The sequence below is a fragment of the Diplotaxodon limnothrissa genome, linkage group LG9, assembly GCF_057381915.1.
Source record: "Diplotaxodon limnothrissa isolate DT_005_m linkage group LG9, D_limnothrissa_male_GT1.1, whole genome shotgun sequence".
Lineage (NCBI taxonomy): Eukaryota > Metazoa > Chordata > Actinopteri > Cichliformes > Cichlidae > Diplotaxodon > Diplotaxodon limnothrissa.
This window is the reverse complement of record NC_140604.1, coordinates 34,549,699-34,693,877: the sequence shown is the minus strand read 5'-3', so window position 1 is coordinate 34,693,877 and position 144,179 is coordinate 34,549,699. Positions and strand designations below refer to the sequence as shown.

The 144,179-nt window shown below is 43.4% G+C and overlaps 3 protein-coding genes and 1 pseudogene across 4 annotated transcripts; all 4 read right to left on the bottom strand.

The window, feature by feature from the left end:
- Positions 1–4,458: 4,458 nt before the first annotated feature.
- On the bottom strand, positions 4,459–24,187 carry LOC146626001 (uncharacterized). The gene is made up of 4 exons (XM_085363118.1): positions 24,152–24,187; positions 18,512–18,618; positions 5,319–6,671; positions 4,459–4,895 (listed from the first exon to the last, which is right to left on the bottom strand). The coding sequence occupies exons 2-3, from the start codon at positions 18,527–18,529 to the stop codon at positions 5,337–5,339; spliced, it is 1,353 nt and encodes a 450-aa protein (XP_085219244.1). The 5' UTR covers positions 18,530–18,618; positions 24,152–24,187; the 3' UTR covers positions 4,459–4,895; positions 5,319–5,336.
- A 5,834-nt stretch (positions 24,188–30,021) lies between these two features.
- LOC146626000 (uncharacterized) lies at positions 30,022–78,982 on the bottom strand (annotated as a pseudogene). The gene is made up of 4 exons (XR_014906517.1): positions 78,943–78,982; positions 73,674–73,780; positions 57,881–58,747; positions 30,022–31,349 (listed from the first exon to the last, which is right to left on the bottom strand). The product of XR_014906517.1 is annotated as an uncharacterized LOC146626000 (transcript).
- Positions 78,983–86,146: 7,164 nt separating this feature from the next.
- Positions 86,147–87,606, bottom strand: LOC146625999 (E3 SUMO-protein ligase ZBED1-like). Its single transcript, XM_085363122.1, has 3 exons — positions 87,189–87,606; positions 86,737–86,887; positions 86,147–86,631 (listed from the first exon to the last, which is right to left on the bottom strand). The coding sequence occupies exons 1-3, from the start codon at positions 87,491–87,493 to the stop codon at positions 86,185–86,187; spliced, it is 903 nt and encodes a 300-aa protein (XP_085219248.1). The 5' UTR covers positions 87,494–87,606; the 3' UTR covers positions 86,147–86,184.
- Positions 87,607–91,728: 4,122 nt separating this feature from the next.
- LOC146625998 (uncharacterized) lies at positions 91,729–133,282 on the bottom strand. Its single transcript, XM_085363117.1, has 5 exons — positions 133,180–133,282; positions 122,014–122,460; positions 104,764–104,768; positions 92,691–94,011; positions 91,729–92,223 (listed from the first exon to the last, which is right to left on the bottom strand). Exons 1-5 carry the CDS (start codon positions 133,195–133,197, stop codon positions 91,729–91,731), a joined length of 2,286 nt encoding a protein of 761 aa, XP_085219243.1. The 5' UTR covers positions 133,198–133,282.
- Between the last annotated feature and the right edge of the window lie 10,897 nt (positions 133,283–144,179).

Sequence of the window (144,179 nt, the reverse complement as noted above, 5' to 3'; positions counted from 1 at the left end):
ACACTAACTAATCACAGATGCCAACTGATTACTTTTGTTGAGATTTTCTGTACTGCACGTAGAAGAAAACAATGACTAAAATAAAATGTGCTCAAGTTTGTTTAGATGATAGGGTGCAGCTGTAGATCAGATTTCCTGTTATCACTTCAAATAGAATTGAGGCCGTAGAGGTTTGGTGGATGCAGAAAAACAGCTGCAGGAACAATGAAAAGACTTTTCTGCTCCAAATTTCTGCGAGCAAATGCTCAACTTCTCCCAGCATGCTGAGCTAATGATTAGCTGGTGTTTTTCTCCAAACACTCTCTCACTCTTCTCTCAACGTGTTCACAATAAACTGTGAACAGACAACGAGGAGAGCAGCAGAAGACCTCATTAGCTCGGCGCTTACCTTTAGATGAGGGATGGGCCGCACTGCGCCGAGGCTTCGGATCATGTTTGGAAAAATCCAGGATATGGAAGCCTTCTTCTTGCTCTGCCCACAGAGAGTGAGAGAGTGATGTTGTCAACTTGGTGGGTAAAAATTGATAAATGCTATGAAACCGACAGCATGCCCTTATTAGGGAGAGTTGAAGGTATATTGCTCACAGAACAGTTTCAGATAGGAGAGCTTCCATGGCCTTGCCTGTGATAAAATCGTGTTCTACTGTTAAATTCTCCCAATTCTTTCATCTTTGGGCTGAAGGAAGGACAACACATAAATGCACAATCAACAATCATTTTATTCCATACAATTCTCATTATTCCATACAACACTTTTGAGCATAAACCACCCGGAGGGGAGATGAGCGCGGGAGGGTGTCCGCCTGATCTTGAAGTGTCTGAGCGTTTCTCACATTCTTATACCTTCAGCCCCCCTCCAAAGTCATAAAACCTAAACATCCACATTCTTTCTCTCTCTCAGTGAGCCGAAGTTATGACCTTGGCTTCCTGTGCAGTATGTTCTGTTCTTTTCTAATCAGACAAATAAGGCCATGACTCTCTGAAAACAATATTTCTTATAACGCAGCAGTAACATGCATCATAAAACAATATCATCCATTCATAATAAGTCAGCAGTCTAATGAAATACAAATCAGTTTAATAAATGTAATAGTTATCACCTTCTTCTAAGTCAGGAGAATAATGGAAACTAAAACTACATAATAATTTCACAATCTTTAATTAGGGGTATAATGTGGCATAAGATAATATAATAATCTCACACTACACAACAATAAAAAGAGACTTTATTGTGTTGGTTAAAGCTGATATCAGCATGAAAACAAAAGGTAAGGAGATAGGGAGGTGTATTCTCACCAGTGGCGGTCCTAGCCTGTTTGGCTAGGACCGCCACTGGTGAGTATTTACGTCCAATAATTCGAGCCTCTGCTAAAAACGATCCTTCCACCCCGCTGAACATGGTGCTTTTTAATGCCCGATCATTGACTAATAAGTCGTTCATGCTTAACGATTTTATATCTTCTAAAAAACTGGACTTCTTATTTCTGACTGAGACCTGACTGAGTGAAAATTGGATATTTTCTGTCGGAAATAAGGATCCTTTTTATTGTGCTGTAGTGAATCGTCCAGCTGGCCCAAACAGCTTATTTTTGTTGGAGTTCAGCTACTTCCTGTCCTTTTTTTCTTTTTCTTTTTTTCTTTTACAGGACAAGTGTGTTTATTAACTTCCACATTCCACTTCTGGGCTTCTACAGCTTTCCGGCTGCTTCCAGCTCAGCAGACATTTTCATGCTCTCAACTTTGTGGGAACAGTTCGGGGATGGCCCCTTCCTCTTCCAACGTGACTGTGCACCAGTGCACAAAGCAAGGTCCATAAAGAGAGTTTGGTGTGGGAGAACTTGACTGGTCTGCACAGTGTCCTGCTCTCAACTTAGTAGAACACCTTTGTCTTTGTGTCCTTTTTTTCTTTTCCTGGATCACCTACGTCCTGTCCTCTACTATGAGGTTGTCCTGACTGCTTTTAGTTGGGGATTTTAACCTACATGTTGATGATGACTCCAACGTCTTTGCCAGAAATTTTATCAACATTATGGTTTATTTTCATTTTACGCCGCATGTGTCAGGCCCCACACATAACAAAGGGCACACACTGGATCTTGTTTTTACTTTGGGTTCGAATATTGATTTTATTTGTTCTGAGGCCTCGTTCTGAGTTGTTCAGAACTCGCTCTCTCTCTTTTTCTGCTGTCTCTCTCTCTCACCGTCACTCCTAAAACTTCTGTTTTTTTGTGGGGTTTTTTGGGTCATAAGCAGAGAGTACTTACTAGAGATGGCACGATACCACTTTTTTTTTTTTTATGTCCGATGCCGATATCATAAATTTGGATATCAGCGGATACCAATATGAATCCGATAGTGTGTTTTTAATCAATAAACTGTTTTTTAATATCTTGCTGCATTTTGTATAAGTTCAAACTCTAGTTTTAAAAAAACCTACTAAAGCTATTCTGTTATACCTGTATGCAATAAATACACTGCACCCAAAATATTTCATAGTTCAGCAAAACTGATCAATCTAATAACCTTAAACCTGCACCATCCTCCCTATTCATGTATTTTAAAGAGTAAGCAGCCTAACTAATAGGATGGCAAACTGCCAGCAAAAAATAAAAAATAAAAATAGGGAACCACCCCCCACCTCATGATGCTTAATCGACGTAATCAACTTTAATTTGATGCAGTGTGAAAAAAAATACACAGAAATCAATTATTTTTTAACGATAGTTAAATAGATTCAACATCTTTCTTCAACAGAACTTCAGACTGCACAGATGGTACCTTCCCAAAGGAAAAAGTACTACAGCTTACTAGGGTATATTAGACTTAATAGTTACTATATACAGTAATGGACTTCTATACATTTTACATCAGATTAAAACTTTGGGTGTAAGATTCAGATAATTATTTATTAAACGCTAGATATTTTAAATGAGAATAAGAAAGAAAGTACGTCTTTGTGCCCCCTTTTCGCTGTTCATGCCCTGGCTAAACTTTGCTCCGCCCCTGCACAGTTACAGCCGTCAGCTGGAAAAGGATCCTGGTGTAGAAAGTAATATTAAATAAATTCTACCAACAGATTATCAAGCTTAAACGTGCTGCTGTTGTTCAGCTGCTGGTTTCCTCTTTCTGGTGCAAAGTGGGCGATACACAAACAAGAGAGACGGACTCGCGACAGAAAAGCCGATCAGCTGATCATTAATCAGTTTCACGATTGAAGTAGCAGCAGGAGAGGGAGGGAGAGAGAAGAGGCAGTCGCTCCATATATCGGTTGTTAAGCTTAACGTGGGAATGCTTTACAAACATTCAGAGATGAACTTGCACACGTGCTTTACTTCTCTCTGGGATAACTGAAATGACGGTTTGGTAGCGAGGCTCCAAATGCTCAACCAGACCGCCGACAGGTCTCCCATGCCACAGCTGCTCCATCACGTGACGCATACAGCTCCGATGTGCTATGGTTATGAGCCGAGTTGTGCCATGTCGCAAGTTTTGTGAGGTGCTTTTTAGATATTTAATGGATCGGATTACATTTTTTATTTCTCTCCGATATCCGATCCAGTAATTTAGGTCAGTACTGGACTGATACGTAATATCGGATCGGTCCATCTCTAGTACTTACTAGCGCTGTCCTTAGTCCGCTTGTTTGTTTTGCACAAAAACTTTTCACAATAAAGCTCAAGATCCTGTTGAGACTTTTCAAAATAAACTGAATCTTGCGAAAGAGTATGAAGAGTGTTCACGGACGAGAAGCAGAAAGGAGCCGTCAGGTGCTAAAAAAATAAACCTTACACTGAAACGTTAGAACAGCCTTTTTCCTGCAGCACGCCGTGTAATAAATACAAAGAAAATGGCAGCCATTACAACTTCTGTCTAAAAATGTATAATTTCATGCATCTGTTAAAACACTCGACTCCAGGTACATGACACCCAGCTGGAAACACGTCACGCAAGTCGAGCTGCCCGAGATTCACAGAATTTACCGAAAATGTTAAATTTTTGTGATTTATATCGTTGTCCGCACAAAAGATGTCTTATAATGGGATATGAGATTTTGGTCATATCGCACAGCTCTACCACTACTGTTTACCATTGTAAAATTATCCAAAGGAAAAAAAATAAAAGATAAACTTGATGTACATATATATACACACTTGTAGTTCCCTAACTGTAACATTTAGGATTATTCACTGCAGGTCCAGAAAGCAGAGCTAGCTCATCAGATCCAAGTGTGACATCAGCTGCACTCTTTACAGGAGACTCCAGCTGAAATCTGTGGAGCCTGATCTCAAGGTTTTTAAGTCTGATCCTGAAACCAGAAGAGGATCTTCAGATTGATTGTGATACAGTGATTTCAGTTCTGCATAATCACGCTGATGTTTGCACAGAGCAGATAACGAAGTGAATGTTTTTGCACATTGGTAACAGTGAAACAGTTTATTTACAGCGTGGGATCGTTTGTGTTCGGGGTATGAACTGAGATTCTTGAAGCTCTTGTCACACTGGTCACAGCTGTAGCTCCCTTCAATGTGTGTAAGTTCATGAAGGTTATGAATATCTGACTGTGAGAACCTTTGGTCACAGTGTCTGTACTTGTATGGTTTCTCTCCTGTGTGCACTCTTATGCTCTTTAAGATTACCTGCACTGATGAAGGATGACCCACACTGGTCACAAACGTGCTTTTTTACCCCACTGTGACAGAGTTCATGTTGTTTTAATTCACTTGATGTGGGGAAGCCTCTCCCACATTCTTTGCAGTAATTCATTTCGTCTCCAGTGTGTCTGCGTTGACGTATTTTTAGGCTCTTTAAATGACTAAGTTTTTCCACAAAGATCACAGCGAAACACTTTCCCACCACCACAGTGACGACAGGGATCCATCTGTGTTGCTCTGCTTCTAAACAAAGACACAATGACCGTGTAAGTCAGGGAATTCCTTCAACATTTCTATCCTGAACGTCGCCTGAAATAAAGAGCAGCTCTGCCAACTTCCACATTTTAATTTTTACATTATAACAGTCAGCTTACTGGGCTGCAATAACTCTTAATTTGTAGGTAATCTACTTAATGGGAAGATTGGTGGTTTAAACCCCTGGATGCTCTACTCTGCATATCCATTGCATCCATTGGAGTGTGAATGTTAGAAATGAGAGAAGCTTTTAAAATGTTACGTTTTTGCAATATCAGGAAAGTTTCAGGAAATTTGTGTCAGATGTTACTCAATATTCTGTATGTGAAGTTTTCATGTCTCATATAAGCTTTGAAATTAAATTTCATTCACATAATACTTCGAAATAACTGTAAAAAGAAAAATACATACCTCACAGTAACTGCACTTTTAGAGTTTCTTTCTGCTGTGAATCTTTTGATGTGATTTGAGGTAATGTGGAGATTTAAAAGTCTTCTCACACAGGTCACATTTATAAGGTCTCTCCTCAGTGTGGGAAAACATGTGCTGCTCTAAGTTTTTGTATGTCACACAAATTTTGCCACACTGATCACAGCAGCAAACATCAATTTTGGTGTGAATGCGTAGGTGAATATTTCGGTTGCCTGGCCAGCGGAAGGTTTTTCCACAAATGTGACAGCTGTACGCCTTGAATCCAGAGTGGGTAACCTGATGATTCTGTAGGCTGCTACTATGAGTAAAAGCTTTATCAGACTGATCAGAGCTGTATGCTTTAACTCCACTGTGGACAAGTTGGTGTGCTTTTAAGTTTCCAGCCCGGGTAAAAGACTGTCCACACAAGTCACAGCTGTACGGTTTAACTCCACTGTGTATGAATTGGTGTCTTTTTAAGTTTCCAGCCCGGGTAAAAGACTGTCCACACAAGTCACAGCTGTACGCTTGAACTCCACTGTGGATGAGTTGGTGTGCTTTTAAGTTTCCAGGATGGGTAAAACACTGTCCACAAAAACCACAGCTGTATGGTTTAACTCCACTGTGTATGACTTGGTGTCTTTTTAAGTTTCCAGCCCGGGTAAAAGACTGTCCACACAAGTCACAGCTGTACGGTTTAACTCCACTGTGTATGAGTTGGTGTCTTTTTAAGTGTGCAGCCTGGGTAAAAGACTGTCCACACAAGTCACAGCTGTACGGTTTAACTCCACTGTGTATGAGTTGGTGTGCTTTTAAGCTTCCAGGATGGGTAAAAGACTGTCCACACAAACCACAGCTGTACGGTTTAACTCCACTGTGTATGAGTTGGTGTGTTTTTAAGTGTTCGGCCAGGGTAAAAGACTGTCCACACAACTCACAGCTGTGCGCTTTAACTCCATTGTGGAGAAGTTGGTGTCTTTTTAAGCTTCCAGCATGGGTAAAAGACCTTCCACACAAGTCACAGCTGTACGCTTTAACTCCACTGTGAACAGGTTTGTGTGATTTTAGGTGTTCAGCCAGGGTAAATGACTTTCCACACTCATCACAGCTGTATGCTTTAACTCCACTGTGGATGAGTTGGTGTCTTTTCAAGCTTCCAGCATAAGTAAAATCCTTTCCACACTCATCACAGCTGTATGGTTTAACTTCACTGTGGATCAGTTGGTGTATTTTTAAGCTTCCAGCCTTAGTAAAATCCTTCCCACACTCATCACAGCTGTATTTTTTCTGTTCCTTTCTTCTGTGAGGTTTGTCGGCCTCCTGAGAGCGCTGACGTCTCGCTCCATTTTGGTCCTGGAGTGACAGAGATACAAACAGAGGCAGTGAGTGAAATGCAGTCGTGGAACAAACTCAACCTTCAAACTTCTTCCATTAACACTAGTTTTAAACCAAAGGTTGAAGTAGTTTCTTTTCAGTCAATACACTCGGTACAACACACGGGGTATGGGATATCACGCCTGGCTGAGGAAACCTTTATTCACGCCTTTAAGGCAGACGATCTGTGATGACGTGTGCACAGCCCGACATGCAAATATACACCCCTGTCATCACAATCATCCCTCAGTTCTTACGCTCTTCATCTCTCTGGGAAAACCTCTGCTGAGTTGGGCTAGCTAGCTGCTCCTAGTTAGCTCAGTTTACTGCCCCTGTTGGTGTTATTCTCCACTGCTCAGTTGGTGCGAAGGGTGAAAGGGGGGGCGCTAATTTTGGGGGCAAGACGGCAGCAGCAGTATGCACGGTGACACGTCTGTTGACATTGCGTCAGTAAACTCTGCTAGCTTTGCTTTGGCTTTTACTAGCTTTATCCTTTTCTATGTTAGCCCAAAACGCCCTTGGTCTACATGTGTACAATCACCAGCTACTTTTAGAAATCAAAGCATCGGCAGTTCCCAAAAGAGATCCTGTAACGACGCAGGGTCCTCTTCACAATCTGACGTGGCTTCATCCAGAAGGGCTCCCGCGCTGCCATCGCTGTGGACCGGCTCTATGTGGATGGACAGCTTTACCGCGACCCCGTCATCACTCCGTGGCTGTATTAACTTCACACCAGCTAAGAATCTGCTACACCAGCGGTCCCCAACCCCCGGACTTCGGACTGGTACCGGTCTGTGAGTCGTTTGGTACCGGGCCGCGAGAGTTGAGGCTCAGGTGTAAAATGTATGGTTTTCAGGGTTTTTATCGGTTTTCAGCGTTATTTTGTTAGTTTTTATCGTTAACTCGGTTTTCCTGGGTCTTTTCACGTGTGTTATGAATAAATGTTCTTTTTTCGGTACCGGTACTAGTTTTATTTTGTTGTATTTATCCGTGACATCTTAAAGGCCGGTCCGTGAAAAATATTGTCGGGCATAAACCGGTCTGTGGCGCAAAAAAGGTTGAGGACCTTACTCACATTTACCTTACTCACATTTCTATTACCGGTAATCGTCATCAACAACAACACACAAGCATACAAGTGTGCATATTTAAAAATAAAGCAGGAGCAAAACTGAGTTTGGTACTCACATTTTTATTACCGGTAATTGTCATCATCATCAGCATACAAACATACAAGTATGCGTATTTAAAAATGAAGCGGGAGCAAAACTGAGTTTGGTACTCACATTTTTATTACCGGTAATTGTCATCATCATCAGCATACAAACATACAAGTATGCGTATCTAAAAATGAAGCGGGAGCAAAACTGAGTTTGGTACTCACATTTTTATTACCGGTAATTGTCATCAATCAAACCCATCGAAGTCCTCATCCTCTGTGTCTGAATTGAACAGCTGCGCTAAATCTCCATCAAACATGCCAAGTTCACTTTCTTCACTGTCAGAGTCACTTTCCGTGCCGTGCGGCTCCTTGGAAATGATGCCGGCTTTTGCGAAAGCTCGAACAACAGTGCCAGCAGACATGTTAGCCCAAGCATCTACAATCCATTCGCAAATTGTGGCGTAACTCGCCCGGCGCTGCCTTCCACTCTTAGTGAAACTGTGGTCCCCATCGGTCATCCATTGCTCCCACGCCGCTCGCAGCCTTACTTTGAACGGCCGGTTCACACCGATGTCCAGCGGTTGGAGTTCCTTTGTCAGGCCTCCCGGAATGACAGCAAGCTCACAGTTCCTTTGTTTCACTAGTTTTTTCACATCGGCTGTGAGATGGGCACGCATAGAGTCACAGATCAACAGCGATGGTGATGCGTGGAAAAAACCACCTGGTCTCCTTACATACACCTCCCTCAGCCACTCTTTCATCATTTCCTCATCCATCCAGCCCTTTTCATTTGCCTTAATGATGATTCCTGCTGGAAACTTCTCTTTTTTTTTTTTTTCTTCTTTTTTTTTCTCTTTTTTTTTGGCCTGTCCCGTTTGGTTCTTTTGCCATCAGAATTGTTGTCTAAAGGCAAAGAAAGATGCCCAACGGATTTACTTTACCAAACTGACCATCCCAGCCTTGCCGTAATGGTCTATTTGATTCACCTTTTATTGTTTATTTTATTTTCACTTACTGAATACGGGACAGACTTGACTGGGGGAAAGAAGGGGAGAAAGAAAGAGGGAAAGAGAAACAGCTGAGAAGAGGGACGGGGGAGAAGGGCAAAAGACAAAAACCAACAGAACGGGCAGAGAAAAAAAAATGCATATATCAATCACCTGGATCACCTGCTGAGAAAGAAAAAAGAAAGCAAGCAGAAGAGAACAAGAGTAATAGAATAAACAACATCACAATGATATATGGGAATATGACAGTAAATACTAAATGTTAAACATTATTGTGCAGCACATAAGATCAACAGAACACAGTGTGCTTTGAGGTAGGAGCCAAAAAGGGTGTAGTTTGTGGGTGTGATCACCCGCGTGTACACCTGTGAGCATGGACGCGCTTGTTTTTTTAAAAGGTTCCTTCATGTAATGAAACTTCTCTTTAGGCAAAGTCTTTCTCTTAAAAATCACCATAGGCGGCAGTTTCTGTCCATTAGCATGGCAGCCAAGCACAACAGTGAAAGAAGACTTTTCGTGCCCCGTTGTGTGTATCGCTACCGTGCTGGTCCCCTTCTTCTCCACAGTGTGACTCACCGGGATATCAAAAGTGAGCGGCACCTCGTCCATGTTTGTGATGTGGCTGGGCTGGATGTTTTTGTCGCTGATGTGTTTGCTGCAGTAGGAGCGGAAGATGGCCAGCTTTTCATTATAATCCGCTGGAAGTTGCTGCGCTACCATAGTCCTGGTCCGGATGGAAAAATGGCACCGTTTCATGAAACGAAAGCACCAAGACGGACCTCCTTGGAAATGTTCAATGTTCATCTCTTCAGCTAGTGAAACTGCTTTTAGCCGAATGGTGACCGTCGAAACGCTTCTCCCGCTCGTTCTTTGCTCGATGATCCACCGCTCAAGTCTTTCCTCCAACTCGGGCCACCTCGCCTTATGTCCGCGGAAACTCAGCTGCATTTTCTTGACCTGCCGGAGCTTGTTTTCCAGCTTCCTCCACTTGCAAACCATTGATTCATTCATCTTAAATTCTCTCGTGGCTGCTCGATTTCCATGTTCCTCCGCGTAGCTGATGGCCTTCAGTTTAAACTGTGCTTCATAGGCGTGTCTCTTTGCCATTTTCAGGGTTGTTAAAACAACGATGTTCCACATAATGCACATACCTGTCCTTTTATACAGGTATGTGCGATTGTCCGGTATATACGATCAGCGCCCACACTTCACCCTTTAGCGTTCTCAAGGTGTTCTCTACTACGTCCTCCTTACAACACACAGGGCGCACTGCACTATAGGGCGCGCCGCACTTTTTAAAGAAAATCTAAGGCTTTTATGTGCGCCTTATAGTTGCGAAAATACGGTAAACCCGGCCAAAACAGAAACTTTGATTATTGCATTAGTGCAATACCTGATATTAAACGGCGACTGGGTGACTTAGGTTCCTCCCAGAAACATAACCTTAGAAACCTTTGATCAGCTCCATCACCTAGTGGGGAGGGGGGGGGGTGTCATAGTTTGGTCCCACCTTCGCTGTTGTGATTGGTTTGGGGGTAGGGACGGGCTTGGGGCTAGGGCTGTGCGATATGACCAAAAATCTCATATCCCGATATTAAGACATCTATCGTCCAATAACGATATAAATCACAAAAATGTGATATTTTCTGTAAATTCTGTGAATCTCGGGCAGCTCGACTTGCATGAAGTTTTTCCAGCTGGGCGTTGCCTACCTGGAGTCGAGTGTTTTAACTGATGCATGAAACAATACATTTTTAGACATAGGTTGTAACAGCCGCCGTTTTCTTTCTGAGTATTTATTATACAACATGCTGCGGGGGAAAGCCTGTTCTAACGTTTGAGTCTAAGGTTTATTTTTTAGCACCTGACGGCTCTTTCTTGCTTCTCATCCATAAATACTCTGCATCTTTCACGTGATTCTGTTTATTTTGAAAAGTCTCGAGAGGATCTTGAGCTTTATTGTGAAAGGTTTATGTGGAAAATAAACAAGCGGACACGCGGTGGTTTTACCATCGCTGTTGCTAACCACAAGGCATAAAAACAAGCGCTTGTCTGTCTGTAGTGTGGTTATATTAAATATAAGAGAAAGAGAGAACTTTAAGAAATTAACATAGCCACTACAGTGACCATCAAAATAATGAAAAAATATTGCCGTAAACAGTTTATTTTGCGACACCACAAAAAAAACGATAGCGTAAAATGAAACGATAGAAGTTTTTATATTGTCATCCGATATAAATCGTTATATCGAACAGCCCTACTTGGGGCGTCGGGGGATTCCCCAGGAGCATAGGGGGGAGGGTCTGTGCTGACGGACATGGGTTACTGACCTGGTAGCCTGGCTGCCCCTGGGTGGGTCCTGGGGGTGCTCTGTCTCTGGGCTGGGGCCCTGGCTGGGCCTTGGGGGCTTGGGTCCCGGTTTGTGTGTTGCTGGGGTGGGTGGGTGTCTGGGGGTACAGCCCTGGCGTAGGGTGTCGCCAGTGCATCGAGCCACCTGGGGGGCTCTTCAACTGGTGGGGGAGGTTGTTACAGCTTGCAGGAGGTCTCCTCTCTTCAGGAACTAACTCTGCAGGAGGGGGAGATATAGGAGAGGTGGAGGAAGTTCTCAGCCTGGGTGTCTATTGTCTTGTGTAGTCTGGAAGATGAGTGGATGACAGGGTGGGTGCAGTTTTCTGTAGTGGGGTCGGGTGGGCTGTCCCAGGCTCTGTGGGGCCAGGCGGCGCTGCTGAACTGGGCCCAGGTCCGGATGGGCCTGGGCAGAGTATGGGGGTGCCTACTGGGGTCAGCTGGGCCCAGGGAGGGGTCACGTGCCCCTCCCTTCCTTCCCTCCCCATCTCCAACTGCCTCCCTCTTCCCGCTCCACCACAATCACCCACACATGCAGGGCCTTAGGGTAAAGGTGTGTCACCAGGGTGCAGGGGAGGCATCCCCCCCTCTGCTCCCTTCTAGCTGTCGGTGCCTAAATTTCATCCCACAACTTAGATATCCACATTACTCACACTCTCATATCACATACATATAGGATCTTGACATCGGTGCGTTGGTGGTTCTTTGTGTCTGGGGATGTGCGTCCAGGTACACACCGGCTCACTCCTTGGTGGCTGCTTGTCGGGGACTGGAGCCTGGGGCTCACTCAGGCCACTTCGTGGGTGAGGGTCTCACTCAGGCCACTTCGTGGGTGAGGGTCTCACTCAGGCCACTTCGTGGGTGAGGTGCCCTCGGCCTCTTGGCCTGGGGCTCGGTCACTCTGGCACAGCTGGCTGCTGGCGGAGCTCACGGGCGCGTCACTGCAACCCCCCCTGGCTTCTGCTCCCCAGCTGCTGAGTGACCCCTCATCTGGGGCTCTCCCCAGCTCTTTCTGGGATAGTGGCAGATCATTACATGAAGGAACCTTTTAAAAACAAGCGCGTTCATGCTCACAGGTGTACACACGGGTGCTCACACACACAAACGACACCCTTTTTGGCTCCTACCTCAAAGCACACTGTGCGCTGTCGATCTTACGTGCTGCACAATAATGTTTAATATTTAGTATTTACTGTTATATTCCCATAGATCATCATGATGTTCTTTATTATGTTGCTTTTTTTTTCTTCTGCTTGTTTTCTCTTTTTTCTTTCTCAACAGGTGATCCAGGTGATTGGTATACGTATTTTCTGTCTACTTATTTTGTTGGGTTTTGTTTTTTGCCCTTTATCCCCGTCCCTCTTCCCCGCTGTTTTTCTTTCCATTTCTTTCTCTCCTTTCTTTTCCCCAGTCAAGCCTGTCCCGTATTTAACAAGTGAAAATAAAATAAAATAAACAATAAAAGGTGAATAAAATAGACCATTATGGCAAGGCTGGGATGGTCAATTTGGTAAAGTAAATCCGTTGGGCATCTTTCTTTGCCTTTAGACAATAATTCTGATGGCAAAAGAGCCAAACGGGAAAGGAAGAAAAAAAAAAAAAAAAAAAAAAAAAAAGAAAGAAAGAAAAAGAAAAGAAACTAGAAAAATTTGCATTTCCTGCGAAAATGCTGTGTGGATGCCTTAACGCTGAAGATGTCTGCTGAAAAAAGCTGAAAAGGTTGAAAAACAAAAACAAAAAAATGTTGCCCTGAGCAGGATTCGAACCTGGCCCTTCTGGTACTCAAGGCAGGTACATATCTCACTGCGCCACACTCTTTCTCACAAAGAAGAGGTGGAGAGACTGACAATTGTGCTGAAATGAGCAGAAGAGGCTGAGTATTGTGCTGATAAGAGGTGGAAAGGCTGAAGACTTTGCAGAAAAGAGGTGAATCAGCAGAATTCTGCTGAAAAGAGGTTTTTGCTTGGTTCACGTTTACTAAGGCACTACCCAAAAGGCGCCACAAGAGGGCACTCCAACACAAGAGATGACATAGAAGCTGCTGAGAATTGTGCTGATAAGAGGTGGAAAGGCTGAAAATTTTACAGAAGAGGTGAATAAGCAGAAATTCTGCTGAAAAGAGTTCAATTAGCAAAATTTCTGCTGAAAAGAGTTGAATGAGCAGAATTCTGCTGAAAATAGGTTTTTGATGAAAACAGCTGAAAAAGCTGGTAATTGTGCTGAAAAGTGGTGAAAAAACTGAAAAATGTGCTGAAAAGGGGTGAAAAAGCTGAAATTTGTGTTGGAAAGAGTTAAAAAAAAGTTTAAGTGTTAACTGAAAGAAATGTTGCCATAAGCGGGATTTGAACCCGGGCCTCCCAGTCCGAGAACAGATGCTCATCTCACTGAGCTAAAACACAGCTCAACCCGGCAAGGAAAATCAGTGAGGCCACTGATAATGTGCAGAAATAGGCAAAAAATATTGAAAAGAAAAATCAATATCTCAAAAAGTATAGAAGTTATGAGCACCAAAAGTCATAGCTGGAATTAGCAGAAAGAGCAGAATTTTTTAAGATTTGAACTGAGAAAATCGGCTGAAAACTGAGGGAGTAGTTAAGCGCCAAAAAACGTACGGAAGCAACTTGAAGATGAAGAAAAGATAAAGAACTAGAAAAATTTGCATTTCCTGCGAAAATGCTGTGTGGATGCCTTAACGCTGAAGATGTCTGGTGAAAAAAGCTGAAAAGGTTGAAAAAAAAAATGAATTTTTGCCCTGAGCAGGATTCGAACCTGGCCCTTCTGGTACTCAAGGCAGGTACATATCTCACTGCGCCACACTCTTTCTCACAAAGAAGAGGTGGAGAGACTGACAATTGTCCTGAAATGAGCAGAAGAGGCTGAGTATTGTGCTGATAAGGCACTACCCAAAAGGCGCCACAAGAGGACACTCCAACACAAGAGATGACATAGAAGCTGCTGAGAATTGTGCTGATAAGAGGTGGAAAGGTTGAAAATTTTACAGAAGAGGTGAATAAGCAGAATTTGGGCAGAAAAGAGGTGAAAACTCTGAATATTTTGCTGAAAAGAGTTCAATCAGCAGAATTTCTTCTGAAAAGAGTTCAATGAGCAAAATTCTGCTGAAAAGAGGTTTTTGCTGAAAACAGTTGAAAAAGCTGATATTTCTGCTGAAAAGTGGTGAAAAAAACTGAAAAATGTGCTGAAAAGGGGTGAAAAAGCTGAAATTTGTGTTGAAAAGAGTTAAAAAAAAGTTAATAAGTGTTAACTGAAAAAATGGTGTCATAAGCGGGATTTGAACCCGGGCCTCCCAGTCCGAGAACGGATGCTCATCTCACTGAGCTAAAACACAGGTCAACCCGGCAAGGAAAATCAGTGAGGCCACTGATAATGTGCAGAAATAGGCAAAAAATATTGAAAAGAAAAATCAATATCTCAAAAAGTATAGAAGTTATGAGCACCAAAAGTCATAGCTGGAATTAGCAGAAAGAGCAGAATTTTTTAAGATTTGAACTGAGAAAATCGGCTGAAAACTGAGGGAGTAGTTAAGCGCCGAAAAACGTACGGAAGCAACTTGAAGAAAAGATAAAGAATAAAGAGAAACAGGATCCACACAATCAAAGCATTGCATAATCTTTAGCCACCGTGTTCAACGCTCGACTTCACTGCCATCAAACATTACAGCACGATTCATTTTCTAGTTTTGAACTGCAGCTGTTTGAGTTGCACCTGAACTCTGCTGTCCCATTGTTGTGTGGCCTCATACACCGTCCTCCCAAGTTTAATAAGGATTTTATCAAAGAGTTTTCAGATTTTATTGCTGGAATTGTTCTTAAATTTGACAGTTTTTTTAATCTTTGGTGATTTAAACATCCATGTCTGCTGTGACTCCAAACTTATGGTCAAGGACTTTTTAAATATTATTGACTCTTTTAACTTGACCCAGTGAGTTACCGGTCCCACGCATGAAAAAGGTCACACACTGGACTTGGTGCTTTCCCACGGGCTGGATGTGTGCATAATGGAAATATCTGAGTTGTGCATCTCCGATCATTTTCCTGTATTGTTCACTGCTGCTCGGCAGATAACTTGTGTGCCCCCTTCACGCAAAAAACAAGCGCTTGGCCTCCTAGGACCTGGCATCCACATATGTGGGCATCACATTTTGGGTTATTTAGACCAAAATACTCAATTTTGCTCTACAAGGGCCTGATATCCACTTACGAGGACATTATACTGCTGCTGTTCTATCGACATTTTAAATGAATATCCTAATTTTTCTTAGAAACAAAAATCAGGTTAAAAAAAAAAAAAAATCTGGCAATTCTATGTTTTTACATTCATCGGGCCCCAATACGGCCAAATATCAATGAGAAATAAAAAAATGCATGCTGTGGAAGAGTTCAGCTCTTACAGTACATATATAGATAGAAGAGCATTCAGCATTAAAAATAAAAACTGCCTTTGAGCACTGGTTTGCTCACTGGAATGAGCAGTTAACCATATAAAATTGCACAGCTGAGAGCTGTGCGATTTTCAAAATAAAGCCATAAAAAGGCCGTAGACAAAACTGCACAAATAAATGTGTGGTGACCGCTGAATCAGGGAACAGCCAAAAGTAGTTTAAGCATGTTAGTGTGGCAATATTTGTTAGTACAGCTGAGACTGCCATCCCACATGGATTTTCTGCTCTCCAGATTTCTAATTTATGATTATTACATTAACCTAAAAAGTTATTTCAAAGCCTTATTTGGACATCCAGAATACATTAAAACAGTCAAGCGCTGATGAAATGGATACCCCGATGAAAGAAGGTGGTCCCTGAGATGTGTTATATTTGCAATGTGAAGTTTGTTTGTGCCAAAACTGGAGTCCAAGGAAATACAATACAGAGCAATAATCTGTGGTGTTTGTTATAAAATCAGATCTTCTTCGAGTTTCTTATCCCATGGACCAACAGAAGGGCAATTGCCAGTAGCTACAATCCGGAGAAAATGAGTGACGCTGGAGTGTGCTGATTACAGCAGGCTTATCACGATAGTAGAATAAAAAAAATAAAAATAAAAATAAAAAAAAATTCCAACACCCAGGAAAATACCATTTTTGAAATACCTCAAGTGAAGCAAAAAACTTGCAACTTGGACAGCCACTGGTACAGCCTTTCCAAACCAGTATGAACTGAATCACACTGGAAATCAATGTTCTCTAGTTAAAAGAGTGTAAATGCACTATGAAAAGGTGAGACGTGTACTTATAGCCATAATAAAAATGATGACTGACATATCACATACTTTTTAATGGACAAATGATTCATTTGTTCTGCATGTATGAATAAGTGTACAGAAATTGAAGATGAATACTTAACAATAAGCCTGACGCTAACAAAGACCATGTAGTGCCAATATAAACTGTGTGAAAGAGAAGTGTGTGTATGAGCAGCAGTGTCTTTTACAAATGCGATTATCTTCGAAAGCTCATAACCATATCTCGTGCTAAAAGAAATATCTCCTCACTGTGTTGGGTGAGCTTGGGCTCCTATGCCAAGCAAGCTGGAGAAAATCCATAAATACGCCTGGAGTAACACCCAAGAGGAAACACAGAAAGCGGTGTGATAGGATGTGGAAGCAGGGTAAGCGTGGAGGAGCTAATGCGAGGCTAGCTGCTAACGCCAGGGGTGTTGAGCTCCAGGCCTTGAGGGCCGGAGTCCTGCAGGTTTTAGATCTCACCCTGGGTCAACACACCTGAATCAAATGATTAGTTCATTACCAGGCCTCTGGAGAACTTCAAGACATGTTGAGGAGGTAATTTAGCCTTTAAATCAGCTGTGTTGTGTCACGATCCTGGGTTTTTTGACCCAGCGTTTTAAGTTCAAGTTTATTTTGATGTTTATGGTTTATGGTATGTTTAAGTTTATTAGTTTAACTAAGTTCATTTGTTTATTAGTTTCTCCTTGTGTTTTTAACCACTGTTAAGTCTCCCTTATCCTTTATGCGTTTCATGTCTGCATGTCTTTTGCCATTAAGTTAATGTAGTCATGTTTCATTATGTTGCCGGTTTTATCTTGAAGAGGTCCTGTGTGTTAGGTTTATATTGTTGGATTGTCATTTATGCTTAGAAATATATACTCATATGTGCTTAGAGTTATATAATCGATTCGTCGTACCTTCTCTTACTGATTTATACTATGGAAGGACACCTACTCTGTATCTGTTTAAGTATAAGAGCCCTTTGTTTAGGTGGACCGCTGGACTACTGGCACCAGCTTTTGGGAGTCGTTCACAGGGGTCACATCTTGACACAGACGCCACTCTTCGTTCACATGCATACCTGTGTAAGACGTCATATGTTAATGAACCTATGCATGTTCATGTAACCACAATAAAGAGCAGTGCTACAGGGGAGCTAACTGAGCGACTGGGGTTCAAGCAGAAGGAACGGCGCTCATCACAGTTCTCTCCCTCGTGCACGAGAGCACACAAGGAGCTCTGGTGACTTGCGTCTTGCTTTTGCTGATGTAGTAGAATTGTCTCGTTCCGGCGGTGGGTCTGTGCCAGACAAACCCATCACTGTGTTCCCGTGTTCATTGTGTTTAGTTTTACACTTCCCCTGTGACATCATTATGTTCATTTGTTTCAGCTGTTTCCCCATTTAATGTCACTTCTCCTGATCACCTCGTGTGTATTTAAGTCCTCAGTCTTCCTGTTTTCAGTGTTGCGTCCTCCCTCATAGCTGTGTGAGTCACTCTGTGTTTTCATGTATGATTTATTAGTTTTCCCAGTTTAGTTTTATATCATTTTCCCTTGTTTTCAGCAATAAGGCTGTGCTTTTTATCCTCAGTCTTGGTGAGTTTTGCATTTGGGTCCTCTCCTGCCTACACACAGCCATTTTGTGACATGTTGGATCTAGGACACGTCTAAAACCCGCAGGACTCCAGCACTCGAGTCCTGGAGTTCGACACACACACACAGCATACAATATACTCCCCAGATACACACACTACATTATTTAGTTATCCCCTTCTGTGAAAGGACTCCTGGTACGTGTATGAGTGTGACCATTTGGACTTGAGTTTGTTTTTTAATTTAGATTTTATGTTATTTACTCATTTATTGTTGCGATTTATTACTAGCTTTTTAATCTTTTTTTTTCTAATTGTATTGATTATTGCACTGTATATGCTGGTGAGAAACGGTATATTGTTTCAGCCTGGGTAACACCATACAAAATGACAATAAACTTCTTCAATCTTGACAAACAAGCATCAGCTGATGAAGTGCACATAGTTTCAATAAAAGTGATAGATTCTTCACCTTTTGTGTTGATGACATTTTTGTCCACTGTAGCAGCTGAGCTGAGCCCAAATGGTTGAAAATGTTCGTCTGGTGCTCCGTCGGACTCTCCTCCTCTTGCTGATCAGCTGGGACACAAAACAGATCTTTGTAACATCACAGTGAAAGATAGTACGCACCGTGCGTAGTGCACGTACTTCAAGCGTGCGGTCTCTTAATCAGATTGTTAAGTGATGACGTGACGAATCCTACTTCCGGGCCTAAAGTAGTCTGCGTTTAATATGGCTTTTGTGTTGTTAACATGTTTAATGTTTTGTATTTTCTTCTATTTAATCTCAAAAAGCTCCTAAAAAGTCAGTGATCACTGTTGACCTCCCTCGGCTTTTATTGCCGCTAATCATTTATTGAAGCTCAGTTTTTAAAACCTTAGGATGTAACTACAGCCCAGCCCATGCAGCAGTATAGGAATGACAAACCTCGTATTGTGGATGGATTATCTCAGTTGTTCTCCTGGCTGAAGTTTGGTCCTTTTACAGCATCCTGCCATGCGATTACATTTGTTCCTGACCACCGAGAATCCTCACGTTAACTTTTATTGAGTGGAAAAAAAGTTTGTTTGTATTATGCTAACATAGCTGTGTCGCTAGCGGTCACGTAGCACATCATTATATACCAGCTAGCCAAACTTCAGTAACCCTACAAACGTCACTGCTGTTTAGTTTTCTGTCTTCATTTATGTTGGAAGTGATAACAGAGCTGTACGTTTGAATTTGTTTCCAAAACCCCGCAGTCAGGACATGCTATATTGTATTTAGATAGAAGCTAGCGAGCAACTCCCTGCTAACTTCTAACTCCGTTAAATGTCATAAATTTCGTTTTCATGGATGCCTGGATGTTAAACTCAATTGTTACACCTGGTAGAGCAGAACGCTGATCATTTTATTAAAGATGAAAGACTTTAGACAGTTTTTCAACTCTCAGTAATGCCATAGTGATCGTTTGATATATGGACCTGCAGCGGAGTTTAGACCCAGACACGGCTAGTGACGTCAGACTGAACAACCGGACTGGGACTAGAGCAGGGCGATATGGCCAAAAATATTTATCACGATATATATTTGAAAATTTGCGATAACGATATAACTGACGATATAATTGATGCGAGACAAAATACAACTCAAAAACATTACTAGCACAAAAAGACAACCTTCCATTTATTTTCACTTAAACAAGAAGCTGGTTTTTATGTACATTAAAGCTTTATAAAAATGTAACAGTGCAAATGCAAATTCCTTGCTGACAGTTTAACCAAAAGGTATTTCCAGTAGAAATGGGCTGACATATCCTGAGCATAACCATGTATAATATCCACTGAAGTTAAAAAGAGGTGCTTTGCAACATTAAACTACAGTGTGCAGTACGTATTTTCCAGACCATAAGGTGCACGGGATTATAAGGCACATTAAGCGAAACAAAGCAGTCAGATAAATCAAACTTTATTAAACTCATTCTTCTTGCTTCCTCCACTTCTGTACCATTGATTCATTAAGGTTGAATTCTCTGGCAGCTGCTCTATTCCCATGTTGTTGCAGTATATTAATGACTAACCTCGTATTGTGGATGGATTATCTCAGTTGTTCTCCTGACTGAAGTTTGGTCCGTTTACAGCATCCTGCCATGCGATTGCATTTGTCTCTAACCACGAGGAACCTTAACGTTAACTTTTATAAGTGGAAAAGTGTTAGTGTTCGTCCTCCAGCTTCACTGTTTATGTTATGCTAACATAGCTGTGTCGCTAGCGATCACATAGCACATCATTATATACCAGCTAGCCCAACTTCAGTAACCCTACAAACGTCACTGCTGTTTAGTTTCCTGTCTTCATTTATGTTGGAAGTGATAGCAGAGCTGTACGTTTGAATTTTTTCAGAAATCTCTCAGTCAGAACATGCTATATCCTGAGCATTAAGTGCCGCCCTTTCTATCTGCCCCGTGACTTCACCTCGGTCATCGCCACGGCGGTCTACATCCCACCCCAAGCGGACACAGGTATGGCTTTGTCCGAATTACATGATGTGCTGAGCTCGCTTCAAAACAAGGACCCGGGCGCAGCCCTTATTGTAGCAGGAGACTTTAACAAAGCGAACCTCAGACAAGTCATGCCAAACTTTTACCAGCATGTCTCGTGTCCAATGAGAGGGGATCGGATTTTGGATCACTGCTACACGCCATACAAGCAGGGCTACAAAGCTGTCTCACACCCGGCTTTTGGGAAGTCTGACCACAACGCCATCTTCCTCATCCCCCAGTATAAACAAAGCATACGGAGGGAAGAAGTAACCACGAGGGAGGTAAAACGGTGGACTGCCCAATCAGAAGCTACGCTACAGGACGCACTCAACGACGTCGACTGGGACATGTTCAGAGCATGCGCAGTCGACATCAACGAGTTTACGGAAGTAGCAGTATGCTTCGTCAATATGCTAGCGGAGGAGATTATCCCCACTGCGAGAGTCACCTCATTCCCAAACCAGAAACCGTGGATGGACAGATCGATCCGCACTGCAGTAAACGCCAGGACCGCCTCCTACAACGCGGGTCTCGCCACTGGCGATATGAGCGCCTACAAAGCGGCCTCATACGGCGTGCGGCGCGCGGTGAGAGATGCTAAACGGCGGTACCGGGAACGTGTGGAGTCCCACTTCCACCAGGGCGACACACGGAGTATGTGGCACGGACTACGCACCATTACGGACTACAAAGCCAGGGACACTGCGCTGATCAACGCTGACTCTGCATTCACCAACGAGCTGAATCAGTTCTACGCCCGTTTTGAGGTTAGCCAGGCGGCTAATGCTATCTACCGCCTGACTACCGAGGACAGTGACGTCATCAGCGAGAGACCGGTGACCAGCATCGCGGAGCATGACGTCCGAGCGGCACTGAGGAGAGTGAACACAAGGAAAGCGGCGGGGCCAGACGGCATCACCGGCCGCCTGCTGCGCTGCTGTGCTGACCAGCTAGCAGGTGTGTTCACTTACATCTTCAACGAGTCCCTGGCGAAGTCTGTGGTCCCCACATGCTTCAAAAGATCCACCATCATCCCTGTGCCCAAGAACAGCAAACCCTCATCCCTGAATGATTACCGGCCAGTTGCACTGACCTCGGTAGTAATGAAGGTGTTTGAGAGGCTGCTGAAGAACATCATCTCCTCCTCCATCCCAGACACCACAGATCCGCTGCAGTTCGCCTACAGATCCAACAGATCCACAGAGGATGCCATCGCCCACGTCCTACACACCACTCTCAGCCACGTGGACAAGAAACAGGGTAACTATGTGCGAATGCTGTTTGTTGATTACAGTTCAGCGTTTAACACAATAGTGCCCTGCAGACTGTTCACAAAGCTGAGGGATCTGGGACTTAACAGCCGTCTGTGTGCATGGGTGTTGGACTTCCTCACTGGCAGAACTCAGGTGGTGAGGGTGGGCAGGTGCTTCTCCAACAGCATCACCATCAACACAGGAGCACCTCAGGGATGTGTCCTCTCACCACTGCTCTACTCCCTCTACACTTCAGACTGTGTGGCCACCCATGGCTCCAACACCATTGTGAAGTTTGCTGACGACACAGTGGTGTTGGGTGCCATCTCCAACAACGATGAGGCGGCCTACATGGATGAAGTGAAGAATCTTGCATCGTGGTGCCAGGACAACCACCTCCAGCTGAACGTCAGCAAGACCAAGGAGGTGGTGGTGGACTTCAGAAGGGGTCAGCACAGAGACTACAAGCCCATCATCATCAATGGAGCTCCAGTGGAGAGGGTGCAGTCCTTCAAGTATCTTGGTGTCCACATCTCCTCAGACCTGACATGGGCTGCCCACATTCAGGTCCAGACCAAAAAGACTAGGCAGCGCCTGTATCACCTACGACAACTGAGGAAGTTCAGGGTCTCTCCAAAGATCCTCAGGATTTTCTATACAGGCGCTGTGGAGAGCATCCTCACACAGAACATGACATCGTGGTTTGGGAACAGCTGTGTGAAGGACCAAAAAGCTCTCCAGAGAGTGATCCGTACAGCAGAACGCTGCTGCAGGATTGCTCTCCCCCCGCTTCAGGACACCTACACCAGGAGATGCCGGACTAGAGCAGCGCAGATACTGATGGACCCGTCACATCCAGGCAACAAACTGTTCCAACTTCTGCAATCTGGTAGAAGGTTCCGCATCTTCCGGGCAAGGACAGAGAGACTCAAGAGGAGCTTCTATCCCCAAGCCATCCGTGCCCTAAACACACACACCCGCCCTCTCACATCATCTATAATTGACTGAGACAGGACTCTCTTCCAGACACTAAACCAAGGCACAATGTACATTTCAATTCCTTTAATTTTAAATATGTTTACATTGTCTATCCTGTAAAATAGTTAGATGTCTATTCATATTAATGTACAGAATTCACCTGCTTGCTGCTACTACTGCACATTCACCCAGTGTATATACTATATATATATATATATATATATATATATATATATATATATATATATATATATATATATATATATATATATGTATATATATATATATGTATATATGTATATAAAATGTTCTTCCTCTACACCCCCCCCCCCAATTTTTGCACATGTCGAGGAGCGTGTCAGGCTACATTTCACTGTGTGTTATACTTGTATAACTATGCATGTGACAAATAAAGAACTTTGAACCTTGAACCTAACGTACGGCATAACATCATGGTATGCAGGGTGCTCAGCTGCAGACAGGAAAGTACTGCAGAGGGTCATCAACACAGCCCAGAAGATCACTGGCTGCTCTCTGCCCAGCCTGGAGGTCACTGCAAACTCTCGGTACCTCAGCAGAGCTGGCAATATCATCAAGGACCACTCTCACCCCAGCAACCAACTGTTTGAACTATTACCGTCAGGCCGACGGTACAGGTCACATAAAACCAGGACAAACAGATTCAGGGATAGCTTCTTTCCCAGAGCTATCACCGTAGTAAATAAGCACAAAAACAATTGAACCTATTCCATACCGTCACTGTCATTATATTAATGCTGCTATCCTGTATATATTGTACATACTATTGTTTGAGTACCTACGATTGTTTTTTTGTACTTTTATATTTTACATTTATATTTATTATTGAAACTTGCACCAAGGGAGTGGCACTCCAATTTCGTTGTACTCTGTACAATGACAATAAAGGCTATTCTAAATGCGTGTCTGTAGATGTGAAATAAACGTGACTGAATGAATAGATGTTGAACAGCCGTGTTCTAGCAGCTGCAATTTAAACACAGTAAAAGAGACTGGGCAGCATGGACACACACACACACACACACACACACACACACACACACACACACACACACACACACACCTTCCTGTTATCACTTAAATAGAAATGAAGCTGCAGAAAAACAGCTGCAGGGACAATGAAAAGCCTTTTCTGCTCCAACTTCTCCCAGCATGCTGAGCTAATGATTAGTTGGTGTTTTTCTCCAAACACTCTCTCACTCTTCTCTCAACGTGTTCACAATAAACTGTGAACAGACACCGAGGAGAGCAGCAGAAGACCTCATTCAGGAGCTAAACTCAACATGAACTGAACTCACAGTAAAGTTAGCTCGGTGCTTACCTTTAGATGAGCCCACAAACCGAGAGAAACTCCGCGATGAAGCTGCAACTCTTTCCAAACACAGGAAACAGATCAGGGAGCAGAGACCCACGTGGTTCACGCTGATCGCAGCTACGATCCAGGAGACAAGGGTGGGCAGATCGAAGCAGATATCGATCAGGACGTTGGTAGTGGTTTATGATCGATACTTTAGTTCGTTTCTCTCCTCTAAGTTCACTACTTCACTCCCGTTTCATGAAAAAGCAGCTCTCTCTGCTCGACTCCTCTCCTGCACACACTCTTTGCTCCGCCCCCTTCTTCCTGATTTGCTTTGATTCGTTACTGTGCGATCACGTGACTCAGATGCCCTGAGAAAACACATTTGGGCTGCAGACAGTGAGAAAGAGGAGCAGCATGTGCAGATATTGCACATCGGTAAATAAAAACAGTAATGCGTGTAGGAATACTGTGGCAACACCACCAGTTTATAAAGACACGAAGGAGAGCAGCAAAAGAAACTCAGTGAGGAGGAGGGAGATCCCTCAGACTGGCCACTTCATTAGCTACACCTCTTCCACTACTCATTGGTTTGCATGGTTTTGAGACATAGATTAGAATTAATCATTTAATTTGAACTATCTTCTAGACTTGTCAAGCCATGCTTCGTTTGCTTTGTTGTTAACGAATAACGTTGTAGGCTCACCATAAGCTCACTGAAGGCTGAAGGTTGTAATCTCTGTTATATTTCACAGATGATGCACTGTAACTCGAACATAGTGTAAGGTAAATGTCTGTGAGCACATTGATGTAGCATCACTTTAAAAAGATTTGGACACAAGACAGATACAAAGACATGACTGAGGAGGTAGGAGGTAAACAAACATAAGGACACTAATCACAGCACACAGAGACAGACTGGATGAGAAGGGGAAGAAACAAACAAACCAGAAAATAAGAATGATAAGAATCCTGTGCAGCGCTTTGTGACCGCCTGTCTATGAAAAGCGCTTAATAAATACACTTTACCTGCGTCTGGGTACCCGGGGTTCTTGAATAGTTTATGGACATGTGTATATTTGGTGTTGCTGTCCCTTGTTTTTTCTTTGTTTTTCTTGTTTGTGGGTGTAGGTGTGTGCAGCTGGTCAAGCTTCATCAGGAGAGCTACTTAGGAGTGTGGTTGAGTTCTCTCCGATGCTGGATCGTTGCGTGAGACTTCCTGTCAGTTTCCCAGTGAGATGTCAGTTAGTGTGAGTTTGCCATAGTGTGAAGTATTTACGGCTGTGTTCTTCCTGCAGGAGTGTGGAGACGAGAGGGCAGCAAGCACGAGTGCATGGAAACTAGAAAACAGAGTTTCAGAGCACAGACAGTGAGAGGGAACACAGCACAGGAGTGTGGGATGCACAGGGATTCATTGTGGTTCATATTTACAACACTGTAAATAAAGACACTGCTTCATCTGAAGAGTCCTGCATTTTGGGTCCTCCTTCTCCACATCCCCATGGTCTGTCAACACAAACTGTGACACTTTCTTACTATTCTAGATGACAGACCTTGCCGACCGTACATACAATACACAAACGTCTGACTTTAGACCCAACAGTATGCATTGTATGCAAACGGCTACCAAACAGCCATCATAATTCGTCATACAATGAGAACAGGACAAGTCAACAATTGACAATGACTAATTAATATTAAAATCTGTAACATAATGTACTGTTTGCAGTTTAGTGTGTTACTGTTGCTATTTTTACCATTTCTTCTTGGAGCAACTGTAACCCACATTATTTCCTTAGGGATTAATAAAGTATTCTGATTCTGACACTGACCGTTTCAGGATGACCTGCCATTATCCAATCACACGTCTGCTTACCTGCATCTTTTGCTCGTTTCTCCTCCTCTTTTCTCTTTTTTCTAAACTGAGGACCTGATGGCTTTGAACTTTTCTTGTCCATCTTACATTGGTTTTAATTTTGCACTCCAGTATGAACACAAATTCACCAACTCGACGATCACCACAACATAACCTAGTAGACCTACACCTTAGTTCACAGATTCACTTTGTCTAAGGTTTATTTCTGGGATTTCACACAACCCAGGATTCAAATCATGAATCCATAACGGGCTTGGATTTACATCATTATAAATGAAATGTGCTCTATTTGGAAGCAGCAGGACCCCCTCCCCTTTCGACGGGTTGTGTGTGACATTAAATCATCAAAACGTAAATTATAAATTTTAAATTGTTATTGATCCCTTTACCCCTGGTCCTAAAGTGTATATTTATTTTCTTACTCTTCTTATATATATTGTTTGTTTACTTGCACTGCTGTAACTGGAGCCTCGTCGTCTCGTCTCTCTATATACTGGACTGTATGTAGCGGAGATGACATTAAAGTTTACTTTGACTTCAGCAGCGAGCAGGCGCACCGAGGGCTCTCGCGCTCACTTTTCGAGTATAGAATTTCGAAAAAAAATCGGTGCAAATTATAAGTCTGTATCATGATGTCTGGTGTGTTCGTGTTTGTTGGTTTGTTTTTATTTTGTTTTCTTTTGCGAGTTGGTTATTAGATGCTGCTACAGCCGTTCAGAGATTCCCCCGCCGCCCCGCCCTCTCCTCCTTGTGCCGCAAGCAGCAGGCGCACCTCGCAAACGGAGGGCGCCCTTACTCCCAGCAAATGGGCGATAGAAAACCGATCGGTGCCCATGCCATTCCCAATACGAGCATTTTTTTTTTTTTGTCGATGCCCTTGATGCCGCATTTACACTCAGCATTTAATGTTTCCTGATAACGAATACCGTTTTCTACAGTGGGTGTTATGCTACAGCCATCAGCTGTTCATTCATCAGTGCATGTGAACAAAGTTAAACACGATGATAACCAGACTGTATACTCACTGGTCACTTTAGTAGGTCCACAATTTCGGCTGCTTATCAATCTAAATATCTAATTAACCAATGATATTGAAGAAACTCAATGCGTTAAGGCATATAGACATCATCAAGACGACCTGCAGTTCACATTGAGCATCACACTGAGGAAGAAAGGCGATTTAAGTAACTCAAGAGGCTTTACAGCTTTATACGCTTATTAACATCTTATCACACTATAAAGTAAATGCCAATTCAACCGATAAACAACTGCAACCATGAGCAGGTGAGGATGATCCTAAAGCCACCGCTGATGACAAACAGGAGTTATTTGATGTGCTTTCATTAATCAGGTTGTTTAAAAGTTAAACCAGAGCATAAGATGTTAAAAACACACAGACATTAAGTTAAAGGTTGTGAAACTACATCCAGCTGGCATCCCAAGAACTGACTGTCTGCTTAGAGAAACGTCCACCATCCAGTAGTTATGGATTCTTGATCGTCTGCAGCTCTGCCTGAGGATAACATGCTTTCTTTGTCAGGGTTCGCGACGCGAGCCAGGTGTAAGTTATTAAAGGACCCAGGATGCAGCACAACTGAGGTGAGGAAGCTTTATTGACAGTGAGATAACAAACAAAGGCGAGGGTGACAAAAAACAGAGCAGCGAGTAACCTAAACTGGGAAAAGCTAAACAAAAACAGACCTGAAACAGACGGAGGCACGGCTGGGAGTAATTGGACATAACGGGACAAGGGAAGTGAAACTAGAAACACTGACGAGAGACACAGACCTACAAAATAAAACAGGAACTCACACATGCAAAGACACAGACTAAGAAATCCGGACTTGACACAGGAATACACAGGCAGAAAAGCCTAAATACTAAACTGGGGAAGAACAGAACCAAAACCCAAAGAAAGAGAAAACCAGAACCAAAATACATCACAATAATAGAAAACACAAAACGCTGGGTCAAAAGACCCAGGGCCATGACATTCTTACAGAAAGTGAGCAATGACAGAGAACTCACGTTTTTATGCACTGGTGGGATTGAGAGCCCTCTCCTATTTACTAAACTGGCACTTTAACCAAACCAGCCATAAACATTGTCACAGCTGGTTGTGGCTAAGCAGTAGTATAAAGAGGAAGGATTAAGCCTAGCTTAAGCTGCAACTGGGAAAACAGTCAAGGTTACACCTGAAGGACTCAACATTTGAATGTTTCAGATGATCAAAAAGGAAAGAAATATGACAAAGGTTACCTGGGTCAGTGGAAAATAGTCTGTAAATGGTTTCATTTGTTAAGGGTAAAAAGGTATGAAAAACAACCTGACCATGTATGGAAGCCGGCTGAAAGACCTCACACAGAGAAACAAAGTCACTGACATCAGTATGAAAAGGTTACAGAGTCATTTCTAAGGCTTTGGGACTCAAGCGAACTACGAGCCATTATCCACACTACAGGAAAAATGGAAGAGTACTCAAGCCTCCCAGGAGCAAGTGGCTGACTAGAAATACTGCAAGAGTGCATCGATGACTAATCCAGGAGGTCACTGAAGAACCCAGATCATCATCTAAAGACCTGCAGGCCTTACTTAGCTTAGATAAGGTCAGAGGTCATGATTCAGCAATAAGAGATTCAATGGGGGGAGAGATTCAACAACAGAAAGGCTCATCTCACATCTAACAACAAACATCTGGATGATGTTTGTTGGTAAATGAGACGGAAGCTGTAGTTTTTCGAGAGATTTGAGTCCCGTTACACGTGGCATTAAAAGAAGATCACAGGAACAGCCTGACACAGTGGTGGTGGTGTGACGTCTTCCCAAGAACACCTCATACCAAAAAACGATTCCAGGAAGGATTCTTGTATATGTGGAACCCTCTAACCGAGTAACTGAGCTGAGTCGACACAAGAGGAAAAGAAGCACAACTGCATGATACACAGAAGTGCTGGCTCACTAATCAGCTGCTAGAGACCACTGAACCATCCGAGTTTTACTTCTTTACAGATGAGCATCCAGACCAGGACAGAGAGGAAATCTGACATAACTGAGTCAATGAAACCACAAAAAGATCAAACTGTTTAAGGTGGTAATACACCAAAGTACAGCCCAGACCCAGATCAGCTTGAGTTTTTATCTTTTTCTTGGATATAAAGTCACATCAGTGGTCGTTTCACATCCTGTTGATGGCTTTAGTTCATATTGAAGGTTTTCAAAATCAATGGGTGTGAAATGTTTTGATTTGTCACACTGGTCACAGCTGTAGTTTCCCCTCCATGTATGTACGTTCATGTTTGTTACAACTTCCTGACAGCGAGACACTTTTCTCCCAGTTTCTGCATTTGTATGGTTTCTCTCCTGTGTGGACTCTTCCATGCACTTTAAGATGATCCGCAGTGGTGAATGAGAGATGGTTTTTGACCCCATGTGACAGAGTTAATTTTGGTTTAATTCACTTGGTTTAGGGAAGCCTCTCCCATATTCTTTGCAGTAGTTCGTTTTGTCTCCAGTGTGTCTGAGTTGATGTTGTTTAGGTTCTCTTGATGATTGAAAGTTTTTTCACAAAAGTCACAGAGAAACTCTTTCCCACTACCACAGTGACGACAGGGTTGAGAACTGGATCAGTCTGTGTCGCTCTGCTTCTAAACAAAGACACAAAGACAGTGGAAGTCAGGGAATTCTCTCAACATTTTTATTTTTAATGGCGCCTGAAATAAGGAGTATCTGTGCCAGTGTCCAATTATATCTTACTGTTTACATTATAACACTCAGCTTACTGGGCAACATTAAGTCTTCATTTGTAGGTAATCTACTTAATGGGAAGACTGGTGATTAAACCCCTGGATGCTCTACTCTGCATCCCACAAGATACTGACTCCAACCTGCTCTCCGATGCATCCATTGGAGTGTGAATGTTAGATAGAGAGAAAGGGGAGGAGCTTTTAAAACTTTTAAGCTTTGAAATTAAACTTCATTCATATAAAATTGTAAAACTGTTAAAAGAAAAATACATACCTCACAGTAACTGCACTTTTAGAGTTTCTTTCTGCTGTGAATCTTTTGGTGTGATTTGAGGTAACGTGGAGATTTAAAAGTTTTCTCACAGAGGTCACATTTATAAGGTCTCTCCTCAGTGTGGGTAAACATGTGGTGCTGTAAGTTTTTGTATGTCACAAAAGCTTTACCACACTGATCACAGCAGTAAACATCATTTTTGGTGTGAATGCGTAGGTGAATGTTTCGGCTGAGTAGCCAGCGGAAAGTTTTTCCACAAATGTGACAGCTGTACGCTTTAACTCCACTGTGGACGAGTTGGTGTGTTTTTAAGCTTGCAGACTGGTTAAAAGACTTTCCACACAAGTCACAGCTGTACGCTTTAACTCCACTGTGGATGAGTTGGTGTGTTTTTAAACTTCCAGACTGGTTAAAAGACTTTCCACACAAGTCACAGCTGTACGCTTTAACTCCACTGTGGACGAGTTGGTGTGTTTTTAAACTTCCAGACTGGTTAAAAGACTTTCCACACAACTCACAGCTGTATGGTTTAACTCCACTGTGGACGAGTTGGTGAGTTTTTAAGTTTCCAGGATGGTTAAAAGACTTTCCACACAACTCACAGCTGTATGCTTTAACTCCACTGTGGACGAGTTGGTGTTTTTTTAAACTTCCAGCCAGGGTAAAAGACTTTCCACACAAGTCACAGCTGTGCGCTTTAACTCCACTGTGTATGAGTTGGTGTGTTTTTAAATTTCCAGACTGGTTAAAAGACTTTCCACACAAGTCACAGCTGTACGCTTTAACTCCGCTGTGTATGAGTTGGTGAGTTTTTAAGTTTCCAGGACGGTTAAAAGACTTTCCACACAACTCACAGCTGTATGCTTTAACTCCACTGTGGATGAGTTGGTGTCTTTCTAAGTTTCCCGAACGGTGAAAAGACTGTCCACACAACCCACAGCTGTACGCTTTAACTCCACTGTGGATGAGTTCGTGTCTTTTTAAGTGTCCAGCCTGGGTAAAAGACTGTCCACACAACCCACAGGTGTACGCTTTAACTCCACTGTGGATGAGTTGGTGTTGTTTTAAGCTTTCAGCCAAGGTAAATGATTTTCCACACAAATCACAGTTGTATGGTTTAACTCCACTGTGCATGATTTGGTGTCTTTTAAAGCTTCCAGCATGGGTAAAAGACTTTCCACACAAGTCACAGCTATATGCTTTAACTCCACTGTGGATGAGTTGGTGTGTCTTTAAGTGTCCAGCCTGGGTAAAAGACTGTCCACACAACTCACAGCTGTGCGCTTTAACTCCACTGTGTATGAGTTGGTGTGTTTTTAAATTTCCAGACTGGTTAAAAGACTTTCCACACTCATCACAACTGTATGTTTTCTCTTCCTTTCTTCTGTGAGGTTTGTCGGCCTCCTGAGAGCGCTGACTTCTCGCTCCATGTTGGTCCTGCAGTGAAAGAGAAACAAACAGAGGCAGTGAGTGAAATGCAGTCGTGGAATAAACTCAACCTTCAAATTTCCTCTATTAACAGTAGTTTTAAACCAAAGGCTGAAGTAGTTCCTTGTGCTTTTGTGCTGAGGTGTTTTTTCTTTTATCAAACTGTTCTCCCACTAGGAGCTCAGTCTGAGTGGAGTTTTTTTTCTCCTCCTCTTACCTCATGTAGTGTATTTTCGTTGTTTTTTTCCTATCAGCCTACCTTCTGACATGTCTGCCCAATGTGATGTTTGTGTAAAGTTGGTCAGAAGGTTCCTTTGTGAGTGCGCATGCGCCATTAGCGTGCTGCCTGCTGTAACCCCTAATTTCCCTCGGGATGAATAAAGTATTCTGATTCTGATTCTGATTTCAGTCAATACACTCGGTACAACACACGTGGTATGGGATATCATGCCCTCACGTGTCCTGGCCGAGGAAACCTTTATTCACGCCTTTAAGGCAGATGATCTGTGATGACGTGTGCACAGCCCCAATGTGCCGCCACTGCTTCGGCAGTCAGCCCCTGATTCACTGTGCAGCTAAGAAGCTGCAGGTGGACTAGCCCTCTCCTCTGCCAGCTCAGAAGCTGTCGCAGTTCACAGGCTTTTTCCTCCAACTGGACCCCGCAATATCTAAAAACTGCCTTCCTATGTTCCCAAACTTTGTCTGAGAGCTAAGTGCATCATGTGGCAAACCTCTGTCTACCTGCATCACTGTACCCAGCTATGAACAGTACATGACGTTGGACAGCACCGACAAAACTGGCTTAGCTAACCCACTCCTTATGGAGCTGTCTCTGGTCGCTTACCTGGCCCCATCCAATCCAATCCAATTTTATTTATAAAGCACTTTAAAATACCCAGCACAGGAACAAAGTGCCGTACAGAAAATAAGTTAAAACAATAGAATAACAGAAAGCAGCGAAATAAATAAATAAAACATAAAATTAAAACAGCCCTATATTAAAACAAAAACAAGATAAAACAGCATCGAATCACCTAAAAACAACTAAAATAAAAATAAAAACCAACATCTCACGTGGTGTCAAAGGTCAGGGTAAAGAGGTGGGTTTTCAAGAGTGACTTAAAAACAGATAAAGAAGTGGCCTGTCTAATCTCTAAAGGAAGCTCGTTCCACAGTTTTGGAGCTGCTACAGCAAAAGCACGATCTCCTCTAAGTTTACGCCCAGTCCTGGGTATCTTCAGGAGCAGCTGATCAGCTGACCTGAGAGAGCGGGTGGGTGTATAAGGCTGTAGCAGCTCAGAGAGATAAGATGGAGCTAGGCCATGGAGAGTTTTAAAAGTAAATAAAAGAATTTTAAAATGAATCCTAAAAGAAATGGGCAGCCAGTGACGTGAAGCTAAAACAGGGGAAATGTGCTCAAACTTTCGAGTGCCAGTTAAAAGACGAGCTGCGGCATTTTGCACCCTCTGTAGATGACTGATATATGATGCGCTCACCTCAATATAAAGTGCATTACAGTAATCCAGCCGAGTGCTAACAAAGGCGTGGATCACTGTCTCAAAGTACTGCCGTGAAAGAATTGGCTTTATTTTTGCCAGCTGCCTGAGGTGAAAGAAGCTAGATTTTACCACTGCCTTAATTTGACTGTCAAGCTTCAGTTCACAGTCCGCTTTGACCCCCAGGTTTGTGACAGTTGGCTTAACATACTGTGCCAGGGAATTTACATACACATTGGGGGTCTCAGTGGGGCTGCCAAAAACCATCACCTCGGTCTTTTTATCATTGAATTTTAAAAAGTTAACAGACATCCAAGTCTTAATGTCATCGAGACACTGAAGTAATGGCTGTGTAAGGTATCTGCCTTTTTTCTTTAGAGGGACATAGATCTGACAGTCATCAGCATAAAAGTGGAAAGGAATGCTGTGCTTTCTCAGTACAGAACCAAGAGGAAGCAGATATAAAGAGAAGAGGAGGGGGCCTAGAACTGAGCCCTGTGGGACACCACACAAGAGGGGAGCGGAGGACGACACATAGTCACCGAGGCTGACACAAAAAAGTTCGCCCCGCCAAGTAGGACCTGAACCACTCCAGTGCTGTGCCCTGTGGGGATGAACAGAAAAGTATTTGACCAGCATAATATAATCTGCAGTATGATCATTGCTTTAACAATGTAACAGATAGCTTTAAGATGGCCTTAAGATGTTTATGATGATGTTAACTTTGTATTTCAGGTGCAGTTATAACTATTTTATACATATTGCATATCTGTGCTTATTTGAGTTGATGTTCAGGTTCATTAATGGTTTTGAGCTTCATCTAGTGAGAGTGTCTAGGTGATACATGCTGAGGGAAAACTAGAACATAGAAGGAATTGCAATACATGCTTACAAAACACTTATATCAGGTCATTTTATATTAAGGTTTTAGTAGAGGTTCTTGGTTAAAACATTTATTTAGTAGAAGACATACACATAGTCTCAGTGAGCCTCTGTCCTGGTGAAAGGTCAGAAGTGCAACAGGTGAATTGAGAAAGAGCATTTGAGGACGAGACACAGACAGTAGGAGGTGAAGAGGTGACACAAAGAGCATGTGAGGTCAACACGTACACACACATTAGTTAAGATTTATTTAGAGGAGAGATTAGTTAGGTCTAGACAAGAAAGAGGAACAATTCATTTTAAGACAAGAACGGAAAGTACCAAGCCATGAAAATAGAAGATGATTTTCTGGGTGAAAAGTCATGATGATGTTGATCTGATCTATGTATAAAATGTACCGGTGACGCATGAAGGGGCGTCAGTAAACAAACCCTGATGTTATAAAATAATTGTTTGTGCCTTAGTAAGTCGAAGATCAATTGCTGTTTTCAGTGATCTTCCCACGTGTGAATTAAAATCTTCGTTTGACTTCACCCGGCCGGACCAGTGTGGTTATTTTTCGATCACCTCTTGTACCCTTTCTCAATTCTTGAATCTTAACAGCCCCTAATGCCCACCCAGTGCTCCAAACGAGAGAATAAAATGGCATAATCCACGGTATCAAACACAGCTGTCAAATCTAAAAGCACAAGAACAACACAGTCCCCAGCATCAGTCGCTAAAAATATGTCATTAAAAACTTTTAAAAGGGCTGATTCAGTGCTATGAAAGGCTTTAAAACCAGATTGGAAAACCTCTAACACATTTTGCTTTTCCAGGAAGGCCATTATTTGGCTGTAAACTACCTTTTCAAGAATTTTGGAAAGAAAAGGTAGTTTGGAGATAGGCCTGTAATTTGCAAGAACTGTAGGATCAAGAGCAGGTTTTTTAATCAGGGGTTTGACTACTGCATGTTTAAAATCTTTAGGGACGACACCTGACGACAGTCAGACTATGGTTTACCAGCTCAAGAACCAAAGGACCAACTGTAGGTAACACCTCTTTTAAAAGTTGAGGAGGGACAGCATCATTTGGAGACCCTACAGACTTAAAACGACCAACAGTCTCCTTTAAAAAGGAAAGAGTCACATGCTCAAACCTGTCAAAGACAGCAGAGCAGGAAACAGAGACTGAGAGGTCACGAGCACAAGGAGAGACTTGATGAAAAGCGTTCAGCAGTGGAGGAGTTAAAAACACGACAGTGCTGAGCAGCAGCGCGAGGTTTAACTGAGGCACAGGCAAGAGGAACTTCAAACATCACAGGACTGTGGTCATAAAACACAGCATCACAAATCTATGTTAAAAACAGAAAAGCCATGATATAAAACAAGATCAAGTGTGTGTCCACGTTCACGTGTGGGACCTGTCACACATTGCACCAGATTAAACGAATCAATAAGGTTTAAAAAGCCCTTCGCCATGGGCATATCAGGACAACAGTCGTGAATATTAAAATCCCCAACAATACCAACACGATCATATTTTGGCAGGAATTCAGCCAAGAAGTCAGCAAAGTCAACACAAAGTCCTTATTGTATTTTGGAGGCCGATAAACCACCGCACACAACACTGTGTGAGAGCAGCCCAACTCAAACAGACAGTTCAAAGATGGTGAACGACGGGGTTGATAGCTTCTTACATTTAAAATGACTTTTAAAGATCGTAGCTATTCCTCCTCCTCGGCCCAACATACGTGGGGAATTAGAATAACAGCAATCGCCAGGTAGAAGATCTGAGAAGAGGCTGCACTCCCCAGCGCTCAGCCACGTCTTGCACACACAGAGAAAATCCAGTCCTCGGGATGTGAAGAAATCCTTCAGGATAAACGTTTTGTTCGCTAGGGACCTAGCATTTACCAGGCCAATTCTGGCGGTAAGCGGCGGATCCCCGTCGCTAACCGTCCTAGAAGCCCGACACAGAGGCCACAGGTTCCGCAGATTCACACCACGCCGGCGGGACTGGAACATCCCATCCAGGCAGATGACAGGTACCAGCCAGGTACAGACAGGTTCCAACGATCGCCGAGAGAAACAGAAGTTTGGCACCGCTCCTTGTTTTCTGGATAAGGGCTTAAGAGAATACCTTAAAGAAGCTTTCAGCTTCACCAGGAAGCCAGCCCTTCGACCCCGGCATCAGCACTTTTGCCGGAGTGGTGGATCTGGAACACGGCACAGGTGAGCCGGGATCTCCGATATTAGCGGGGGCAAAGTTTTATGTCCAGCTTGGTTCCACTTTGCCCAGCCTTTGGCAGAAGGTCGGAGATCCAGTAGGGTTAGGCGATCATACACCAAGAGAGAGTTGGCATTTATTACAATAGTCAATAAAATCAAAACAAACAAACAACACTGGCAGTGATAGACAGCAAGCCACATGCACCGGCGCCATCTTTTTTTAAGGTTAAAAAGGTTAAGTCGGTGCGGCGCCACCGACTTAACCATGGAGTCGGCATCACATCATTCATGCTTTTCGGCATCACACCATTCATGCTTTTCTTCAAAGATGGCCTGGAGATCGAAAAATGGAATTACATCTGCTGTTCACCTGACTGCTGCTTCCAAAATGGCCTACAAAGCAGACTGGAGGAGCACTACCTTGCATCATGCCTGAACAGAAACATTGTCCAATTTCTTAAATATTCACATTACGGCCCACAGAACCGCTCCCAAACCTGGGGGGTGAATCAAACATGATTAGTCACCAAATACAGTTTTTAACCTTTTCTTTTTTGGCTTTTGCAGTGTTTGATTTTTGTCCCAGGATTGGTCCAGTTTTTGTGATTGAAACAAAAAGGCTTGGACAGCGAGCACAGCTCTGACTGGCTGAAAGAAGACGTTTGTTTTCCTTCTGACTGAATACTGTTTTAACAACAATCCATACAGGTTGGCATCACCAGACCCCTTTGAGTTTGGGTTTGTGGTTGCATTAAATAAGATTCCATCTACAAAAAAGACTTACGGTTTAATTTGAAAATGAATAAAAACGAGTACAAAAAAAAAAAAAAAAAAAAAAAACCTCGTCTGGATTATTTTCTGTTCAGCAGCTCTGATGAAAGATTTTTAATTTTGTGATTATGCTTAAGTTGTAGCTTCATTTAAAGGAAGAAGAGGTTGTGAATTGGAGCCAACACAGGGAGAGAGAAATTGAAGCCATATGTGTAAAAGGAATGTGGTGACATCCGGTTTTAAATGGACAGACTGGCGCTCCCCCTCTCTTTCTCCTTTTAAGGAGTTCCATACATGACACTCCTACTGCTGTGGAGACTTGCTTTAAGTATAAATAAAGGTCGTTCAGGATGCCCTGGGCGCTTTTTCTGTGTCTCATCTGTTGTGCACATCAGTGCAAAGCAGATCGGACCGTTGACTGCCCATGCGCATGTAAAAAATAGATATCTGAGTTGTGAGTTTCTTTATCTTCTAAATAATTTTCTCTTCACAAGCTCATTGCTGAGTAACATTTCAGACACTGAGATTCATCCTATAGCTGTCAGCGATCATGCTCCTGTATCTTTAACACTAATACAGAAGAATAATACTACACCAAGTAAAAACTGGAGATTTAATACATCACTGCTCAAAGACGAAGAGTTTATCAAATACTTTAAAAAAGAATGGACTCTATATTTAGGCTTTAATGACATTCCTGGAACATCAGCATCTGTCCTCTGGGAAGCAGGGAAAGCCATGATGAGAGGTAAAATAATTTCTTTCTCATCACATAAGAAAGAAGAAAACAAAAATATTCAGGAACTAGAAAAAAAAACATCAAAAAACATCAAATTCTTAGAAAAAGCCTATGTGTCACACCAAGATCAAGAAATATTAAACAAAATACGCAAAACAAAACTAGAATTAAAAGAAATTATTAATAAAAAGACGAAAATCTTAGTACAAAGACTTTGCCTGCAAAATTATGAATACGATAACAAATCCGGACAATTTCTTGCTAACCAGTTAAAAATCAATAAAGAAAAAACAACTATATGTGCTGTTAAAGATTTATCTGGGAATACAATATATGATCTTAAAAAAATAAACATATTTTTTAGGGATTTCTATGAAACTTTATATACACCACAAATAAACCAATCTAAAAATGAAATCGATCAATTTCTCGACAACATAACTCTTCCAAAATTATTAGACACCCAAGCAATGGCACTGGATTCGTCACTGATGCCAGGTGAACTCCAGGAAGCTCTGATAAGTATGCCAAATAATAAGGCTCCAGGTCCAGACGGCTTTCCAATAGATTTTTACAAAGAATTCTGGGCGATTCTGGTACCAGTTTTTCACAGGATGTTGCAGGAAATCAAAGAAAATGGTAGACTACCACCAAATATGAACTCTGCAAATATCAGTCTCTTACTAAAACCAGGCAAAGACCCTGTATTTCCCTCAAGCTATAAAACTGGTTAAAAATATTATATAATTCCCCAACAGCTTGTGTCAGAACAAATGACCAAACAAACATCCTCCAGCTTCTGTCTCCTGAGGGGCACCAGACAGGGATGCCCACTCTCCCCTTCACTGTTTGCAATTTTTATTGAGCCACTAGCAGCAGCAATTAGAAAGGCTACAACAATTAAGGGCATAAAATGTAAGAATGTAGAACATAAAATCAGCCTTTATGCGGATGATGTGTTACTTTTTCTCCAAAACTCACAAACCAATCTCTCTGGGGTAATTGCATTGATAAATTCTTTCTCAAGTGTCTCCGATTATTCAATTAACTGGTCAAAATCAACAGTCCTTCCGATTAATTGCTCCTTCCATAATTCTTCTCCTTCCCCACTGCAATCTGGAAATATAAAATATTTAGGTATTAATGTCTCTCCTAAACTTTCAGAATTAACTAAATTAAACCACATCCCACTTTTAACCCTTTAAGACCTACCATAGAACCAAGTCCGCCAGAGCATATATTATAGTTTTACATGCTGTAGTGCCATTTTTGGGAGTATTTCAAGTTGCTATACATCAATACAACCATTATAGCCCAAATTTTAATAATATGTATGCATTAAGTGCATAGTAATTACATAAATTGCAAAAAAGTACAATAAACTACAAAAAAATTGAAAATCGTTTTTTTAACATATATTTCTAGTTAGAGAAATTTAAGAGGCATATCCCTCAAAACTGTAAATGCAAAAAAGTTGCACAAACTAGTTTCCCACCACAGGAAATTAATTTTGAGTGTCTTCTTAGTTTTATTTTTGAAATACACCAATTTTCATATACTGTAGGAAAAACGAAAATAAATATTATAATGCAAATTTGCAAAGAAAACAGCATATGCATCAAAATAAACTATTTCCAGCAGTGCAATATGAGTCCTAAGCATCCCAGAAATGACACAGAAAGTCATAAAGTCAAATATAACTTTTAAAAACACCAGTATAGGCTCATGAGGCCCTGATGGCAAAAAACTACATTTCCGCAAAATGACGTCACTTCTGGTTTCGGGCAGGTCATGGCGGACATGGGATAGTTCACGCTGATGGACGTAGGAAGTGTTATGAACAGCTCATCGGATCGGCAAAGCGTGTTTCTGAAATATTTTGTTTTTGGTGCTGCAAGCGCTTTTTATGCAGTTTTTGCAAAGCTATATGTGGAAGGAAACTGTGACCTAGGACAAGCTGATGGCATAAGATGTAAGTACAATTCCTCCGGTTTCATATGCAAAAAAAATTATTGCGCTAGCTTACTTGGTTGCAGAGCTACCGGGATTTATAAATAGTTACGCAAAATGGAGCGTGTCCACTCCGACCGGCTTTAAAGGGTTAAAGACAGTAGAAGTTGATCTGGCTAGATGGAAATCTTTACCCATATCACTCATGGGAAGGGTCGCCGCTATAACAATGATGGTCTTGCCAAAAATAAACTATTTATTTTCAATGATCCCAAATAAGCCATCACAAGATTGGTTCAGATCTCTAGACTCGTATATTTCTAAATTCCTTTGGAAAGATAAACCCCCACGTATCAGCTTAAAAACACTGCAAAAGACCAAGGATAAAGGAGGATTAGATCTGCCTAACTTTAATCACTATTTTTTAGCCAACAGGCTTCAGTTCACCTCTAGATGGTTTAAACACACCCTCTTAGATGAACCTTGGATAGATGTAGAACAGGCCCTATGTAATAACCTAGAAATTTCAGACCTACCATTTATCAGCTCAAACATCAAACGACATGAATGCTTTAAAAGCGTCAGCATCAGCTCTTCTCTGACAGCATGGTGGGAGTTTCTAAAAATGACAGAGTCTTCATTAATCCCATGCAAACGTACACCTATCTGGAACAATCCGGACATATTACAAAACTTTACTTACAAACACTTTCTAAAGTAGATGAATCAATATCCCTTCCTACTGCAAAATGGGAAGCAGATTTATCGATCAGCTTAGACCCAAACCTTTGGTCTCAGATATGCTTAAAAACCTTTCAATGGATCAGAAATCCCAGTTTCCAATTAATACAACACAAAATATTACACAGAGTGCGCTATACTGGTCATAGGATGTTCAAGATGGGCTATACGCCTTCCAACAACTGCTCACACTGCACAGCAAATACACCGGACAATTACATCCACGCTCTTTGGTTCTGTCCACCAGTTCAGACGTTTTGGCGTGAGATATGTGAAGACTTATCAAAGTGTCTGAAATGTAACATTCCAGCCTCCCCATTAGTATGCTTGCTGGGCAACTTGGATGAGGTCACTGCAGAAATAAACACAGCCCACGTTGTTTTTACGGCCCTATGCATAGCCAAGAAAATGGTCCTCATTAACTGGAAAAATAAAAATAATCTTAATTCTAACCAATATAAAAACCATCTAATAGATCACATTCGTCTTGAAGAGATGGGGGAGGGTCTGTGCTGGCGGACGTTGGTTACTGGTCTGGTAGCCTGGGTCCGGGACGGGCGTGGAGGCTTGGGGGTGCTCCGTCCCCCGGTCTGGGGTGCTTGCTGGGCCTTGGGGGCTTGGGTCCTGGCTGTTGTGTCGCCAGAGCTGTGGGCGGGTGGGTGCAGGGGGGCTCAGCCCCAGTGCAGGGGACCTCTGGTGCATCGGCCCAACTAGGGGGCTCTCTAACTGGTGGGGAGGCTGTTATATCTTTGCAGGTGGTCTCCTCTCTATAGGAGCTCACTCTGCACGTGGGGGGAGCGATATAAGAGAGGTGGAGAATGAACTCAACCTGGGTGTCTATTGTCTTGTGTAGTTTGGGAGATGACTGGATGATGGGGTGGGTGCAGTTTTCTCTGGGATGGAGTCGAGTGGGCTTCCCCGGACTCTGTGGGGCTGGGCGGTGCTGCTGCTGCGGGCCCGGGTCCGGATGGGCCTGGGCCCCCTTGCCCTGGTGGGTTCCAGAGTGTGGGGGTGCCTACTGGGCTCAGCGGGGGAGCTGGCCCCAGGGAGGGGCCGCTTGCCCCTCCCTTTCTTCCCTCCCCATCCTAAGCTGCCTCCCTATTCCCGCTCTACCACACCCACCCACACACGCAGGGCTTGGAGTGCAGGTATCTCACCAAGGTGCAGGGGAGGCACTCCCCCTCTGTCCCCTTCTGGCCGCCTATGCCTCAATTTTATTCTGCAACCTAGACATCCACATTACTCACACTCTCACATAACACATACATATAGGGCCTTGGGGGTGGGCACGTTTTATAGCATCCAAAGGATGGTCTGTGTATTCCAACCCACCTCTGGTGCTGTTGCCCTACCCTCAATTTTAAATGCATATAGACACTAAGGGTTTTCGGGAAGAGCCGTGCTGCTCTCTGAGAGGAAGCTAGTACCATGCTCTCCTGTGTTTTAAATGCAATTTAGAACAGCACACAGCAACACTACATATGAGTGGGCTTAGGGAGGTGTTGGGTCTTCACTCACCCCGGTTCTGTTAGACGTCAGGGCTGGGGCGCTGGGAGGAGGTGCTGGCCGTCAGATTGGGGTCTGGGATGCGGGGCCTCCCTACTACTGCAGATAAGGAGGTGGTACGCTTGCCTCCACCCCAGAGAGAAGGGTTACATCTCCTGGGTTTAGGTGCGGCTTGCCCCTCTGGGGGCGGGGGTACCTGGACCTGTGATATAGAGTATGTTTGGGGAGTGTGACTGTCTGTGCAGTGTCTATTTGTGTCTGTCTACACGTTGGGTGAGTGCCGAGTATTTGGTTGTGCACATGGGGTGGGAATGCACGTTTGTATCTGCGTGCGCCTGTTCGTCTGTGTCTATATGTCAGGTTGGGTCTTAGACTCAACCTCTCTGGGTACATCTCAGGCCCTCCTAAGTATGGAGGGCTATCTCCCCTCACCACACTCCCTGCCGGTGGCTGATGCCCTCAGACGTTGGTGTGTTGGTGGTCCTTGTCGTCTGGGGCTGGGCGCTCATGTATGTACCGGCTCACTCCTGGTGGCCGATTGGCGGGGCCTGGTGCCTGTGGCCCGGCTGGGCTCCTTCCGGGGGATGGGATGCCCTCAGGCCTCTGCCCTCTGGGCCTGAAGCTCGGTCCTCTCTGCCGCAGCTGGCTGCCGGCAGAGCCCGCGGGCACGCCACTGCAACCCCCTCTGGCCTCTGCTCCGTAGCTGCTGGGTGACCTCTCGTTTGGGGCTCTACTCAGCTCTTCCCAGGAGGGTGGCACGGTTCCCCCCCTTTTGGTGGTCCTCCTTGGGTCCTTGTACTCTGGGGCCTCTGGATATCTGGGGCCTGGACCTCCTCCATACCTGCTTCATACCCTGGGGGACGGCGCTATGGCTCCCCACACTTCCTAGCAGATCGTTACATGGAGAAACCTTTGGAATACAAGCATGCTGATCCACACAGCTATGCACACAGGTGTACACACCGGTGTTCACAGACACGGACTACACCTTTCTTTCCTGCTGCCTCAATGCACATTGTGCGCTGTCTATCTTGCATGCTGCACAATTTTTTTTTCTCCATACAGGTGATCCAGGTGTTTTGTTTGTTTTTCTTTTCTTTTTCTTTCTTTTCTTTCTGAGCAACACCCAGGAGGAAACACAGAAAGCGGTGTGATAGGATGCAGAAGCAGGGTAAGCATAGAGGAGCTAATGCGAGGCTAGCTGCTAACCAATACAAGCCAGACGTACGGACACAGTTGCCGGCCAATGTCTGCTCCCTTGACAACAATATCAGACTGTGGAGCGCTTCTCAACACAGTGTGAGGAACGATGCTTTGGCAGGGCTTCCAACACATTACGTACTACAAGCCCCCTCCCCCAATGACAAGGGACACCAATTGTGAGTAAATGCCTCGAGCGGCTGGTCTTGAAGCACATCGTGAACAGTCTCCAAATAGACCTGGTTCCCCTTCAGTTTGCATACAGGACCAACCGATCTACAGAAGGTGACCTCTCTCTACCACACTCCATGTTATGCTGTCACACCTGGAGAGGAAGAACACCCCTCTGCCAGAGTCCTTTTCATCGACTTCAGCTCAGCTTTTAACACGATCATTCTGCAGCAGTTGGAAAAGCTGATGCTATCAGGCGTGGACCCTGCAACCTGCAAATGGGTTTTCAGCTTCTTGAAAAGCGGCAACAGACAGTCAAGGTGGGCAGCCACACATCAAAGACCATCTTGTTGAGCACAGACTTTCCTCTGGGGGGTGTCCTGAGCCCGTTGCTGTTCAGTCTGCTCACACATTACTGTAAGCCAGACTCAGTGCTAATCATATTGTTGAAATTTGCAGACAACAACTGTGGTTGGTCTCATCACTGACAACGACCACTTATAGAATAGATGTGGAGCAGCTTGAAGTGTGGTGTAGATCCCGTAATCTCACCAACAATGTGGACAAAACAAAAGAGATGGTGATCGATTTCAGGAAGTCTGGCAGAGATCACCACACAGACTTCACCATAGAGGGTGCTGCTGTGGAGAGGGTCAGCAGTGTTAAGTTCCTGGGTGTGCACCTTGCTGATGACCCGTCCTTCTTCATTAATACAACAGCAGTTATCAAAAAAAGCACAAAAGCGTCTGCACTCCCTTGGGAGACTCAGAAAAGCAGGACTGCACCCAATAACCATACATTCAGCTATTAGCACAGCTATACTCTGATGCCTCCTATCCACACACACACACACACACACAGCATACAATATACTCCCCAGATACACACACTACTTAATTTAATTAGCCCCTTCTGTGAAAGGGCTGATGCTACCTGTATGAGTGTGACTATTTGGACTGGAGTTTGTTTATGAATTAAGATTTTATGTTATTTACCCCTTTTTATTGTTGTGATTTATTACTGCCTTTTTACTGTTTGTTAAACCATTTTTCTTTTTAGTTGTATTGATTATTGCACTGTAGATGCTGGTGAGAAACACTTTCATTTCAGCCTGGGTAATACCATACGAAATGACAAACTTCTTCTTGAATCCTTTTCAATCTTGACAAACAAGCATCAGCTGATGAAGTGCACAGTTTCAATAAAAGTGATAGGTTCTTCACCTTTTGTCTTGATGACATTTTTGTCCACTGTAGCGGCTGAGCTGAGTCCGAATGGTTGAAAATGTTCGTCTGGTGCTCCGTCAGACTCTTCTCCTCCTGCTGATCGGCTGGGACACAAAACAGATCTTTGTAACATCACAGTGAAACAAGAACAGAGGACGGAGTCTTGACTGATCAGGCCCCATCATAGCTTAGAGATCTCATAGCATCACACTATCCCATTAGAGCACTTTGCTCTCACACTGCAGGCTTACTTGCGGTTCCTACAGTATTTAGAAGCACAACAGAAAGCTGAGCTTTTGTCCTCATTTGTATGTCAGTGATATATTGCTTTCATTTTTGTAAAATTAATCATTTAAATTTTATGGACAACTTTAAAGTGGATCCCACCAGGTAGTAAAATCAAGAACACACACACACTTTCCTGTTATCACTTGAAATATCGAGGCTCAAATTGTGGTCATTGTTAAGTCAAATTGTTGAATGTTGTCATTGTGCTTCTTAAATTTGTAAAGTCTTGGTTCAAACTATAGGATCAAGACATTCCTATGTCTCCCTCCCCAGCCTCTCGAGGTTCTGGGAAGAGGCTGTAGTGTTTTATCATGAGCAAATCCCTTGTGAAGATTCTGTCTGATGTTGCTTCCTGCTTTTATGATCCTTTTGGTGAGGTCACACACACACACACACACACACACACACACACACACACACACACTGCCTTGTGTTTGTAACCAACGGGGGGATGGGAGACAGATGTTCTGTCTTGATTTCGCTCTTCATGAGGAATAAGTCTCTAAACTAGCGGGGCCTGTGGGAACACAGACCCAACAGTCATAAATATTTTGTACTTGTTAATCAATGAACATTTTATTTTTGTGCATCTACAGATGAGAATTTGTCCATGTGTGTAAAAAATATTTACAAGTGTTACAAATTTTTCTGTTAATATCTGGTTACAGATACTGTTAGGATTTAAATACATATAGTCTTAATGCTTATTTGCAAAGTTGCAAAACTCAATGCACAAATACGCATTTGATTTACAAGTACAAAATATTTATGACGACATTTGAGTCCATACAAATAGAAATGAGGCTGTAGAGGTTTGGTGCAGGCAGAAAAACAGCTGCAGGGACAATGAAAAGCCTTTTCTGCTCCAACTTCTCCCAGCATGCTGAGCTAATGATTAGTTGGTGTTTTTCTCCAAACACTCTCTCACTCTTCTCTCAACGTGTTCACAATAAACTGTGAACAGACACCGAGGAGAGCAGCAGAAGACCTCATTCAGGAGCTAAACTCAACATGAACTGAACTTACAGTAAAGTTAGCTCGGTGCTTACCTTTAGATGAGCCCACAAACCGAGAGAAACTCCGCGATGAAGCTGCAACTCTTTCCAAACACAGGAAACAGATCAGGGAGCAGAGACCCACGTGGTTCACGCTGATCTCAGCTACGATCCAGGAGACAAGGGTGGGCAGATCGATGCAGATATCGATCAGGACGTTGGTAGTGGTTTATGATCGATACTTTAGTTTGTTTCTCTCCTCTAAGGTCACTACTTCACTCCCGTTTCATGAAAAAGCAGCTCTCTCTGCTCGACTCCTGTCCTGCACACACTCTTTGCTCCGCCCCCTTCTTCCTGATTTGCTTTGATTCGTTACTGTGCGATCACGTGACTCAGATGCCCTGAGAAAACACATTTGGGCTGCAGACAGTGAGAAAGAGGAGCAGCATGTGCAGATATTGCACATCGGTAAATAAAAGCAGTAATGCGTGTAGGAATACTGTGGCAACACCACCAGTTTATAAAGACACGAAGGAGAGCAGCAAAAGAAACTCAGTGAGGAGGAGGGAGATCCCTCAGACTGGCCACTTCATTAGCTACACCTCTTCCACTACTCATTGGTTTGCATGGTTTTGAGACATAGATTAGAATTAATCATTTAATTTGAACTATCTTCTAGACTTGTCAAGCCATGCTTCGTTTGCTTTGTTGTTAACGAATAACGTTGTAGGCTCACCATAAGCTCACTGAAGGCTGAAGGTTGTAATCTCTGTTATATTTCACAGATGATGCACTGTAACTCGAACATAGTGTAAGGTAAATGTCTGTGAGCACATTGATGTAGCATCACTTTAAAAAGATTTGGACACAAGACAGATACAAAGACATGACTGAGGAGGTAGGAGGTAAACAAACATAAGGACACTAATCACAGCACACAGAGACAGACTGGATGAGAAGGGGAAGAAACAAACAAACCAGAAAATAAGAATGATAAGAATCCTGTGCAGCGCTTTGTGACCGCCTGTCTATGAAAAGCGCTTAATAAATACACTTTACCTGCGTCTGGGTACCCGGGGTTCTTGAATAGTTTATGGACATGTGTATATTTGGTGTTGCTGTTGTGGTGGCAGATTTCTTTTCTCATACATTAATCACATATTTAATCATATTACATTAGTTATAGTAATTCTCACTTTACTATAGTAAGAGCACTCCTGTCACTAGTTTACATGCATGTGGAAAGTTAACACAGTGAGGCCATTGTAATGGGCGACGTTAAACAGATAGTGGGACTCCTTCTGCCTTTCAGGGATGTAAATCTTTAGGTGACAGCCAAGCAGAAAACAAGGTCATAATTCTCTCTGTGAGGGAGGAGGTATAGCCCCCCTGTGAGAGGGGCCAACATGTAAGAGTTTGTGGAATGTTCTTTGTCTGTGTGCCTGTATATAAGATGTAAGGGCGGTGGCCACAATTCAGAGATGGTGTTTCACTGGGATGCTCTCTCCACATTGCAATGTGTTTATTAAACCCACTTCAAATCAAGCTCACTGGGTGTGTCGCAGGTTATTGTTAAATTTTCCACGACACTGTCCCTTGTTTTTTCTTTGTTTTTCTTGTTTGTGGGTGTAGGTGTGTGCAGCTGGTCAAGCTTCATCGGGAGAGCTACTTAGGAGTGTGGTTGAGTTCTCTCCGATGCTGGATCGTTGCGTGAGACTTCCTGTCAGTTTCCCAGTTAGATGTCAGTTAGTGTGAGTTTGCCATAGTGTGAAGTATTTACGGCTGTGTTCTTCCTGCAGGAGTGTGGAGACGAGAGGGCAGCAAGCACGGGTGCATGGAAACTAGAAAACAGAGTTTCCGAGCACAGACATCATTAGACCATAAAACAATAAAACAAAATTAAGCAACATGGGAGAATATTCCAGTGTGTACAGCTGGATCTGGGACTGCTGCAATCTTCGATCGCGCCTCCGCGTCCACATCAGATGGGAGGTAAGCATGGGATGTGGCATTGCATTCGGGGGAGGGAGGGTGATAGTACGTATCAGTATCAGTGTACATGTTTCGTGCATGTGTCTGTGTGTATCCCATGTTCAGCTCACAGAAAGTGTCACCACACCCGGTTGAGCGGAGGTCAACAGTCTCCAGTGGACCCAGGTGGCCTTGAAGGAGGGACAAAGAGTTCTGTCAACAATCCTGTTATCATGGAGAATTTTTGTTGTTCCAGTCAGCTTCGACCTTAGCCGACCTTAGATAGCCGCATGAGTGAAGATGGTGAATGTTTGGGTTGAGTGCGAACAACTGCATCCAATTTTTACAGTTGGTCTAAATTTTATCACTGGTCACCAATTCTCTCAATTCTCTTAATTCCTATTCTTCTTCTCAAAGATGTTATCTATGGCTCATGGCTGTGCAATATAGATATATTGCACAGCCATGAGCTTCTCCAAGACCTTATCCATATTTTGTTCAATAACAGAGTCTTACTCACAGCCCTGCCCATCGTCTGTCATGTCGGCCAGCCTTATGGGATTTTGAACAGCTGTAGCCGCTTCTTGTTCTTCGATAAGCCAGGTCCGAGACAGCTCCAATCAGCCAGAACACTCTTATCGTGGTTCCAAATTGGTAGATGTCGTTCAATGTCCTCCATCGAGAGTGTAGCCAGACACACAACGCAACCGACCATCGAGTATCCGGTAGCAAACATTGTCTGCGGGACAATTGAGCTCTCTCAAACCCAGAAAGGTGTCAATTTTGTTACGGGACCAGTCGATCAAATCCATAATTCTTTAGGTTTTAGAGAACATGACTGAGAGACTCTTTGAAGGCTAGAGTTAGATGAGACTAGACAAAGACATAGAAGCAGCAGCAGGGAAGATAAGGAAGGGAGAGGGTGAAAGATGGGTCCACCTCCTCCGAGAGCCAAAGAAATCTTATTTTACTGTCCCTCCTTCCCCTCTGTTTTATTTCTCCCTTTCTGTATTGTTGTCTGTCCAACTTGTAATAACTTAAAATACAATTTGGATTTGAAAATGAAATAAAAGAAAGTTAAAAAATAAATAAACAATGATAATATAGATCAATCAAGTGGAACAATGTGGCATTGGCATATTTTCTCCACTTGAAAAAATACATCCGTTGGGCATCTTTCCTGGCCTTCAGACAAAAATTCTGATTGCTAAAGAACTGAACAGGACAGGCAAAAAATAAATAAACAAATAAAATAAAAAATAATTTAGTTAATTGTTATATTATAGCTGTTTGTGATGTTTGCAACTTTGTACTATAATAATTTATTAAATCCAGTTAATTCAGTGATTGTTTTTACTGTCTTGCAGCAACAGAGATTAATCAAATATTCTGACTCTGAAAGTTTGGGTCGACACTCTGAAATACAGGAAGTGAAATCGTAGCTCAAACCTTTTATTTGTCACGTCAAACTGTTTTCATAAGGCAAACTTAACACACGGTTTGTCATGTTATGGCTGTGTGCAGGCAGGAAAAGGACCCAAACACAGACTCAACTGAGGCGGGACTGAAAGTCACAAAGCAGCTCTATTGCTGAACAGAGTAAACCATACAAAACCTAAACTGGGCAAAATCTAACAAAACATACACGGAGATGTAGGAACAGACACACAACATGAGAAAGGACGTAACGTCAACACCGAGAAACACAGGGCTTGAATACACTGGAGAATAACGAGGAGAATGAGACACAGAAGGGGAGCACAGCTGGGAGAAATCAGACATGACGAGACCCAAGGGAAGTGAAACTCAGGCTGTCTCCCAATTCAGGGTCTGCAGCCTTAAAGTACGCATTTCAAGGCCGATTACGTCACAGCGGCGCGCCGAAGGCTGTCCCAATTCAAAGGCTGCTCGAAATATGGCCCTGAAATGCGTCCTTCATTTCCCTGAATTTTAAGGCTGTGGCAGTGTAGACTTCGTGGCCCAACATATCCCACAATTCATAGCGCGGCAGTCGGTGTGGAGAATTCTGCCGCAGACAGCAGAAGCGGAACGGCCGAAGAGTAAACTGTGAAAAGTAAGCACTGAATATTGTGTCACTTATTTATGTGCAAATGTTTAATAACGAAGAACATTAAACATTACTGTTGGCCACATGTCTGCAAAGTTATGTGACATTAGTGACGTTTGTACTAACTTGGTTTTAAAGCCTTTACTTTAAAATATACGCCGTTCAATAGCTGAGCTTAATCTTACAGAGAATGATCAAAGCTCATGTAGAAACAAACAAATGAACAAAAGATTTTCTCCTTCATTTCTGTCAAACAAAGCTGTATGACACGTTTCCAGTGGTTAGTATCATGGTTGCTAGGCAACCTGGGCAGCGCAACGGAGGCTTTTTTTTTTTTAAACTTTATTGACAAACAACAGTATCAGCGCAACGGAGGCTAGACCGTCCCATTACACAAGCCTCGCACTTCCGGCCTTAGCGGTCTTTGAGTACGCGGCCCTTGAGGCTGCGTACTTTAAGGCTGCAGACCCTGAATTGGGAGACAGCCTCAATACGTTCATGTATTGAGTTTCAAAGTAAAACAGGAAATGTAACCCTGAGACACAGTGTTGACTAGGGGATACAACTGACAGGGGAGACGGAGCAACTGAGAAACACAGAGACCAAATATAAGGGAGGCACAGAGATCACTAAACACTGGAAATGATCACAAACAATGTTCCCTCTAATGTTTCATGTGTCTGAGCGAACACACAAACTCCCTGAGTGGACACTTGGACCACTGTGAGCGACAGCAGACGTGTGCACTGTGGTCACGCCAGCATCGAATCCATCCAAGTTACATGTTTATTAAAATAATCAAATTACATCATTTACATTTATGTTAGACTACTTTTAATTAAATGCTTTAGCCCACTTACAATGAAACTTAAAAACAATCTTGTTCATGACCTGTGTAGGATGTTAACACTATTGGAAGTAAAAATAACTTGAACTCCAATTTTGAAAACACAACTTTCTTTTTAATTTAATTTTTCTTTATATAACTCTGACTTGTATTATGAGTATGAGTCTGTGGTCTGGGAGAGAGTCCTGTAACTCTGTCTGCAAACCACAGTAAATAATGACCAATGTTGGGCAATTGACTACACTACACACTAACTACACAAGATTTGCGCTAAATGTCGCAAATCCATCACATCTCAAAACACGCCGTCACTCCTAAAACTTCCCTTTTCCTAAACAACTAAATGCCATGTTGCCATATCATTTTTTTGATTGGTTGACATGGTACATTTTTCGACCAATAGGAAAGGGTGGGGTTTTCGCTCACAGGCGGAGAGTGCTTTTCTGCTTGGCCGTCACCTAAGGATTTACATCCCTGATAAGCAGGAGTCTCACTACGAGTTTAACGTCTCCTATGAACTTACAATGGCATCACTGATTGTTTCAGGATGACCTGCCATTATCCAATCACATATCTGCTTACCTGTATCTTTTGCTCGTTTCTCCTCCTCTTTTCTCTTTTTTCTAAACTGAGCACCTGATGGCTTTGAACTTTTCTTGTCCATCTTACATTGGTTTTAATTTTGCACTCCAGTATGAACACAAATTCACCAACTCGACGATCACCACAACATAACCTAGTAGACCTACACCTTAGTTCACAGATTCACTTTGTCTAAGGTTTATTTCTGGGATTTCACACAACCCAGGATTCAAATCATGAATCCATAATGGGCTTGGATTTACATCATTATAAATGAAATGTGCTCAACTTGGAAGCAGCATGTCCCCCTCCCCTTTCGACGGGTTGTGTGTGAGACATTAAATCATCAAAACGTAAATTATAAATTTTAAATTGTTATTGATCCTTTACCCCTGGTCCTAAAGTGTATATTTATTTTCTTACTCTTCTTATATTTGTTGTTTGTTTACTTGCACCGCTGTAACTGGAGCCTCGTCGTCTCGTGTCTCTATATACTGGACTGTATGTAGCGGAGATGACAATAAAGTTTACTTTGACTTCAGCAGCGAGCAGGCGCACCGAGGGCTCTCGCGCTCACTTTTCGCGTATAGAATTTCGAAAAACATCGGTGCAAATTATAAGTCTGTATCATAATGTCTGGTGTTTTCGTGTTTGTTGTTTTGTTTTTATTTTGCGAGTTGGTTATTAGATGCCGCTCCAGCCAGCCAGAGAATCCTCGCCGCTCCGCCCTTTCCTCCTTGTGCCGCAAGCAGCAGGCGCACCTCGCAAACGGAGGGCGCCCTTACTCCCAGCAAATGGGCGACAGAAAACCGATCAGTGCCTATGCCATTCCCAATACAAGCTTTTTTTTTTTTTTTTTGCCGATGCCCGTGATGCCGCCCCCCACCACAATGCTGCCCGGGCAACCGCCCATGTCGCCTGTATCTAAAACCGCTACTGATGACAGGGTTGAGGACCGGATCCATCGGTTTCAGTCTGCTAAACACACAATGATAGTGTAAGTCAGGGAATTCCTTGAAAACATTTATCCTAATCACCTCTTGAAATAAAGAATATAAAAGACTGTAATACTCATCCAGAGAAATCAAAGTTTTAAATGCACCTGTGTGTTTATTTTGTGGACAGGAAAAATCCTTCACTGCACCCTACTCTCTGTATATGAAATCTGAGGTATGGAACAATACATCATCAGCAAAAGAGAGGTTTTTTTGGCATTACTCGAACCTTTCCATTTTCTTCCTTAGATGTAATGCATAATGGGATACAAAGCTTGAATAAATAATTTTCATAGAGAACTCTGAGTAACTTTGAGAGCATTACACAAAACACAAAAGCAATGATTTCAGTCTTAAGCAGCTCAGTCTTTATTCTAGGAATTATTTCTCACATATGATAGTATTACAATATTTTAAAATGTCAATTTGCTTATAAAATTATTGTGTAATCTGTCAAACATGTGTCTCATGATTTGTATCAAGTCATTTTGAGGTGAAAGAACATTCCTGTCACAAGGTAAAAGCTGAAACCAGTTATTGGTGAAGTGGCTTTTATATACGAACGCCTTGGTGTTCTCCTGGGTACTCAGGAGGTGGTGAGGGGAGGTCTGTGCAGACCTGAAGTCATTTGAGTAAATACAAATTACAGCTGCTGTTTTAGTCCGATGTGAAAAGGACCCCTCCTGTTCTAGTGTTGAAAGTTTCTTCCCTTTACTACTTTTATTACAAGAAAATCTTAATTTAGATGGTTATGGGGGGTTTGTGCTGTACAGGGATGTGTCAGGTATTTCAGCATCAGTGTTTTGGTGGAATGATTGAAGGACTGTGAGAAGTTCTGACACCTGAAGATATATCACAACTGTAGTGGGGAGGAAACACTCAGCATTTAATGTTTCCTGATAACGAATACTGTTTTCTACAGTGGGTGTTATGCTACAGCCATCAGCTGTTCATTCATCAGTGCATGTGAACAAAGTTAAACATGATGATAACCAGACTGTATACTCACTGGTCACTTTAGTAGGTCCACAATTTTGGCTGCTTATCAATCTAAATATCTAATTAACCAATGATATTGAAGAAACTCAATGCGTTAAGGCATATAGACATCATCAAGACGACCTGCAGTTCACATTGAGCATCACACTGAGGAAGAAAGGCGATTTAAGTCACTCAAGAGGCTTTACAGCTTTATACGCTTATTAACATCTTATCACACTATAAAGTAAATGCCAATTCAACCGATAAACAACTGCAACCATGAGCAGGTGAGGATGATCCTAAAGCCACCGCTGATGACAAACAGGAGTTATTTGATGTGCTTTCATTAATCAGGTTGTTTGAAAGTTAAACCAGAGCATAAGATGTTAAAAACACACAGAGATTAAGTTAAAGGTTGTGAAACTACATCCAGCTGGCATCCCAAGAACTGACTGTCTGCTTAGAGAAACGTCCACCATCCAGTAGTTATGGATTCTTGATCGTCTGCAGCTCTGCCTGAGGATAACATGCTTTCTTTGTCACGGTTCGCGACGCGAGCCAGGTGTAAGTTATTAAAGGACCCAGGATGCAGCACAACTGAGGTGAGGAAGCTTTATTGACAGTGAGATAATAAACAAAGGCGAGGGTGGGAAAAAACAGAACAGGGGTCCGTTCTTCGTACCTCGCTTACTATATCCAAGATCAAATCATTGCGCTAACTTTGAGCTCGCTATTCCGGTTCTCCGAACACACCTGTTGTTGACAATTAGTACAGCTGGATGAAGTAACGTGAGATCACTGGGTGGCTTAAAAGGGGCTACGCATCGATAGTAGAAACATTGATCGGCAACCCTTTGATTGGTCGGCGAAAATGTCGAAGGAGCGCGCTCAGTATTTTTCAGCAGCAGAGCAAGAACTCTTGATTGAGGGATTTCAGGAGTTTCAGAGTTTAATTAAAACGCAAGGGAACACTGCAAAGGCTGCAAAAGCAAGGAGAGAGGGCTGGCAGAAAGTTGCTGACAAATTAAACTCGTAAGTAATTTAATAATAATAATAATAATAATAATAATAATAATAATGGATTGGATTTATATAGCGCTTTTCAAGGCACCCAAAGCGCTTTACAATGCCACTATTCATTCACTCTCACATTCACACACTGGTGGAGGCAGCTACAGTTGTAGCCACAGCTGCCCTGGGGCAGACTGACAGAAGCGAGGCTGCCATATCGCGCCATCGGCCCCTCTGGCCAACACCAGTAGGTGGTAGGGTAAATTTATTATATTATATTACATTATATCCTCTTTCACATTAGAGCCACAACAGGACCCACTAGAACATGGGAACAAGTAAAAGTGAAATATTAGAATATTCTACAGAATGGTAATATTTATCACTTATATTGCTTTTCGTCTCTTGGAAAGAGACCCTGAAATAATCTGTTTGTTTGTTTATAACAGCAACCAAGAAAAGGGCAGAGCAAAAAAAGACAGGTGGTGGTCCTGCACCCCCTCGTCAACAAGTTGGTTAAGTAAATAATACCCTCACGGGAAAATGGATATCTATCTATGAGCACACTGTCGCGCTGAGCTAAAGGATCCTGTCTATCCCGCAATATACGCTGAATTCTGAGGACTCTCCTTATCAATCTTGCACCTTCCGCAATGGGTGGCTCGCGTAAACGGACAGGATATGGCTGCGACAGGCTTCCCAAATCCACCTTCGCTTTTATAGCCGTGGTCTCTCATCTTGATTACACGAAGTAATTTACTATTACTACTCTAAAATAAGAATTACATCTGAAATAATCACATACATGAAATAGAATGATTAATAGTACATTTCCCTTTTTTAGGAAATGACCTGTATGTATCTGTATGAAATCAATAAAAGAATCAAGTGCTGCATTATCTTTAGTTAGATTGATAATATTTATTTATGGAAAAACAGTGGTAAAATATCGCTGTTGCTTTCGTATAAATGAAGCGGACATACCTGCGTGGCCGCGATCTAATCCTGTTTACATAAAGTAAGCCTGCTCCCGAGCAGGTTTACGCTTACGGATCTGTTGCTATGACAGCAAGTCCCGGATGAGCTTCGGAGAACCGAACGATCCAAGATCACGCGAAATCGTCAACAATCAAATCCAGCTAACTTACTTAGCGAGGTACGAAGAACGGACCCCAGGGAGTAACCTAAACTGGGAAAAGCTAAACAAAAAAACAGACCTGAAACAGACGGAGGCACGGCTGGGAGTAATTGGACATAACGGGACAAGGGGAGTGAAACTAGAAACACTGACGAGAGACACAGACCTACAAAATAAAACAGGAACTCACACATGCAAAGACACAGACTAAGAAATCCGGACTTGACACAGGAATACACAGGCAGAAAAGCCTAAATACTAAACTGGGGAAGAACAGAACCAAAACCCAAAGAAAGAGAAAACCAGAACCAAAATACATCACAATAATAGAAAACACAAAACGCTGGGTCAAAAGACCCAGGGCCATGACATTCTTACAGAAAGTGAGCAATGACAGAGAACTCACGTTTTTATGCACTGGTGGGATTGAGAGCCCTCTCCTATTTACTAAACTGGCACTTTAACCAAACCAGCCATAAACATTGTCACAGCTGGTTGTGGCTAAGCAGTAGTATAAAGAGGAAGGATTAAGCCTAGCTTAAGCTGCAACTGGGAAAACAGTCAAGGTTACACCTGAAGGACTCAACATTTGAATGTTTCAGATGATCAAAAAGGAAAGAAATATGACAAAGGTTACCTGGGTCAGTGGAAAATAGTCTGTAAATGGTTTCATTTGTTAAGGGTAAAAAGGTATGAAAAACAACCTGACCATGTATGGAAGCCGGCTGAAAGACCTCACACAGCAGCACATCATGATACGATCAAAAGAAACAGCAGAGAAACAAAGTCACTGACATCAGTATGAAAAGGTTACGGAGTCATTTCTAAGGCTTTGGGACTCAAGCGAACTACGAGCCATTATCCACACTACAGGAAAAATGGAAGAGTACTCAAGCCTCCCAGGAGCAAGTGGCTGACTAGAAATACTGCAAGAGTGCATCGATGACTAATCCAGGAGGTCACTGAAGAACCCAGATCATCATCTAAAGACCTGCAGGCCTTACTTAGCTTAGATAAGGTCAGAGGTCATGATTCAGCAATAAGAGATTCAATGGGGGGAGAGATTCAACAACAGAAAGGCTCATCTCACATCTAACAACAAACATCTGGATGATGTTTGTTGGTAAATGAGACGGAAGCTGTAGTTTTTCGAGAGATTTGAGTCCCGTTACACGTGGCATTAAAAGAAGATCACAGGAACAGCCTGACACAGTGGTGGTGGTGTGACGTCTTCCCAAGAACACCTCATACCAAAAAAAAGATTCCAGGAAGGATTCTTGTATATGTGGAACCCTCTAACCAAGTAACTGAGCTGAGTCGACACAAGAGGAAAAGAAGCACAACTGCATGATACACAGAAGTGCTGGCTCACTAATCAGCTGCTAGAGACCACTGAACCATCCGAGTTTTACTTCTTTACAGATGAGCATCCAGACCAGGACAGAGAGGAAATCTGACATAACTGAGTCAATGAAACCACAAAAAGATCAAACTGTTTAAGGTGGTAATACACCAAAGTACAACCCAGACCCAGATCAGCTTGACTTTTTATCTTTTTCTTGGATATAAAGTCACATCAGTGGTCGTTTCACATCCTGTTGATGGCTTTAGTTCATATTGAAGGTTTTCAAAATCAATGGGTGTGAAATGTTTTGATTTGTCACACTGGTCACAGCTGTAGTTTCCCCTCCATGTATGTACGTTCATGTTTGTTACGACTTCCTGACAGCGAGACACTTTTCTCCCAGTTTCTGCATTTGTATGGTTTCTCTCCTGTGTGGACTCTTCCATGCACTTTAAGATGATCCGCAGTGGTGAATGAGAGATGGTTTTTGACCCCATGTGACAGAGTTAATTTTGGTTTAATTCACTTGGTTTAGGGAAGCCTCTCCCACATTCTTTGCAGTAGTTCGTTTTGTCTCCAGTGTGTCTGAGTTGATGTTGTTTAGGTTCTCTTGATGATTGAAAGTTTTTTCACAAAAGTCACAGAGAAACTCTTTCCCACTACCACAGTGACGACAGGGTTGAGAACTGGATCCGTCTGTGTCGCTCTGCTTCTAAACAAAGACACAAACACAGTGGAAGTCAGGGAATTCTTTCAACATTTTTATTTTTAATGGCGCCTGAAATAAGGAGTATCTGTGCCAGTGTCTAATTATATCTTACTGTTTACATTATAACACTCAGCTTACTGGGCAACATTGAGTCTTCATTTGTAGGTAATCTACTTAATGGGAAGACTGGTGATTAAACCCCTGGATGCTCTACTCTGCATCCCACAAGATACTGACTCCAACCTGCTCTCCGATGCATCCATTGGAGTGTGAATGTTAGATAGAGAGAAAGGGGAGGAGCTTTTAAAACTTTTAAGCTTTGAAATTAAACTTCATTCATATAAAATTGTAAAACTGTTAAAAGAAAAATACATACCTCACAGTAACTGCACTTTTAGAGTTTCTTTCTGCTGTGAATCTTTTGGTGTGATTTGAGGTAATGTGGAGATTTAAAAGTCTTCTCACACAGGTCACATTTATAAGGTCTCTCGTCAGTGTGGGTAAACGTGTGCTGCTGTAAGTTTTTGTATGTCACAAAAGCTTTACCACACTGATCACAGCAGTAAACATCATTTTTGGTGTGAATGCGTAGGTGAATGTCTCGGCTGACTAGCCAGCGGAAAGTTTTTCCACAAATGTGACAGCTGTACGCTTTAACTCCACTGTGGACGAGTTGGTGTGTTTTTAAGCTTGCAGGGTGGGTAAAAGACTTTCCACACAAGTCACAGCTGTACGCTTTAACTCCACTGTGGACGAGTTGGTGCGTTTTTAAACTTCCAGACTGGTTAAAAGACTTTCCACACAACTCACAGCTGTACGCTTTAACTCCACTGTGGACGAGTTGGTGAGTTTTTAAGTTTCCAGGACGGTTAAAAGACTTTCCACACAACTCACAGCTGTACGCTTTAACTCCACTGTGGACGAGTTGGTGTCTTTTTAAGTTTCCAGCCTGGGTAAAAGACTTTCCACACAACTCACAGCTGTGCGTTTTAACTCCACTGTGCATGAGTTGGTGTTTTTTTAAATTTCCAGACTGGGTAAAAGACTTTCCACACAAGTCACAGCTGTACGCTTTAACTCCACTGTGTATGAGTTGGTGAGTTTTTAAGTTTCCAGGACGGTTAAAAGACTTTCCACACAAATCACAGTTGTATGGTTTAACTTCACTGCGCATGATTTGGTGTCTTTTAAAGCTTCCAGCATGGGTAAAAGACTTTCCACACAAGTCACAGCTGTATGCTTTAACTCCACTGTGGATGAGTTGGTGTCTTTTAAAGCTTCTAGCATGGGTAAAAGACTTTCCACACAAGCCACAGCTGTGCGCTTTAACTCCACTGTGGATGAGTTGGTGTTTTTTTAAATTTCCAGACTGGGTAAAATCCTTCCCACACTCATCACAACTGTATGTTTTCTCTTCCTTTCTTCTGTGAGGTTTGTCGGCCTCCTGAGAGCACTGACTTCTTGCTCCATGTTGGTCCTGCAGTGACAGAGATACAAACAGAGGCAGTGAGTGAAATGCAGTCGTGGAACAAACTCAACCTTCAAATTTCCTCTATTAACAGTAGTTTTAAACCAAAGGCTGAAGTAGTTCCTTTTCAGTCAATACACTCGGTACAACACACGTGGTATGGGATATCATGCCCTCACGTGTCCTGGCTGAGGAAACCTTTATTCACGCCTTTAAGGCAGATTATCTGTGATGACGTGTGCACAGCCCCAATGTGCCGCCACTGCTTCGGCAGTCAGCCCCTGATTCACTGTGTAGCTAAGAAGCTGCAGGTGGACTAGCCCTCTCCTCTGCCAGCTCAGAAGCTGTCGCAGTTCACAGGCTTTTTCCTCCAACTGGACCCCGCAATATCTAAAAACTGCCTTCCTATGTTCCCAAACGTTGTCTGAGAGCTAAGTGCATCATGTGGCAAACCTCTGTCTACCTGCATCACTGTACCCAGCTATGAACAGTACATGACGTTGGACAGCACCGACAAAACTGGCTTAGCTAACCCACTCCTTATGGAGCTGTCTCTGGTCGCTTACCTGGCCCCATCCAATCCAATCCAATTTTATTTATAAAGCACTTTAAAATACCCAGCACAGGAACAAAGTGCTGTACAGAAAATAAGTTAAAACAATAGAATAACAGAAAGCAGCGAAATAAATAAATAAAACATAAAATTAAAACAGCCCTATATTAAAACAAAAACAAGATAAAACAGCATCGAATCACCTAAAAACAACTAAAATAAAAATAAAAACCAACATCTCACGTGGTGTCAAAGGCCAGGGTAAAGAGGTGGGTTTTCAAGAGTGACTTAAAAACAGATAAAGAAGTGGCCTGTCTAATCTCTAAAGGAAGCTCGTTCCACAGTTTTGGAGCTGCTACAGCAAAAGCACGATCTCCTCTAAGTTTACGCCCAGTCCTGGGTATCTTCAGGAGCAGCTGATCAGCTGACTTGAGAGAGCGGGTGGGTGTATAAGGCTGTAGCAGCTCAGAGAGATAAGATGGAGCTAGGCCATGGAGAGCTTTAAAAGTAAATAAAAGAATTTTAAAATGAATCCTAAAAGAAATGGGCAGCCAGTGACGTGAAGCTACAACAGGGGAAATGTGCTCAAACTTTCGAGTGCCAGTTAAAAGACGAGCTGCGGCATTTTGCACCCTCTGTAGATGACTAATATATGATGCGCTCACCCCAATATAAAGTGCATTACAGTAATCCAGCCGAGTGCTAACAAAGGCGTGGATCACTGTCTCAAAGTGCTGCCGTGAAAGAATTGGCTTTATTTTTGCCAGCTGCCTGAGGTGAAAGAAGCTAGATTTTACCACTGCCTTAATTTGACTGTCAAGCTTCAGTTCACAGTCCACTTTGACCCCCAGGTTTGTGACAGTTGGCTTAACATACTGTGCCAGGGAATTTACATACACATTGGGGGTCTCAGTGGGGCTGCCAAAAACCATCACCTCTGTCTTTTTATCATTGAATTTTAAAAAGTTAACAGACATCCAAGCCTTAATGTCATCGAGACACTGAAGTAATGGCTGTGTGAGGTATCTGCCTTTTTTCTTTAGAGGGACATAGATCTGACAGTCATCAGCATAAAAGTGGAAAGGAATGCCGTGCTTTCTCAGTACAGAACCAAGAGGAAGCAGATATAAAGAGAAGAGGAGGGGGCCTAGAACTGAGCCCTGTGGGACACCACACAAGAGGGGAGCGGAGGACGACACATAGTCACCGAGGCTGACACAAAAAAGTTCGCCCCGCCAAGTAGGACCTGAACCACTCCAGTGCTGTGCCCCTAATGCCCACCCAGTGCTCCAAACGAGAGAATAAAAGGGCATAATCCACGGTATCAAACACAGCTGTCAAATCTAAAAGCACAAGAACAACACAGTCCCCAGCATCAGTCGCTAAAAATATGTCATTAAAAACTTTTAAAAGGGCTGATTCAGTGCTATGAAAGGCTTTAAAACCAGATTGGAAAACCTCTAACACATTTTGCTTTTCCAGGAAGGCCATTATTTGGCTGTAAACTACCTTTTCAAGAATTTTGGAAAGAAAAGGTAGTTTGGAGATAGGCCTGTAATTTGCAAGAACCGTAGGATCCAGAGCAGGTTTTTTAATCAGGGGTTTGACTACTGCATGTTTAAAATCTTTAGGGACGACACCTGACGACAGTCAGACTATGGTTTACCAGCTCAAGAACGAAAGAACCAACTGTAGGTAACAACTCTTTTAAAAGTTGAGGAGGGACGGCATCATTTGGAGACCCTACAGACTTAAAACGACCAACAGTCTCCTTTAAAAAGGAAAGAGTCACATGCTCAAACCTGTCAAAGACAGCAGAGCAGGAAACAGAGACTGAGAGGTAACGAGCACAAGGAGAGATTTGATGAAAAGTGTTCAGCAGTGGAGGAGTTAAAACACGACAGTGCTGAACAGCAGCGTGAGGTTTAACTGAGGCACAGGCAAGAGGAACTTCAAACATCACAGGACTGTGGTCATAAAACACAGCATCACAAATCTATGTTAAAAACAGAAAAGCCATGATATAAAACAAGATCAAGTGTGTGTCCACGTTCACGTGTGGGACCTGTCACACATTGCACCAGATTAAACGAATCAATAAGGTTTAAAAAGCCCTTCGCCATGGGCATATCAGGACAACAGTCGTGAATATTAAAATCCCCAACAATATGAACACGATCATATTTTGGCAGGAATTCAGCCAAGAAGTCAGCAAAGTCACTCACAAAGTCCTTATTGTATTTTGGAGGCCGATAAACCACCGCACACAACACTGTGTGAGAGCAGCCCAACTCAAACAGACAGTTCAAAGCTGGTGAACGACGGGGTTGATAGCTTCTTACATTTAAAATGACTTTTAAAGATCGTAGCTATTTCTCCTCCTCGGCCCAACATACGTGGGGAATTAGAATAACAGCAATCGCCAGGTAGAAGATCTGAGAAGAGGCTGCACTCCCCAGCGCTCATCCACGTCTTGCACACACAGAGAAAATCCAGTCCTCGGGATGTGAAGAAATCCTTCAGGATAAACGTTTTGTTCGCTAGGGACCTAGCATTTACCAGGCCAATTCTGGCGGTAAGCGGCGGATCCCCGTCACTAGCCGTCCTAGAAGCCCGACACAGAGGCCACAGGTTCCGCAGATTCACACCACGCCGGCGGGACTGGAACATCCCATCCAGGCAGATGACAGTTACCAGCCAGGTACAGACAGGTTCCAACGATCGCCGAGAGAAACAGAAGTTTGGCACCGCTCCTTGTTTTCTGGATAAGGGCTTAAGAGAATACCTTAAAGAAGCTTTCAGCTTCACCAGGAAGCCAGCCCTTCGACCCCGGCGTCAGCACTTTTGCCGGAGTGGTGGATCTGGAACACGGCACAGGTGAGCTGGGATCTCCGATATTAGCGGGGGCAAAGTTTTATGTCCAGCTTGGTTCCACTTTGCCCAGCCTTTGGCAGAAGGTCGGAGATCCAGTACGGTTAGGCGATCATACACCAAGAGAGAGTTGGCATTTATTACAATAGTCAATAAAATCAAAACAAACAACCAACACTGGCAGTGATAGACAGCAAGCCACATGCACCGGCGCCATCTTTTTTTAAGGTTAAAAAGGTTAAGTCGGTGCGGCGCCACCGACTTAACCATGGAGTCGGCATCACATCATTCATGCTTTTCGGCATCATACCATTCATGCTTTTCTTCAAAGATGGCCTGGAGATCGAAAAATGGAATTACATCTGCTGTTCACCTGACTGCTGCTTCCAAAATGGCCTACAAAGCAGACTGGAGGAGCACTACCTTGCATCATGCCTGAACAGAAACATTGTCCAATTTCTTAAATATTCACATTACGGCCCACAGAACTGCTCCCAAACCTGGGGGGTGAATCAAACATGATTAGTCACCAAATACAGTTTTTAACCTTTTCTTTTTTGGCTTTTGCAGTGTTTGATTTTTGTCCCAGGATTGGCCCAGTTTTTTGTGATTGAAACAAAAAGGCTTGGACAGCGAGCACAGCTCTGACTGGCTGAAAGAAGACGTTTGTTTTCCTTCTGACTGAATACTGTTTTAGCAACAATCCATACAGGTTGGCATCACCAGACCCCTTTGAGTTTGGGTTTGTGGTTGCATTAAATAAGATTCCATCTACAAAAAAGACTTACGGTTTAATTTGAAAATGAATAAAAACGAGTACAAAAAAAAAAAAAAACCTCGTCTGGATTATTTTCTGTTCAGCAGCTCTGATGAAAGATTTTTAATTTTGTGATTATGCTTAAGTTGTAGCTTCATTTAAAGGAAGAAGAGGTTGTGAATTGGAGCCAACACAGGGAGAGAGAAATTGAAGCCATATGTGTAAAAGGAATGTGGTGACATCCGGTTTTAAACAGACAGACTGGCGCTCCCCCTCTCTTTCTCCTTTTAAGGAGTTCAATACATGACACTCCTACTGCTGTGGAGACTTGCTTTAAGTATAAATAAAGGTCGTTCAGGATGCCCTGGGCGCTTTTTCTGTGTCTCATCTGTTGTGCACATCAGTGCAAAGCAGATCGGATCGTTGACTGCCCATGCGCATGTAAAAAATAGATATCTGAGTTGTGAGTTTCTTTATCTTCTAAATAATTTTCTCTTCACAAGCTCATTGCTGAGTAACATTTCAGACACTGAGATTCATCCTATAGCTGTCAGCGATCATGCTCCTGTATCTTTAACACTAATACAGAAGAATAATACTACACCAAGTAAAAACTGGAGATTTAATATATCACTGCTCAAAGACGAAGAGTTTATCAAATACTTTAAAAAAAAAATGGACTCTATATTTAGGCTTTAATGACATTCCTGGAACATCAGCATCTGTCTTCTGGGAAGCAGGGAAAGCCATGATGAGAGGTAAAATAATTTCTTTCTCATCACATACAGTGGGGCAAAAAAGTATTTAGTCAGCCACCGATTGTGCAAGTTCCCCCACCTAAAATGATGACAGAGGTCAGTAATTTGCACCAGAGGTACACTTCAACTGTGAGAGACAGAATGTGAAAGAAAAATCCATGAATCCACATGGTAGGATTTGTAAAGAATTTATTCGTAAATCAGGGTGGAAAATAAGTATTTGGTCAATAACAAAAATACAACTCAATACTTTGTAACATAACCTTTGTTGGCAATAACAGAGGTCAAACGTTTACTATAGGTCTTTACCAGGTTTGCACACACAGTAGCTGGTATTTTGGCCCATTCCTCCATGCAGATCTTTTCGAGAGCAGTGATGTTTTGGGGCTGTCGCCGAGCAACACGGACTTTCAACTCCTGCCACAGATTTTCTATGGGGTTGAGGTCTGGAGACTGGCTAGGCCACTCCAGGACTTTCAAATGCTTCTTACGGAGCCACTCCTTTGTTGCCCGGGCGGTGTGTTTTGGATCATTGTCATGTTGGAAGACCCAGCCTCGTTTCATCTTCAAAGTTCTCACTGATGGAAGGAGGTTTTGGTTCAAAATCTCACGATACATGGCCCCATTCATTCTGTCCTTAACACGGATCAGTCGTCCTGTCCCCTTGGCAGAAAAACAGCCCCATAGCATGATGTTTCCACCCCCATGCTTCACAGTAGGTATGGTGTTCTTGGGATGCAACTCAGTATTCTTCTTCCTCCAAACACGACGAGTTGAGTTTATACCAAAAAGTTCTACTTTGGTTTCATCTGACCACATGACATTCTCCCAATCCTCTGCTGTATCATCCATGTGCTCTCTGGCAAACTTCAGACGGGCCTGGACATGCACTGGCTTCAGCAGCGGAACACGTCTGGCACTGCGGGATTTGATTCCCTGCCGTTGTAGTGTGTTACTGATAGTGACCTTTGTTACTTTGGTCCCAGCTCTCTGCAGGTCATTCACCAGGTCCCCCCGTGTGGTTCTGGGATCTTTGCTCACCGTTCTCATGATCATTTTGACCCCACGGGATGAGATCTTGCGTGGAGCCCCAGATCGAGGGAGATTATCAGTGGTCTTGTATCTCTTCCATTTTCTGATGATTGCTCCCACAGTTGATTTTTTCACACCAAGCTGCTTGCCTATTGTAGATTCACTCTTCCCAGTCTGGTGCAGGTCTACAATACTTTTCCTGGTGTCCTTCGAAAGCTCTTTGGTCTTGGTCATGGCGGAGTTTGGAGTCTGACTGTTTGAGGCTGTGGACAGGTGTCTTTTATACAGATGATGAGTTCAAACAGGTGCCATTCATACAGGTAACGAGTGGGGGACAGAAAAGCTTCTTACAGAAGACGTTACAGGTCTGTGAGAGCCAGAGATTTTCCATGTTTGAGGTGACCAAATACTTATTTTCCACCCTAATTTACAAATAAATTCTTTACAAATCCTATCATGTGGATTCATGGATTTTTTTTTCACATTCTGTCTCTCACAGTTGAAGTGTACCTCTGGTGCAAATTACTGACCTCTGTCATCATTTTAAGTGGGGGGAACTTGCACAATCGGTGGCTGACTAAATACTTTTTTGCCCCACTGTAAGAAGAAAGAAGAAAACAAAAATATTCAGGAACTAGAAAAAAAAAACATCAAAAAACATCAAATTCTTAGAAAAAGCCTATGTGTCACACCAAGATCAAGAAATATTAAACAAAATACGCAAAACAAAACTAGAATTAAAAGAAATTATTAATAAAAAGACGAAAATCTTAGTACAAATACTTTGCCTGCAAAATTATGAACACGATAACAAATCCGGACAATTTCTTGCTAACCAGTTAAAAATCAATAAAGAAAAAACAACTATATGTGCTGTTAAAGATTTATCTGAGAATACAATATATGATCTTAAAAAAATAAACATATTTTTTAGGGATTTCTATTAAACTTTATATACACCACAAATAAACCCATCTAAAAATGAAATCGATCAATTTCTCGACAACATAACTCTTACAAAATTATTAGACACCCAAGCAATGGCACTGGATTCGTCACTGATGCCAGGTGAACTCCAGGAAGCTCTGATAAGTATGCCCAATAATAAGGCTCCAGGTCCAGACGGCTTTCCAATAGATTTTTACAAAGAATTCTGGGCGATTCTGGCACCAGTTTTTCACAGGATGTTGCAGGAAATCAAAGAAAATGGTAGACTACCACCAAATATGAACTCTGCAAATATCAGTCTCTTACTAAAACCAGGCAAAGACCCTGTATTTCCCTCAAGCTATAAAACTGGTTAAAAATATTATATAATTCCCCAACAGCTTGTGTCAGAACAAATGACCAAACAAACATCCTCCAGCTTCTGTCTCCTGAGGGGCACCAGACAGGGATGCCCACTCTCCCCTTCACTGTTTGCAATTTTTATTGAGCCACTAGCAGCAGGAATTAGAAAGGCTACAACAATTAAGGGCATAAAATGTAAGAATGTAGAACATAAAATCAGCCTTTATGCAGATGATGTGTTACTTTTTCTCCAAAACTCACAAACCAATCTCTCTGGGGTAATTGCATTGATAAACTCTTTCTCAAGTGTCTCCGTCATCGCCCACGTCCTACACACCACTCTCAGCCATGTGGACAAGAAACAGGGTAACTATGTGCGAATGCTGTTTGTTGATTACAGTTCAGCGTTTAACACAATAGTGCCCTGCAGACTGTTCACAAAGCTGAGGGATCTGGGACTTAACAGCCGTCTGTGTGCATGGGTGTTGGACTTCCTCACTGGCAGAACTCAGGTGGTGAGGGTGGGCAGGTGCTTCTCCAACAGCATCACCATCAACACAGGAGCACCTCAGGGATGTGTCCTCTCGCCACTGCTCTACTCCCTCTACACTTCAGACTGTGTGGCCACCCATGGCTCCAACACCATTGTGAAGTTTGCTGACGACACAGTGGTGTTGGGTGCCATCTCCAACAACGATGAGACGGCCTACATGGATGAAGTGAAGAATCTTGCATCGTGGTGCCAGGACAACCACCTCCAGCTGAACGTCAGCAAGACGAAGGAGCTGGTGGTGGACTTCAGAAGGGGTCAGCACAGAGACTACAAGCCCATTATCATCAATGGAGCTCCAGTGGAGAGGGTGCAGTCCTTCAAGTATCTTGGTGTCCACATCTCCTCAGACCTGACATGGGCTGCCCACATTCAGGTCCAGACCAAAAAGGCTAGGCAGCGCCTGTATCACCTACGACAACTGAGGAAGTTCAGGGTCTCTCCAAAGATCCTCAGGATTTTCTATACAGGCGCTGTGGAGAGCATCCTCACACAGAACATGACATCGTGGTTTGGGAACAGCTGTGTGAAGGACCAAAAAGCTCTCCAGAGAGTGATCCATACAGCAGAACGCTGCTGCAGGATTGCTCTCCCCCCGCTTCAGGACACCTACACCAGGAGATGCCGGACTAGAGCAGCGCAGATACTGAAGGACCCGTCCCATCCTGGCAACAAACTGTTCCAACTTCTGCAATCTGGTAGAAGGTTCCGCATCTTCCGGGCAAGGACAGAGAGACTGATGAGGAGCTTCTATCCCCAAGCCATCCGTGCCCTAAACACACACACCCGCCCTCTCACATCATCTATAATTGACTGAGACAGGACTCTTCCAGACACTCTAAACCAAGGCACAATGTACATTTCAATTCCTTTAATTTTAAATATGTTTATATTGTCTATCCTGTAAAATAGTCAGATGTCTATTCATATTAATGTACAGAATTCACCTGCTTGCTGCTACTGCTGCACATTCACCCAATGTATATACTACATATATATATATAATGTTTTTCCTCTACACCCCCCCCCCCCCAATTTTTTTGCACATGTCGAGGAGCGTGTCAGGCTACATTTCACTGTGTGTTATACTTGTATAACTATGCATGTGACAAATAAAGAACCTTGAACCGATTATTCAATTAACTGGTCAAAATCAACAGTCCTTCCGATTAATTGCTCCTTCCATAATTCTTCTCCTTCCCCACTGCAATCTGGAAATATAAAATATTTAGGTATTAATGTCTCTCCTAAACTTTCAGAATTAACTAAATTAAACCACATCCCACTTTTAACCCTTTAAGACCTACCATAGAACCAAGTCCGCCAGAGCTTATATTATAGTTTTACATGCTGTAGTGCCATTTTTGGGAGTATTTCAAGTTGCTATACATCAATACAACCATTATAGCCCAAATTTTAATAATATGTATGCATTAAGTGCATAGTAATTACATAAATTGCAAAAAAGTACAATAAACTACAAAAAAAATTGAAAATCGTTTTTTTAACATATATTTCTAGTTAGAGAAATTTAAGAGGCATATCCCTCAAAACTGTAAATGCAAAAAAGTTGCACAAACTAGTTTCTCACCACAGGAAATTAATTTTGAGTGTCTTCTTAGTTTTATTTTTGAAATACACCAATTTTCATATACTGTAGGAAAAACGAAAATAAATATTATAATGCAAATTTGCAAAGAAAACAGCATATGCATCAAAATAAACTATTTCCAGCAGTGCAATATGAGTCCTAAGCATCCCAGAAATGACACAGAAAGTCATAAAGTCAAATATAACTTTTAAAAACACCAGTATAGGCTCATGAGGCCCTGATGGCAAAAAACTACATTTCCGCAAAATGACGTCACCTCCGGTTTCGGGCAGGTCATGGCGGACATGGGATAGTTCACGCTGATGGACGTAGGAAGTGTTATGAACAGCTCATCGGATCGGCAAAGCGTGTTTCTGAAATATTTTGTTTTTGGTGCTGCAAGCGCTTTTTATGCAGTTTTTGCAAAGCTTTATGTGGAAGGAAACTGTGACCTAGGACAAGCTGATGGCATAAGATGTAAGTACAATTCCTCCGGTTTCATATGCAAAAAAAATTATTGCGCTAGCTTACTTGGTTGCAGAGCTACCGGGATTTATAAATAGTTACGCAAAATGGAGCGTGTTCACTCCGACCGGCTTTAAAGGGTTAAAGACAGTAGAAGTTGATCTGGCTAGATGGAAATCTTTACCCATATCACTCATGGGAAGGGTCGCCGCTATAACAATGATGGTCTTGCCAAAAATAAACTATTTATTTTCAATGATCCCAAATAAGCCATCACAAGATTGGTTCAGATCTCTAGACTCGTATATTTCTAAATTCCTTTGGAAAGATAAACCCCCACGTATCAGCTTAAAAACACTGCAAAAGACCAAGGATAAAGGAGGATTAGATCTGCCTAACTTTAATCACTATTTTTTAGCCAACAGGCTTCAGTTCACTTCTAGATGGTTTAAACACACCCTCTTAGATGAACCTTGGATAGATGTAGAACAGGCCCTATGTAATAACCTAGAAATTTCAGACCTACCATTTATCAGCTCAAACATCAAACAACATGAATGCTTTAAAAGCGTCAGCATCAGCTCTTCTCTGACAGCATGGTGGGAGTTTCTAAAAATGACAGAGTCTTCATTAATCCCATGCAAACGTACACCTATCTGGAACAATCCGGACATATTACAAAACTTTACTTACAAACACTTTCTAAAGTAGATGAATCAATATCCCTTCCTGCTGCAAAATGGGAAGCAGATTTATCGATCAGCTTAGACCCAAACCTTTGGTCTCAGATATGCTTAAAAACCTTTCAATGGATCAGAAATCCCAGTTTCCAATTAACACAACACAAAATATTACACAGAGTGTGCTATACTGGTCATAGGATGTTCAAGATGGGCTATACGCCTTCCAACAACTGCTCACACTGCACAGCAAATACACCGGACAATTACATCCACGCTCTTTGGTTCTGTCCACCAGTTCAGAAGTTTTGGCGTGAGATATGTGAAGACTTATCAAAGTGTCTGAAATGTAACATTCCAGCCTCCCCTTTAGTATGCTTGCTGGGCAACTTGGATGAGGTCACTGCAGAAATAAACACAGCCCACGTTGTTTTTACGGCCCTATGCATAGCCAAGAAAATGGTCCTCATTAACTGGAAAAATAAAAATAATCTTAATTCTAACCAATATAAAAACCATCTAATAGATCACATTAGTCTTGAAACAGCCTCACATTTGATCAATCCCTTTGGGCTCCTTTGATCGGCTTCATCACCTAGTGGGGGTGGGGGGGGTCATGGTTTGGTCCTGCCTTCGCTATTGTGGTGGATACGGGGGTAGGGATGGCCCTGGGGCGTCTGGGGAGTCCCTAGGGACGTTTTCCCTTGAGGGCCTAACCCGGGGGATGTGGCCATGACCTGGTTAGGGGCTCTGGGGGCTCTTAGATGGTGTTTCCCTTGTGGCTGCGTACAGCAGAGATGGGGGAGGGTCTGTGCTGGCGGACGTTGGTTACTGGTCTGGTAGCCTGGGTCCGGGACGGGCGTGGAGGCTTGGGGGTGCTCCGTCCCCCGGTCTGGGGTGCTTGCTGGGCCTTGGGGGCTTGGGTCCTGGCTGTTGTGTCGCCAGAGCTGTGGGCGGGTGGGTGCAGGGGGGCTCAGCCCCAGTGCAGGGGACCTCTGGTGCATCGGCCCAACTAGGGGGCTCTCTAACTGGTGGGGAGGCTGTTATATCTTTGCAGGTGGTCTCCTCTCTACAGGAGCTCACTCTGCACGTGGGGGGAGCGATATAAGAGAGGTGGAGAATGAATTCAACCTGGGTGTCTATTGTCTTGTGTAGTTTGGGAGATGACTGGATGATGGGGTGGGTGCAGTTTTCTCTGGGATGGAGTCGGGTGGGCTGCCCCGGACTCTGTGGGGCTGGGCGGTGCTGCTGCTGCGGGCCCCGGTCCGGATGGGCCTGGGCCCCCTTGCCCTGGTGGGTTCCAGAGTGTGGGGGTGCCTACTGGGGTCAGCGGGGGAGCTGGCCCCAGGGAGGGGCCGCTTGCCCCTCCCTTTCTTCCCTCCCCATCCTAAGCTGCCTCCCTATTCCCGCTCTACCACACCCACACACACAGGGCTTGGAGTGCAGGTATGTCACCAAGGTGCAGGGGAGGCACTCCCCCTCTGTCCCCTTCTGGCCGCCTGTGCCTCAATTTTATTCTGCAACCTAGACATCCACATTACTCACACTCTCACATAACACATACATATAGGGCCTTGGGGGTGGGCACGTTTTATAGCATCCAAAGGATGGTCTGTGTATTCCAACCCACCTCTGGTGCTGTTGCCCTACCCTCAATTTTAAATGCATATAGACACTAAGGGTTTTCGGGAAGAGCCGTGCTGCTCTCTGAGAGGAAGCAAGTACCATGCTCTCCTGTGTTTTAAATGCACTTTAGAACAGCACACAGCAACACTACATATGAGTGGGCTTAGGGAGGTGTTGGGTCTTCACTCACCCCGGTTCTGTTAGACGTCAGGGCTGGGGCGCTGGGAGGAGGTGCTGGCCGTCAGATTGGCGTCTGGGATGCGGGGCCTCCCTACTACTGCAGATAAGGAGGTGGTACGCTTGCCTCCACCCCAGAGAGAAGGGTTACATCTCCTGGGTTTAGGTGCGGCTTGCCCCTCTGGGGGCGGGGGTACCTGGACCTGGGATATAGAGTATGTTTGGGGAGTGCGACTGTCTGTGCAGTGTCTATTTGTGTCTGTCTACACGTTGGGTGAGTGCCGAGTATTTGGTTGTGCACATGGGGTGGGAATGCACGTTTGTATCCGCGTGCGCCTGTTCGTCTGTGTCTATATGTCAGGTTGGGTCTTAGACTCAACCTCTCTGGGTACATCTCAGGCCCTCCTAAGTACGGAGGCCTATCTCCCCTCACCACACTCCCTGCCGGTGGCTGATGCCCTCAGACGTTGGTGTGTTGGTGGTCCTTGTCGTCTGGGGCTGGGCGCTCATGTATGTACCGGCTCACTGCTGTTGGCCGATTGGCGGGGCCTGGCGCCTGTGGCCCGGCTGGGCCCCTTCCGGGGGATGGGATGCCCTCAGGCCTCTGCCCTCTGGGCCTGAAGCTCGGTCCTCTCTGCCGCAGCTGGCTGCCGACAGAGCCCGCGGGCACGCCACTGCAACCCCCTCTGGCCTCTGCTCCGTAGCTGCTGGGTGACCTCTCGTTTGGGGCTCTACTCAGCTCTTCCCAGGAGGGTGGCACGGTTCCCCCCCTTTTGGTGGGCCTCCTTGGGTCCTTGTACTCTGGGGCCTCTGGATATCTGGGGCCTGGACCTCCTCCATACCTGCTTCATACCCTGGGGGACGGCGCTATGGCTCCCCACACTTCCTAGCAGATCGTTACATGGAGAAACCTTTGGAATACAAGCATGCTGATCCACACAGCTATGCACACAGGTGTACACACCGGTGTTCACAGACACGGACTACACCTTTCTTTCCTGCTGCCTCAAAGCACATTGTGCGCTGTCTATCTTGCGTGCTGCACAATTTTTTTTTCTCCATACAGGTGATCCAGGTGTTTTGTTTGTTTTTCTTTTCTTTTTCTTTCTTTTCTTTCTGAGCAACACCCAGGAGGAAACACAGAAAGCGGTGTGATAGGATACAGAAGCAGGGTAAGCATAGAGGAGCTAATGCGAGGCTAGCTGCTAACCAATACAAGCCAGACGTACGGACACAGTTGCCGGCCAATGTCTGCTCCCTTGACAACAATATCAGACTGTGGAGCGCTTCTCAACACAGTGTGAGGAACGATGCTTTGGCAGGGCTTCCAACACATTACGTACTACAAGCCCCCTCCCCCAATGACAAGGGACACCAATTGTGAGTAAATGCCTCGAGCGGCTGGTCTTGAAGCACATCATGAACAGTCTCCAAATAGACCTGGATCCCCTTCAGTTTGCATACAGGACCAACCGATCTACAGAAGATGACCTCTCTCTGCCACACTCCATGTTATGCTGTCACACCTGGAGAGGAAGAACACCCCTCTGCCAGAGTCCTTTTCATCGACTTCAGCTCAGCTTTTAACACGATCATTCTGCAGCAGTTGGAAAAGCTGATGCTATCAGGCGTGGACCTTGCAACCTGCAAGTGGGTTTTCAGCTTCTTGAAAAGCTGCAACAGACAGTCAAGGTGGGCAGCCACACATCAAAGACCATCTTGTTGAGCACAGACTTTCCTCTGGGGGGTGTCCTGAGCCCGTTGCTGTTCAGTCTGCTCACACATTACTGTAAGCCAGACTCTGTGCTAATCATATTGTTGAAATTTGCAGACAACAACTGTGGTTGGTCTCATCACTGACAACGACCACTTATAGAATAGATGTGGAGCAGCTTGAAGTGTGGTGTAGATCCCGTAATCTCACCAACAATGTGGACAAAACAAAAGAGATGGTGATCGATTTCAGGAAGTCTGGCAGAGATCACCACACAGACTTCACCATAGAGGGTGCTGCTGTGGAGAGGGTCAGCAGTGTTAAGTTCCTGGGTGTGCACCTTGCTGATGAACCGTCCTTCTTCATTAATACAACAGCAGTTATCAAAAAAAGCACAAAAGTGTCTGCACTCCCTCGGGAGACTCAGAAAAGCAGGACTGCACCCAATAACCATACATTCAGCTATTAGCACAGCTATACTCTGATGCCTCCTATCCACACACACACAGCATACAATATACTCCCCAGATACACACACTACTTAATTTAATTAGCCCCTTCTGTGAAAGGGCTGAAGCTACCTGTATGAGTGTGACTATTTGGACTGGAGTTTGTTTATGAATTAAGATTTTATGTTATTTACCCCTTTTTATTGTTGTGATTTATTACTGCCTTTTTACTGTTTGTCAAACCATTTTTCTTTTTAGTTGTATTGATTATTGCACTGTAGATGCTGGTGAGAAACACTTTCATTTCAGCCTGGGTAATACCATACGAAATGACAAACTTCTTCTTGAATCCTTTTCAATCTTGACAAACAAGCATCCGCTGATGAAGTGCACAGTTTCAATAAAAGTGATAGGTTCTTCACCTTTTGTGTTGATGACATTTTTGTCCACTGTAGTGGCTGAGCTGAGTCCGAATGGTTGAAAATGTTCGTCTGGTGCTCCGTCAGACTCTTCTCCTCCTGCTGATCGGCTGGGACACAAAACAGATCTTTGTAACATCACAGTGAAACAAGAACAGAGGACGGAGTCTTGACTGATCAGGCCCCATCATAGCTTAGAGAACTCATAGCATCACACTATCCCATTAGAGCACTTTGCTCTCACACTGCAGGCTTACTTGCGGTTCCTACAGTATTTAGAAGCACAACAGGAAGCTGAGCTTTTGTCCTCATTTGTATGTCAATTCAATTCAATTTTATTTATATAGCGCCAAATCACAACAAAAGTCGCCTCAAGGCGCTTCATAGATACAGAGAAAAACCCAACAATCATATGACCCCCTATGAGCAGCACTTTGGCGACAGTGGGAAGGAAAAACTCCCTTTTAACAGGAAGAAACTTCTGGCAGAACCAGGCTCAGGGAGGGGCGGGGCCATCTGCTGCGACCGGTTGGGGTGAGAGAAGGAAGACAGGATAAAGACATGCTGTGGAAGAGAGACAGAGGTTAATAACAGATATGATTCAATGCAGAGAGGTCTGTTAATAAATAGTGAGTGAGAAAGGTGACTGGAAAGGAAAAACTCAATGCATCATGGGAATCCCCCGGCAGCCTACATCTATTGCAGCATAACTAAGGGAGGATTCAGGGTCACCTGGTCCAGCCCTAACTATATGCTTTAGCAAAAAGGAAAGTTTTAAGCCTAATCTTGAAAGTAGAGATAGTGTCTGTCTCCTGAATCCAAACTGGAAGCTGGTTCCACAGAAGAGGGGCCTGAAAACTGAAGGCTCTCCCTCCCATTCTACTTTTAAATACTCTAGGAACAACAAGTAGGCCTGCAGAGCGAGAGCGACGTGCTCTAATAGGGTGATATGGTACTACAAGGTCATGAACCCTTTAAGACCTACCATAGAACCAAGTCCGCCAGAGCTTATATTATATTTTTACATGCTGTGGAGCCATTTTTGGGAGCATTTCAAGTTGCTATACATCAATACAACCATTATAGCCCAGATTTTAATAATATGTATTCATTAAGTGCATAGTAATTACATAAATTGCAAAAAAGTGCAATAAACTACAAAAAAATTGAAAATCGTTTTTGCTTTTTTAACATATATTTGTAGTTAGAGAAATTTAAGAGGCTTATCCCTCAAAACTGTAAATACAAAAAAGTTGCACAAAGTAGTTTCCCACCACAGGAAATTTATTTTGAGTGTCTTCATAATTTTATTTTTGAAATACACCAATTTTTATACACTGCAGGAAAAACGAAAATAAATATTATACTGCAAATTTGCAAAAAAGCAGCATATGCATCAAAATAAACTATTTCCAGCAGTGCAATATGAGTCCTAAGCATCCCAGAAACGACACAGAAAGGCATAAAGTCAAAGATAACTTTTAAAAAGACCAGTATATGCCCTGAGGCCCTGATCATAAAAAAAGACTACATTTCCGCGAAAATGACGTCACTTCCGGTTTCGGGCAGGTAATGGCGGAAATGCAAAAGTTCGCGCTGACGTCTATTCCAACGTAGGAAGTGTTATGAACAGCTGATCGGATTGGCAAAGCGTGTTTCTGGAATATCATGTTTTTGTTCCTGCAAGCGCTTTTTATGCAGTTTTTGCAAAGCTTTATGTGGAAGGAAACCGTGACCTAGGACAAGCTGATGGCATGAGATGCAAGTACAACTCCTCCGGTTTCATATGCAAAAAAAATTTTTGCGCTAGCTTACGTGGTTGCAGTGCTACCGGGATTTAAAAATAGTTACGCAAAACAGAGCGTGTCCGCTCTGATCGGCTCTAAAGGGTTAAGATAAGATGGGGCCTGATTATTTAAGACCTTGTATGTGAGGAGCAGTCACAGTGTTACTGGAGGCCAAGGTAATGCCATCCAGAGTAAGAATCTGGTTAGATACGATATTTCTAAGATTTTCAGGGCCGAGTACAATAACCTCAGTTTTATCTGAATTAAGAAGCAGAAAGTTAGCGGCCATCCAGGTCTTTATGTCTTTAAGACATTCCTGCAGTTTAACTAATTGGTGTGTGTCATCTGGCTTCATGGACAGATAGAGCTGGGTGTCATCAGCATAGCAGTGTAAATGTATGCTATGTCTTCTAATGATACTGCCTAAGGGAAGCATGTATAATGTAAACAGAATTGGTCCTAGCACTGAACCCTGTGGAACTCCATAATTAACCTCAGTGTGTGAAGAGGACTCTCCATTTACATGCACAAACTGGAGTCTATTAGATAGATATGATACAAACCACTGCAGCGCAGTACCTGTAATACCTACAGCATGTTCTAATCGCTCTAATAGGATATTATGGTCGACAGTATCGAACGCTGCACTGAGGTCTAGCAGGACAAGCACAGAGATGAGTCCACTGTCAGAGGCCATAAGAAGATCATTTGTAACCTTCACTAAAGCTGTTTCTGTGCTGTGATGAGCTCTGAAACCTGACTGAAACTCTTCAAATAAACCTCTGCAGATGATCTGTTAGCTGTTTGACAACTACTCTTTCAAGGATTTTTGATATGAAAGGAAGGTTGGAGATTGGCCTATAATTAGCTAAGACTGCTGGGTCTACAGATGGCTTTTTGAGTAAAGGTTTAACTACAGCCAGCTTGAGAGTCTAACTTAACATCAATGGTACTAAGAGTAGCTGTAGATAATATTACATCTGTGGGATGATTATTGGTAATTTTTTCTCTAAAAAATTTTATTTGTGAAGAAGTTCATATTCATATGTCAGTGATATATTGCTTTCATTTTTGTAAAATTAATCATTTAAATTTTATGGACAACTTTAAAGTGGATCCCACCAGGTAGTAAAATCAAGAACACACACTTTCCTGTTATCACTTGAAATATTGAGGCTCAAATTGTGGTCATTGTTAAGTCAAATTGTTGAATGTTGTCATTGTGCTTCTTAAATTTGTAAAGTCTTGGTTCAAACTATAGGATCAAGACATTCCTATGTCCCCCTCCCCAGCCTCTCGAGGTTCTGGGAAGAGGCTGTAGTGTTTTATCATGAGCAAATCCCTTGTGAAGATTCTGTCCGATGTTGCTTCCTGCTTTTATGATCCTTTTAGTGAGGTCACACACACACACACACACACACACACACACACACACACACACACACACACAGCCTTGTGTTTGTAACCAAGGGGGGGGACAGATGTTCTGTCTTGATTTCGCTCTTCATGAGGAACAAGTCTCTAAACTAGCGGGGCCTGTGGGAACACAGACCCAACAGTCATTAATATTTTGTACTTGTTAATCAAATGCGTATTTGTAACTTTGTAAACCAAAATATGTGAACATTTTATTTTTGTGCATCTACAGATGAGAATTTGTCTGTGTGTAAAAAATATTTACAAGTGTTACAAATTTTTCTGTTAATATCTGGTTACAGATACTGTTAGGATTTAACAGTTTAACAGTTTGCCTACCAGCCTGGCATTGGAGCGGATGATGCCGTCATTCACCTCCTACATCGTTCCCTCGCTCACCTGGAGACCGCTGGAAGCACTGTGAGAATCATGTTCTTTGATTTCTCCAGTGCCTTCAACACTATTCTTCCCTCGGTTCTGAAGGACAAGCTGGAGAACTCTGGAGTGGACCATCACCTCACTACCTGGATTTTGGACTACCTCACCGACCGACCACAGTATGTGAGGACTCAGGGCTGTGTGTCGGACAGGGTCGTCTGCAGTACGGGGGCCCCACAGGGAACGGTTCTGGCTCCGTTCCTCTTCACCATCTACACTGCAGACTTCTCCCACAATTCCACCCAGTGCTTCCTGCAGAAGTTCTCTGATGACTCTGCAATAGTCGGCCTCATCACTGATGGGGACGACAAGGAGTACAGAGGACTGACTCAAGACTTTGTGGACTGGTGCCAGCTGAACTACCTCCAGATCAACGCCAGTAAAACCAAGGAGCTGGTGGTAGACTTCCGCAGGCACAAGCATTCTCCACTGCAACCACTGAACATCCAGGGTATGGACATTGAGGCTGTGGACAGCTACAGGTACCTTGGTGTTCATCTGAACAACAGACTGGACTGGACTCATAACTCAGACGCCCTCTACAGGAAAGGGCAGAGCAGGCTGTACCTGCTGCGGAGACTCAGGTCGTTTGGGGTGGAGGGCCCACTCCTGAAGACCTTCTATGACTCTGTGGTGGCTTCTGCTATCTTTTATGGTGTGGTCTGCTGGGGCGGCAGCATCTCTGCTGGGGACAGGAAGAGACTGAACAGGGTGATCCGAAGGGCCAGCTCTGTCCTAGGATGCCCTCTGGACCCAGTGGAGGTGGTGAGTGACAGGAGAACGGCGGCTAAGCTGTCATCCCTGTTGGACAACGTCTCCCACCCCATGCAGCAGACTGTGACAGCACTGAGCAGCTCCTTCAGTGGGAGACTGCGGCACCCACGGTGTGGGACGGAGAGATTTCGCAGGTCTTTCCTCCCCACTGCTGTCAGACTCCACAACAAAGACTTTAACTGAACACAAACACACATCCACACATGTGCAATAACACTAAGTGCAATAATCCTTTCTGTCATCGTTGTATTTTTACTCAGTTGTATATAGCATTCGTATTCTATTTTTATCTTATTGTATATTTTTATTCTATTTTATTCTACTGTATATAGTATATTATTTTATTCTATTCTGTACAGCTGTGTACTGTATTTATTCTTATTGTATTCTAATTTTTGCGTCATAACTTTTGCACTGTCCACTTCCTGCTGTGACAAAACAAATTTCCCACGTGTGGGACTAATAAAGGTTATCTTATCTTATCTTATCTTAAATACATATAGTGTTAATGCTTATTTGCAAAGTTGCAAAACTCAATACACAAATACGCATTTGATTTACAAGTACAAAATATTTATGACGACATTTGAGTCCATACAAATAGAAATGAGGCTGTAGAGGTTTGGTGCAGGCAGAAAAACAGCTGCAGGGACAATGAAAAGCCTTTTCTGCTCCAACTTCTCCCAGCATGCTGAGCTAATGATTAGTTGGTGTTTTTCTCCAAACACTCTCTCACTCTTCTCTCAACGTGTTCACAATAAACTGTGAACAGACACCGAGGAGAGCAGCAGAAGACCTCATTCAGGAGCTAAACTCAACATGAACTGAACTCACAGTAAAGTTAGTTCGGTGCTTACCTTTAGATGAGCCCACAAACCGAGAGAAACTCCGCGATGAAGCTGCAACTCTTTCCAAACACAGGAAACAGATCAGGGAGCAGAGACCCACGTGGTTCACGCTGATCTCAGCTACGATCCAGGAGACAAGGGTGGGCAGATCGATGCAGATATCGATCAGGACTTTGGTAGTGGTTTATGATCGATACTTTAGTTCGTTTCTCTCCTCTAAGTTCAACGCTTTACTCCCGTTTCACGTATAAGCAGCTCTCTCTGCTTCTCTCCTGCTCACACACTTTGCTCCGCCCCCTTCTTCCTGCTCTGCTGTTGTTTGTAGCTGTGCGGTCACGTGTTTGAGCACACGTCTATTGCGGACCTCCCATAGGGCTTTGCAGCGTGGTGTCACGGGAAGAGGACCACGCCCCCTCCCATTAGACGTAGGCTGTGTCCCAATTAAGAGACTGCACGCTTTTTTTTTTTTTATTGACAAAGCACAAAATACAGATATACAGATACAAAATAGCAAACACAATGTCAGGGGATTCGTATAAGAAAGCAAAATAGACACATTCTTTTGAGAATGTTGTATGGTTTTAACATATTGTTTGGTTTCATTTAAAAAGCACCGAAAGGATGGTTTTGCGTTAGAAAATTTTGACTTATGTATATGAAATTTAGCCAATAATATCAATAAGTTAATCAAATAAAATTCGTTCGCCCTGTGCATGGGGTACTTAAAGAAACCAAACAATATTTTCTCGTAACAAAGAGAGAACTCAGAAAAGATAAAGGAAACAACAAAAACACAAAATTCTTGCCAGAAAAGATTAGTGTATAAGCATGACCAAAATAAATGAGAAAGAGGTCGTGTCCAAATTCATGGGCTGCATCCTCCTGAGGACCCAGCCTTCGCGGTCTACGTGGGCCGGGTCCTCAGAAGGTCGGGTAGGCCAGAAGTAAACGGCCGTGAAATTGGACGGTCTAGCCTTCTGATTAGCGTCACCGCTGTCTCGGTGGAGTTTAATAAACTCAGCCATCTGCTCCTTGCTATCTAAAATATAACAGGACACTGGTGTAAATTCTCGACTGTCTCATACTTCTGTTTAATCAGTTTTCTGTTTCACGTTTAGTCAGCTGTGTAAAAACCAAGGAGGAACCCACCCGGGGGATTAATAAAGTTTTATTTTATCTAATCTAATCTAATAACTTTAATCTCAGCCAAACCGATTTACTCACGAACAAACAAAACACTGAAAAAAAGCCCAACAATAACATTTTTAGGTTGTCTAAGTGACTTATATATTACGTTTAACCCGAGCAGCGATAGTCCGCGGCAGTGGCGGCTGGCCCATAGGGGGCGCTCGGGCTCCGCCCCCCCAAATGTGGATGAGTAAAAATATATATTTTTAAAAAATTCATCAATGATAGTTTTACTATGTGTGTGCCCATATACAGCCAGGCGTATTTTAACATTTTCACCAGCTGACTCATTAAAGTTCAACCAACAAACGGTGTTTTTCTTCTTCTGGGGCGCTCGTCAAAGCGCCCTTGATATGCAGTGAAATAGCCTATCATTAAATGGTTGCCAGGGGAAAATAATAAATATTTGACCTATCAGCGTCGCTGAATTAAATGGTTTGGGGGCGCTTAAAATTGCGCCCCTGCAGAAAACGCGCGAAGATTTGCTGTTCTAGAAAAAGCAGTCCCCGGTGATCGTGCCCCGGTGATCGTCGCGACTTAGCCCGGCAACATGCACTTATTTCGGCCTAGAGGAGGAGCATTTGCCGCCTGGAGACCATTTTCTGGTCCTGAAAAAAAAAATAAAAGGCGATCGAAATGACTGTTTGTGCCAATCTTTAGTCCATCTAAAGGCCTAATTATAATAACAATCAAATATTACTTCAAATGTTTTTTTGGGAAAATATTTAGTTTTTTAGTTTTTTTTTTTAGTTTTTTTGTAATTTAAAGGGTTAAAACAACGAAAATATAATTAAAACTTTATATGAATATTTCAGGGAGAAGTAGTTTTAAAAGACTGACCAATTTAAAGTGAAAAAAAATTAATATTTAATATTTTTATTGCACTTTTTGGGCGTGGTCGATAGTGTGCATTTTATGAAATGCGCTCCTGGAAAAAAAATAAAAGGCGATCGAAATGACTCTTGGTGCCAATCTTTAGTCCATCCAAAGGCCTAATTATAATAACAATTGAATATTACCTCAAATGTTTTTTTTGGAAAATATTCAAGTTTTTTGTTTTTTGGGGCAAAAAAAGCAGTGCGCTCATGTGACGAAACCGGGATATAAAGGGTTAAAATCCGCGAAATGTAATTAAAACTTGACATGAATATTTCAAGGAGAAGTAGGTCTAAAAGATTGGCTAATTTAAAGTGGAAAAAAATATTAATATATAAATTTTTTATAGCGCTTTTTTGGGCGTGGTCGATTTGTGGCTCTAAGACCAATAGTGTATGCATTTTTCTAAGATCCTCCAGGGGTTTTAATTAAATCCGGTAATTCCCGGTAATTAGAACACAACCTTTGTTTGGTTTGTGTTTGGTTAATATATCCCTATTCAGTTTTCAGAAGCCATTAATGAAACTTATGTATTGGATCAGGGAGGCACTTCCTAATCTGGTTGTGGATGAGGAGTACAGGGGACCTGTTCAAGACCCACCCACAAAGAGACGGAGAACATTGGGGGAAGACAGGCAACACCATTTGGCACTGGAGGTAAGCACTAGCTGCTTGGTCTGATTTAAATCGGATCATCAGATAAAATCTAATGACGATGCTGTCAGATGTCATTTGATATAGTGGTCATGACTGTTTTGTTTTGTTATGGACAGATTTTTTTTTTTTTTTCAGAATAATGATTAACATGAGACATGTGCCAAAGTCTTACCACTGAATCTAACTCTTACCAATTATATATTATTGGATAGGTGTGCGACACCATTATGAGCCATGCCAAGGAGAGGTTTTCTTTCACCAAGCACCTTGTCAGCGCCACTCTGTTGCAAGGAGACTTGTTCCAACAACACAGCAAAAATTTTCCAGATGCAGCACTACAAACCACAGTGGAAGCCTATCCCTCATTGGACAAAGCCAGACTTAAAACAGAACTGTCCCTGATCTACGACAACGAGGAGTTTCAGAGTTGTAGTGGTGCGCTGGCGCTCTATCAGGTTCTGATGGAAAACAACCTTCAAGACACATTCACCGAAACTGTAAGTCTTCTTAACATCCTCATCACCACACCAATGACAACATCAGAATCGGAGAGGTGTTTCTCTACTTTAAAGAGGATAAAAACTTTCCTGAGAAACAATATGGCTCAGGATCGGCTCAACGCTCTGGCTATGCTGTCCATAGAGAAAAAACTCACACAAGAACTTCCTGATTTCAACACCAGGGTCATCGAGAAATTTGCCACTCAGAAAGACAGACGAGCAAAGTTCTTGTACAAATAAGAACCCTTAACCATATTTACTCTCTTTCTCCATCCCTCTCTCTTTCTCTCTTTAGCCCACCCCCCCAATCAGTTTACAGTTGTTGTTTTCAATAGTTATTTTTCATTCATTCAAAAAAAAAAAAAAAAATCTGTTCATGTTCATTTTTACAAATCTATACAAATGGCCAGAATATGGTTGTTCATTTTTACAAATCTATACAAATGGCCAGAATATGGTTGTTCATTTTAAATTTAAATTAAAATTGTGTTGTTTGATGTACTCATTAAATGGGTCATTTTAGTCGATATCATAAAAATTGCCCCCCCTGAGATTTTTTTCAGGAGCCGCCACTGGTCCGCGGTGATCTGAAAATGATGTGCCGGGAGTTGTGCCGTTCTCGAGCTCCCGGCTAGCTATCGAGCTGGTGGGTAGCAGACGTCTCCGAAAACGTCGAAGCACTTTTGCAAATATGCGATACCTTGATAAACCGAGCAGATATTTGATGTTTACACAGCTACTTTCTCGCCTGAAAATATGTTAAAAGTTTATTTTGTGACACAGAAAGATTAGTATGAGTAATTTTAAAACTTAGTAGCGACCGCCATTGTTGGAAACTGGAGTTTGGCTGAGCCGCGCTATGAATTCTGGGATATGGTAGGCCACGAAGGACATACCCGACCCATCCTTCAAATTCGGGGAAAAGGAGGACGCATTTGTCGGCTGCATTCGGAGGAGTCTACGAATTTGGACAGCCTTCGGCGCGTCGCTGTGACGTAATCGGTCTACAAATGCGGCCTCAGGAGGATGCAATCCATGAATTTGGACACGACCAGCGACTGCACGCTTGAAGTACGCATTTTAAGTGCGGTTATGTCACCGCCACGCGACGATAGCTGTCCCAATTCAAAGTGTGCTCCAAATGCGCCGTCGACTTCCCCAAATATCAAGCGTGGTCCGGTGCACGCTTCGTGGTCCCATATATCCCACAATTCATAGCGCGGCAGTGGGTGTGGAGAATTGTGCCGCAAAATACTGCAGACGGGAGCGGCCGAAGAGGTTGTTTTTTTCTTTTCCAAACTTTATTGAAACCATAAAGCGAAAGGTCAGTCATTCCAGTTCAGTTTTTACAGTAGACATACAAGGAAAATAAGAGTAACAATATACAGTACAATGAAATAAGAAGGATAAATAAATAAAGGGAAAAAAAAAAGAAAAAAGGGGGGGAATGTGACAGACTCCATAACAACTTTGTATTTGAAAGTTGTGACAGTAAGTAAGTAAGTAAAATTTATTTATATAGCGCTTTTCACAGATAAAAATCACAAAGTGCTTTACAACACAGAAAATGGGAATATAAAAACAATATAACTGTAAATAAAACAATGTAAAACAATAAAACAATAAAAACAGCATAAGAAGAAATTAATCAAATTCTTTTCTAAATAAAAATGTCTTCAGCTGTTTCTTAAAATAATCAATGGAGTGCGTGCAGCGAAGAGACAGTGGGAGAAAATTCAACAACCGTGGTGCTACAGTCTGAAAGGCCCAATCACCACGAGTTTTAAAACGAGTGCGCGGTACCACCAGCAGTCTCTGATCTAATGACCTTAAACCCCGAGAAGATGAATGTGGTTTCAGCAGGTCAGATAAATATTGAGGAGCCTGACCATGCAGGGCCCTAAAGGTTAGAACTAAAATTTTAAAATGAAACCTAAAATTTACAGGCAACCAGTGAAGGGAGGCCAAGACTGGAGTGATATGCAATCTTCTCTTGGTGCCTGTTAAGAGACGTGCTGCACCATTCTGCACAGTCTGAAGACGATTTAAGGCTGATTTGTTAAAACAAGTAAAAAGAGACGAGGACAAGGTAAGCGACCCATGTTGTAGGTGACGTCAGACGCCGGAAATTTTGGCGGAGAAAAAGCAAATGGTAGCATAGAGTTTAACAAAGGTTTTTCAAGCTTCAGTATTACCAAATATACTAATCAATTGTCATATAACTAACAACATCTGTTTTATCATCTCTAACACCCTGGAGGACAACGGGGAGAGTTTAGACGCTCTCCAAGATTACATCGACCGCTGTTTTCAAGATTTAGTAATGCAGAAGGCCCAGAGTGCATCCTCCCCGGCCAAAATTGAGACGCCGTCATCGAAGAGATATCGCCTGGCAGACTCCCCCGGTACAACATCGCCTGCCGGCAAAGACATCGCAGACATCCTGGAGTCAATCGACAAGCGATTGTCCAGTTTCGATGCGAGGCTGTCCCTGGTGGAGATTTTACACCGGGAATTTAAATCTCTGAGAGAATCCCTGGAATTCAGCCAGCAGCAGGTGGAAACGCTTGCCGCTGAAAATGCCACGCTACGGGAGTCGGTCAAATCTCTCACCGATAACGTGACCCAGCTAAACATTGAAAATAAAAAAATAAAAGAGTCCGTTATCGATCTACAAGCCCGTAGCATGAGAGATAATCTTGTGTTTTCTGGTATTCCAGAAACTGCCGGAGAGGACGCAGAGGCAACGGTGAAAAGCTTCATTAAAATCCACCTGAAGCTGCCGGAGGACACCGTAAAGAACATCGACTTCGATAGAGTACATCGCTTGGGGGGCGCGCGGTCACGGACCGGGAGACCACGGCCTATTGTGGCCAAATTCGGTCAATTCAAACAGAAGGAACAGGTGAAGAGTCGCGGCAGAGAGCTGAAAGGAACGGACTTCAGCGTGAACGACCAGTTCCCCAAAGAGATCCTGGAACGACGCAAGGTTCTGTTCCCAGTTCGACGTAGCTTCATCCAGAAAGGCTCCCGTGCTGTCATCGCCGTGGACCGGCTCTACCTGGACGGACAGCTCTACCGCGACCCCGGCATCACACCGTGGTTATATTGACTGCACTCCAGATAAGAACCCGCTACACTCGTTTCTTATTCATTCACACTTTCTCTTTTAACATGGGTTTAACCTAGTAATATCAATATGATGTCATAGCAGATTAGGGCTGGGTATCGTCACTGATTTCTAGAATCGATTCGATTCCGATTCACAAGGTCCCGAATCGATTCGATCCACGATTCGATTCGATTCGATTTTGAATCAGTCCGAAATATTATTATATGAACCATAATACCCATATGGAAAAGAAATAGTAAAAACATACATGATTTACTCATGAAAGTGGCCACTTTCTCATTACTTTCATATATTTTTTAGTAAGTATACAAAACATACAAGTTTCATTATATAATTTTTCAAGGGATATATGTGTTTTCACTCTTGTATGCTTTTCATACAAGTTTCATACAAGACAGATAAAAACTTTATAAGATTTATATATATCTTTTCCATATGAGTATATATAAAATTATGATAATTCACCTTGTATATGTACTGTCAAAAGAACCCTCTAAGCCTTGTGAATGAATTACATAAATTTCAAAATTAAGAACAGATACTAAAGCAGTTAAATAATGTAATTTTTAATTAACATTAGTATATATTTTTTTTCCATACATACATTTCAAGTGGATCAGGGATCCAGTGCAAATAGAACACATCTTTTGTAAACATCAGTAAAACCTCAGAGAAATAGTTTTGCTGTTAGTGTCTCACACAGCTTTTCTGATATCCACTATTGTGTTTTGGAGACACACAGGATAACACAGCGTGTACAAGTGAACTGACAGAAACTGACCGATCAGAAAATGAAAAACTGCCTTTTAAAATACTTCAAAAAATGAAAACATACTGAACAGTATTGTAAAACCTCTGTGAAACTAATGCAATTTAGCCTTATTTATAACTACCCTCTCACTTCTTTGAGACTGTAAGGTTTTTCTGCAAGAAGAGAAGCTGGTCTACATGTTGTGGAGTCAGGCAGCTCCTTTGTGCGGTAACAATGTCACCAGCAGTTGAAAACACTCGTTCAGAAGGAACACTGGTCCCAGGTATGGAAAGATACTGCTTTGCTTGTAGAGCCAAGAGAGGATATTCCCTTTCATGGTCCCTCCACCAGATCAAAGGATCCTCAGAAAGTGCAACAGGCTCAACGTCCCTGTATCGATTCACTTCTTCCTTTGCCTTCTGAGTTGGTGTTTTCTGTGGTGCTGTGGTTTTTGTTGAGTAGGCTGGCCCAAGGAGAAAAATTAATGCAGAGTCCTTTGACCTCTTAATTGGAGGGGCATAATCCACTTCATCAACACCATCAAGAGAGATGTCAGGGACAGTTTCCTCAGATGTGTCACCATCAGACTGTCGCTGTAGAAAAATGAAAACTTAATTAATAAAGAAATTACTATTTATATTCTAACTCGAGTAGTGCAAAAAAACCAATAATTTTTTGTTTTTGTTTCTGTAACTCACAATAGCTGTGTCCACGTTCTCCAAACCTGCTGCTTCCAACACCAACTGAGAGAATGTGTTGTTACAGGTCTCTTTGGACAAGAATGGCAGGGCCTTAAAGCGAGGATCTAATGCTGATGCAATGTACAGCTTGTCCTTTAGGGCCACATATCTTGAAAAGAGATTTTGCACATTTAACTCAGTTTATTATGTTGGATATACATGTGCATGGTTACATACACTCATGCAAGATCAGAAACATTAATATACGACTTTGTTTCCATAATTTATATATAAACATCTATAGATAGATAGATATAAAATCAAAAGGCCTATTACTAGACAAGAGGGCTTAACTAACATTTTTATAATATATATATATTTTTTTTCACTATAATAAGAATTTTCATGTAATACATGCATCCATACAGTTACACTCATTCATGGCATATACACACAATTCATAAACATACCTTGACTTCAAGTTGTCGTATACAGCAGTCTTGAGGTCTTTAATCAGTGAGGAGTCGTGAGAGACACTGATCATCTTCTCCAGCAGCTGTGCATGCAGAGGTGCAATGATGGAAAGGGTCGGGGACTTTTCTTCAGACATAACCAGTGTGGCTGCTTTCAGCGGCTTCAAAGCTTTCACTATATCTTCTCCATCAGTTATGTCAGCCTCTGTAAGACTACAGAGATTACTGTCATTTCTCCTCACTTCAGGTGAGAGTAGAGCTGCAGAGATTGCTGGTTGTTGCTCTAGGAAGCGTTCCAGCATCTCCAATGTGCTGTTCCATCTGGTCACCCCATCATTCACCAGCTTATGGGCAGGTAGATTCAGTATCTTTTGCTTCTCTTTAAGCTTGCGACTTGCAACAGTGCTGCGATGAAAAAAGGATGCTATGCGTCTCACTCGGCCAAGCAGCTGAGCAACAGCTGGAACTTTCAGTCCTGCTTGTGAAGCTAAATTGAGTGTGTGGGCAAAACAACCAATGTGCAACCAGCCCGTTATTTCCACAGCTCGCACCATATTTGCAGCATTGTCAGTTACGATGACTGGATTTTTGTTTGTAAGCTCCCATTCTTCGATTGCTTTGAACATAATTTCAGATAAATTAGCTGCTGTGTGGCTTGCTTCAGTGGTTCTTGTCTGTAAGACATGAGACACAAGTTTCCACTCCTGGTCGATATGGTGTGAGGTGATAGTCAGGTAGTTATCTGTTGCTCTGGATGTCCAGCTGTCACAGGTTATAGCGACTCTCTCTGCTGACTTGAGAGAGGCTGTAACATCGTGTTTCACTTTTTCATACATGTTTGGGATTACCACTTCACTCAAATGTTTGCGTGTTGGTAAAACATAGCGTGGTTCTAGCGTATTAATGAGGTTTTGGAAGCCATCATTTTCAACAACGCTGTACGGACGTATAGCTTTACATATGAAAGTTGCCACAGACTGGGTTATCTTTTGGGCACGTGGAGAAGTGGATTCAAACTTCACTGCAAATGCCTTTTCGAGTGAGCGTTGCTTGGTGTCGGCCGTTTTTGCTAGCAGGATATCTGGATGATGCCTCGTTAAATGATTTCTGAGATTTGTGGTATTTCCACAGTGCTTTACCTCCATTTTGCACATCTTACATACGGCTTTGCTTTTGTCCGGCTCTTCACTGTCTTCACAGTTCTTAAATCCAAAGTGTTGCCAGACATCTGCCTTTAGGCTCGGTGGCACATTCCCGGGAGTAGCCATGATGGTTCATGCGTCCAGGTCACTTAACTCTCGCGTGATTTCCTCATGTTAACCGCTTGCAAGTTTCATACGCGGCAAACTACATATGTATAAAAAAAAATCGATTTCAGGATTTAATGAATCGATATCGTTTTATTCCAGTTAGAATCGAATTTAATCAATGAATCGATTTTTTAAACCCACCCCTATAGCAGATATAACACCGTCACCCTCCGTCATTGCTTTAATTGGAATGTTTCCGTTTCGTTTCTTTTTTGTTGTTGTTGCTCACAGTTCATGTGGTTTCTTTCTTTCTCTTGTCTTTCACTGCTGTGGTCACCTACTTCCCCAACTTAGACATTCACATTATTCACACTCTCATTACACATACATATAGGATCTTGGGGGTGGGCACAATCACGGAGTCCAAATTACCATCAGGGTGTACACCTCACCCCTGGCGTCGTTGCCCACCTCTCAATTTTAAATACACTTAGACATTAAGGGCTATCAGGAGGGACTATGCGCTTACCTGCTGCTCCTTGGCAGGTAGCTCCATGCCCTCCTGGGTTTTAATTGCACCTTAGAACACACATGCATCAACACTACAATGAGCGGGTGGAGGGAGGTTTGGAGTCTTCTCCCACCCCCGTTCTCTGCGGCCTGCTGGAGCGGGAGGGCTAGGTGGAGTTGGCCGTCCGACTGCGGTCTGGGGTGTGGGGCCTCCCTGCTGCTACGGAGTCGGGGTGGTCTGCCTCTCCCCACCGCAGGGAAAAGGGTAACACCACCTGGGTCTGGGTGCAGTTCCCCCCTCCAGGGGCAAGGGTACCTAGACCCAGTTTGTAGAGTACGCTTGGGGAGTGTGATCGTGTGTACAGCGTCTCTTTATGTCTGTCTCCACGTTGGTTGAGTGTGGAGTAAGTGCACATGAGAGCATGAGGGTGGGAATGGATGTTTGTGTCTGTGTGTGCCTGTATGTCTGTGTCTATATGTCAGGTTGGGTATCAGACGCCACCTCTCTGGGGACACCTCAGGCCCTCCAAGGTTTGGAGGCCTATCTCCACCCACCACCACTTCCCCTGCCGGTGGCGGACTCCCTCGGGTGTCGGTGCGTTGGTGGTTCTTTGTGTCTGGGGGTGGGCGTCCAGGTACACACCGGCTCACTCCTTGGCGGCCGCTTATCGGGGCCTGGAGCCTGGGGCTCGCTCGGGCCCCTTCGGAGGTGGGGTGCCCCCGGCCTCTCGGCCTGGGGCTCGGTCACTCAGGCACAGCTGGGGGCCGGCGGAGCTCATGGGCGCGTCACTGCAACTCCCCCTGGCTTCTGCTCCGCGGCTGCTGAGTGAACCCTCATCTGGGACTCTCCTCAGCTCTTACTGGAACAGTGGCGCGGCTGCCCCTCTGTTGGTCTTCCATGGTCTCTTGTGTTCTGGGGGCCTCTGGATGTCTGGAGTTTTGATCTCCTCCATACCCGCTTCACACCCTGGAGGACGGGGCTGTGGCCCCCCCACACTCCCTAGCAGATCGTTACATGGAAAAACCTTTGGAATACAAGCATGCTGATCCACACAGGTATGCACACGGGTGTTCACTGCTCGCAGACCCAAATTACACCTTTCTTGGCCGCTACTTCGAAGCACATCTGTCCTGCGTGCTGCACAACAACATTGAATATTTAGTATTTACTGCTGTTTACACTTAGCTAGATTAATGCGATGGTGTTGTGTTTAGTATGTTGCTTTGTTTTTTTTGCTTGTTTTCTATTTTTCTCTCAACAGGTGATCCAGGAGATTTTTATTTTTTTTCTCCCCCCCTTTCTCACTGTCCCTCTCCCCTTCTGTTTTTCCTTTCCTTCCTCCCTTTCCTATCCCTCACTCATGTCTGTCCCGTCTGTAACATCTGAAAATAAAATATAATAAATAATAAAAACAAAGATCGACCAAATGGACCAATACGGCAATGCCACGATGATCCATTTGGCAAAGTAAATCCATTGGGTATCCTTGTTGGTCTTCAGACAACAATTCTGATGGCTAAAGAACCAAATGGGACAGGCAAAAAAAAAAAAAAAAAAAAAAAAGTAAAAAGGCCATTACAATAGCAGCTCATTCGTTAAACATTTCCGAATGAATTTCAATCAATGATAAACCTTTTTTATTGGAAGTTAATTTAAGAGAGTTTAAGTAATATTCAATTTCAATCAAAAACAAATTAAATGATGGGGTTGAGTTTTGAAATTTACATTTATGTATGTGGAATTTCCCAAAAAAGATGGAGCGACCGAAGAGTGAACTGTCAAAAGTACTGAATATGACGTAACGTATTTATGTGCGAATGTGTAATAATTAAAGTCAGTCATATATCCACAAATATATATATATATATATATATATATATATATATATATATATATATATATATATATATATAATATTCACGCACACATTCACACACACATTCACCCTGGGGCGCACTGACAGAGGCGAGGCTGCCGGACACTGGCGCCACCGGGCCCTCTGACCACCACCAGTAGGCAATGGGTGAAGTCTCTTGCCCAAGGACACAACGACCAAGACTGTCCAAGCTGGGGCTCGAACCAGCAACCTTCCAATTACAAGGCGAACTCCCAAGTCTTGAGCCACAATCGCCACAATGAGCCACAGTCTGTTCTCTTAGGCAGCATCATTAGAAGACATAGCATACATTTTCACTGCTATGCAGATGACACCCAGCTCTATCTGTCCATGACTCAGGCGAAGGGGGTCTGCCCACGACGGCCATGGCGCCCAACCCATAGCCTGGAATGCGGCCGGTTGACTGCAGACCCAGACCTAGAGGCTGGACCAGGTGACGCAGAGGCAAAAGCAAAGGTGGCTGTAGGCGCCCTAGAATATTCAGACGGTAATTGGCATTTTGAGGCGCCATAAGGCCAAAAGCGTCATTGGCTCTCGTGAGCTTAACCCTCAAATCAACATTATTGAGCAATAATCTATCACAGAAAAAGATGTTGTAAAGTGTGAAGTGTCTTTGGGGGGGGGGGGGGGGGGGGGGGGGGGGGGAATCTTGAGAGTTTGTGACTTGGACTTTGATTCTAAGTCTCGTACTTTGCAAAATATATACGCAAATAAATTTAAATAAAGTTAAGTCGCACACACAAACGCCACCTTGGAGAAATGACTACTATATCATTGTAAAATTCCCTAAAGGAAAGAAAAAAAACCTTAATGATCTTATGAATATCTTTCAAACTTTCTAAATCCCAGAAAGTCGAGAAATCAGATCCAAGTGTGACATCAGCTGACACTTTTTACAGGAGACTCCATCTGAACTCTGTGGAGCCTGATCTCAAGGTTTTTAAGTCTGATCCTGAAACCAGAAGAGGATCTTTCTGTCTCTTCAGATTCATTGTGATCCAATGATTTCGGTTCTGCATGATACTGCTGATGTTTGCACAGAGCAGATAATGAAGTGAATGTTTTTGCACATTGGTAACAATGAAACTGTTTATTTACAGCGTGGGATTGTTTATGCACTTCAAGATGATCCGCAGTGGTGAAGGATGACCCACACTGGTCACAGACTTGCTTTTTGACGTCACTGTGACAGAGTTCATGTTGTCTTAATTCACTTGGTGTGGTGAAGCCTCTCCCACATTCTTTGCAGTAGTTCATTTTGTCTCCAGTGTGTCTGCGTTGATGTCGTTTTAGGCTCGCTTGCTGATTGAACGTCTTCTCACCACCACAGTGACGACAGGGCTGAGAAGTGGATCCATCTGTGTCGCTCTGCTTCTAAACAAAGACATAAAAGACAGTGAAGGTCAGGCAATTCCTTCAACATTTTTATCTTGAACACCGCCTGAAATAAAGAGCATCTGTGCCAGCATCCAATTACATTTTACTATTTACATTATAACACTCAACTTACTGGCTTACAATAACTCTTAATTTGTAGGTAATCTAATTATTGGGAAGATTGGTGATTAAACTCCTGGATGCTCTACTCTGCATGCCACAAGATACAAACCCCAAGCTGCTCTCCGATGCATCTATTGGAGTGTAAATGTTAGATTGATAGGAAGGGGAGGAGCTTTTAAAACTTTACATTTTTCCAACATCAGGAAAGTTTCAGGAGAATTGTGTCAGATTTGACTGAATATTCTGTACATGAAGTTTTCATGTCTCATTTAGTTTTGAAATTAAACTTCATTCACATAATACTTCAAACTAACTACAACTGTAAAAAGAAAAATACATACCTCACAGTAACTGCACTTGTAGAGTTTCTCTCTGCTGTGAATCTTTTGGTGTGATTTGAGGTAACGTGGAGATTTAAAAGTCTTCTCACACAGTTCGCATTTATAAGGTCTCTTCCCAGTGTGGGTAAACATGTGCCGATGTAAGTTTTTGTATGTCACAAAAATTTTGCCACACTGATCACAGAAGCAAAAATCCTTTTTGGTGTGAATGCGTCGGTGAATATTACGGCTGAGTGGCCATCGGAAGGTTTTTCCACAAATGTCGCAGCTGTACGCTTTAACTGCACTGTGGATGAGTTGGTGTCTTTTTAAGCTTCCTGGCTGGGTGAAAGACTTTCCACACAACTCACAGCTGTACGCTTTAACTCCACTGTGGATGAGTTGGTGTCTTTTTAAGCTTTGAGAAAACATAAAAGACTTTCCACAAAACTCACAGCTGTATGCTTTAACTCCACTGTGTATGAGTTGGTGTCTTTTTAAGCTTTCAGAAAACGTAAAAGACTTTCCACACAACTCACAGCTGTATGCTTTAACTCCACTGTGGATGAGTTGGTGTGTTTTTAAGTATGCACTCTGCGTAAAAGACTTTCCACACAACTCACAGCTGTATGCTTTAACTCCACTGTGGATGAGTTGGTGTCTTTTTAAGCTTTCAGGACGGTGAAAAGACTGTCCGCAGAAGTCACAGCTGTACGCTTTAATTCCACTGTGGATCAGTTGGTGTGATTTTAAGCTTCCAGCCCGGTTAAAAGACTTTCCACACAACTCACAGCTGTATGCTTTAATTCCACTGTGGATGAGTTGGTGTTTTTTTAAGTTTCCAACCTGGGTAAAAGACTTTCCACATTCATCACAACTATACGGCTTAACTCCACTGTGAACAAGTTGGTGTGATTTTAAGCTTCCAGCGCGGGTAAAAGACTTTCCACACAACTCACAGCTGTATGCTTTAACTCCACTGTGGATGAGTTGGTGTGTTTTTAAGCTTCCAGCCCGGTTAAAAGACTTTCCACACAACTCACAGCTGTATGCTTTAACTCCACTGTGAACAAGTTGGTGTGCTTTTAAGCTTCCAGCCCGGGTAAAATCCTTCCCACACTCATCACAGCTGTATGCTTTAACTCCACTGTGTATGAGTTGGTGTCTTTTTAAGCTGTCAAGACGGTGAAAAGACTGTCCGCAGAAGTCACAGCTGTACTCTTTAACTCCACGGTGGATGAGCTGGTGAGTTTTTAAGTTTCGAAAAAGGGAAAACGACTTCCCACACTCATCACAGCTGTATGCTTTAACTCCACTGTGTATGAGTTGGTGTCTTTTTAAGCTGTCAGGACGGTGAAAAGACTGTCCGCAGGAGTCACAGCTGTACGCTTTAACTCCACGGTGGATGAGCTGGTGAGTTTTTAAGTTTCGAGAAAGGGAAAACGACTTTCCACACTCATCACAGCTGTATTTTTTCTCTCTCTTTCTTCTGTGAGGTTTGTCAGCCTCCTTAGAGCGCTGACTTCTCGCTCCATGTTGGTCCTGCAGTGACAGAGATACAAACAGAGGCAGTGAGTGAAATGCAGTCGTGGAACAAACTCAACCTTCAAACTTCCTCCACTAACACTAGTTTTAAACCAAAGGTTGAAGTAGTTCCTTTTCAGTCAATACACTCGGTACAACACACGTGCTATGGGATATCATGCCCTCACGTGTCCTGGCTGAGGAAACCTTTATTCACGCCTTTAAGGAAGAGGATCTGTGATGACGTGTGCACAGCCCCACATGCAAACATATCCCCCTGCCATCACAGTCACCCCTCAGTTATTACACTCTTTGGGATCTTACAAAACTTCAAACGACTCGTCGACTATTAAATTAGTTGTTGACAATGATGTAATTTAAAACGATGTAATCGTGACTAGTCGACTAATCGTGGCAGCCCTACTTGTGACATGTGCAATGACAATAAAGTTGAATTCTTTTCTATACTATTCTAACCACAATAAAGAGCAGAGCTACAGGTAAGCTAACTGAGAGTGACTGGGGTTCAAGCGTCAGGAACAGCGCTCATGACGGTTCTTTCCCTCGTGCACGAGCAAAACAAAGAGCTCTGGTGACTTGCGTCTTGCTCTTGCCATTGTAGTAGAGTTGTCTTGGCATTCCAGCAATAGGTTTATGCTAGACAAACCTATCAATAAGTTTCCTTGTGTGATTATAGATGGGCAGTCCACCGTTTTACCTCCCTCGTGGTTACTTCTTCCCTCCGTATGCTTTGTTTATACTGGGGGATGAGGAAGATGGCGTTGTGGTCAGACTTCCCAAAGGCCGGGTGTGAGACAGCTTTGTAGCCCTGCTTGTATGGCGTGTAGCAGTGATCCAAAATTCGATCCCCTCTCGTTGGACACGAGACATGCTGGTAAAAGTTTGGCATGACTTGTCTGAGGTTCGCTTTGTTAAAGTATCCTGCTACAATGAGGGCTGCGCCCGGGTCCTTGTTTTGAAGCGAGCTCAGCACATCATGTAATTCGGACAAAGCCATACCTGTGTCCGCTTGGGGTGGGATGTAGACCGCCGTGGCGATGACCGAGGTGAACTCACGGGGCAGATAGAAAGGGCAGCACTTAATGCTCAGGAACTCCAGATGTGGCGAGCAGCCGCTGGAGAGAGTAGAAATGCTCCTGGCATCACACCACTTTCTGTTTACCATGAAACACACTCCCCCACCTTTGGTTTTGTTTGACTCTGCCGTTCTGTCCGCGTGGAGCACAAACAATGAATCCGACGGAGTTACGGCCTGGTCCGGCACGGTGGGGGTCAGCCATGTCTCCGTGAAGCACAGAATGTTGCAGTCCCTCATGTCACGTTGGAAGGTGACCCTTGCTCTTAGGTCGTCGAGCTTGTTCTCCATGGATTGTACATTGGCCAGTAGGATACTGGGCAGTGGTGCGCGATGTGCCTGCTGTCTCAGTCTGTTCCTAATACCAGCGCGTTTCCCCCGGCGCTTCTTTGTTCTGCGCCTCGGATGAGCGGCCCGTCCTTTGTTGTTCTCCGCGCCGCGTAGAATCTCTGGCGGACAGGAAGGGTCGGGTTTAAAAGTGTCCAAGATTAGATGTGCAACCTTGGCATCGATGTTTATAAGTGATCCGCTGTCTTAAACTATAAGACTAGAGGATTTTGGGATGAAAACCAGAGCAAAAAATAGGTAAAAAACAAGAAAAGTAGATAGTCGGAGCGGAGTGGTCAGGAAGGCGTCTGGACGTGGCCGCGCCATCTTGTATAGTTCTATTTAAATCTGTGCCGAGTATAACCTGGAAGTCCCAAGGTCAAAATGGGAGACGCCCCGTAAGGTGGAGGAGAATGACCGAGCTAAGATCTTGTGGGACTTCCAGATACAGACGGGTAAAATGGTGGCAGCTAACCACAGTGGTGGTAAACAAACAATTCAATTTTATTTATATAGCGCCAAATCACAACAAAAGTCACCTCAAGGCGCTTTATGTTGTACAGTAGATACATAGAAAGCCCAACAATCATATGACCCCCCAGGGCTCTAGAGTGTGACCGATTTGGTCGCAAATGCGACCAAAGCTTTCAGTGGTGCGACTAAAAAAAATATTTGGTTGCACCAGTGCGACCAACTGTTTGGATAATAAAAAAATAATAATAATTTCTGCAACTCTCCGTGTGGTCAACAACAGACACACATTATGCCCCTATTGTGGACTAAACCAATCAGAGATAGTCAGGGGCGGGACCTCTCTGATTGGCCTTGGTCCAGTTGAAAGTGCAGTTGGAAGAGGGAGATGAGTAGCTTGAATAAAGTGATATCGATTCATTAAATCCTGAATTGACTTTTAAATAGAACTGTGTTTTGCCAGAAACGCCAGATTCTCAGATTAAAGCTCACAAAACTATTTCAACAACCACCAAACAGCAAATGAGAGCAGGTACACGGATTCCACACAAAGACGTAAACACAGAGCGGACCCGACGCATCAGAATCAGCTTTGTCTTTCTCGGCTTTCTCACCCGACGGCCCGTAGACGGACACGCTGTCGGAGCTCAGCGATTCTGATGCGTCGGGTCCGCTCTGTGTTTATGTCTTTTTGTGCTAGAATCTGAGCTGCAGGTTTTGTCTCTAAAGTCCTGTTATTGGCACATTAGTATATGTGAGGGGGCAAACTCCTCAAGATGGGTGGTGACCATGGTGGCCATTTAGAAGTCGGCCATCTTGGATACAACTTTAGTTTTTTCAATAGGAAGAGGGTCATGTGACACATCAAACTTATTGGTAATGTCTCAAGAAAAACAATGGTGTGCTTGGTTTCAATGTAACTTTATTCTTTCATGACTTATTTACAAGTTTCTCTTTGTTCACAGCCATTGACATGTTGAAGAGTTTAACACATGAGGAGCGGATCGAAATTGTGTTGATATCTGGTGAATGCAGTAACCAGGTCATTGGTTACTGCATTCACACACTGCAGATTTTGTTCAGTGATGAGGCAAACTTTTATGTGAATGGTGAAGTTAACAAACAAAACCACCGCTATTGGTCTGACTCTAACCCACATTGGATGGATCCCTCCAAGACTGTTGGAACAACAAAAGTGATGGTTTGGTGTGGTATATGGGGTACAACGATAGTGGGTCCATTCTTCATCAATGGAAACCTCAACGCCACTGGATATTTGAAATTGCTACATGATGATGTGTTTCCCTCTTTATGCTGTGACGGCCAGAGTACTGGGTTTAGCCCAAATGACTTGGTCTTTGGCCACAAAGTTCGGGGACCATTGACAATGCTGTGCGATAAGTGGTTGTCAGGTGAACCACCAGTGAACTTGATAGATTAGGTTAATGGTTTTCGGCACGGACTGTATGTGGCAGGTCAGTTGGCGAAACAGAACCTTGAAAAGGTTCAGGTCAAGATGAAATATTTTCATGACCGGCGTTCTGAAGAGCAGCAATTTAGTGCGGGTGACCAGGTTTTGGCTTTTCTTCCAATTGCAGGGTCACCATTCCAGGCACGGTTTGCTGGGCCTTACACCGTGGTACAGAAACTGTCTGAACAGAATTATCAGATTGCTACACCAGATCGCCGGAAAATAAATCAACTTTGCCAGGTTAATTTGTTGAAACCATATCATGTTCGTCCTTTATCCGTCAGTCTGTCAGGCTCTCTCTTTTCTCCTTCCGCATCAACATGTTGGAAAACAACATTGCAGTGCAACAACATTTCAATCATCATCAAGCTGGGCTTCCCCATGTTTGTTGGTTGAAAAAGCTGATAAATCACCACGTTGTTGCGCAGACTTTCGTAAAGTAAATGCAGTGACCAAACCCGATTCCTATCCCTTGCCTCATATTGACGACTGTATTGACCAAGTTGGTGCAGCAGAATATGTGAGCAAGTTTGATCTGTTGAAGGGATATTAGCAGGTGCCACTGACTCCCAGAGCTCAGGAAATATCTGCTTTCATCACGCCATCTGGTCTTTATTCATATACAGTCATGGGTTTTGGTTTACGCAGTGCTCCAGCTACATTTCAGCGACTCATGAATATGGTTGTTAATGGGCTGAAAGGCTGTGCTGTTTACATAGATGACGTGGTGGTATATAGTAGCACCTGGAGGATCATCTGGATCGTATTCGCACTCTGTTTGAACGACTAGTTTGGGGAAATCTGACTATCAACCTGGCAAAATGTGAATTTGCAAAAGCAACTATGACCTATCTTGGTAAGGTTGTGGGCCAAGGTTATGTGAGGCCAGTTGATCCAAAGGTGTTGGCCATCAAAGAGTTCCCTGTTCCAGTTACCAAAAAAGAACTCATGAGATTTTTGGGTCTGGTCGGTTATTATCGCCGTTTTTGTCGAAACTTCCCAACAGTGGTTGCTCCTCTGACTGATTTGTTGAAGGCCAAAGTAAAGTTTATTTGGTCTGCAGCATGTCAGCAAGCTTTTTGGGATGTAAAAGCTTTACTGTGCTCTGAACCTGTGCTTTTAGCACCTCGTCTGGATCAGCCCTTCAAGCTGTATGTGGACGCAAGCCACATTGGTGCAGGTGCTGTTCTAGTCCAAGCTGACAAGCAAGGTACTGAACATCCAGTTAGTTTCTATTCCAAGAAGTTCAACTCCCATCAGCTGAATTATTCGGTTATTGAAAAGGAAGCTTTGGCATTAGTCTTGGCCTTGCAGCATTTTAGGGTATATTTAGATTCTGCTCGGCCAATTGAGGTATTTTCTGACCATAACCCTCTCACTTTCTTGAACTCATTGCAGAACCCAAATCAGAGGCTCATGCGGTGGGCTCTCTTTTTGCAGCCTTACGGTGTGTTCACACCGAACGCGATGGACGCGAATAGAGCGTCAGGTTTACATGTAAAGTCAATGGAAAGGCGCGATGACGCGCGATTGCGGGTCCCGCGAAAATTCGGAAGCAGATTTGCGTCGCGAAAACGCCAAAACGCGTGAAACGCGCGTCAGTGTAGCGCGTCAGGCGCGTTTGACGCGCGAAATGCGCGTCAGTGTAGCGCGTCAGGCGCGTTTGACGCGCGAATAAAACCACGCGCGTGAGTTTTTGTGTTGCACTTTGTGCATACGCGCGTTTCGCGTCTACCGCTCGAGTTGGAAAAATCTGAACTCCAGCGTCAAATCGCGCCGCGACAACCAATCAGGAGCCTGGTGACGTGGCTCTGACCTAGGTCAAAGGGGCAGATCCAGCCAAAGCCCTTCATTCTTCATTCAGTATGGAGGAAAAGCTGATCAGCGCCGTGGCTAACCACCCCGAGCTATATGATGCCAGCTCCTATTTCTACCGAGACAGGAATAAAAAGGACCTAGCTTGGAGACACATAAGTGAGGAGATCGGGCAACCTGGTAAGTTCATTCCTTCTTCTTTTTAATTTTCAGACTGACCCGATGAAGCCGTGCAAAAGCTAGCAAGCGCGCCTACTGTCCCGCGATTTTCCCACTGTTGTACAAATACCTTTCCGCTAACCAGATAATGCGTTTATTCAGAGGACATCTGCAGGAGAAAGTGGAAGAGCCTCAGGGACACCTATAATAAGGAGAAGAGGTCAGAGAAGGAGAAGAGGAGTGGGTCTGCAGCAGGATCGGGGAGGAGATGGAAGTTCTTCGCGGTCATGGGGTTTCTGGACCCCTTCCTCACCCCGCGGGAGACCAGCGGTAATATGGTGCGGACCGTGGAGAACTTCTCCCCCGAGGACCAGGGACAGCCCGAAGAGGCAGCAGGGGAGTGTCAGTCAGAAGGTATGTTTACAATTAATTAATGTAGGCAGTTAATTTATGCGTGTTGTCATACAGGAATATATTTTGTTTATTAATAAACAGTATACAGTAGTCCCGCTGTTCATCCGTCACTGCCTCGCCTTTTCGCTGATTTTTTTTATTGCACCGTACAGCTTTCAACGATGCGCATTGCATTCTGCAGCCCAAATGACAAATCTCCTCCGTGTCGTGTCTCCTGCGCTTGCCAAACTTATCATGTTTGGTTTTGATAACCATCACTTCAAATAGAAAAAAACAGCACAAAAACACTCATAACTATGACCCTCATTCGGAAATAGACACCTGCACCGGGAGCAAAAAAGGCGCACAAAAGTGGCGCCGCAGACGGAGAAAAAGCGCGGCATAATACTTTTACGTTTTAAAATCGACAAAGGTTTGCACTTTGAGAATCAACTTGTGAGAACTGTGACTACTGTTCATGTGCTGCAATAAATGGGAGACCACTGTATATAATAATAAGTATATAATAATATAATATTCTCTATGACTATTGTCTTCAACCTGTTAACATTTAATATTGTCTTGATAGAGTCAAGTTATCATGCAGCAGAGTCCTCCCCTGTTGCTTCTCCTGACTCCCCAGTCCCTGGTCCCTCCACTCCTGCTGCTGCACCCACAGGTATGAACATCAAGCACTGATAGCTTTTTACTTGCTTGGATTCCCTTGTGATCACCTTTACTAAATATCTACAACCAATCTGTTCATATCCTGGTTTTTTTCAATTTTGAAAATGACAATCTAGTAGCAGCCTTCTCATTTCTTTGTGGTGTTTTGTTCTGTTTTTTACAGGCCCACAGAGGAGGAGAGCTCGAAGGCGGTCGAGGGAAGGGTCCCAGGATGGTCCATCGGCGGTGGAGCTGGCTATCCTGGAGTCCCTAAAGAGGCCACGCCCGTCTGCAACAGAGTATTTCCTCCTCGGCCTTGTTCCTGCTCTGGAGAGCATGCCGCCTCAGACACGAGAATTCGTGAAATTCCAAATTCATAAATTAGTTTTTGACAACAGCACAGCTGTGCTAAATTTGGAAACATTGGACCCTAATGATCAGTAGTTTTCTGATGAGGCAGCAGCTCTCCAGGGCAGAAACAATGTTCTTATTCTTCTCCTCCTTCTCCCCTGAGGCTCTTCCACTCCAAGCTGGGTCCTTTTTATTCCTGTCTCTCTGTAAATAGTTAAATTTCATATATTTATGTTGAATCTTTTTATTACTGAATTTATATATTTTATCAAATAAACATTTATAATGACAAATGTCTCTGTTCTACTACACAGCAAATATTGGCACCCGACTTGACACAAGTAGAATTTATTTCATATTATACTAATGACAAAATATACTGATACAGTGGGATGCAAAAGTTTGGGCAACCTTGTTAATAGCCATCATTGTCCTGTACAAATCGTTATTTGTCACAATTTAAATTGTCAGTTAAATACATCATATAGGAGACACACACAGTGATATTTGAGAAGTGAAATGCAGTTCACTGGATTTACAGAAAGTGTGCAATAACTTTACACTAAATAAAGCAGGTGCATATATTGGCAACACATAAAAAGAGAAATAACATAAATATGTAGTGTATATCAATGTGTGTGTCTCCTATATGATATATGTAATTGACATTTTTTACTGTAACCGATTCATACAGGAAAATAATGACTATTAATAAGGTTGCTCAAACTTTTGCATCACACTGGTTATAGGAACATAGTGAAGACAAGTTACTTAAGAGAATAAAGAGAGGTTAGGTTATTTTGGAGTAGAGATCCATTTATTAAGAAAATTTTAAAAAGACAGGAACACTCTTTAGAGGTTTGTGGGTGGCTCTTAAAAGAGCCGTTGTGGGGAAGTCACTCAGACTTCAAACAGGCTACTCCTTTGGTTGCCAAGACACAGCTCCCTCTGCCGAGAAGTGGGCCATGAACTTCTCCCTCACCAGGACAGCCTCTCTGGAGGAGTTGTTTGCTGCTACACGACCCAGGCCTTGCAACGGCTCCACCACAGCAGGTGCCACACCCCTCACAGCAGGTGCCCCTCTCTCGTCCACACAGCGCAGAAAATTGTGGAGAACACACGTTGCCTTCACACACTCTGCGATGGACCGCCAGTCTTCAGTTGAAGGCACAGCCATGAAATCGTCCACTAGACAGTCCCAGATGGCCGTCGCTACCTGGGGGATGATCTGGCTCACCGTGGACACACCGACTCGAAAACTGAACGCGATGGTCCTGAAGGAGTCCCCGGTGGCAAGGAACCTGGACAAAATTGTTTAAAATGTGTATTATGTGTACTGCAGTTACAAAATACATTATTGAAATTCCAAAATTACAAATTCCAAAACATAAATCTTACATAAAACATTTTGTAATTATAAGGATAATTACATGATATATATTTGATATAATCTAAAACAGTCTGCAGTGATTATATACAAATATTCAACTATCCCAGAAATTAAACCAGGTATAAATAAACAAAAGGAGTGTGTATCACTACAAAGATTAACCCACAGTGGTCCTAATACCAGTTTGATATCAGCAAACACCGAGAGCATACCTATGACACCACAGCCATGCTATCATTCAACCACTGATAACAGCATAAATCGAATTAAATCGGGACTTGATGAGACCATCTGAGTATCACTAGAAATATTATAAACAGTACCAGTTTGCTATCGGTAAACACCGAGAGCATTCACTGTTAGCATAGCACATCCATGTTAGCAGTGTATAAACGATACACTGCTAACATGGATGTGCTATGCCATCAGTAAACGCCGACAGCATTCACTGTTAGCATAGCACATCCATGTTAGCAGTGTATAAACGATAGTTTATACACTGCTAACATGGATGTGCTATGCCATCAGTAAACGCCGACAGCATTCACTGTTAGCATAGCACATCCATGTTAGCAGTGTATAAACGATAGTTTATACACGCCGACAGCATTCACTGTTATAGCACATCCATGTTAGCAGTGTATACACGATACACTGCTAACATGGATGTGCTATGCCATCAGTAAACGCCGACAGCATTCACTGTTAGCATAGCACATCCATGTTAGCAGTGTATAAACGATAGTTTATACACGCCGACAGCATTCACTGTTATAGCACATCCATGTTAGCAGTGTATACACGATACACTGCTAACATGGATGTGCTATGCCATCAGTAAACGCCGACAGCATTCACTGTTAGCATAGCACATCCATGTTAGCAGTGTATAAACGATAGTTTATACACGCCGACAGCATTCACTGTTATAGCACATCCATGTTAGCAGTGTATACACGATACACTGCTAACATGGATGTGCTATGCCATCAGTAAACGCCGACAGCATTCACTGTTAGCATAGCACATCCATGTTAGCAGTGTATAAACGATAGTTTATACACGCCGACAGCATTCACTGTTATAGCACATCCATGTTAGCAGTGTATACACGATACACTGCTAACATGGATGTGCTATGCCATCAGTAAACGCCGACAGCATTCACTGTTAGCATAGCACATCCATGTTAGCAGTGTATAAATGGATGGTTTAGCATATATTAGCACAGGTATCAATAAAGGACTACCGTATTGACCACTTTTACTAACCTCAGGCAGACGGACAGGCGCTCTGCAGGTGGGATTGAGCGCCTGTAATTGGTGTCTAGGCGGGCGATTCTGGGACCGACGCGGGAAAGCAGGTCCTCAAACTGGCCGGGTGACAGACGATGATATCGCTGGAATCTGCCGTCATCCAGGCGCAGCTCCTGGAGCAAATGGTGAAACTCACCAAACTGCTCACGCGCCTGGAGGACTTGATGGACCCAGGTACGGCGAGGACGTCTTTTACGCTGCTGCTCTGCTCTCCACAGTAAATAGAGAAGGGAGACTCTCTCTTCAAGCGCTAGCTCGACAGCTGCCATCTTGCAAAGATGGAAACTCCCACATTTCCGGTTCACGCGCGATGGATTTTTCTTGGACACGCGTTGAGACGCGAATGTACACGCGTCAAATTAGGGGCGTTTGGGGCGTTTTATTCGCGTCCATCGCGTTCGGTGTGAACACACCGTTACAATTTGGATATCCAGCACATTAAGGGCAAAGATAATGTCTTGGCAGATGCTTTGTCCCGTGCCCCTTTGTAACCAGCAGCTTCACTCCTCATATGCTTTGAAGTATGTCCTCTCCAGTATCGTTTTCCTTCCTCTTAAATTGCTCCTAGGTACCAAGGTTGCTGAGGTTGGAGTTGAGCTGAAGATGACTTTTGAGCATACAAAAGGTGTTAAAAGTGAGGTTGCATGTGTGTGTATATATATGTTATGGATTTAATATATGCATGTTCTTCTAGTTGCAAATTCATAATGTAAATGTGTTTGCCAATTCAGGGTGAGACCCTGTTCTATGAGGGGGAAGTGTGACGGCCAGTGGGCTGGCCTTGTGTTTTGCTTTTTCTCTTACCTGTTTCTTGCAGGTAGGTGGAGCTGACCCAATTATTGATGCAGCACAACTGAGAGGCCAGTTCCAGTGTATATAAAGACACCTTGACTGAACCAGCAGGGCACTGGCTGGCTTTGGCTCTCTCTGTCTGGCACCCATCTTGTTCATTTGGAAGTTTCAGTTATGGCTGTTATGTCCTTTAAATTGTGTTTAAGTTGCTTTACCTTATTTTCATTAAATATGTCTTAAAGCCTTTAGAAACCTGTGTGTGGTCTCCCATTTGTTTGTCACTTCCTATGAGCCGGGTTGTGACAATGCACTGAAACTGGCACGTTCCCTGAGTTCTTCCAGGAAGATGATGCACCACCACATTATGGGTGCCAGGTGCGAGCATTCCTAGATGAACAGTTTGTGGATTGGTCGTCGTGGGCCAGTTGAATGGCCCCAAAGGTCTCCCGATCTGACCCCCTTAGACTTTTATTTTTGGGTTCATCTGAAGGCAATTGTCTATGGTGTGAAGATACGAGATGTGCGAGATACGAGAAACTACAAATACTGGATGCCTGTGCTGGCATTTCTCCTGCGGTGTTGCTATTAGTGTGTGAAGAGTGGGAGAAGAGGGTTGCATGCTTGTTTAAGTGAAAATACGTAGATTTGTTTGTTTTTTTGCACTAACAAAGTTGTGGAGTTGTAAAGTATTTTGTCTAAAGTCAATTATATCGTCAGTTATATCATTATTGCAAATTTTCAAATTATATCGTGACAAATATTTTTGGTCATGTTGCCCTGCTCTAAGCAGGACCAGCCAGTGGTCAGAGAAGTTAGAATTTGCTCACCAGGAGCCAATTCTGCACTGACAGACTGTTTTGCGACCAACCAACAACATTCAACAACATTAGTGACCTCCAGGAATACTCTTGTCTGTCACTGACTACATTAATAATCGTATAGATTATGTGACAGTGGTCAAAACCATGAAGTAGCAAGTCAACCAAAAACCATGGTTAACCGGGGAGGTTCGCCCTTTGCTGAGAGCTCGTAACAAAGCCTTTAAATCTGGGAATACTGCAGCTTACAGTCTAGCGAGGAAGAACCTGTCAAAAGGGATTAAAGAAGCAAAGAGGCTGAATGCCCAAAAAAAATGGACAGCCACGTTAGGTGTGGCAAGGACCCACGATGGCTGTGGCAGGGCTTCCAACACATTACGGACTACAAGCCCATTCCCCCGAAGATAAGGCGGAACGATAGAGTTTCGGCCTGTGGCCACCAATTGTGAGTAAATGCTTCGAGCGGCTGGTTTTGAAGCACATCATGGAATGTTTCCTAATAGACCTGGATCCCCTTCAGTAGAGTTTTAAAAATGTGACGTCATTCGTCATTCCGGGGTAAAACCGCAAAGGATTCTGGGAACGCGTGGCAAGCGGTACTAGCGCACGCAGGCTTTCACATGAAAACAGTCACACAGCGATAAAAAGAAAAAAAATGGCATGAAGCTGTGGTATTATTAACTGCAATAGCCGGTCGCATGACGGCCACGGGAAGCCGACGGGTAAAGAGATCGCTTTTTATTGGATTATGTCGTGGAAGAGAAATTGTTCAAGCCATGTTTCCAAAGTAACAAAGAGCCGATGGATGGTCTGGATTGCAGCCATTCGAAGACCAAATGTAACGTCCCAGAACACTCCAAGCATTTCCACAAAGGTAAGTCTTCTGTTGTAGTTATTACGTAATTTATCATAACATAATTGTTGATGTAGGTTACAAATAAGTCTTATATTGATTTGAATTGAATTTGTTGCGCTATGCTGCTTTGTTCACTGTGGCTTTGCGGGCTAATGTTTGTTGTGTTTTGTAGGAAAACCAGCCTACAAAATGCTGGAATGCGATCCAGACTGGCGCCCTCTATCAACCTGGGTCAGACCGAGTTTAAAGCTGTTACCATAGCGAGATTTCATCGGTTAAGAGAGAGAGCGATATCAAAACAGCCAGTAAAAGTTCTGCATATATGTGCCCAAGTGTTGTATTGAAGCAATCAAGTGATGAATAACTGTTTTCCACTATGTTGTTTTGCAATGTTTTTTGGGAGTTTTTTGCATTGTTGATTTGCTTCTTTGCCGAAGCAGCTAATAAAGCACAATTGAATACAATTTTGCCTCTTTCTTGTAAGATTCTATAATAGAATGAAACAATAATGCCAGTTATAAATAAAGAGAATTGAACGAATTACGAAACACTCATTTTATTTCTATTTGATCTGAAAGTTGTGTAATACTACAACCTGAAACGACAAATAGATTGTGTTGGCCTGTACAGGAGATAAAAGAAAAAAAAAAACACATCTGTTAAATGGAATAGTCCAAATCACCAAAGTAAACTGGACCTGGGCTTGTTGCAGGGATCTGAAATTACTAAACATTTTGTGAGTGTATGCACTCACACTTAGGACCATATAATAATAAATATGTGCGTGATGAAAGATTTCCTTTTTTTCAAGTCTGTCTTTGTACGGACCTGCCGTGTTCTCCGTTTTTTTGTACATGACTGTTTTGGAGGCAAATAAAATGCAAGTAGGGATTAAAACCGCAGAATTAATGATTACCGGTGCTGGAAATACTAGCGCTTGATGCAGTGTTTAGATTTTGTTGCCACTCGTACCCAACATGCAATGCGCGAAAGTCATGTGGTCTGTCAATCTCTGTTTGCATACAGGACCAACCGATCTACAGAAGATGACCTCTCTCTACCACACTCCGTGTTATGCTGTCACACCTGGAGAGGAAGAACACCCCTCTGCCAGAGTCCTTTTCATCGACTTCAGCTCAGCTTTTAACACGATCATTCTGCAGCAGTTGGTGGAAAAGCTGATGCTATTAGGTGTGGACCCTGCAACCTGCAATTGGGTTTTCAGCTTCCTGACAAAGTGACAAGAGGCAGTCACACATCAAAGACCATCTTGGTGAGCACAGGCTTTCCTCTGGGGTGTCCTGAGCCCGTTGCTGTTCAGTCTGCTCACACATTACTGTAAGCCAGACTCAGTGCTAATCATATTGTGAAGTTCAAAGACAACTGTGGTTGGTCTCATTACTGAAAACAATTAGTCCACTTATAGAATGGATGTGGAGCAGCTTGAAGTGTGGCGTAGATCCCATAATCTCATAAACAATAAAGACAAAACAGAAGACCTGTCCTTCTTTATTAATACCACATCAGTTATCAAAAAAGCACAAACGCATCTCCACTCCCCCAGGAGGCCCAGAAAACCTCACCTCCCCATCCGTTCAACTATTAGCACGGCTTTACTGTGATGCCTCCTGTCTACACACACATATAGCATACAATATACTCCCCAGATGCACACAATACTCTGTGAAAGGACTGTTGCTACCTGTATGAGCGTGACTATTTAGACTTGAGTTTTTGTTTTCTTTTTTTTTATTTAGATGTTTTGTTATTTACCCTTTTAATTTATTACTGCCTTTTTACTCTTCTTTTTTTAAGCCATTTTCCTTTTTAATTTTATTGATTATTGCACTGTAGATTCTGGTGAGAAACTGTATTTCAGGTGATTGATTGATAGATATATATATAGATTTGTTGGTTTTTGTTTTTTGCCCTTTATCACAGTTCCTCTTCCCCACTGTTTTTCTTTCCCTCTTTCTTTCTCCCAGTCATATCTGTCCCGTGTGTAGCAAGTGAAAATAAAATAAACAATAAAAGCAAAGGTAAATCAAATAGACTAATACAGCAAGGCCGGGATGGTCCATTTGGTAAAGTAAATCCGTTGGGCATCTTTCTTTGTCTCCAGACAATAATTCTGATGGCAAAAGAAACAAATGGGACAGGCAAAAAAGGAAAAAAACGAGAGAAACTGTATTTCGTTTCAGCCTGGGTATCACCATACAAAATGTCAATAAGCCTCTTCTTGAAACTTCTCCAATCTTGACAAACAAGCATCAGCTGATGAAGTGCACACAGTTTCAATAAAAGCTGTCACTTACTGTTATTTATTCATCTTTCAGTCACTTTAATTTTTAAAACTGTAATTTTAAAACTGTATATACTGTATATTCTGTGTATTTATTATTTCACTCCTATTGCCTGTTATTATTGTCTTTATCTTCAACGTATGCTGCTCGGTTGTTTGTTAATTGCCCCTTGAGGATAAATAAAGTTTTCTGATTCTGATAAAAGTGATATGTTCTTCACCTTTTGTGTTGATGACATTTATTTCCACTGTAGCAGCTGAGCTGAGTCCAAACGGCTGAAAATGTTCACCTGGTGCTCTGTCAAACTCTTCTCCTCCTGCTGATCAGCTGGGACACAAAACAGTAACATCACAGTGAGACAAGAACGTGAGGGACGTGTCCCAGGATTGAATTTAAAGCCATCATATTTACAGTTTGGATTTGGCGGACGCCCTCTTTATATATAAAGTTGTATATAGTATTTGTATTTGTATTCTATTTTTATCTTATTATATATTTATTTTATTTTATTCTATTCTGTACAGTTGTGTACTGTATTTATTCTTATTGTATTTTTGTAATTTTTGCCTCATAACTTTTGCACTGTCCACTTCCTGCTGTGACAAAACAAATTTCCCACGTGTGGGACTAATAAAGGTTATCTTATCTTATCTTATCTTTACTTTTAGGAATAGTAACTGTGAAACTATGGCACTCATGACCATTGATCGATAGTCACGACATTACAACAAGTATTCATCAAGATACTTTTAAGAATATTCTTAACATGGACTCGGATTTTTAAAAAAATTATAAAAAAAAGAATTCTCTCCATCAATAAGAATTTACTGACTGCAACTTGAACGTTGACTCAAAATGACTTAAAATCATCCTGGAAAGATGCATTTGACAAATTATAGACAAAAAAAGCCTGATAAAGGACACATGTCTGTAATGTGTCTGTGAAATGGATGAATGTTATTGACTGAGCGGATAATGAACAAGTGTGTTCTAGCAGCTGCAGTTTCAGCTGCGTGTGCTAACACACACACCTTCCTGTTATCACTTCAAATAGAAATGAGGCTGTAGAGGTTTGGTGCAGGCAGAAAAACAGCTGCAGGGACAATGAAAAGACTTTTCTGCTCCAACTTCTCCCAGCATGCTGAGCTAATGATTAGTTGGTGTTTTTCTCCAAACACTCTCTCACTCTTCTCTCAACGTGTTCACAATAAACTGTGAACAGACACCGAGGAGAGCAGCAGAAGACCTCATTCAGGAGCTAAACTCAACATGAACTGAACTCACAGTAAAGTTAGCTCGGTGCTTACCTTTAGATGAGCCCACAAACCGAGAGAAACTCCGCGATGAAGCTGCAACTCTTTCCAAACACAGGAAACAGATCAGGGAGCAGAGACCCACGTGGTTCACGCTGATCTCAGCTACGATCCAGGAGACAAGGGTGGGCAGATCGATGCAGATATCGATCAGGACGTTGGTAGTGGTTTATGATCGATACTTTAGTTCGTTTCTCTCCTCTAAGTTCACTACTTTACTCCCGTTTCATGAAAAAGCAGCTCTCTCTGCTCGACTCCTGTCCTGCACACGCACTTTGCTCCGCCCCCTTCTTCCTGATTTGCTTTGATTCGTTACTGTGCGATCACGTGACTCAGATGCCCTGAGAAAACACATTTGGGCTGCAGACAGTGAGAAAGAGGAGCAGCATGTGCAGATATTGCACATCGGTAAATAAAAACAGTAATGCGTGTAGGAATACTGTGGCAACACCACCAGTTTATAAAGACACGAAGGAGAGCAGCAAAAGAAACTCAGTGAGGAGGAGGGAGATCCCTCACACTGGCCACTTCATTAGCTACACCTCTTCCACTACTCATTGGTTTGCATGGTTTTGAGACATAGATTAGAATTAATCATTTAATTTGAACTATCTCCTAGACTTGTCAAGCCATGCTTCGTTTGCTTTGTTGTTAACGAATAACGTTGTAGGCTCACCATAAGCTCACTGAAGGCTGAAGGTTGTAATCTCCGTTATATTTCACAGATGATGCACTGTAACTCGAACATAGTGTAAGGTAAATGTCTGTGAGCACATTGATGTAGCATCACTTTAAAAAGATTTGGACACAAGACAGATACAAAGACATGACTGAGGAGGTAGGAGGTAAACAAACATAAGGACACTAATCACAGCACACAGAGACAGACTGGATGAGAAGGGGAAGAAACAAACAAACCAGAAAATAAGAATGATAAGAATCCTGTGCAGCGCTTTGTGACCGCTTGTCTATGAAAAGCGCTTAATAAATACACTTTACCTGCGTCTGGGTACCCGGGGTTCTTGAATAGTTTATGGACATTTGGTGTTGCTGTTGTGGTGGCAGATTTCTTTTCTCATACATTAATCACATATTTAATCATATTACATTAGTTATAGTAATATCACTTTCTCACTTTACTATAGTAAGAGCACTCCTGTCACTAGTTTACATGCATGTGGAAAGTTAACACAGTGAGGCCATTGTAATGGGCGACGTTAAACAGATAGTGGGACTCCTTCTGCTTATCAGGGATGTAAATCTTTAGGTGACGGCCAAGCAGAAAACAAGGTCATAATTCTCTCTGTGAGGGAGGAGGTATAGCCCCCCTGTGAGAGGGGCCAACATGTAAGAGTTCGTGGAATGTTCTTTGTCTGTGTGCCTGTATATAAGATGTAAGGGCGGTGGCCACAATTCAGAGATGGTGTTTCACTGGGATGCTCTCTCCACATTGCAATGTGTTTATTAAACCCACTTCAAATCAAGCTCACTGGGTGTGTCGCAGGTTATTGTTAAATTTTCCACGACACTGTCCCTTGTTTTTTCTTTGTTTTTCTTGTTTGTGGGTGTAGGTGTGTGCAGCTGGTCAAGCTTCATCGGGAGAGCTACTTAGGAGTGTGGTTGAGTTCTCTCCGATGCTGGATCGTTGCGTGAGACTTCCTGTCAGTTTCCCAGTTAGATGTCAGTTAGTGTGAGTTTGCCATAGTGTGAAGTATTTACGGCTGTGTTCTTCCTGCAGGAGTGTGGAGACGAGAGGGCAGCAAGCACGGGTGCATGGAAACTAGAAAACAGAGTTTCCGAGCACAGACATCATTAGACCATAAAACAATAAAACAAAATTAAGCAACATGGGAGAATATTCCAGTGTGTACAGCTGGATCTGGGACTGCTGCAATCTTCGATCGCGCCTCCGCGTCCACATCAGATGGGAGGTAAGCATGGGATGTGGCATTGCATTCGGGGGAGGGAGGGTGATAGTACGTATCAGTATCAGTGTACATGTTTCGTGCATGTGTCTGTGTGTATCCCATGTTCAGCTCACAGAAAGTGTCACCACACCCGGTTGAGCGGAGGTCAACAGTCTCCAGTGGACCCAGGTGGCCTTGAAGGAGGGACAAAGAGTTCTGTCAACAATCCTGTTATCATGGAGAATTTTTGTTGTTCCAGTCAGCTTCGACCTTAGCCGACCTTGGATAGCCGTATGAGTGAAGATGCTGAATGTTTGGGTTGAGTGCGAACAACTGCATCCAATTTTTACAGTTGGTCTAAATTTTATCACTGGTCACCAATTCTCTCAATTCTCTTAATTCCTATTCTTCTTCTCAAAGATGTTATCTATGGCTCATGGCTGTGCAATATAGATATATTGCACAGCCATGAGCTTCTCCAAGACCTTATCCATATTTTGTTCAATAACAGAGTCTTACTCACAGCCCTGCCCATCGTCTGTCATGTCGGCCAGCCTTATGGGATTTTGAACAGCTGTAGCCGCTTCTTGTTCTTCGATAAGCCAGGTCCGAGACAGCTCCAATCAGCCAGAACACTCTTATCGTGGTTCCAAATTGGTAGATGTCGTTCAATGTCCTCCATCGAGAGTGTAGCCAGACACACAACGCAACTGACCATCGAGTATCCGGTAGCAAACATTGTCTGCGGGACAATTGAGCTCTCTCAAACCCAGAAAGGTGTCAATTTTGTTACGGGACCAGTCGATCAAATCCATAATTCTTTAGGTTTTAGAGAACATGACTGAGAGACTCTTTGAAGGCTAGAGTTAGATGAGACTAGACAAAGACATAGAAGCAGCAGCAGGGAAGATAAGGAAGGGAGAGGGTGAAAGATGGGTCCACCTCCTCCGAGAGCCAAAGAAATCTTATTTTACTGTCCCTCCTTCCCCTCTGTTTTATTTCTCCCTTTCTGTATTGTTGTCTGTCCAACTTGTAATAACTTAAAATACAATTTGGATTTGAAAATGAAATAAAAGAAAGTTAAAAAATAAATAAACAATGATAATATAGATCAATCAAGTGGAACAATGTGGCATTGGCATATTTTCTCCACTTGAAAAAATACATCCGTTGGGCATCTTTCCTGGCCTTCAGACAAAAATTCTGATTGCTAAAGAACTGAACAGGACAGGCAAAAAATAAATAAACAAATAAAATAAAAAATAATTTAGTTAATTGTTATATTATAGCTGTTTGTGATGTTTGCAACTTTGTACTATAATAATTTATCCAATCCAGTTAATTCAGTGATTGTTTTTACTGTCTTGCAGCAACAGAGATTAATCAAATATTCTGACTCTGAAAGTTTGGGTCGACACTCTGAAATACAGGAAGTGAAATCATAGCTCAAACCTTTTATTTGTCACGTCAAACTGTTTTCTATGGTGGCCCTGAGAGGCCAAACGGACTGCAACTTCAGAAAACACTTGCAAAAAGAAAAACGCTGCAAAAAGAAAAGCGCTGCAAAAGCACACAAAGCACAACGGAAATGGGAAAAAAGACAACGGAAATGTTCCTGGGGAGACAATAACTCGACGGACCAGCTGCACGAACCAAAACATGCTAACCAGTGCGCTAGGACTGGGACACGCTTCAAAGAAGTGGAGGAGAGGTAAATGTGTTGTAATCTCATGATTCTAATAATACTACAGATATCTGGAATATACATTCAAAGGTAATTCTAACAAAGATAATGTTTAATGTAGCCTTAGAAATGAAGCTTTCCGTTGTCTTTTTTCCCATTTCCGTTGTGCTTTGTGTGCATTTGCAGCGCTTTTCTTTTTGCAGCATTTTTCTTTTTGCAAGTGTTTTCTGAAGTTGCAGTCCGTTTGGCCTCTCAGGGCCACCGTAGTTTTCATAAGGCAAACTTAACACACGGTTTGTCATGTTATGGCTGTGTGCAGGCAGGAAAAGGACCCAAACACAGACTCAACTGAGGCGGGACTGAAAGTCACAAAGCAGCTCTATTGCTGAACAGAGAAAACCATACAAAACCTAAACTGGGCAAAATCTAACAAAACATACACTGGGAGATGTAGGAACAGACACACAACATGAGAAAGGACGTAACGTCAACACCGAGAAACACAGGGCTTGAATACACTGGGGAATAACGAGGAGAATGAGACACAGAAGGGGAGCACAGCTGGGAGAAATCAGACATGATGAGACCCAAGGGAAGTGAAACTCAGTACATTCATGTAAGACACAGACCTTCAAAGTAAAACAGGAAACGTAACCCTGAGACACAGTGTTGACTAGGGGATACAACTGACAGGGGAGACGGAGCAACTGAGAAACACAGAGACCAAATATAAGGGAGGCACAGAGATCACTAAACACTGGAAATGATCACAAACAATGTTCCCTCTAATTTTTCATGTGTCTAAGTGTTGAAAGATTTTGAGTTTTGTGTTATGTTTATTTGTAGCTCCATTTAAAGGAAGAAGAGCAGGAAAAGGGAGTGAGACATGGTGTGCAGAAAAAATGTGCTGTGACAGCCAAAAAGCTACCTCCTGTTTCAACACATAAGCTAACGGTCTCTCCTTTTAAGGAGTTGTTATTGAGTTCTGTACATGCCACACCTATTGCTGTGAAAGCTTGTTTGAGTATAAATAAAGGATGTACTGAGAGCCCGCGCGATTCTCTCTGTGTCACATCTGTTGTGCACACAGGACAGATAGTGCCGGGGCATCGCCCATGTACATGTAAACATCTTTGAGTCTGTGTTTCTTGCCTCCTAAGAGTTTTCCCCTCACACTGAGCGAACACACAAACTCCCTGAGTGGACACTTGGACCACTGTGAGCAACAGCAGACGTGTGCACTGTGGTCACGCCAGCATCGAATCCATCCAAGTTACATGTTTATTAAAATAATCAAATTACAGCATTTACATTTATGTTAGACTACTTTTAATTAAATGCTTTAGCCCACTTACAATGAAAATTAAAAACAATCTTGTTCATGACCTGTGTAGGATGTTAACACTATTGGAAGTAAAAATAACTTGAACTTCAATTTTGAAAACACAACTTTCTTTTTAATTTAATTTTTCTTTATATAACTCTGACTTGTATTATGAGTATGAGTCTGTGGTCTGGGAGAGAGTCCTGTAACTCTGTCTGCAAACCACAGTAAATAATGACCAATGTTGGGCAATTGACTACACTACACACTAACTACACAAGATTTGTGCTAAATGTCGCAAATCCCTCACATCTCAAAACACGCTGTCACTCCTAAAACTTCCCTTTTCCTAAACAACTAAATGCCATGTTGCCATATCATTTTCTTGATTGGTTGACATGGTACATTTTTCGACCAATAGGAAAGGGTGGGGTTTTCGCTCACAGGCGGAGAGTGCTTTTCTGCTTGGCCGTCACCTAAGGATTTACATCCCTGATAAGCAGGAGTCTCACTACGAGTTTAACGTCTCCTATGAACTTACAATGGCATCACTGATTGTTTCAGGATGACCTGCCATTATCCAATCACACATCTGCTTACCTGTATCTTTTGCTCGTTTCTCCTCCTCTTTTCTCTTTTTTCTAAACTGAGGACCTGATGGCTTTGAACTTTTCTTGTCCATCTTACATTGGTTTTAATTTTGCACTCCAGAATGAACACAAATCCACCAACTCGACGATCACCACAACATAACCTAACAGACCTACACCTTAGTTCACAGATTCACTTTGTCTAAGGTTTATTTCTGGGATTTCACACAACCCAGGATTCAAATCATGAATCCATAATGGCGGAAATGACATTAAAGTTTACTTTGACTTCAGCAGCGAGCAGGCGCACCGAGGGCTCTCGCACTCACTTTTCGCATATAGAATTTCGAAAAACATCGGTGCAAATTATAAGTCTGTATCATAATGTCTGGTGTTTTCGTGTTTGTTGTTTTGTTTTTATTTTGCGAGTTGGTTATTAGATGCTGCTCCAGCCAGCCAGAGAATCCTCGCCGCTCCGCCCTTTCCTCCTTGTGCTGCAAGCAGCAGGCGCACCTCGCAAACGGAGGGCGCCCTTACTCCCAGCAAATAGGCGAAAGAAAACCGATCAGTGCCTATGCCATTCCCAATACGAGCATTTTTTTTTTTTTTTGCTGATGCCCGTGATGCCGCCCTCCACCACAATGCCGCCTGGGCAACCGCCCATGTCGCCTGTATCTAAAACCGCTACTGATGACAGGGTTGAGGACCGGATCCATCGGTTTCAGTCTGCTAAACACTAGGGGTGCAACGATACACAAAATTCACGGTTCGGTTCGATACTTTGGTGTCACGGTTCGATATTTTTTCGATACAAAAAAAAATGTTCATGCCTTTTTAATTTGTCATTTATTAAAATTATAAATATATATTTTAACTCAAAAGTACAGTTTTTAAATTTAACCCTAACCCTTGTGCGTGTTTTTTATTTTGACAGCGAATGCGCACCTGCGGACCACTTATGTGCAGCCCTGGTTATTTAGCTCGTCATATTGCAGACACAGAAATTATTTTGTCCATGAAACCATAAAGCTGCACTTTCTTTTTGCCTTATAGTCTGATTTGTCATAACTTCTCCGTTTTGTGGTAAGCTTTTCTTTGGCTGTCACTTCTTCACCCTGACCTGTCTTATTTGGCTCAGCAGAACTAAAATATATATCTGTCTGTGAAGGTTCTCAGTCATCCAGGTCATCGTAGTCAAATATATATCCTGCTGCTTTTACACACGCACTCACATAAGCTCAGTGATTCTCTGCGCGATCAACCTCTCACATGTTTAAGCTGCGGGAGATTTCACTTGTCATGTTTGCGTAGTAAGCTAACGATTAATAAGACGATGTCAGAGGAATTGGTGCACAAATTATCATCACTCACAGATCAGTGCTGTTGCTCTCTATACACAGTTCGCACGATTGCAAAGTGAAAGCAAAAAAACAAGCGCAAATTCAAACGCGATTTCAATATGTCACATATTGACAGTGGCTCACCGATGCCAATGACATAATTACCCAGCTACATTTCTGAAAGAATGCAAAAGCATTGACATATATTTTTCCTACAATAGCCCGACGGGCAGGGAAGAGATAGATTTTGGTAGCCCGACTGAAAAAATCGCTAGCTCCGGGACGTCGGGCTAGCGATATTGCAAGCCCTGTATCTGATTGAGGATTCACTCATCTTTGGAAAAGAGAGTTTATTACAGAGAAATGGCTCTTTCCAAAATAAAAGCTATACTATCCGCTTCTTCTGGGCTATATTCTCAGCAGCATAAGGAGAATCATGTGCTAACAGCTGTCTAAATGACTCGGCTAAAGTTAGTAGCATGCTTGCTTTTTTTTGTCTGCTTCCACTTGTCTTTGCACTAGGATGATGTCGGCGTAAATGTGCAGTCATATTCGTTGTGTTCCCACTAGTGCTTTCAGGTTAATCTGACCTTAACGCCACAACACGGCAAATCTCCGTTAACGAGCTACCGCCGATCGCCTCGTGCGTGGGGCTAGACGGCCAACACGTTAACGAGCTAACTGCGCTAACACACTAGCTCCCACCCATGTAATTGAGCATTGCGTGGCACATCCAACATACTGTTTTACTTTAGTCCATGACTCGCTTACCTTCAGGGTCATACGTCACATGAAAACCAAAATAATTCCAAACACCAGATCTGAATGAGGGTGGGGGAGGTCCATGTTGCAAGGAGAGCTTAACTTCTGTCTCGCTAGCTTGCCCTGCGCTCTTCCTTCTGAGATGCTGTCTGTGTTGAGCGCTCAGTGAATCTGCGCTCGACAGTGCAGCCTAGGCGGAGTAGTCGAACTCAGATTCACTGAGCGCTCAACACAGACAGCATCGTCAGAAGGAAAGTTGATAAAATAAATTACAAATTTTGTATTGTTCGATACATATGCGTACCGAACCGAAAGCACTGTATCGAACGGTTCAATATCGATACGAATATCGTTGCACCCCTACTAAACACACAATGATAGTGTAAGTCAGGGAATTCCTTGAAAACATTTATCCTAAACACCTCTTGAAATAAAGAATATAAAAGACTGTAATACTCATCCAGAGAAATCAAAGTTTTAAATGCACCTGTGTGTTTATTTTGCGGACAGGAAAAATCCTTCACTGCACCCTACTCTCTGTATATGAAATCTGAGGTATGGAACAATACATCATCAGCAAAAGAGAGGTTTTTTTTGGCATTACTCGAACCTTTCCATTTTCTTCCTTAGATGTAATGCATAATGGGATACAAAGCTTGAATAAATAATTTTCATAGAGAACTCTGAGTAACTTTGAGAGCATTACACAAAACACAAAAGCAATGATTTCAGTCTTAAGCAGCTCAGTCTTTATTGTAGGAATTATTTCTCACATATGATAGTATTACAATATTTTAAAATGTCAATTTGCTTATAAAATTATTGTGTAATCTGTCAAACATGTGTCTCATGATTTGTATCAAGTCATTTTGAGGTGAAAGAACATTCCTGTCACAAGGTAAAAGCTGAAACCAGTTATTGGTGAAGTGGCTTTTATATACGAACGCCTTGGTGTTCTCCTGGGTACTCAGGAGGTGGTGAGGGGAGGTCTGTGCAGACCTGAAGTAATTTGAGTAAATACAAATTACAGCTGCTGTTTTAGTCCGATGTGAAAAGGACCCCTCCTGTTCTAGTGTTGAAAGTTTCTTCCCTTTACTACTTTTATTACAAGAAAATCTTAATTTAGATGGTTATGGGGGGTTTGTGCTGTACAGGGATGTGTCAGGTATTTCAGCATCAGTGTTTTGGTGGAATGATTGAAGGACTGTGAGAAGTTCTGACACCTGAAGATATATCACAACTGTAGTGGGGAGGAAACACTCAGCATTTAATGTTTCCTGATAACGAATACCGTTTTCTACAGTGGGTGTTATGCTACAGCCATCAGCTGTTCATTCATCAGTGCATGTGAACAAAGTTAAACACGATGATAACCAGACTGTATACTCACTGGTCACTTTAGTAGGTCCACAATTTCGGCTGCTTATCAATCTAAATATCTAATTAACCAATGATATTGAAGAAACTCAATGCGTTAAGGCATATAGACATCATCAAGACGACCTGCAGTTCACATTGAGCATCACACTGAGGAAGAAAGGCGATTTAAGTCACTCAAGAGGCTTTACAGCTTTATACGCTTATTAACATCTTATCACACTATAAAGGAAATGCCAATTCAACCGATAAACAACTGCAACCATGAGCAGGTGAGGATGATCCTAAAGCCACCGCTGATGACAAACAGGAGTTATTTGATGTGCTTTCATTAATCAGGTTGTTTGAAAGTTAAACCAGAGCATAAGATGTCAAAAACACACAGAGATTAAGTTAAAGGTTGTGAAACTACATCCAGCTGGCATCCCAAGAACTGACTGTCTGCTTAGAGAAACGTCCACCATCCAGTAGTTATGGATTCTTGATCGTCTGCAGCTCTGCCTGAGGATAACATGCTTTCTTTGTCAGGGTTCGCGACGCGAGCCAGGTGTAAGTTATTAAAGGACCCAGGATGCAGCACAACTGAGGTGAGGAAGCTTTATTGACAGTGAGATAACAAACAAAGGCGAGGGTGGCAAAAAACAGAACAGCGAGTAACCTAAACTGGGAAAAGCTAAACAAAAACAGACCTGAAACAGACGGAGGCACGGCTGGGAGTAATTGGACATAACGGGACAAGGGGAGTGAAACTAGAAACACTGACGAGAGACACAGACCTACAAAATAAAACAGGAACTCACACATGCAAAGACACAGACTAAGAAATCCGGACTTGACACAGGAATACACAGGCAGAAAAGCCTAAATACTAAACTGGGGAAGAACAGAACCAAAACCCAAAGAAAGAGAAAACCAGAACCAAAATACATCACAATAATAGAAAACACAAAACGCTGGGTCAAAAGACCCAGGGCCATGACATTCTTACAGAAAGTGAGCAATGACAGAGAACTCACGTTTTTATGCACTGGTGGGATTGAGAGCCCTCTCCTATTTACTAAACTGGCACTTTAACCAAACCAGCCATAAACATTGTCACAGCTGGTTGTGGCTAAGCAGTAGTATAAAGAGGAAGGATTAAGCCTAGCTTAAGCTGCAACTGGGAAAACAGTCAAGGTTACACCTGAAGGACTCAACATTTGAATGTTTCAGATGATCAAAAAGGAAAGAAATATGACAAAGGTTACCTGGGTCAGTGGAAAATAGTCTGTAAATGGTTTCATTTGTTAAGGGTAAAAAGGTATGAAAAACAACCTGACCATGTATGGAAGCCGGCTGAAAGACCTCACACAGAGAAACAAAGTCACTGACATCAGTATGAAAAGGTTACAGAGTCATTTCTAAGGCTTTGGGACTCAAGCGAACTACGAGCCATTATCCACACTACAGGAAAAATGGAAGAGTACTCAAGCCTCCCAGGAGCAAGTGGCTGACTAGAAATACTGCAAGAGTGCATCGATGACTAATCCAGGAGGTCACTGAAGAACCCAGATCATCATCTAAAGACCTGCAGGCCTTACTTAGCTTAGATAAGGTCAGAGGTCATGATTCAGCAATAAGAGATTCAATGGGGGGAGAGATTCAACAACAGAAAGGCTCATCTCACATCTAACAACAGCTGTAGTTGGAGCTGTAGTTTTTCGAGAGATTTGAGTCCCGTTACACGTGGCATTAAAAGAAGATCACAGGAACAGCCTGACACAGTGGTGGTGGTGTGACGTCTTCCCAAGAACACCTCATACCAAAAAACCGATTCCAGGAAGGATTCTTGTATATGTGGAACCCTCTAACCAAGTAACTGAGCTGAGTCGACACAAGAGGAAAAGAAGCACAACTGCATGATACACAGAAGTGCTGGCTCACTAATCAGCTGCTAGAGACCACTGAACCATCCGAGTTTTACTTCTTTACAGATGAGCATCCAGACCAGGACAGAGAGGAAATCTGACATAACTGAGTCAATGAAACCACAAAAAGATCAAACTGTTTAAGGTGGTAATACACCAAAGTACAACCCAGACCCAGATCAGCTTGAGTTTTTATCTTTTTCTTGGATATAAAGTCACATCAGTGGTCGTTTCACATCCTGTTGATGGCTTTAGTTCATATTGAAGGTTTTCAAAATCAATGGGTGTGAAATGTTTTGATTTGTCACACTGGTCACAGCTGTAGTTTCCCCTCCATGTATGTACGTTCATGTTTGTTACGACTTCCTGACAGCGAGACACTTTTCTCCCAGTTTCTGCATTTGTATGGTTTCTCTCCTGTGTGGACTCTTCCATGCACTTTAAGATGATCCGCAGTGGTGAATGAGAGATGGTTTTTGACCCCATGTGACAGAGTTAATTTTGGTTTAATTCACTTGGTTTAGGGAAGCCTCTCCCACATTCTTTGCAGTAGTTCGTTTTGTCTCCAGTGTGTCTGAGTTGATGTTGTTTAGGTTCTCTTGATGATTGAAAGTTTTTTCCACAAAAGTCACAGAGAAACTCTTTCCACTACCACAGTGACGACAGGGTTGAGAACTGGATCCATCTGTGTCGCTCTGCTTCTAAACAAAGACACAAACACAGTGGAAGTCAGGGAATTCTCTCAACATTTTTATTTTTAATGGCGCCTGAAATAAGGAGTATCTGTGCCAGTGTCCAATTATATCTTACTGTTTACATTATAACACTCAGCTTACTGGGCAACATTAAGTCTTCATTTGTAGGTAATCTACTTAATGGGAAGACTGGTGATTAAACCCCTGGATGCTCTACTCTGCATCCCACAAGATACTGACTCCAACCTGCTCTCCGATGCATCCATTGGAGTGTGAATGTTAGATAGAGAGAAAGGGGAGGAGCTTTTAAAACTTTTAAGCTTTGAAATTAAACTTCATTCATATAAAATTGTAAAACTGTTAAAAGAAAAATACATACCTCACAGTAACTGCACTTTTAGAGTTTCTCTCTGCTGTGAATCTTTTGGTGTGATTTGAGGTAATGTGGAGATTTAAAAGTCTTCTCACACAGGTCACATTTATAAGGTCTCTCCTCAGTGTGGGTAAACATGTGCTGTTGTAAGTTTTTGTATATCACAAAAGCTTTACCACACTGATCACAGCAGTAAACATTATTTTTGGTGTGAATGCGTAGGTGATTGTTTCGGCTGACTAGCCAGCGGAAAGTTTTTCCACAAATGTGACAGCTGTACGCTTTAACTCCACTGTGGACGACTTGGTGTGTTTTTAAGCTTGCAGGGTGGGTAAAAGACTTTCCACACAAGTCACAGCTGTACGCTTTAACTCCACTGTGGACGAGTTGGTGAGTTTTTAAGTTTCCAGGACGGTTAAAAGACTTTCCACACAACTCACAGCTGTATGGTTTAACTCCACGGTGGACGAGTTGGTGAGTTTTTAAGTTTCCAGGACGGTTAAAAGACTTTCCACACAACTCACAGCTGTACGCTTTAACTCCACTGTGGACGAGTTGATGTTTTTTTAAGTTTCCAGGACGGTTAAAAGACTTTCCACACAACTCACAGCTGTGCGTTTTAACTCCACTGTGTATGAGTTGGTGTCTTTCTAAGTTTCCCGAACAGTGAAAAGACTTTCCACACAAGTCACAACTGTATGTTTTCTCTTCCTTTCTTCTGTGAGGTTTGTCGGCCTCCTGAGAGCGCTGACTTCTTGCTCCATGTTGGTCCTGCAGTGACAGAGATACAAACAGAGGCAGTGAGTGAAATGCAGTCGTGGAACAAACTCAACCTTCAAATTTCCTCTATTAACACTAGTTTTAAACCAAAGGTTGAAGTAGTTCCTTTTCAGTCAATACACTCGGTACAACACACGTGCTATGGGATATCATGCCCTCACGTGTCCTGGCTGAGGAAACCTTTATTCACGCCTTTAAGGCAGATTATCTGTGATGACGTGTGCACAGCCCCAATGTGCCGCCACTGCTTCGGCAGTCAGCCCCTGATTCACTGTGCAGCTAAGAAGCTGCAGGTGGACTAGCCCTCTCCTCTGCCAGCTCAGAAGCTGTCGCGGTTCACAGGCTTTTTCCTCCAACTGGACCCCGCAATATCAAAAAACTGCCTTCCTATGTTCCCAAACTTTGTCTGAGAGCTAAGTGCATCATGTGGCAAACCTCTGTCTACCTGCATCACTGTACCCAGCTATGAACAGTACATGACGTTGGACAGCACCGACAAAACTGGCTTAGCTAACCCACTCCTTATGGAGCTGTCTCTGGCCGCTTACCTGGCCCCATCCAATCCAATCCAATTTTATTTATAAAGCACTTTAAAATACCCAGCACAGGAACAAAGTGCTGTACAGAAAATAAGTTAAAACAATAGAATAACAGAAAGCAGCTAAATAAATAAATAAAACATAAAATTAAAACAGCCCTATATTAAAACAAAAACAAGATAAAACAGCATCGAATCACCTAAAAACAACTAAAATAAAAATAAAAACCAACATCTCACGTGGTGTCAAAGGTCAGGGTAAAGAGGTGGGTTTTCAAGAGTGACTTAAAAACAGATAAAGAAGTGGCCTGTCTAATCTCTAAAGGAAGCTCGTTCCACAGTTTGGAGCTGCTACAGCAAAAGCACGATCTCCTCTAAGTTTACGCCCAGTCCTGGGTATCTTCAGGAGCAGCTGATCAGCTGACCTGAGAGAGCGGGTGGGTGTATAAGGCTGTAGCAGCTCAGAGAGATAAGATGGAGCTAGGCCATGGAGAGCTTTAAAAGTAAATAAAAGAATTTTAAAATGAATCCTAAAAGAAATGGGCAGCCAGTGACGTGAAGCTACAACAGGGGAAATGTGCTCAAACTTTCGAGTGCCAGTTAAAAGACGAGTTGCGGCATTTTGCACCCTCTGTAGATGACTAATATATGATGCGCTCACCCCAATATAAAGTGCATTACAGTAATCCAGCCGAGTGCTAACAAAGGTGTGGATCACTGTCTCAAAGTGCTGCCGTGAAAGAATTGGCTTTATTTTTGCCAGCTGCCTGAGGTGAAAGAAGCTAGATTTTACCACTGCCTTAATTTGACTGTCAAGCTTCAGTTCACAGTCCACTTTGACCCCCAGGTTTGTGACAGTTGGCTTAACATACTGTGCCAGGGAATTTACATACACATTGGGGGTCTCAGTGGGGCTGCCACAAACCATCACCTCGGTCTTTTTATCATTGAATTTTAAAAAGTTAACAGACATCCAAGCCTTAATGTCATCGAGACACTGAAGTAATGGCTGTGTGAGGTATCTGCCTTTTTTCTTTAGAGGGACATAGATCTGACAGTCATCAGCATAAAAGTGGAAAGGAATGCCGTGCTTTCTCAGTACAGAACCAAGAGGAAGCAGATATAAAGAGAAGAGGAGGGGGCCTAGAACTGAGCCCTGTGGGACACCACACAAGAGGGGAGCGGAGGACGACACATAGTCACCGAGGCTGACACAAAAAAGTTCGCCCCGCCAAGTAGGACCTGAACCACTCCAGTGCTGTGCCCCTAATGCCCACCCAGTGCTCCAAACGAGAGAATAAAATGGCATAATCCACGGTATCAAACACAGCTATCAAATCTAAAAGCACAAGAACAACACAGTCCCCAGCATCAGTCGCTAAAAATATGTCATTAAAAACTTTTAAAAGGGCTGATTCAGTGCTATGAAAGGCTTTAAAACCAGATTGGAAAACCTCTAACACATTTTGCTTTTCCAGGAAGGCCATTATTTGGCTGTAAACTACCTTTTCAAGAATTTTGGAAAGAAAAGGTAGTTTGGAGATAGGCCTGTAATTTGCAAGAACCGTAGGATCCAGAGCAGGTTTTTTAATCAGGGGTTTGACTACTGCATGTTTAAAATCTTTAGGGACGACACCTGACGACAGTCAGACTATGGTTTACCAGCTCAAGAACCAAAGGACCAACTGTAGGTAACACCTCTTTTAAAAGTTGAGGAGGGACGGCATCATTTGGAGACCCTACAGACTTAAAACGACCAACAGTCTCCTTTAAAACGGAAAGAGTCACATGCTCAAACCTGTCAAAGACAGCAGAGCAGGAAACAGAGACTGAGAGGTCACGAGCACAAGGAGAGACTTGATGAAAAGCGTTCAGCAGTGGAGGAGTTAAAACACGACAGTGCTGAACAGCAGCGTGAGGTTTAACTGAGGCACAGGCAAGAGGAACTTCAAACATCACAGGACTGTGGTCATAAAACACAGCATCACAAATCTATGTTAAAAACAGAAAAGCCATGATATAAAACAAGATCAAGTGTGTGTCCACGTTCACGTGTGGGACCTGTCACACATTGCACCAGATTAAACGAATCAATAAGGTTTAAAAAGCCCTTCGCCATGGGCATATCAGGACAACAGTCGTGAATATTAAAATCCCCAACAATATGAACACGATCATATTTTGGCAGGAATTCAGCCAAGAAGTCAGCAAAGTCAACACAAAGTCCTTATTGTATTTTGGAGGCCGATAAACCACCGCACACAACACTGTGTGAGAGCAGCCCAACTCAAACAGACAGTTCAAAGCTGGTGAACGACGGGGTTGATAGCTTCTTACATTTAAAATGACTTTTAAAGATCGTAGCTATTTCTCCTCCTCGGCCCAACATACGTGGGGAATTAGAATAACAGCAATCGCCAGGTAGAAGATCTGAGAAGAGGCTGCACTCCCCAGCGCTCAGCCACGTCTTGCACACACAGAGAAAATCCAGTCCTCGGGATGTGTAGAAATCCTTCAGGATAAACGTTTTGTTCGCTAGGGACCTAGCATTTACCAGGCCAATCCTGGCGGTAAGCGGCGGATCCCCGTCACTAGCCGTCCTAGAAGCCCGACACAGAGGCCGCAGGTTCCGCAGATTCACACCACGCCGGCGGGACTGGAACATCCCATCCAGGCAGATGACAGTTACCAGCCAGGTACAGACAGGTTCCAACGATCGCCGAGAGAAACAGAAGTTTGGCACCGCTCCTTGTTTTCTGGATAAGGGCTTAAGAGAATACCTTAAAGAAGCTTTCAGCTTCACCAGGAAGCCAGCCCTTCGACCCCGGCGTCAGCACTTTTGCCGGAGTGGTGGATCTGGAACACGGCACAGGTGAGCCGGGATCTCCGATATTAGCGGGGGCAAAGTTTTATGTCCAGCTTGGTTCCACTTTGCCCAGCCTTTGGCAGAAGGTCGGAGATCCAGTACGGTTAGGCGATCATACACCAAGAGAGAGTTGGCATTTATTACAATAGTCAATAAAATCAAAACAAACAACCAACACTGGCAGTGATAGACAGCAAGCCACATGCACCGGCGCCATCTTTTTTAAGGTTAAAAAGGTTAAGTCGGTGCGGCGCCACCGACTTAACCATGAAGTTTGCTGACGACACAGTGGTGTTGGGTGCCATCTCCAACAACGATGAGACGGCCTACATGGATGAAGTGAAGAATCTTGCATCGTGGTGCCAGGACAACCACCTCCAGCTGAACGTCAGCAAGACGAAGGAGCTGGTGGTGGACTTCAGAAGGGGTCAGCACAGAGACTACAAGCCCATTATCATCAATGGAGCTCCAGTGGAGAGGGTGCAGTCCTTCAAGTATCTTGGTGTCCACATCTCCTCAGACCTGACATGGGCTGCCCACATTCAGGTCCAGACCAAAAAGGCTAGGCAGCGCCTGTATCACCTACGACAACTGAGGAAGTTCAGGGTCTCTCCAAAGATCCTCAGGATTTTCTATACAGGCGCTGTGGAGAGCATCCTCACACAGAACATGACATCGTGGTTTGGGAACAGCTGTGTGAAGGACCAAAAAGCTCTCCAGAGAGTGATCCGTACAGCAGAACGCTGCTGCAGGATTGCTCTCCCCCTGCTTCAGGACACCTACACCAGGAGATGCCGGACTAGAGCAGCGCAGATACTGAAGGACCCGTCCCATCCTGGCAACAAACTGTTCCAACTTCTGCAATCTGATAGAAGGTTCCGCATCTTCCGGGCAAGGACAGAGAGACTCAAGAGGAGCTTCTATCCCCAAGCCATCCGTGCCCTAAACACACACACCCGCCCTCTCACATCATCTATAATTGACTGAGACAGGACTCTCTTCCAGACACTCTAAACCAAGGCACAATGTACATTTCAATTCCTTTAATTTTAAATATGTTTATATTGTCTATCCTGTAAAATAGTCAGATGTCTATTCATATTAATGTACAGAATTCACCTGCTTGCTGCTACTACTGCACATTCACCCAATGTATATACTACATATATATATATATATATATAATGTTTTTCCCCTACACCCCCCCCCCCCAATTTTTTTGCACATGTCGAGGAGCGTGTCAGGCTACATTTCACTGTGTGTTATACTTGTATAACTATGCATGTGACAAATAAAGAACCTTGAACCGATTATTCAATTAACTGGTCAAAATCAACAGTCCTTCCGATTAATTGCTCCTTCCATAATTCTTCTCCTTCCCCACTGCAATCTGGAAATATAAAATATTTAGGTATTAATGTCTCTCCTAAACTTTCAGAATTAACTAAATTAAACCACATCCCACTTTTAACCCTTTAAGACCTACCATAGAACCAAGTCCGCCAGAGCTTATATTATAGTTTTACATGCTGTAGTGCCATTTTTGGGAGTATTTCAAGTTGCTATACATCAATACAACCATTATAGCCCAAATTTTAATAATATGTATGCATTAAGTGCATAGTAATTACATAAATTGCAAAAAAGTACAATAAACTACAAAAAAAATTGAAAATCGTTTTTTTAACATATATTTCTAGTTAGAGAAATTTAAGAGGCATATCCCTCAAAACTGTAAATGCAAAAAAGTTGCACAAACTAGTTTCTCACCACAGGAAATTAATTTTGAGTGTCTTCTTAGTTTTATTTTTGAAATACACCAATTTTCATATACTGTAGGAAAAACGAAAATAAATATTATAATGCAAATTTGCAAAGAAAACAGCATATGCATCAAAATAAACTATTTCCAGCAGTGCAATATGAGTCCTAAGCATCCCAGAAATGACACAGAAAGTCATAAAGTCAAATATAACTTTTAAAAACACCAGTATAGGCTCATGAGGCCCTGATGGCAAAAAACTACATTTCCGCAAAATGACGTCACTTCCGGTTTCGGGCAGGTCATGGCGGACATGGGATAGTTCACGCTGATGGATGTAGGAAGTGTTATGAACAGCTCATCGGATCGGCAAAGCGTGTTTCTGAAATATTTTGTTTTTGGTGCTGCAAGCGCTTTTTATGCAGTTTTTGCAAAGCTATATGTGGAAGGAAACTGTGACCTAGGACAAGCTGATGGCATAAGATGTAAGTACAATTCCTCCGGTTTCATATGCAAAAAAAATTATTGCGCTAGCTTACTTGGTTGCAGAGCTACCGGGATTTATAAATAGTTACGCAAAATGGAGCGTGTTCACTCCGACCGGCTTTAAAGGGTTAAAGACAGTAGAAGTTGATCTGGCTAGATGGAAATCTTTACCCATATCACTCATGGGAAGGGTCGCCGCTATAACAATGATGGTCTTGCCAAAAATAAACTATTTATTTTCAATGATCCCAAATAAGCCATCACAAGATTGGTTCAGATCTCTAGACTCGTATATTTCTAAATTCCTTTGGAAAGATAAACCCCCACGTATCAGCTTAAAAACACTGCAAAAGACCAAGGATAAAGGAGGATTAGATCTGCCTAACTTTAATCACTATTTTTTAGCCAACAGGCTTCAGTTCACCTCTAGATGGTTTAAACACACCCTCTTAGATGAACCTTGGATAGATGTAGAACAGGCCCTATGTAATAACCTAGAAATTTCAGACCTACCATTTATCAGCTCAAACATCAAACGACATGAATGCTTTAAAAGCGTCAGCATCAGCTCTTCTCTGACAGCATGGTGGGAGTTTCTAAAAATGACAGAGTCTTCATTAATCCCATGCAAACGTACACCTATCTGGAACAATCCGGACATATTACAAAACTTTACTTACAAACACTTTCTAAAGTAGATGAATCAATATCCCTTCCTACTGCAAAATGGGAAGCAGATTTATCGATCAGCTTAGACCCAAACCTTTGGTCTCAGATATGCTTAAAAACCTTTCAATGGATCAGAAATCCCAGTTTCCAATTAATACAACACAAAATATTACACAGAGTGCGCTATACTGGTCATAGGATGTTCAAGATGGGCTATACGCCTTCCAACAACTGCTCACACTGCACAGCAAATACACCGGACAATTACATCCACGCTCTTTGGTTCTGTCCACTAGTTCAGAAGTTTTGGCGTGAGTTATGTGAAGACTTATCAAAGTGTCTGAAATGTAACATTCCAGCCTCTCCATTAGTATGCTTGCTGGGCAACTTGGATGAGGTCACTGCAGAAATAAACACAGCCCACGTTGTTTTTACGGCCCTATGCATAGCCAAGAAAATGGTCCTCATTAACTGGAAAAATAAAAATAATCTTAATTCTAACCAATATAAAAACCATCTAATAGATCACAGTCGTCTTGAAACAGCCTCACATTTGATCAATCCCTTTGGGCTCCTTTGATCGACTTCATCACCTAGTGGGGGTGGGGGTCATGGTTTGGTCCTGCCTTCGCTATTGTGGTGGATACGGGGGTAGGGATGGCCTTGGGGCGTCTGGGGAGTCCCTAGGGACGTTTTCCCTTGAGGGCCTAACCCGGGGGATGTGGCCATGACCTGGTTAGGGGCTCTGGGGGCTCTTAGATGGTGTTTCCCTTGTGGCTGCGTACAGCAGAGATGGGGGAGGGTCTGTGCTGGCGGACGTTGGTTACTGGTCTGGTAGCCTGGGTCCGGGACGGGCGTGGAGGCTTGGGGGTGCTCCGTCCCCCGGTCTGGGGTGCTTGCTGGGCCTTGGGGGCTTGGGTCCTGGCTGTTGTGTCGCCAGAGCTGTGGGCGGGTGGGTGCAGGGGGGCTCAGCCCCAGTGTAGGGGACCTCTGGTGCATCGGCCCAACTAGGGGGCTCTCTAACTGGTGGGGAGGCTGTTATATCTTTGCAGGTGGTCTCCTCTCTACAGGAGCTCACTCTGCACGTGGGGGGAGCGATATAAGAGAGGTGGAGAATGAACTCAACCTGGGTGTCTATTGTCTTGTGTAGTTTGGGAGATGACTGGATGATGGGGTGGGTGCAGTTTTCTCTGGGATGGAGTCGGGTGGGCTGCTCCGGACTCTGTGGGGCTGGGCGGTGCTGCTGCTGCGGGCCCCGGTCCGGATGGGCCTGGGCCCCCTTGCCCTGGTGGGTTCCAGAGTGTGGGGGTGCCTACTGGGGTCAGCGGGGGAGCTGGCCCCAGGGAGGGGCCGCTTGCCCCTCCCTTTCTTCCCTCCCCATCCTAAGCTGCCTCCCTATTCCCGCTCTACCACACCCACACGCACAGGGCTTGGAGTGCAGGTATGTCACCAAGGTGCAGGGGAGGCACTCCCCCTCTGTCCCCTTCTGGCCGCCTGTGCCTCAATTTTATTCTGCAACCTAGACATCCACATTACTCACACTCTCACATAACACATACATATAGGGCCTTGGGGGTGGGCACGTTTTATAGCATCCAAAGGATGGTCTGTGTATTCCAACCCACCTCTGGTGCTGTTGCCCTACCCTCAATTTTAAATGCATATAGACACTAAGGGTTTTCGGGAAGAGCCGTGCTGCTCTCTGAGAGGAAGCAAGTACCATGCTCTCCTGTGTTTTAAATGCACTTTAGAACAGCACACAGCAACACTACATATGAGTGGGCTTAGGGAGGTGTTGGGTCTTCACTCACCCCGGTTCTGTTAGACGTCAGGGCTGGGGCGCTGGGAGGAGGTACTGGCCGTCAGATTGGGGTCTGGGATGCGGGGCCTCCCTACTACTGCAGATAAGGAGGTGGTACGCTTGCCTCCACCCCAGAGAGAAGGGTTACATCTCCTGGGTTTAGGTGCGGCTTGCCCCTCTGGGGGCGGGGGTACCTGGACCTGGGATATAGAGTATGTTTGGGGAGTGCGACTGTCTGTGCAGTGTCTATTTGTGTCTGTCTACACGTTGGGTGAGTGCCGAGTATTTGGTTGTGCACATGGGGTGGGAATGCACGTTTGTATCCGCGTGCGCCTGTTCGTCTGTGTCTATATGTCAGGTTGGGTCTTAGACTCAACCTCTCTGGGTACATCTCAGGCCCTCCTAAGTATGGAGGCCTATCTCCCCTCACCACACTCCCTGCCGGTGGCTGATGCCCTCAGACGTTGGTGTGTTGGTGGTCCTTGTCGTCTGGGGCTGGGCGCTCATGTATGTACCGGCTCACTGCTGTTGGCCGATTGGCGGGGCCTGGCGCCTGTGGCCCGGCTGGACCCCTTCCGGGGGATGGGATGCCCTCAGGCCTCTGCCCTCTGGGCCTGAAGCTCGGTCCTCTCTGCCGCAGCTGGCTGCCGACAGAGCCCGCGGGCACGCCACTGCAACCCCCTCTGGCCTCTGCTCCGTAGCTGCTGGGTGACCTCTCGTTTGGGGCTCTACTCAGCTCTTCCCAGGAGGGTGGCACGGTTCCCCCCCTTTTGGTGGTCCTCCTTGGGCCCTTGTACTCTGGGGCCTCTGGATATCTGGGGCCTGGACCTCCTCCATACCTGCTTCATACCCTGGGGGACGGCGCTATGGCTCCCCACACTTCCTAGCAGATCGTTACATGGAGAAACCTTTGGAATACAAGCATGCTGATCCACACAGCTATGCACACAGGTGTACACACCGGTGTTCACAGACACGGACTACACCTTTCTTTCCTGCTGCCTCAAAGCACATTGTGCGCTGTCTATCTTGCGTGCTGCACAATTTATTTTTCTCCATACAGGTGATCCAGGTGTTTTGTTTGTTTTTCTTTTCTTTTTCTTTCTTTTCTTTCTGAGCAACACCCAGGAGGAAACACAGAAAGCGGTGTGATAGGATACAGAAGCAGGGTAAGCATAGAGGAGCTAATGCGAGGCTAGCTGCTAACCAATACAAGCCAGACGTACGGACACAGTTGCCGGCCAATGTCTGCTCCCTTGACAACAATATCAGACTGTGGAGCGCTTCTCAACACAGTGTGAGGAACGATGCTGTGGCAGGGCTTCCAACACATTACGTACTACAAGCCCCCTCCCCCAATGACAAGGGACACCAATTGTGAGTAAATGCCTCGAGCGGCTGGTCTTGAAGCACATCATGAACAGTCTCCAAATAGACCTGGATCCCCTTCAGTTTGCATACAGGACCAACCGATCTACAGAAGATGACCTCTCTCTACCACACTCCATGTTATGCTGTCACACCTGGAGAGGAAGAACACCCCTCTGCCAGAGTCCTTTTCATCGACTTCAGCTCAGCTTTTAACACGATCATTCTGCAGCAGTTGGAAAAGCTGATGCTATCAGGCGTGGACCCTGCAACCTGCAAATGGGTTTTCAGCTTCTTGAAAAGCGGCAACAGACAGTCAAGGTGGGCAGCCACACATCAAAGACCATCTTGTTGAGCACAGACTTTCCTCTGGGGGGTGTCCTGAGCCCGTTGCTGTTCAGTCTGCTCACACATTACTGTAAGCCAGACTCTGTGCTAATCATATTGTTGAAATTTGCAGACAACAACTGTGGTTGGTCTCATCACTGACAACGACCACTTATAGAATAGATGTGGAGCAGCTTGAAGTGTGGTGTAGATCCCGTAATCTCACCAACAATGTGGACAAAACAAAAGAGATGGTGATCGATTTCAGGAAGTCTGGCAGAGATCACCACACAGACTTCACCATAGAGGGTGCTGCTGTGGAGAGGGTCAGCAGTGTTAAGTTCCTGGGTGTGCACCTTGCTGATGAACCGTCCTTCTTCATTAATACAACAGCAGTTATCAAAAAAAGCACAAAAGTGTCTGCACTCCCTTGGGAGACTCAGAAAAGCAGGACTGCACCCAATAACCATACATTCAGCTATTAGCACAGCTATACTCTGATGCCTCCTATCCACACACACACACACACAGCATACAATATACTCCCCAGATACACACACTACTTAATTTAATTATCCCCTTCTGTGAAAGGGCTGATGCTACCTGTATGAGTGTGACTATTTGGACTGGAGTTTGTTTATGAATTAAGATTTTATGTTATTTACCCCTTTTTATTGTTGTGATTTATTACTGCCTTTTTACTGTTTGTCAAACCATTTTTCTTTTTAGTTGTATTGATTATTGCACTGTAGATGCTGGTGAGAAACACTTTCATTTCAGCCTGGGTAATACCATACGAAATGACAAACTTCTTCTTGAATCCTTTTCAATCTTGACAAACAAGCATCAGCTGATGAAGTGCACAGTTTCAATAAAAGTGATAGGTTCTTCACCTTTTGTGTTGATGACATTTTTGTCCACTGTAGCGGCTGAGCTGAGTCCGAATGGTTGAAAATGTTCGTCTGGTGCTCCGTCAGACTCTTCTCCTCCTGCTGATCAGCTGGGACACAAAACAGATCTTTGTAACATCACAGTGAAACAAGAACAGAGGACGGAGTCTTGACTGATCAGGCCCCATCATAGCTTAAAGATCTCATAGCATCACACTATCCCATTAGAGCACTTTGCTCTCACACTGCAGGCTTACTTGCAGTTCCTACAGTATTTAGAAGCACAACAGAAAGCTGAGCCTTCAGCTTTCAGGCCCCTCTGCTGTGGAACTGGCTTCTAGTGTGGATTTGGGAGACGGACACCCTCTGAAACAATGGTAGTCATGGCCATTGATCAGTGGTCTTTGACCAATGGTCATGAGAATTTGCATATTAATGATCCAGGAACTTACCTCAGCCCATTGTTCATTCAGTGGGCTAGTTTCAGTTATTGTGCAAATGTTCTGTTTATAAGGTCGGAAACCTGCAGTCAGCTGAAGAAGTCGCTTGGATGAGTGATGAAATGTTTGTCCCACTAAAAAAACTACGTCCAGAACAAAATATTTTATGAAAATGTTTTTAAATGAGAAAGCATTTTAAGCATATTCCCCGCCAAAAATTAACAAATTCTCTCCATCAATAAATATTTGACACTCAGGGAATTTTTTACCTAAAATTTACTCACTGCAGGTTGAGTGTTGACTCAAAATGACTTTAAATCATCCAGGAAAGTCTATAAAAAAAAGATCAAAGCTTATCGCTCTACAGCCTGATAAAGGACACAGGTACAATGTGTCTGTGGATGCGAAATAAACATGATTGACTGAATAGATGTTGAACAGGTGTGTTCTAGCAGCTGCAAAAGAGACTGGACAGCATGGACATGGACACACACACACACACACACACACACACACACACACACACACACACACAGCACCTTGTGTTTGTAACCGGGGGGGGGGGGGTTGTGTTTACGGTGGGAGGTGCTTGTGATGTGTCTTATTGTGTGAACTGTAACAGTTTGTCAATAAAAAGGCTACGAGGACAGCTGCTCTTTGAAGGATTTGGGCTAGAGACAGGTGGAGCGTGAGCTCCACTGCCTGCTTCTGACCAAAGCCTTTCCTCGTTAGCGAGTTAAAGACCGGTTGAAGATGTTCTGTCTTGATTTCGCTCTTCATGAGGAATAAGTCTCTAAACTAGCGGGGCCTGTGGGAACACAGACCCAACAGTCATAAATATTTTGTACTTGTTAATCAAATGCGTATTTGTAACTTTGTAAACCAAAATATGTGAACATTTTACTTTTGTGCATCTACAGATGAGAATTTGTCTATGTGTATAAAAAATATTTCCAAGTGTTACAAATTTTTCTGTTAATATCTGGTTACAGATACTGTTAGGATTTAAATACATATAGTCTTAATGCTTATTTGCAAAGTTGCAAAACTCAATACACAAATACGCATTTGATTTACAAATACAAAATATAGGGGGGTAAGGAGGACGGAGCAGAGGGTAAGGAGGACGGAGCAGGGTAAGTGACGAGTAAGGTAAGCGACCCATGTTGTAGGTGACGTCAGACGCCGGAGAATTGGCGGGAAAAAAGCAAATGGCAGCATAGAGTTTAACAAAGGTTTTCCAAGCTTCAGTATTACCAAATATACTAATCAATTGTCATATAACTAACAACATCTGTTTTATCATCTCTAACACCCTGGAGGACAACGGGGAGAGTTTAGACGCTCTCCAAGATTACATCGACCGCTGTTTTCAAGATTTAGTAATGCAGAAGGCCCAGAGTGCATCCTCCCTGGCCAAAATTGAGACGCCGTCATCGAAGAGATGTCGCCCGGCAGACTCCCCCGGTACAACATCGCCTGCCGGCAAAGACAACGCAGACATCCTGGAGTCAATCGACAAGCGATTGTCCAGTTTCGATGCGAAGCTGTCCCTGGTGGAGATTTTACACCGGGAATTTAAATCTCTGAGAGAATCCCTGGAATTCAGCCAGCAGCAGGTGGAATCGCTTGCCGCTGAAAATACCACGCTACGGGAGTCGGTCAAATCTCTCACCGATAACGTGACCCAGCTAAACATTGAAAATAAAAAAATAAAAGAGTCCGTTATCGATCTACAAGCCCGTAGCATGAGAGATAATCTTGTGTTTTCTGGTATTCCAGAATCTGCCGGAGAGGACGCGGAGGCAACGGTGAAAAGCTTCATTAAAATCCACCTGAAGCTGCCGGAGGACACCGTAAAGAACATCGACTTCGATAGAGTACATCGCTTGGGGGGCGTGAGGTCGCGGACCGGGAGACCACGGCCTATTGTGGCCAAATTCAGTCAATTCAAACAGAAGGAACAGGTGAAGAGTCGCGGCAGAGAGCTGAAAGGAACGGACTTCAGCGTGAACGACCAGTTCCCCAAAGAGATCCTGGAACGACGCAAGGTCCTGTTCCCAATTCGACGTAGCTTCATCCAGAAAGGCTCCCGTGCTGTCATCGCCGTGGACCGGCTCTACGTGGACGGACAGCTGTACCGCGACCCCGGCATCACACCGTGGTTATATTGACTGCACTCCAGATAAGAACCCGCTACACTCGTTTCTTATTCATTCACACTTTCTCTTTTAACATGGGTTTAACCTAGTAATATCAATATGATGTCATAGCAGATATAACACCGTCACCCTCCGTCATTGCTTTAATTGGAATGTTTCCGTTTCGTTTCTTTTTTGTTGTTGTTGCTCACAGTTCATGTGGTTTCTTTCTTTCTCTTGTCTTTCACTGCTGTGATCACCTACTTCCCCACTCACCTACAAACAACACCCTCTATTTCTCCATATTTTCACACCACGATCACGCAAACACATCCGCTCAACGGCAGCATATTCACAACAACCTCACAGCACGCACAGACTTGCAGGACACATAAGCAAGCCACGCTTGTTCATATTAGTGAATATTCACACACATAGTCAGACTTATGGAGCCTCTCACCACACCTTTTTTTCTTCCTCTCGCTCTTTCTATTTACAAACAAGGGATGTTTCCACATTCTCTCCACCCGTTTAAACGAAACACCCAGCGTACATCATTAGAAATACACACACAATTATGGGCATGCTGAGGTTTGTCACATGGAATGTAAATGGAGCTGGCACCAGAGGAAAGAGGTTAAAGATATTTAACCAGCTTAAAAAACTACAGGCAGATGTTGTTTTATTACAAGAAACTCACAGACCTGTCACAGGTTTAAACGAACTTAAAACACCTGAGTTTCCTAACGTGTTTGCAGCCTGTTATAATTCTAGACAACGGGGAGTAGCAATTTTAATATATAAAAATGTTAATTTTACAGTACTCGATACAGTTATAGATCCAGAGGGTAGATTTCTAATTATTAAACTATCAATATTGAACAAAAAACTATGTATTGTAAGTATATATGGTCCAAATGTTGATGAACCCTCATTCTTCCACGGATTTTTTAGTGCACTCTCTGAACACCTCGAATGCACACTCATTCTTGGCGGTGACCTCAACCTTGGACTAAATGAAGAAATGGATAGGCTCAACACAACAGGAAGTCAGCGCAATTGGCAGTCCACAAATATAATCAAACAGTATATGAGCGACTTTGGCCTTCGTGATGCATGGCGCTCCCTTCACCCCAACAGTAAGGAATATACTTTTTTCTCGCATGTTCATCACTCTTACTCTAGTCTGGATTATTTTCTGGTCAGCAGCTCACTGCTGAGTGACATTTCAGACACTGAGATTCATCCTATAGCTGTCAGCGATCATGCTCCTGTATCATTAACACTAATGTACAAGAATAACACTACGCCAAGAAAAAACTGGAGATTTAATACATCATTGCTTAAAGATGAAGACTTTATTAAATATTTTAAAAAGGAATGGACTTCATATTTAGACTTTAATGACACTCCCGGAATATCTGCTGCTGTTCTATGGGAAGCAGGGAAAGCTGTAATGAGAGGTAAAATAATTTCTTTCTCATCACACAAAAAGAAAGAAGAAAACAAAAATATTCAGGAATTAGAAAAAAACATCAAATCACTAGAAGAAGCCTACGCGTGCAACCAAGATCAGGAAACATTGAACAAAATACGCAAGACAAAACTAGAATTAAATGAAGCTATTAATAAAAAAACACAATTCCTTATACAAAGACTTCGCTTGCAGAATTTTGAACACAGTAACAAATCAGGTCGATTTCTAGCTAACCAGTTAAAAATAAAGAAAGAAAAAACAACTATATGTGCTGCTAAAGATTTATCGGGGAATACAATATATGACCCTGGAAGAATAAACAACATTTTTAGGGACTTCTATGAAACTTTATACTCACCACAAATAAACCCATCTAAAAATGAAATTGATCTGTTCCTTGACAACGTAACTCTTCCAAAATTACTAGACAGTCAAGCAATGGAACTAGATTCGCCACTGACGCCAAGTGAACTCCAGGAAGCCCTGATAAGTATGCCCAATAATAAGGCTCCAGGTCCAGACGGCTTCCCTGCAGAATTCTACAAAGAATTCTGGACTATTCTGGCACCAGTATTCCACGGCATGTTGCAGGAAATCGAGGAAAATGGCAGACTACCACCAAATATGAATTCTGCCAACATTAGTCTCCTGCTAAAACCAGGCAAAGACCCTTTATTTCCCTCAAGTTATCGTCCAATTTCTCTTTTAACTCATTCACTGCCAGCCATTGGCAGTGAATGGGTTAAACCCATTGACTCATGCACTGCAATTGACGGCTGTAGACGTCAATGGCAGTGAATGAGTTAAATGTAGACCTTAAAATAATCTGCAAAGCTCTCTCAAAGAGATTAGAGAAAATAACCCCCCTCTTAATTCATCCTGACCAAACTGGTTTCATAAAAAGTCGGCACTCCTCAACAAACACTCGTAGATTACTTAATTTAATAGACTACTCATACGATAAAAACATCGAAACCATAATATTATCTCTAGATGCAGAAAAAGCATTTGATAGAGTTAACTGGAAATTTTTATTCGCAACTTTACACAAATTTGGTTTTGGAAACTCTTTCATAAACTGGATAAGAATATTATACAATTCCCCAACAGCTCGTATCAGAACAAATGACCAGACATCCTCCAGCTTCTGTCTCCTGAGGGGCACCAGACAGGGATGCCCACTCTCCCCTTCACTTTTTGCAATTTTTATCGAACCTCTAGCAGCAGCATTTAGACAGGCTACAACAATTAAGGGCATAAAATGTAAGAGCATAGAACATAAAACCTGTCTCTATGCGGATGATGTGTTGCTTTTTCTGCAAAACACACAAACCAACCTCTCTGAGGTAATTACTCTAATAAACTGGTTTTCAAGAGTTTCAGATTATTCAATTAACTGGCCAAAATCTACAGTTCTCCCCATTAACTGCTCCTTCCATAATTCTTCCTCTGCCCCACTGCAATCCGGAAATATTAAATATTTAGGTATTAATGTTTCTCCTAAGCTTTCAGACTTAACTAAATTAAACCACATCCCACTTCTAAAGAAAGTAGAAGGCGATCTGACTAGATGGAAATCTTTACCCATATCACTCATGGGAAGGGTCGCCGCGATAAAAATGATGATCTCGCCAAAAATAAACTACTTATTTTTGATGATCCCTAACAAACCATCACAAGATTGGTTCAGATCTCTGGATTCATATATTTCCAAATTCCTTTGGAAAGATAAACCCCCGCGTATTAGCTTAAAAACGCTACAAAGAACCAAGGATAGAGGAGGATTAGATCTGCCTAATTTTCACCAATACTTCTTAGCCAACAGGCTTCAGTTCATCTCAGAATGGTCAAAACATACCTTCTTAGATGAGCCCTGGCTAGATGTTGAACAGGCACTATGCAAGGATCTAGAGATTTCAGACCTACCATTTATTAGCTCAAACATCAAAAGACATGAATGCTTTAAAAGTATCAACATCAGCTTCTCTTTGACAGCATGGTGGGAGTTTCTAAAAATAACGGAGTCTTCATTAATCCCATGCAAACGTACACCTATCTGGAATAACCCTGACATATTACAAAACAATAATATGATTAATTTCCCAGAATGGAGTTGTAAAGGAATTAAATACTTAGAACATATATTAGAGGGAACAGAATTTATTCCATTTGACAGACTAGTTGCACAATATGGGATCAACAAGAAAAGATTTTTAGAATATCAACAAATTAAATCCATAGTAAAAAAGAAATTTAACCTCAGTCAAGTTGAATTACAAACACCACCAAGTGCGGCACATTTCCTTACTCTTAAATCCCCCAAATTATTATCTAAAATATACAGAACACTTTCTAAATTAGATGAATCAATATCCCTTCCTATTGCAAAGTGGGAAGCAGATTTATCAGTCAGCTTAGACCAAAACTTCTGGTCTCAGGTATGCTTAAAAACCTTTAAATTGATTAAAAATCCCAGTCTGCAATTAATACAATACAAAATACTACATAGAGTGCACTATACAGGTCATCGGATGTTCAAGATGGGCTTTACATCTTCCAACAACTGCTCACACTGTCAAGGCAATACACCAGACAATTACACCAGTGCAGAAGTTTTGGCGCGAGATATGTGAAGACTTATCAAAGTGTCTGAAATGTAACATTCCAACTTCCCCCTTAGTGTGTTTGTTGGGCAGCTTAGATAATGTCACTTCAGATAAGAATATAGCCCATATGATCTTCACTGCCCTATGCATAGCCAAGAAAACTGTCCTCATGAACTGGAAAAATAAAAATAATCTTAATTCTAACCAATATAGAAATTATCTATTAGATTACATTAGTCTTGATACAGCCTCTACCACCACATCAGATCAATTGCTCTGGGCTCCTTTGATCAGCTCCATCACCTAGTGGGGGTGGGGGGTCATAGTTTGGTCCCGCCTTCACTGTTGTGACTGGTGTGGGGGTAGGGACAGGCTTAGGGCGTCGGGGGGTTCCCCGGAGGCATCTTCCTTGGGGGGCTCAACCCGGGGTAGCGGTCATGTCCGGGTGGGGGCTCTTTTGGCTCTCGGGTGACTGTTTCCTCGCGGCTGCGTGCAGCGGGGCTAGGGGAGGGTCTGTGCTGACGGACGTGGGTTACTGACCTGGTAGCCTGTCTGCCCCTGGGTGGGTCCGGGATGGGCGTGAGGTTCTGGGGGCGCTCCGTCTCTGGGCTGGGGCCCTGGCCGGGCCTCGGGGCCTTGGGTCCTGGTTTGTGTGTTGCAGGGGTTGTGGGCGGGTGGGTGCATGGGGGCCCATCCCTGGCGCAGGGTGCCGCCGGTGCGTCGAGCCGCCTGGGGGGCTCTTCAACTGGTGGGGGAGATTGTCACATCTTGCAGGAGCTTTCCTCTCCTCAGGAACTCTCTGCAGGAGGGGGAGATACAGGAGAGGTGGAGGAAGATCTCAGCCTGGGCGTCTATTGTCTCATGTAGTCTGGAAGATGAATGGATGGTGGGGTGGGTGCAGTTTTCTCTGTGGTGGGGTTGGGTGGACTGTCCTGGGCTCTGTGGGGCCGGGGGGCGCTGCTGCGCTGGGCCCCGGTCTGGATGGGCCTGGGCCCCCTTTTCCTGGCGGGTCGCGGAGTATGGGAGTGCCTACTGGGGTCAGCGGGGGAGCTGGCCCCAGGGAGGGGTCACCTGCCCCTCCCTTCCTTCCCTCCCCATCTCCAGCTGCCTCCCTCTTCCCGCTCCACCACAACCACCCACACATGCAGGGCCTTGGAGTAGGGGTATGTCACCAGGGTGCAGAGGAGGCTACCCCCCCCCCCCCCCCCCGTCCCCTTCTGGCTGCCTCTGCCTCAATTTTATCCCACAACTTAGACATTCACATTACTCACACTCTCATTACACATACATATAGGATCTTGGGGGTGGGCACGATACACAGAGTCCAAATTACCATCAGGGTGTACACTTCACCCCTGGCGTCGTTGCCCACCTCTCAATTTTGAATACACGTAGACATTGAGGGCTAACAGGAGGGACTATGCGCTTACCTGCTGCTCTCTGGCAGGTAGCTCCATGCCCTCCTGGGTTTTAATTGCACCTTAGAACACACATGCATCAACACTACAATGAGCGGGTGGAGGGAGGTTTGGAGTCTTCTCTCACCCCCGTTCTCTGCAGCCTGCTGGAGCGGGGGGGCTAGGAGGAGTTGGCCGTCCAGCTGCGGTCTGGAGTTTGGGGCCTCCCTGCTGCTGCGGAGTCGGGGCGGTCTGCCTCTCCCCACCGCAGGGAAAAGGATAACACCACCTGGGTCTGGGTGCAGTTCCCCCCTCCAGGGGCAAGGGTACCTAGACCCGGTTTGTAGAGTACGCTTGGGGAGTGTGACCGTGTGTAGATCGTCTCTTTATGTCTGTCTCCATGTTGGTTGAGTGTGGAGTAAGTGCATAGGAGAGCATGAGGGTGGGGATGGATGTTTGTGTCTGTGTGTGCCTGTATGTCTGTGTCTATATGTCAGGTTGGGTATCAGACGCCACCTCTCTGGGGACATCTCAGGCCCTCCAAGGTTTGGAGGCCTATCTCCACCCACCACTTCCCCTGCCAGTGGCGGACTCCCTCAGGTGTCGGTGCGTTGGTGGTTCTTTGTGTCTGGGGGTGGGCGTCCGGGTACACACCGGCTCACTCCTTGGCGGCCGCTTATCGGGGCCTGGAGCCTGGGGCTCGCTCGGGCCACTTCGGAGGTGGGGTGCCCCCGGCCTCTCGGCCTGGGGCTCAGTCACTCAGGCACAGCTGGCTGCCGGCGGAGCTCACGGGCGCGTCACTGCAACTCCCCCTGGCTTTCGCTCCGCGGCTGCTGAGTGAGCCCTCATCTGGGACTCTCCTCAGCTCTTACAGGGACAGTGGCGCGGCTGCCCCTCTGTTGGTCTTCCTTGGTCTCTTGTGTTCTGGGGGCCTCTGGATGTCTGGAGTTTTGATCTCCTCCATGCCTGCTTCATACCCTGGAGGACGGGGCTGTGGCTCCCCACACTCCCTAGCAGATCGTTACATGGAGAAACCTTTGGAATGCAAGCATGCTGATCCACACAGGTATGCACACAAGTGTACACACGGGTATTCACAGACGCGGACTACAGCTTTCTTGGCTGCTGCCTCAAAGCACACTGTGCACTGTCTATCTTGCGTGCTGCACAATATCGTTTATTATTTAGTATCTACTGATATCTACTGCTAGCTAGTTTATTGTGATGGTGCTGTTTTTTTTATTATGTTGCTCTTTGTTGTTTGCTTTCTCTTCTGTTTTTTTTCTCCATACAGGTGACCCAGGTGTTACAGGTGACCCAGGTGTTTTGTTTTTTTTGTTTGTTTTTCTTTCTTTCTTCTCCCCCTTCTCACCGTCTCTTCTCCCCTTTGGTTTTCTTTCTCTCCCTCTCTTTCTTTCATTCTCTCTCCCTGTCCTGTCCCCCAGTCGTGTCTGTCCCGTTTGTGGCAACTGAAAATAAAATAAATTCATAATTATAATAAAGGTCAATCAAATGGACCAATATGGCAAGGCCATGATGATCCACTTGGTAAAATAAATCCGCTTGGCATCTTTCTTGGCCTTCAGACAACAATTCTGATGGCTAAAGATCCAAACGGGACACAAAAAAACAAAAAAAACAAAAAAAACAAAACAAACCCAAATACAAAATATTTATGACGACATTTGAGTCCATACAAATAGAAACGAGGCTGTAGAGGTTTGGTGCAGGCAGAAAAACAGCTGCAGGGACAATGAAAAGACTTTTCTGCTCCAACTTCTCCCAGCATGCTGAGCTAATGATTAGTTGGTGTTTTTCTCCAAACACTCTCTCACTCTTCTCTCAACGTGTTCACAATAAACTGTGAACAGACACCGAGGAGAGCAGCAGAAGACCTCATTCAGGAGCTAAACTCAACATGAACTGAACTCACAGTAAAGTTAGCTCGGTGCTTACCTTTAGATGAGCCCACAAACCGAGAGAAACTCCGCGATGAAGCTGCAACTCTTTCCAAACACAGGAAACAGATCAGGGAGCAGAGACCCACGTGGTTCACGCTGATCTCAGCTACGATCCAGGAGACAAGGGTGGGCAGATCGATGCAGATATCGATCAGGACGTTGGTAGTGGTTTATGATCGATACTTTACTTTGTTTCTCTCCTCTAAGTTCACTACTTTACTCCCGTTTCATGCAAAAGCAGCTCTCTCTGCTCGACTCCTGTCCTGCACACACACCTTGCTCCGCCCCCTTCTTCCTGATTTTCTTTGATTCGTTACTGTGCGATCACGTGACTCAGATGCCCTGAGAAAACACATTTGGGCTGCAGACGACTCCTCTCCTGCACACACACTTTGCTCCGCCCCTTTTTCTGTTCTGCTGTGATTCGTTCGTGTGACACAGCTGAGCCGAGAGAACACATTTGTGCTGCTGAGTAGTGATGGGATTTCCGGCTCTATTTAGAAAATGGCCTGTATTTATATAGCGCTTTATTAGTCCCTAAGTACGGTGGCTCCTAGAGACAAAGCATGTACAAACTCCAAAACACTTGCAAACTCCATAACCAGTGTTGGGACTAACGCGTTATTACGTAACGCGTTACAGTAACTACGTTATTATTGTGGTAACGAGCACGGTAGTTATTATGCCAAAATCAGGAACGCGTTACTCGTTACTGGGATTTAGATAGGGTCGTTACTCGTTACTTCGTGTGGTGGCATCGCGGAGCTTCCACAGATTCAGTAACATTAGCAAGTGGTGGAGGCCAGTGGGTGGATGAAGGAAAAGGGACACAGAAGGAAAAGAGACCCGAGGCGGCCGCCGGTCCAAGTGTGAACTGAACTTCAGGTAAGAAGTTATGACCTGCAGTCTCTCTGGGTCAGATATGAACCAAGTTTAGGTGGAGTTTACTTTCGCTATTCTGACTTTTTCCGTACTGCGTAC

Bases quoted from the DNA above. Each gene is read 5' to 3' on its own strand.
- LOC146625998 (XM_085363117.1), bottom strand. The intron at 92,224-92,690 runs GTATGTATTTTT...GTCTTTGTTTAG, and splicing joins ACAAGTGCAGTTACTGTGAG to AAGCAGAGCGACACAGATGG.
- LOC146625999 (XM_085363122.1), bottom strand. From the start codon at position 87,493: ATGCTGGAACGCTTCCTAGAGCAACAACCAGCAATCTCTGCAGCTCTA. The intron at 86,888-87,188 runs GTATGTTTATGA...TCTCTTTTCAAG, and splicing joins TACGACAACTTGAAGTCAAG to ATATGTGGCCCTAAAGGACA. The intron at 86,632-86,736 runs GTGAGTTACAGA...ATTTTTCTACAG, and splicing joins AGAACGTGGACACAGCTATT to CGACAGTCTGATGGTGACAC.